The 144,179-nt window shown below is 31.3% G+C and overlaps 2 protein-coding genes and 2 long non-coding RNA genes across 4 annotated transcripts; 1 reads left to right on the forward strand and 3 right to left on the reverse strand.

The window, feature by feature from the left end:
* Positions 1-7,539: 7,539 nt before the first annotated feature.
* On the reverse strand, positions 7,540-11,894 carry LOC143059280 (uncharacterized). The gene is made up of 3 exons (XR_012973463.1): positions 11,828-11,894; positions 9,637-9,735; positions 7,540-7,633 (listed from the first exon to the last, which is right to left on the reverse strand). It is a non-coding gene; the product is annotated as an uncharacterized LOC143059280 (long non-coding RNA).
* A 25,379-nt stretch (positions 11,895-37,273) lies between these two features.
* Positions 37,274-115,515, reverse strand: LOC143058270 (cephalotocin receptor 1-like). The gene is made up of 3 exons (XM_076231745.1): positions 115,342-115,515; positions 43,986-44,981; positions 37,274-37,981 (listed from the first exon to the last, which is right to left on the reverse strand). The coding sequence occupies exons 2-3, from the start codon at positions 44,929-44,931 to the stop codon at positions 37,776-37,778; spliced, it is 1,152 nt and encodes a 383-aa protein (XP_076087860.1). The 5' UTR covers positions 44,932-44,981; positions 115,342-115,515; the 3' UTR covers positions 37,274-37,775.
* LOC143058271 (uncharacterized) lies at positions 40,475-43,046 on the reverse strand. Its single transcript, XR_012972976.1, has 2 exons — positions 41,296-43,046; positions 40,475-41,264 (listed from the first exon to the last, which is right to left on the reverse strand). It is a non-coding gene; the product is annotated as an uncharacterized LOC143058271 (long non-coding RNA).
* Positions 115,516-121,387: 5,872 nt separating the features above from the next.
* LOC143059099 (uncharacterized) lies at positions 121,388-123,189 on the forward strand. The gene is made up of 2 exons (XM_076232588.1): positions 121,388-122,286; positions 122,807-123,189. The coding sequence occupies exons 1-2, from the start codon at positions 122,157-122,159 to the stop codon at positions 123,178-123,180; spliced, it is 504 nt and encodes a 167-aa protein (XP_076088703.1). The 5' UTR covers positions 121,388-122,156; the 3' UTR covers positions 123,181-123,189.
* The last annotated feature ends 20,990 nt before the right edge of the window (positions 123,190-144,179 follow it).

Below are 144,179 nucleotides of genomic sequence, written 5' to 3' on the forward strand. Positions count from 1 at the left end.
AAAATTTATAATCAGCATGCAACATGCACAATAGTGCTAAGATTTCCATAAAATTCGTTAAGTTCTTAATTCACCAATTAAACGTAACTCTTAATTTTAACAGTCTACAATCAAAACATGATTGCATGTACACATACTATATATTGATAACTTCTTTGGTATTTAAAGGATTGGGTCTATTAAAAACGCCTTGCTCATACAAACACGACAAAGTAAGGACAATACACTAAACACAAAGACTTATCATAGCATTCTTCTCTTCTTCTTCCAATAATTTAATGAAACTCATCAGAATAAAATATATGTGTAATTCCTATAATATTTTGGTATTCAACAGAATAAATATTTCAACTAAACTTGAGATTACCACAGTTTTATTAGAATTTCTGTTGGTGAATGTTGAAATCCCCTTCGATAAATATTCTTTGTTAACCATTCCGATAGTGAGCCCTTTTTGTTGACATACTTGTAGCTAAACAAGACAGTCACAGTGTAGAACACATATGTATTGGAAGAGCTACATGAAATGTTGTTAACTGATATTACTTATTTTAATGATACATTGTAATAGTATTCAAATTGTGGACGACATTTTCAAACGCAATTGCTGATATTGAGGACAATAAGGAAATATAAAACATAGCACAAGACCCCTTTATTCAATTAGAAACAATTTCAGGTGTGTAATAATGCTCACAAATGATGATTTTACCCTTGCTATAAACTTTCTATAATAGTAAACTACAGAATGGTTAGCTATTGATGTAAAAAGACATCATAAAGAATAGATATACATGTAGTATGGTCTCAGGTTTATTCAAAATTTCAGAAAGCCTAATAGGTACCACTAATTCATTGCCCCATTGCTTTCTGTGTTAAATTCTGCAATTTAAAACATTAATGGCTACTTTGTTATAAATTCAAATAAAGTGGAAGTCATTTCATGTCAAAACTATACCTTATCCTGACTTAATAAATTGTGCTGAAAAATGATAGTGGTACCTTTTAAATGCATATTAGAGCGTATTGGTTCCCGGAAGTTAGATACTAAAAACAACAGTTACTTCAGATTAAAACAACAAGGCAAATGTGCTCGCCTTGTTACATTTTTTTTTTTATTATTTAAAAGAATCATTCAACAAGGGTTCTTTATATATCCTAAGTCCCAATTAAAATTAAGCTTTCAAATGATACCAAAACTATTTTAAAAAATATTTTACCAATTGACAAAGATACAGCTATGTGTAGGAACTAATTTGTTTAAAATATGTACTTGTTTCTTGTATGTTCTTTCCGTAACCACAACATAAATACGAGGGACAAATGTAAGGAAAATTTCATTCATAGCCATGTGTTAGAATAAACAGGAAACAGATGAGTGATTAATCATATAACCTGGAAGCTCTTATTTAAAGTTCCCGAGAAAAATGCAACCACAAAGCATTAGAAATACGAACGAAACGAAGAAATGATACCTCCTTTAGGGACGACATCAAAAGATCGATGTAGGATAAAAAAAAAACTTAAATCAAATAGTTTGGGGGTGGGGTCAACATTGCTGCAAGTTTTCTTAATCCAAAATCGATTTTACATATATCTATATATAGAAAAATCAATTTTTCCCAAATGAAGTTAAGAAGGGGTGGGGGTCAGTGAAAAAACTATGTGAATTACGTTTTTTATCCTTCATTGAACTTTTGATGTCGTTCCTTATGTAGTAAGGTTATAAAATCCATATAAAATCATATGAATCAAAATTGATAAAAAAAATAATATTAAAGAAAAGACAGCCACTGACTAGGTTACTGAAATAGAGAGAGAGGACATGATAGCTAGTGTTATGATTGCCACCTCCCCCCCCCCCCCCACTTATCTGAGTCTCTGATTGACCCCATTAAAATAGGTAAGATAACTAAAGACACAAGTACGCCAAAAGACAATTTATTACTAGTGATCAACAATACCATATAAAAACATGCTCGCAGTTACTGAAGGAAACTGTTTTGATTCGACCAAATCTGAAGAGTCTTGAGTTGATGAAACTCGTGTCTATTATTGGAATATGAGATGCGAAGATATAAATCTTTCTCTATGAATAAGAATAATATGTTATGAAATTGACATCTTATCTTCTATTTGAGGAATTTAAACCGGAGTAAACCATGAAAAAACGTTGACGACGTCAAGGTGACATGACAAAATCGGCGTTTTGCATTTGCGCCAATCTGCATTTCATTTGCGCCGATTTTTTCTTTCATTTGCGCCAATTTTTTTTTCATTTGCGCCGATTTTTTTACAGGTAAGTTACAGGTTAATACAGGTGAATAGATATATAATAAGTTGTGTTATGAGTGTCAATGAGATAACTCTTCATCACAGTCTTTACTGGCGCACTAGATACATCTCCAGACTTTTTCTTGGCCGTACCCGTAGTTCTTAAGCCTCGGTCTCTCGGTCAACAGCACCTAGCTGAGTAAGATATGTTATTTTTCAGGACATTCTCCTTCCGATATGTATGGCCGTCGATGATAAAAAAAAAAAAAAAAAAATTACTCCTCGGCCCGTTTAAGTGAACAATATGGCCATCGTGTTACAACGAAGTTCCAGAACAATATGAATCAAAATAAACTTTCAAATGGTTTACTTTTATTAATAGTTACTTGGATGGAGAATTAACTCATTGGCACTCCTACCACATCATCCTATATCTATTTAACATAAGTGAACAACGTTGATAACCAGATTTACCAATATACCCTCAAATTATACATGTTATAGTTCATGTAAAAGTATTAAAACTTACCTGTAAATCCAATTAGGGGAAATTATAAAATCGGCGCAAATGAAAAAATGAAATCGGCGCAAATGAAAGAATGAAAATTTTCAAAATCGGCGCAAATGTCATACGCCCGACAAAATTATGTCTATGACCTGATAAACAAAACAACGATTAAGGATAGGTTCGCATTTTTTAATAAAGAAACAGAAGTAACAATACAATCTAAAACACAATCTAAACGATAAAACAAATTGAAAAAAAACAAGAACATAATAAGACATACATCTAAATATTAAAACAGCAAATACTTTCTAAAATAATTTAGATTAATTTATATCAATTATGTTGATTATCAGTTTTATTTAACTTTTAAAAGTTTTAAAAGGCCTGAACCTACCTATTTAGGAGAGATTCGCATTTTAGCGAGCCAGCTCTAGTTCGAGCTTATACAGCAGTAGGCGCTGATGCTATGGTAACGCAATGATTTCGTTGAATTATAGCCACATATCGAATTGTCCGAAAGTATGTCCAATTGTTAAGTTGTTTTAGAACAGATGTCTCTATTATGTCAAAAGTTATATAATAAATGTTGACCTGCTTGTGAAGTTAATTAGGTTCATATCTTATCAAAAGATTTGGTATATCAAGAAAAGGTTATTGATTCATTTGCATTATAAGAGTATTTATTCAGTATTGACAATATTAAACTATAATTTGTAGTATTGCTATTGATTTTTAAAACAGGATTTCCATCTTCGTAACTGATTTGGTCTTCTAAACAGTTTGATTCTGGCGACACTGATAACAAGAGTTATTTTTCTTTAAACATCAATAAGTTTTCGTTAGACAATCAATTTGTGCACAAGACTTTTTTAACAAATGCTTAAATTTGTGATTATTCATTGTACATATGCATTTAAAGTTAGCAGCCGGTTCGTTATTCGATATTCTATATCCAACCGGCTGCTAGCAGTCGGTTTGATATTCAAAGTTTAGTTGAAAACCATTAAAAAAAAAATACTTTACAAAATTAAAAGCATGATTGTCATAGTTAAGAGGACTGATAAGATACGAAGGAAATCGTTAAATAACCTCTTCAAGCTGTTGTAAATTCTTGTTGACCTCGAATATAAACCCTTTTCTAAGTTGCATATTTGTCTATATGCAATATTGATTTTTATCATTAAAATGACATCAAAGATGTACTTTTATATATGATATTTCGTTTAAAAACAAAGATAACAACCAATAACTTTAGAAACATTTAGAAATATAAATAAAAATATTTATGGAAAGCCCCATAAAGAAATATATAGTGAAAACCTACCTGAGACCGTTTAAACGAGGATGAGACCCCCTCCCTGGTCTTTCAATGTCCATAACATTCAACTAAAACATAGACTCTATACATAAAAAGGTTGTAATAGAAGGATTTCTAAGAATAATGTCACCTTCGATATCTATGGAGGGCTTATATTGTCACTTTTCAGCTAATAATTGTCAAAATTTTAGGACAAAGGCCACAAGGCAAAGAAGAGAGCCTCCTGATCTCTAAATCTTTTTTAATATTATGCAGACATAAATTCAATAGGTTGATACAAACGTGTTTAAAAGGATTTTGGTTACACTTCCTGTCTTCTATGTTTACGGAGCGCCCAAAGTGCTAGTTGGACATTCAAAATATATAGTGAAAACCTACCTGAAACCGCTTAAACGAGGGTGATACCCCCTGGTCTTTCAATGTCCATAAAATTCAACTAAATCATAGACTCTATATATATATATAAAGGTTGTAGTAGAAGGATTTCCAAGGATAACGTCATCTTCGATATCTACGGAGGGCTTAAATCGTCACTTTTCAGCTTACAATTGTCAAAATTTTGAGACAAAGGGCACAGGGCAATGGTGAAAGCCCTATGATCTCTCAATCATTATAATATTATGCAGAAATTAAGTCAATAGGTTGATACAAACGTGACTAAAAGAATTTTGGTTACACTTCCTGTCTTATATGTTTACGGAGCGCCCAAAGTGCCAGTTGGACACAATACAACCTTCATATATACAGAGTCTAGTATGATTTAGTTGAAGTTTATCTTATCTTATCTATATAGCAGATATTTGAATATTATATCAAACACCATACACATTGAATACATGTAAATTTAGATCTGGAAATATTATTGCATTTTTTCTTTTTTGACATAGTTTATTATTTTAAAAACTATATCATAGATTATTGTCAATAAACGCAAAACAATATCGGTTTTTGATACAAGTACATACGCATGTATAGATGTAGTTAACTAAATGTTACTAATGTATAAATTGTTTGTTATTATAGTGATTTAAAAATTCTATCCCAATGTGTTTGCTGAACCCCTTTATGAAATTTTTATCTGTATTATCTGTTTGTTCTTCTCACATTATTGTCCATATAAATTTTGGCAACTGTTAAACAAGAGAGAGGCTTAGCTAGCTATAAAATCAAGTTTAATCTACAATTTTCTGCATACGAAAATGCCTGTACCAATTCAGAGTTAATGATTTTGCATTCGTTTGATGAGTTTGAGCTTTTCGAATTTGTCAGTTGATAAGGGACTTTCCGTTTGATGTTCCGTATGTTTGTTCAAATGTTGTTATTTTACTTTTTTGTAACATGTATGCAGAACTGCAGTAGAGTCCTTGCAGTAATTTGAGGCAAAACTGATGCAAGAATAGATGGTACATTTTCTATTGAATGGACGTATAAAGATCCTTGTTATTTGACAAATTCACATCATTTCAGTTTATTTAATGTTCATCGATAAAGTTGTTCACCACCATATCACAGGATAAGTTAATACAGTTCAACAGTCAGTACGTGTTTGTCTTCCACATGTTCAATAAGCGTTGATTACGGCCCATACATGTACATGTACCATAATGCTTGTACCTGCCGATATATCTCTTTCCATCATGCAGTTATCTGCATATCTTTCGCCCTGTCTTCTTTAAATTGGCGATCTACCATCTGCATTTGAAATGCAGTAACGGCTTTCGTCTATAAAGATGATCGTCCTCCACTGTTGATGTAGTGAATTATGCCGATAGATGGTCCACTGTAGTCGTTCAACAAATATTCAAGGCGATGACTTAGTGTGAGAATAGGACCTCTAGATGGACGACGACAACTCAGACATGATAATTCAATCGACGCCAAACTGAATCATCACTAATTGGTCTCTTGTTAATGTCTATTGTCTGTTGAGCAGTATGCGTTGCGCAGAGGAACCGGTTCTTCAGATCATGTCGTAAGATGTAACGATCCTTACGCAATGTTGATATTCTGGGGCGACTAGTGAGCGTACGCTCTTTTGTACTGTTTGATACATTATCTCAGATGGTGCCATTAGAAAAAAAACCATATATGGATTGGCGATAACTGGCCAAAGCTTTTATTCATACTATATATCCATATGATATACACATATCGAGATAGATAGATGTATATGTAGATAGATACATGGTTGATTACCTGAAGATAATATGGCAACCTTGCAGATATATATATATATGAAAATGTCAAGATGCACCGTGGGATACACTGGTGCTTTAAATTTAGAATCTGTATTATCCAAAAAAAAATCAAATGTCATAGTTAACATTAAGATTATATGCAGCGAATTCTGCCATTACCGAGAATCTATTTATGATGCTTAAAGTTCAAATAAAAGCTTAAAATTCAAATAAAAGCTTAAAATTCAACATACCGCATATTCAGCTATAAAAGGCCCCGAAAAGACAATGTAAAACAATTCAAAGAAGAAAACTAATATAGTCTTGTCTTATATTATACAAACTATGTTAACAAGGAAACACAATAGCGCGTAGGCGTTTCAGACAAGAATAGGAAGAAGATAATATTACTACTTGATATTAGATAGCAAACAAAATATATATTCGAGGTTCCTCTATATTTTTGACTTTACTTTCTCTTAGATGATCACACAATTCTTCTACAGGTAAAAATGACCGTCAAGGCATTGTTTATCAACTACATATGTCAATAAGTATTTGCTCATTGTTGAAGGTGACCTTTAATTGTTAATTTCTGTGTCATTTGGTCTCTTGTAAAGTTTTCTCAATGCTGTTAGGTTGACAACATCTATCTTAACATTTATCAATTTGAATTTACCGATTAGGCATTAATTACATAAATTGTCGGTATGCCAGAGTCTGGAATTGAATGATGTGGGTTCAGCGTGCAAAGCAGGAGGCGCTTACCATATGAACACATCTGATTTCACAAATTTTGGTGATTTGCATATTCAACATGGTTTTGCGAGATTTAAAAAAAGAACATATTTTATTGCCTCTGATTTTGTTATGTCACAATGTCTTACAATGTACTTACTGACATGTAAATATTGATATTCTATCATTGAGTTCTGACACTTTTTGATATCAACAGCAAAAAGTTATCGTAGGCGAGGCAGTTATAAATGTTTTTGAAAGAGAACCAAACGATGAAACACACTGAAAACGTCAAATACTACTCCCGCAAAACGACTCTCTTCATTGATTATGTTGAATATCTGTTCCTCGCGTTTATCATATTTGATAGGAAGAATCTATCACTATAGGTTGATCTGCAGAATATGTATAAGTACATGTAGAATAAATAATCAGTCTAATTCTATGAAGGAAATATGAAGTGCAAAGATATAAAGATATAAATCTTTATCTATGAAAAAGAATAACATAAATATATTGAAATTGGCAATTGGCATCTTATCTTGTATTTGGTAATGTTTGTGAAAGACTTGGTCTTCCCGATCTCCGCGTGGGTAACACCATTCGTTCTTCTTTTTCCTGAAATACATTCATATAAAATAAGCATATCAAAGATATAACCTGAACGTGCAACTCGGTACAAAAAACTATACCATGGTTTTATATAACTAACTGACTTTTACTGATCTGCTGTTATATTAAAAATTATTACACTAATAGTGCACGTATTTCAAAAGATTTTGAAATTCCAATTTTTCATGATTCGATGTTTTATGACAAACTTATTAAGGATCACAGTTAATAAGTTACCATAACGAGATACTAAGTCTGCGATTTTATGATAGATTTTTTTTTTATCGTTTCCATTAAATTTATTCCCAATTTTTATATAATTAGTTACGATTAAGACATTAACAACTTGTGTAATTTCAAATGATCGGTGTATGAAAAAATCATAACTAAAAGGGTTATTGAGTTTGGATTAATTGCTTTTGAATTTCTTTCCCTCAATGATATTCTTAGTGAAAGATGAACCGAGGAAGATGTTATATTACCTAAATTGAAAATGTTAAATAAACAGAAAACACATTTCTCATTCTAATATTTTACTCCTTCAACCTCACAAATTTCTTTTTATCCACTGCATTAATTTTTAAGATACGTCCATCTAATTGAAGTCTGATTGATCTCAAGCTTATCCACCCTGTTTTGAAACTATCTTAAATATGATCCTCAATAAATTCGATCCAAAATTAGTCACTTTACAGGAATAGATATTCAAAAAGTCGTCATAAATTCCATTGACTCTAAAACTAATCCAAATCAGATTCCTGTTATTCGGATATTCTAAGATACTTTTCTTTTTTGGCAGAAATATCCAAAAAATGTTTTAACTGTCTTTCTGACTTTAAAACACTGAATTAAGATTAACGTTGTACACAAATTATGATGAAATAGTTTATGTCCCAGCTATATAAAAAAAAGGAATGAGAGACCTTTCTTTTTTCCTGTTTTGAAACTATGATGTTTGTACAAAGTTCAACTTTGTCGTTGTTTTAAGGCAGATGTCGGATTCAGGGATGGGGGCGAATATGTCGTTCACCCTTGGATTGGACAAAGTATGGTGTTTTAGCATAATAATATAATAATATTGCTTTATTCTCGCTACACTCGCTGATATTTTCTTTTTAATTTTGTGGAATAACGCCCCTTTCAAAATCCCGGAACCGCCACTAAAGTTAAAAATAGATTTGAACTGTGCAGTATATCTGAGGTAGTTAATGCACACCTTTGCTGTGCATTATCCAGATTATAGCATAGTAAGAACAAAAATATTTTACCCATTTCATGTGTTAATATTTTACATTACATCGGTGGGTTATATTTTATTTGTGTTTTTTGGAGGATTTGTTGTTGATTGAAGATTTTTGGTCGACATCGCCTGTAATCATATTGTCTTAAAAGGAGTAGGTCCGGTAAGGACCGATTTTGGCCTCAAATTTCAGGTTCATCTGACGAATGATTTTGACCACTTTTTAAACACTTAAGTGTCTATTTTATTTGAATTTATTAGTTTATGTGAAAGATTTTAACAGATTTAGTCATTAAAAACGATCCGATTCAAGCTCAAATATGAAAAATCTACCTAATATGCCGAAAAATGTCACTTTTCAGATGGTTTTTGGTAAAAATGAAAGTGGCCGCATCCGTGTTCATCCTCAACCTTCATATATGTTATGTATTATCATAAAATACAACTTACATTTCAATATAAAGGATGAACACGAATGCGGCCACTTTCGTTTTACACGAAAACCGTCTAAAATTTAACTAAAATGCTAGAATTATGAGGATTTCAGTAATTTAGCATGACTTAATGGTGCTAGTACCGGATATATGTGCATTGTATTGTCAAAAACAGTCCATATTTATGTAGCAGAAGCATTCTACTGTCCACTAAATAACTAAAGGTTTACATTTTAACAATTTTGTAAAACTGTTATATTTTGGGGCCAAAAAGGGGTCTTACTGAACCTACTCCTTTAAATTTTAAACAGCAATGATTCTGATTTAGACGGTACCTCTTCCGTAGAAAATTCCGAATCATGACCACTGTCTTTAGATCGTAAGCTGGAAAAGGTTGTAATTGATCCAATACTCCTTCTTCTCTGGTACATTTCCTTATAAAGAGAATAACGCAGTTTAGCTTAGAATCTTAATCAACATCGTTTGAATGATGATCGTGAAATAAGTATTAATTGTCTTATAAGAAGTACTAAATGCATATAAGTACGAAATATTCGAAACTGATACATTTTTAGAATTTCCCTTTTTGTCAATCTGCAGTATTGACGATTGGGGTTTACCTTATTTCCAATGTTCATTTATATAATGATGCTAATAACATATCATGTTCAGTCATTGATTTTCATATTATACAAAATGAGATTTAAATAGCTGAGTTGATATTTATTCTCAGTGTCGTTCGACATTTACCTGCAGTGTAAGATATGTATTTGACAAAAGAAACCATACCATAATCCCGCTGCAATTGATAGCACCTGTCCTAAGTCAGGAATCAGGTTGTCGTCTGTTTATGAGGTACATAAGTGTTTCTCGATTTTATATAGATTAGACCGTTGGTTTTTCGTTTGAATGGTTTAACACTAGTAATTGTGGGACCCTTTATAGCTTGCTTTATAGCTCGGTGTGAGCCAAGGCTCCGTGTTAGAGGCCGTAGCTTGACCTATAATGGTTTACTTTTATAAATTGTTACTTTGATGTATAGTTCTCATTCGCATTCATACCAAATCTTCCTATATCTATATACAAGTCAGTAATTATGGTTCTAGAACGTTTACTTTACTAAGATAAAAATACTGCTAAACACAATATAAGAACATAACACCGACAGTGTATGTGAAACCTTCTGTAAATGGCAATTTTAAATCATCCATGTTTTTGTAACTATGAATTACTCTGTTCATAAAACAACACAATTGACTTCTTTTAAAAATTAGTCTACCGCAATGCGTAAGTGCTTAGGAAAAATGTGATCGAAAAAGTACAAACAGGCTTGGCGTTAGCTAGTAACAATCGTTTATGAAAGACATTTTAAAATCGTCCAAATATTCAATTGTTATGAGAAAGTCTGATTATCAAATGCCAGCGAATGGAAAATGAAAATGAAAAAAAAGATCGCTCTTTCGTCTTTATTTATCATAAACGTGTCCACCTCAACGATCCCGATTTTGTATTCATTGTTACTGAGTCACACTGGGCAAACGTCTGCACCAAAGCCCGAAAGTAAATAACAGCAATAGGTTTTGAACAATAACCGAATGTATTGTCAATGAGAATTTGACATCTAGCCCCTAAATTTTGGTTCATTTTGTTTTTAATTACATATATATACATGTAGTTAAAAACATGATTGTTTTTAATCTTATCAACTACTTTTTTCTTTCAAAGTTTTTACTACATATATTAAAATTGTAGACCTAGAGAAAATTTGTCGAAGCCTTTTAGATATTAATTTAAATCATTTTTTTTAAAGTATGTTATTTTGAAACAGAGTAGCAAACATTTTAAACATTATACTCAATAGAAACTTGTTATAGAAAATTGTATGATGTCTGATGAATTGTATTCTCTAAATTCTGTGCTATTTTCACATTTCCTGACCGGTGTGAGAAAAATATTTCTCCTCACTAGTGAAAAATCAAGTCTCGGCAAATGATTAGTTGAAATTTAATTGTGACGTTAAATTTTCTTGTTTTCTTCTGGCTTTTCTTATTGTGACGTCATTAAAAAAGGCGACAATGCCTCATGACGTCACATCAAAAGTACACAACTTCCGTCAAATCTTTTAAAAGGAAAGATACAAATCATAAGAGAAACAGATTCCACCACCGTAATTCGTGCATTACGATATTTCTCCACTCTCAACAAGCAGAAGTGGAAATATAGATTCCACAACTACAACAAGTGTATAACGATATTTCTCCACTCTCAACAGTTAAATTTTAATTTTAACTGTCCCGAAATCTATATTTCCACCTCCGCTTTTATAGACCACTGTTTTTTTCATATTTCGGTTCATGTATTTTTTTTATTTCAACAGTTGCTTTTCTCAACTTCTCAGCTCTTTTTATTTTTATTACAGCTGCATGGTTAATCAATACAATGGTAAACACAAAATATTTAGTTAATTTATCAAGTTTATCATGTATCATAGTTTTCATTCGTCTTTTAATAACGATGTATACTTACAGCTGATCTATGTATTTGAAATGGAAAGGACAGAGAAAAAATATCCAGTCCCCTGTAAATATAATCCTGTGGAGAAAGAGAAAATACTAAATATACTGCTTGTCTCAAATACCTGTTGCTGAAACTTTCAGAGTTCTGCCTTCATTATTAAAACATATAGATATTAGAAATTGTATATTCCACAACGTTTCCTTAACGATATTAAACAATTTAGTGACCAGAGCGTCACGTTAACTGGTAAGAGGGGTAATTTTTACAACTATTTTCAAGATTTTGACTTCTAAAACTTCTGAACAAAATGATATCAAATTGACACGAGTTTTGGCATATATTTTTATTCGGGTATAACATTCGAACTGGTTATGATTACACAAAAAAAACACAAAGAGGTAAAGTGCGAATAAAGTTCTTATTTAAAACTATATATATATAATAAATTCAGAAACTTTTACAAGGATCCGGAATTACATTGGAAAGTCGAAATATTCTTTAAAATCCATTAAAACTGTCAGAATATTCTTTGTTTTGGGTTTTAATGATGATGGATATGACATTAAAACGTTTTCGAAGAAAAAATATATTTGTATATAACAAACAAACACAAATGTCTGAGGAAGCAAATTGATATCTACTGATTTTATTGCTCATTTATGTTATGAACAGAAACACTAGGTTTTGTGATGTTGTTGGAAGATCCTAAATAACGCTTTTTAGAAAAGAGACAGAAGTTAACAAAAGAATATTCGAATTCGTAAGACGAATACGGTCTGACAATGCCATGGCGGAACATAAGAAAATGAAAACCGACGAAAGACAATCATCAGTCTACAAACCACACAATATAAAACTTAAGACAGATCATTATAAACTGAAACGGGGGTGGGGGGGTCACAGGTGGTCCAGAATTATAAGCAGATCTTGCTGCGCATGCATATGAGGCAGAGGCCGAATTACTCATATTAGTACAAACCCAGTAAAAAGTCTAGTTCAGTAGAAAACACACGAGGAAAACAGGTCTGAATAGCGGTAAAGACCATTAGTGATCTATGAAATATATTTCCATCAAGTTCTATCGACTAATGATGGCATGACATTTCAACCAGATAACTTCAATGAACTCACCATTTGGACTATTAGTTAAACAGTTTTCTTGTGATCAAAAATCATGAACCAAGGAAATCAATATAGGAGATGTTATCTCTGGAATATCTTACCAACCGGAACAAACATGTTAATAGGGTTCATGTGCGCTAATGGTATACGAGTTTGCTGTAAATATGAACACTTGCATATATGTTTGGCGTAAAAAGTTTTTATATCAAAAAGACAATTAGTTTTCTTGTTTGAATTGTTTCACATATGTCATGATAGGCGTTTTATAGCCGACTAATACACGTTATGGGTTAACTCATTGTTGAAGTCCGTACGGTACCTTAGAATCATATTCAAAACAGTGTTGCTGTGGCTATTGATTGACAACCTTAAATTATCCCATTTACTGGGGCAGATTAGGTGAACGTGTGTCTGTAACGACAACTTCTCACTACTTACTTATTATAGAATTTAAACTGTGGGGTCACCAAAGGTTCTTAACGCCTATACTATTAAAATAATTCGAAAAACTAATCAGGAATAACTTTATGTTTTGATTTATATTATTGATATAAATCGAAACATTGTGTTATTCCTGATTAGTTTTTCTAATTTCTTTATTTAGGTGTTGAGAACCTTTTGTGACCCCACAGTATTAGTGCCTTTAACAAGTACATAGTGAGCAGCGGTTGTTGCAGACAAACGTTCACCTAATCTAACCCAGTCAATGGGATACTTTAAGGTTGTCAATCAATGGCCACAGCTACACTGTTTTGAATATGATTCTAAATTATTTATGCGTATGTCCATTGAATTCTGTGCGATAGTAATCTCATTGGAAATCATCAGACAGACCGCATCTCATTACTTTAACCTAACATCATGTTCTATAACAACATGGACAATATTTCCGATAATTTTGTCCATCATAAAACAATAAAACCTACCGCGTATGTCCAGTAGTTCCAAAGATAGTCAAATCGACCTTCAAAGGTTTCGTCAAATTTCTTTTCAAAATACGCATCAAATAACCTTACAATTTCATTAGCCTCCGTAAGAAATAGAGTACGTTCATCCTCTTTTACTGATGAATTTTTCCTATAAAGCACGTCTTCTGATAAATTGAAGATTTTCAAAATATCTCCTGAGAGATTTTTGTCGCGATCACATGGAATTCCAGACCATCCTTGAAAAGGTTTTTCAATTGAATCAATACGTTCGATTATTTGACGTAAAACAATAAGTTCACAATCGCCCAATGAACATCCAGTCTTTAAAAACTTCCTTATTCTTGGAAATTTTTTATAACGATACATCTGTGTTTTTATTTGCCCTTCTGTCATCTTGCTCTCTAATAAAATCCATTCACGGACAATATCTGTGAATATGTTTTGAACAATTTGTACCATGTGACCTATGGTTGGCAATATATCATCATTTTGCTCATCTACAGCTAGAGGCCTAGAGGTTGGTTTCGGAAGAAAATCCGATTCTAGAGTTTTCTGTCCATGAGTTGACTTTGTCTGTATAGTTTCCAAAGTTTGAATTCCAGTTTCTAATACAACCGGTGATTGTACGGGCTCTTTCATATCCGGTTTTGGTTGAGCACTGGCTAAGAATAGTGATGGCTTTAATGAATGTTGTTTTGTATCTAAAATATGTATTTGCAACTAACAATTCAAGAGTCAGTGTTATAAAAAAAAGGAATAGAAATGTTTTTTGTAAAAGAAAGATATCTGAATTGGTTTAAGGTTGAAAGGAAATGTGCAACACGTTCGGATAGACTATTTAAATTGTAAAAACAAAGCGATACTTTAAACTCGAAGTAATTGTCAAAATTCAAACACAATACCAACACAATTTAATGTTTATCAAATATACAATTTTTTATTATAGAACTGCCAGAAATAGATTTTTAGGGAAAGACCATTTATTTTTAAAAGGAGGGGAGAGGGGTTGTGCTTTTTTTTTCTTCTAAATATATATATTATAATCTCCAAATTGATGAAGAAAAAAAATACTTTGGTCAAGCAGATGACAATTTTTTTTTATTAACCAGATTTTCCCGATACCTTAAATTGTCTAATATCTAAAAAAATAAATAATTGACAGCATTGAAAAACTAATAACATTTATCGTTTTTAGGGCGAAAACAAATTTCGGACTCCATAAGACAATTTTTGACGTTTGAATGAGTTTTTCATATCTAACGTTTTCGGCCTCGAGTCTTATTGAGACAAACATCAGCTGTTGAAAAGTGTATCTGGTGCAGTAAAATTGGTCCACTTGTTATTATTTCTGATAGAATGACAGAAAATATTGTACAAAACACTTCTATTTAAAGTTATTTATAGTTTTCTGTTGTAAGCTAAGAAAAATAATTTGACCATCTCAGTAGCTATTCACAAGCAAGTGAGGTATATTTTTAGTTACCATTCAGGAATATAAACCAATTAAATACAGTTGTAAACAAATAAAGCATGCTTATATAGACCTTCCTACGCGTAGCAATATGAGAAAACCCAATATGTGTAATAAAAAAGTGAAATAATTAACCATAGGACATTCAAATAGTCAAACAAAACAATAAATTAGTTTGGTTATAAAACATTATATTTGAAAAAAGGTCAACTTTTAAAACTCATTGTTGTACTCTTTTTTAAAACAAATTTACATTTGCTAACTTTGTAACTTTGTAAGCATTATTTGTTGTCCACCATTTTCTATCGAAATAAACTTATCATAGATACCAGGATTAAATTTTGTATTTACGTCAGACGCGTGATTCGTCTACAAAAGACTCATCAGTGACGCTTGAGTCCAAAAAAGTTTAAAAGGCTAAATGAAGTACAAAGTTGAAGAGCATTGAGGCTCGAAATAGAAATAACTGTTAGATAATTGTAACAAACAACGCTGTACAATTTTTGTCTCATTTGACCGAATTACTTGTACCAAGAAATATATTCTTTGTGGGATCAAAATTTGGTAAAACCTTTTCCGTAGCGCTACATGTATATACTGGTTATTTTTCAATACCTTACAATAATTGTTTTCTTATATCTTGAAATAACTGATCCAAAAATTAACTGTTGCTATTTGTTCTATCAGTGTTGCGATTTTCTATGTGTTTCCCAAAACACATATTCTGGTTAGTATAATAGAACTAGGATAAAACAATTATGCACAAACGTTGTCACGTTTTTAAGTCTTGTAACAGGTGATGGTTAAGTTATCAAATATTTCCAATTGTACAATTTAATATTTTTTAAGTACGTCAAACATACCTGGCATGCCTTTTTTGTACGATTCCATCTGTAAGAAAACAAATGCAGGACGATTGATATCTATTTGTCCTGCTTCGCATATCATTCGAAGTAAAGAACGAATGGCATTGTGCAATTCAGAACTTTTTGTAAAAATCACTTTTTTCATTTCAAGATGAATGGTGATGCACTTTTCCTCAGAGTCTACAATACGGAAAGGGTCGTTCTCTTTTCGTTGATTTTCAGATATATTTGTTAATCTTTCTGAGATATCCTGTTCAGACCAGTTCTTCGGCAGATCAGCAGTGCATTTGATTTGCACATTTTCTGATTCTAGAAAACATAAGTAATGGAAATAAATTTTTATTTAGACAAGTTAATAAAATATGTAACGATGCAATACCCTTTCCATGAAATGCAATGTCTTTGATATATCAGATATGTTTTTTGATACATGAAACTCGTCAGTTACGCTACTTTGAAAGTATATCGACTGCGGACGAAGTCGATAAGTTTTTAAATTCGACAAATCCTTGTATCAACATAATACGGTACAATTGAAAGATAAAATTATTATATCCTTATTGATATTAATTATGCTGAAAAATAAGCAAATATTTATTTGATTGGCTGTTGCTTATTCCGTTAAACCATTTTTGCTATCAATAAAAGAGTATTTATAATGACCTGACGACATTCTTGTCAATATCATTTCCAATGTCAAACTATATTGTTGTTCTCTTTTTATTAAGTGTAGTCGTTACTATATTGTCGTTCCCGGTAATTATACGGTCACAAAGATCTATATGCCGATGATTAATAGTCTCATCGTGGAAATGTCTTTGCTCTTTGTATTTTTGTATTGCCTATAATTATACTTCGACCACTGTTTGTGAAATCCGCACTATAAATCTTTTGAATGTGTTCTGGTTAAACCTATAGAATGTTCTACAGAAAACAAATCTCGATTGATGATAGTCTCTATGAAGTAGTTATCTTAATTACCTTGTACGTTTATGTTGATATTTGTCTGTGAAATGACTTTTCCATAATTTTCCAAAAGTACTGCTGTAAATTCTATTCTCCAAGGTTTTTTGTGTTGCGTTTTGTGAAAGAAAAAGAGAAAAATATTATATTACAACCTAGAAGACATTTTTAGTTTCAGTGAATCAATTATCTTCGAAATAATGCCAATCGTTTTTTTTAATCATTTGGACAGATCATGAATTCGATGTGTTATATACGCTGAAAATGATTCAAAATGCATGAATATAAATTATACAATATTATTTTTAGCGGACAAAACTGTTTATATATAAAAAGGAGAAACAAATGACACAGAAATTAACAACTTTAAGTCACCGTACGGCAAACCAAAAATGCATGAGCAAAATTTTGCTTTAAACAAAATAATTCATAATTAATACATACACTTGAAAATATACTATAAATAAAGATTTTATTTCAAATAAACGAATAAACAAATACATATGTAAATAAATGAAATCCTTGTTTCTACCTTACAATATCACAGGGGTAAATATTGAAAGAATTGTTTTTTAATTTGTATAAAATCGGTCTTTACGATCTACATATTAGGCAGAATGCGTTATAATCAAAATCATTTTTTTAACATAATAATAAGATATAGACATTTATTGATTACACCAGTATCTTGCATGTACTAATTTTGTTTAACGTATATCTATCAATCCATTTTAAATGAAAACATACATACCTGTAAACATCGACCTTAATCTCTGTTCCTGACTGTTTTCTTTTTCTTGAACTTCTCCCATGAGCTTGCTTATTTTTGAATTGATAGTCTAAAATAAACCCAATGAAGTACGACTGAATCGGAGTTTAAATTGAACGCGAATCAAACATATTAATGTTAACATCAATGTTTTCCATAAAGTTCTTGGATGTACGACTACATTGTGCTCACATTAAATATTCTTATATTCCTAACATATTGGAATTGAAATGATTATTAAATATTAAATATCTAAATTTAACATTCAAGACACCAGTGATAGCCCTGCTAAGTAGACAATAGCATGAGAATGGATATAAAACTATAAGTAATGATGCATAATTACTCTATTACATACATTAACAGTCAGTAGTACTACTGCAGATATACTTGTAATATGAAAAAGGCTAAATCAAGGTTATGCAATTTGAGCTTTCCTTTTGATTTTTTTTTCTCTCATACATACATCTGTCTAAGGATAAAAGAAGGCAAAAGATACCAACAAAACATCCAATCTCACAATTTGAAAATAAACTGACAAGTCACGGCCAGAAAAAAAAACAATAATGTGTCCCAAGTACACCATCCGCACTATCATTTTCTATGTTCAGTAAAAATGGGATAAAATCTCAAATTTGGCATTAAAATTAGAAAGATTATATAATAGGGAACAGGTTTACTAAGTTCCAATTTGATTGGACTTCAACTTCATTAAAAACTACCTCTACCAAACACATAACCTAAACGGGGACGAACGGAATAACGGATGAACGGACAGACGAACGGACGGACGAATGGACGCATAGACTAGAAAACATAATGCCCATAAATGGGGCATAAAAATTTCATCATTAAGTGGAGGTATTATGTACCAATAAAGACTATATTTTTTTTTAAATGGTGCCTTTTATTCGAGTTAGGTTCCGTTAACCTTGTATAAGTAAGTGCAAAATATCAACCATATGCTTAATTGGTTGTGTTTTCATTTTAGGTAGAATTCAATTTATTTTCATCACACCTACTGTTTCGTTTTGTTTAAAATTTATTAAAATAGTGCTCCTTATCATATTAAGCTGTGTTCTCATATAAATGTATTTTATAAATTAAACATGTTAAAGTTAATATAAATGCGAGAACTGTATTTCCTTTGATTGATGTTAGCTTCTGCATTTGCCATTTACCTTGTGACTTTACGTTTACAATTTTCCTCGGAGTTCGGTATTTCTGTTATTTGTAGTTAGTTATCAAAGGCACCAGGATTATAATTTAATACGCCAGACGCGCGTTTCTTCTACATTAGACTCATCAGTGACGCTCAGATTAAAATAGTTATAAAGACAAACAGGTACAAAGTTGAAAAGCATTGAGGTCCCAAAATTCCAAAAAGTATTCCAAATACGGCTAAGGTAATCAATTTCTTGGATAAGGTAATCCAGTTTTTCGAAAAAAAAAACAGGAAATCTATTAAAATGACTATATAATTGATATTCATGTCAACACCGAAGTGCTGGCTACTGGGCTGGTGATTCCTTCGGGGCGAAACGTCCACCAGCAGTCGCATCGACCGAGTGGTGTAAATAGTCATCAAATTTACCAGGATTATAATTCACTACGCCAGTCGCGCGTTTTGTCTACATAAGACTCAACAGTGACGCTTAGATAAAAAAAGTTATAAATCCAAACAGGTACAAAGTTGAAGAGCATCGAGGAACCAAAATTCCTTTAAAAATGTGGCAAAAAGTAAAATCACCAAAAATATGAACTCAGAGGAAAATCTAATCGGAAAGTCCATAATCACATGGCAAAATCAAATGACAAAACACATAAAAAACGAATGGACAAGAACTGTCATATTCCTGACTTGGTACAGGCATTTTCAAATGTAGAAACTACGTCTAAGGTAATCTATTCCTGGGATAAAAAAATCCTTAGCTTTTCGAAAACAAATTCTAAGTTTAGTAAACAGGAAATTTATAAAAATGACCGTATAATTGATATTCATGTATGACTACTTGACTGGTGATACCCTCGGGGACGAAACGCTTAATTCATTTTTAAACCAACAACTGTCCTGATAAAAATGTTACACTCGAAACGACGTCCGGTCTCTAATTGACGTCCGTTCCTCAAATCGACGTCCGTTTCACAAATCGACGTCCAATATTATGATACTCTAATCGACGTATACTATGACGCCATGTATTGCCAAAACGACGTCCGATTGATTGTAGTTGTCTTACATACATGTATCAGTAAACAACAAATTTCTGGACTTAATTTACACTCATACATGTACATGTTTTGTAGGGTTCTTATGACAAATAAATTTTCAAACATTTATACAATAGTCACATACTTTCCATATAGATTTACAAAAATACAATGTAGGTAACATGCATATTAATGTTTATCTTGATAAAATGTTAATCCAATCGATCTACATAATGGTGTCTTTCCTATTCCTATTCCTATTAATACATGACATGCATGTAAGTGTAGGTCAATGAGGAAGCAACCCAACGACAACGAAAACCAAACGACATCTATGAGCATTATTCAGTCCGCAACAATAGACAAAATGTAGAAGTATATACAGCCAATTGTGTTGAGAGTACTATTATTTGTTTCTGCAAGGTATTTTCACCTGGAATAAAATATATACGCCAGAAATTGGCATTATGTTTTTATGCTCTGCTATTACACCACTGTGTTGGTTACGTTTAACCCCCACATATTCTTCATGAGCCTGTAATGCAGGGATTTTCGATGGTTTATGTCTGTCATATTTGTTTTTCGGAAGTGTTTTTTTTTAAATAAATAAGACCGTCAATTTTCTAATTAACATTTTTTACATTATTCATCTCATGGCCTTTTATAGCCTTTGTGGTATATGTTTTTATCATTGTCGAAAGCCGTCCGGTTGCAGTGCAGTGGGTGTCGATGGTTTATGTCTGTCATATTAGTTTTTCGGAATTGTTTTTTATTTTATAAATAAGACCGTTAATTTTCTAATTTGAATTGTTTACATTATTCATGTCATGTCTTTTGTGGTATATGTTTTTATTATTGTTGAAAGCCGTACGGTTGCCCATAATTGCGCTCAAATCTGTTGCATATATTGGAAATCGAATCACATCTTCTTATTTTTATGTATTCTCTAAAATTTCAAATTTGATACCACAACCTGTTTACATACTTAGTCTTGTGGACCAGAACATAAGATAGTTGTATTTTGAACCAGTTCATACGTAGATCGTTCTAAACTTTATCTTAAAATATTTAAATTTCGCAACGTTATGCATAGTTTTTTCTTTAAATTGAAATGATGTAATTACATAAATTTCCGTTTGATTGATATAGTATAATTTAAGTGACCTAATACGAAATATATGGGGTCAGTGAATTCCATATTGGATGAGAGCGAAGGGGTAGTAACTCCTTACTAACCCCATATAGTGACTAACGATGTATGGTAACTAGCCCTACATTTTTTAGGACACCATATATCAAATATACATAGTCACCACGTGTGTTTCTTTAACCAATCATTTCTCTATAAATAATAATAGGTTTCGTTTAGATTGTTTTTAGCATGTTTAATAGACCATGTTTCTGTTTGACAGTCGTATTTTCCTGTCCGTACCGCCCATAGGTCATTAAATTATTACAGTGTTTATTAACAAAGATTTGACTCTCGATCTTTTCAATTCAATTTTATGGAAAAACGAGCGAAAATGCATATGATTTTTTTGTTGACCTCTTGATAGATATATGTCTTTGGTTTCAGAAAAGGTTAATTTATGTAATATTCCGTGAAAATGTTGTAAACAAATTAAAGCTGAATATTTTTTGACTTGTATATCTACTGGAAATTATTAACTGATGGAATGTTAATCAATAGGAAGACAAAGATTATAGTTAATTCATCCATTACACTATATCAGTACACGCCCAGCAATACACACAAAAATTATAGCAGATGCGCCGTAAACAAGGATGTACTCATAAAATACTGGTAATCTTTTTTGCGACGAAAATAAATTATATGTGTTTCACTTACAGTTTCAAACTCTGATAGCCTACAATGTAGTGCTTCGGATTGATCTCTTGCAAAACTTCTGGATTTCAAGTTTTTAATTTCACGTTCCACTGAAAGGAGATAATGCTTTTTTGGACCAACTTGTCCTGCGAATTCTTTAATGACATGTTCCAGTGTCTTCCAAATATTCTCATACTCCGAATAAGTTAAGACAAATGTTCGAGGTAAATTGCATATCTTAATTCTTTGTTCTTGCAATTTGGTTAGAAAGTTGAGTTGATATGGCCTTAGTTCCCGGCATTCTCGTAAAATAAAAGTAATTGTCGTTATGTCTAAAGTATCTACTTGTGAGTGTTTTGGTCTGAATTGGCAAATGCATTCCTGGATAATTCTTTGACTTGTTTCTCTGACATGACTCATGTTTCGCATTGTTTTATCACTCTCAAACAGTTTTAAAAAAACTTCACTATCCATAGCCTTTGTAACACAGAACCTTTCCTCTACACAATGACAACAATCTATTGGACTGCTCCATTTGTGAAAAAGATAATGTCTATAATGTTCTAGGAAGAAAACAAATGAGTTTTTATATCTTGGTAAAATGTTCGAATCGACAAAAGCAGCGAGTACTGCTGGAGCTGTATCTAAACTCAATTGTAGCAGCCTAGAGTAATCTTCGGTATCTATTCTATCCATATAACCTGCGAAAAGAAGAAAAAATAAAGTAATATAGAATAGAAGCTTTATATATATTAATCTTAAGTCCTGTTATTGAAGCCATAATATTCGTCAAATCAACTTTTTTGTTTAAAACTACATTAAATTTAATTCAAACAAAAAATGAGATTTGACAACGTCATATTTTGAAAATTATGTATAACTGAATGATCGATAAATTATTAGCGATGAACGCTTTTTTTTCAACAAATTCTGGCTGTGAAAACAGTTATGTAACATTTGTCCCTGCATTTACCCTTCGGACATTTTCGATGTAAGGGTGATAGCTTATGAGGTATACGTCTTTGGACGTGAATGAAAATATTAAGACGAAGAATTCACGTCAAGTGGAAAGGTAGTCCAATCGAGATTTAAAGTTTATGAATTGACTCGAATTATAAAGGAGTGAAGAAAGATAAAGCCGAGATGAGTTCCGATCATCCTATTTCTTTATAAAATTCGGAATGATAATCAAAACAAGGTTAATAAAATCCATGGGGTTGAGGACGAAGTATTATGATGATAAACTTGACAAAGGATAGTTTATAAGTTCATTATCCTTACATAACCCGATTCATTATCAAACAATATCCAATTTTCATTTATTATGAAACCTTTAATTACCTCTTAAACAGTTCAAATATGTACATGTATGTTGCCAATTAATCTGATTATTCAATATTATGTTATGCGTTGTCAGGTAATATTGAACTTAACTGATTAGCATAGTGGTTATTTAATTAAATATAGTACTCTATAATGAATTATAAGCTCTATTCTTTGAAGTCAACGAAATATATCAGGATAGTTTGAGCTCTGTATATCTTCAAAGACAAACAATTTATATCGAGTATTTTACGATTATTTTCAATCAATGATGACTTAACCAATCAGTGAACAGAGCTATGTATCTTTTCGTATACAATAATGTCATAAAAGGTATTGCTAATACAACTGTAGTTATGTATGTATGTTTGATGTATTGTATTTGTTGTAATTCTTAAAAATAATAAAAACAAAACTAAAATTAAGAAAATTTAAACAATTACCGATCTCCGACATGTTTTTCTGTGTCTTTGTTCATTACAAACTAGTATAGTCATCTGATTTGTCGGCTGTGCGTTTTCCCGATTGTAAAGTTTGGCTGATCGTGGATTCGCATTTCGTGGTTCATGAAAAACCTGGACGATGACCATGTACACACACCAAGTATCACTGCTTTTGGAGGTCATCAGTTTTTCGTCGTTTTTCTGATGTATTGTTCCTCACCGATATATGTGAATCAAAAATCGGATAAATATTGTCGTGTTAATGTATATCATATATTCAACGGTCATGTTTCAGGATACTTATATAGAATTTAAACATGCTGGCCAAAAAGTTTTTCCAACCGTTGGTGCAGTATTCAATATTATGCCTCAAAACGCACCACGTCAAATGTCAAATTTACATGAAGATACTCTCAATAACTTACCTTTATTTACAAACAAAAATCAAAGAGCTTTACAAATATTCCTTATGTAGACATATTTAGTTTTTTAATACACCTTTTGATGAATATCAAGATGTACTGTGGTATTAAACTGTGTCTGATATTGATCATTTATATAATGCAGTACAATTATAATTGACAAGTACTATTGTTTTGGAAAGACATTGTTTGCAAATGAGATATATAATTCCAATATGTCGTTTTAAATTATATAAAGTTTTAAATCAGATATTTAAACCCAACCCTTACTGATTTTAAAGATAGAAAATGTTGACAGTCAGAATATCATCTGATCTCGGCAAAACATTGATATTGATTTTGCTTTAGATATTCATATTTGAATAAAACGACAATAAAAAACATATCAATATCATGTAACATGTAATAATAGTAGTTTTTTCTGATTTTCTGAAAAATGAAATAAGATATAGTTTAAATTGTGCATTTCTTACAATTGTTTACAAAACCTAATGTTATAAGTGTTGTCTCTCTTTGAATCTTCTCATTTGTCATTATTTTCCTTCAACCTACATTGCACTCAATCAATTTATGCCGATGGTGTCAATAAAAAACTGATCTTATTGATATACTTTCAGGGCCAACATTATTATATAACATGTTATAATACATCAAAATGTTAGAGAAATTCAGGATGGTTTGATTGTTCTTCCAGTTATATACATTGAAACAATATTGGTTTAAAAATGTGTGTCTTTTTACAAATGTAGGTTATGTCTCTATAAGAGCATTTATTAGCCATTTTGATGATTGATGTACATGTATATGAAAATAAGGAAATTTGATATGAATCCCGTACTTTAAAACTGTTACAATGTACTTTTCATTGTGCAACGCTAAACGGTTGGTAAGTTTAGATTTGATTAATAAGTTAGCAAGATAGAACGGAACGGGAAATTAAGGGATTGTGCAACGTGTGCAGCATTCTTTTCAAGAAGACCGCTCTTGTAGATTTCTTCTTCGTACCAACAAAGGAACAAACCTACAAGAAAATGAGCATAATTAGTTCTTGTAGCAATGTCATCCAAACAAAACAAATATGTATCACCGAAAGACGTCAAACGTAATTTATTATGAATTTGATTTTAAGAGAATGTTGTTGATGTACATCCATAAAGATATTAATTCTAAGATAACAAAAAAATTGGCCAATCGACTAAAAAGTAAAAAAAGAAAAATACCAAACCAGGGGGAAAATTCCAAACGGAAAGTTCATAATCAAATTGCAAACTCAAAGGCTCATGCACGTAAAATTAATTGATAACAACTGTCATATTTCTGAATTCGTATAGTCATTTTCTGATGGAGACGAAACGAAAGAACTTAAAAATTTGCACTACATTTGAATACTGTTAGTATTGTGATATCTTTATATTGTACAAATAATTTTGTTTTGCTGAAAATCTAATGGTACTGTTTTCATTTGAATACAATGCCATGTGAATTTTCATCTGTACTAAGTTACTGGATATTTACAATATGAATTTCACAACATAAATATGAAACGCGAACAACCTAACACATGCTAAGTAGGTAAACAATTGCCAATAAAGGAAACATTGAGTGGTCCCCGGTATTAGTACATGGAGAAATAATTTGAATTTTAGTCGGAGTTATGTAAAATATACATATAAAACATATTTATAAACGGTCAACGGCAATGTAAAAAAAACCACTGTTTACAATTATGTTTGCGTTCATTTCGGTGTTTACATGAATATCAATAATGTGGTAATTTTTACAAATTTCCTGTTAACAAAACTTTGAATATTTCGAAAAACTAAGCATTTTCTTATCCCAGGCATAGATTACCTTAGCCGTATTTGGCACAACTTTTTGGAATTGAATGCTCTTCAACTTTTTACTTGTTTGTCTTAATACATATTTTGATATGAGCGTCACTGATGAGTCTTATGTAGACGAAACGCGCGTCTGGCGTACTAAATTATAATCCTGGTACCTTTGATAACTATTTGAACTGTGTTAAAAATCAGTCAATGGTTGTGAATTAAAGAAACCTGAAACTAGGTGCTATTGTTCTGAGAGAAAAAATCATATAAAGGCTTCAAACGTTAAGTATAGTGAAAAACAAGTATGTAGACATTGCTACGAAAAATAATAAATTAAACTTATCGATTATCGCTTTTCTTTCTGTTTCTACAAAAAAAAAAGTATATTTTCCGACAATGTAAATATCTTATATTTATTACTTCGTCGAAAATATTTCATTGTCAATTTAGAGTTATGTTTCTTCTTATACTAGATGTATTGATGCATCGATTCCTATTTTTCATTGGTTGATACGTATTATAAATTCAACGGTTTTTGTTTGTGCGAATTTGTATTTAAAGACAATTGTAATGAAAAAAGGAATTGTGTGTGAAATAATTCTTGCGTTATTTTGCCAATTATCATTTACGTATTTTTTTCATGGTGATTATAATTAAAACAAAATGTTGCCTAATGTTGTGTACCTATTTTCGACATTTTACCTAATATATCTACTAGTATTTGTTTTGTTCACATGTCGTTGTTAATATAATGGAACTTTATACGACTGTCATACAAATGAGAGGTTTAGCTAGCTATAAAACCAGATTGAATCCACTATTTTCTTCTCTTAAAAAAAGTCTGTAAAAGATCAGGATTAGGACAGTTGTTTTCCGATCATTTGATGTGTTTGGGCTTCTGAGTTTGCCATTTGATTAGACAATTTTAGTTTTGAATTTGTCGTCGGATTTCACTAAATTTTTTTGTTTTACTTTTTATATATATAAAGGTAAATGGATTCGTGACGATATATGACTTAACATGTCTCGTGTTGAATAAAAAATGCTGTTCGGGTACAATTGTTGCAATCGTTAATTGAGATTTAAAATAAAGATATCACAGATACCTGGAATAAAATTCAATACTCCTGACATGTGTTTTGTCTACAAAAGATTCACCAGCAAACCTTAAATCAAAGGAGTTAAAAAGACAAAAATATCAGAACTTGAAGAGCTTTGGGTCCCTAAATTCAGAAAACTTTTGACAAATACAGCTTATGCAATCTATTCTTGAGGTAGGACAATTACTTTATATTAATGACAAAGATAATGAATGTCAATACCGAAACCGTCGGGGAGTAAACCTTCACCAGCATTGAAATCATTTTATGCGTAAATGTTTGTGATAAATAAATCGTGGAATATACTCATACTTTACCTTTAGGGAGCTAACATTTGATTTTGTGGGGGGACCTGTATAAAAAATGTTGTCCTGTCTTTTTTCAGTTACAATCTCCGTCCTGTCTTTTTTTTATTTTTTACTCTTTTCGGTCCTGTCTTCTTTTTTGTGTTTATAAAAAAGAAGATGAGGTATGATTGACAATGAGACAATTATCCGCATTAGACCAAAATGACACATAAATTAACAACTATAGGTCACCGTGCGGCCTCCAACAATGAGCAACGCCCATACCGCATAGTCAGCGCTATAAAAGGCCCCGAAATGACAATGTAAGACAATTCAAACGAGAAAACTAACGGCCTTATTTATATAAGAAAAAAAGATCGAAAAAAATGTGTAACACATAGGCAAACGACAACCACTGAATTACAGGCTCATTGGGACAGGCACATACATACATAATGTGGTGGAGTTAAACATGTTAGCGGGATCCCAACCCTCCCCCAACCTGGGACAGTGGTATAAAGTACAACATAAGAACTAACTAAAAAAATCAGTTGAAAAAGTCTTAACTCATTAGATGAACAAAAAAACAAGTGGACGTGGCCGGGAACATGTACATCCCGACAACATAAAGATTCTAAGAACAGATCTGAGAGAACTCACAGTTAACTGACAGCTAGTTCAAAGTCACTAACAACTAATAAAAAATCATGCATTTTTATCCTGTTTTTTTTTGCATAAATAGTCTTCCTGATTTAAAAAAAAAATTGCCAAAGTGTCTCATCCTGCCTTTTTCGACTCAAAACTCCTGTCCTGCCTATTTTTCAAACTTCATCCTAGCACCTTCAACCGCCTTCCCAAATCAAAATCAAATAGCAGCTCCCGTACTCATTGTCACATACCACATCTTCTTATTGTTATATGTATAACACCGTTGTGAGGGAAGACATCAGGAAGTCACTTAAAAACAAAAAGTCCAATAAAAACAAAAAACACAATGACCAAAATAAACTGAACGAAAAGACAAACATGACACACAACAATTAAAAAATATTATTTAGAAAATTAACGATTGGTCAACACGTAAGCCCTGAAATATCAACTGGGAAATATATAATTCATATGCAGGAGCTGTTTCAATACAAAAATGGAAAAAAAAAACACGAGGAAAAATTGATTGAAATCTGTCTTTTGTCGTAAAGTGTAGGTATATTTTTTTTTATTGTCAACTAAGTCTTGTTGAACATATTCCTTTTTTGTTATTTCCTATCTTCACGTCTCGCTAAATCGAGGCTATAAAATCATCAACAATCAAATTTCTTCACCGTATTTCCACACTGTGTCTAAACCACACCGGCAAAATTTGTTCGGACTCGATGGTATCTAACATCCGGCACAATGACGGAACATTAATAGACAGAAGAAAGCTAGGTTTCTCCTTATTTTCTTATTTTTTTATGATATCGAAGAAAATATATACATATACAACTATTTTCTATTGTAATATGCAATATTTTCTACAACCGTTTTATATTAACGGAGAAAAAAGTAAAAATGCATGTCAAAATGACGAATTGAGTGAACCTTGCCTCGAAAATGTTTAATTTCTCGTTAAATTGTTCACATTGTACGGAAAGAAAGGTACGAGAAGAAAGATACTGACACGGAGATTGCAAAACTTGTTTTTATGAACATCTCAATACTTATATTTCTGAGTAGGGAACGAAAGAAATGGGTCATGTCAAAATGGAACTGGCCGGTTTCGTCAATGTTTACCATCCGGTTTGGTCATAGAATTCACAATGCACAACCCGGTTTGGTCAAATATAACAAAAATCATAACCGCATTGCATTATAATTGATAATTTAACTTCAGTGTTAAAAAGGGGTTTTGTGACCGGGTCGTTGAAAAACAAGTTCTTTCACAGGACAACGGCTTATTATTCATATGATTAGTCTCAAATTCAAATAAATAATAAGCAAACACTAGATTTCCTACTCTTATAGAACACAAATAATTTTAATTTTACTTTGCATTCAAAAATGTTTAACAGCAAAATACATTTAAATGAAGGTTATAACGCAAATTGAGGTTAAAGCTCTCAAATATGCGTTTTCTATATGAATTATGGAAAATATGTTGAAACTTGAAATTAGAGTTAAACTTTACGATCTTAAAAAATCGAAACACACGATTGATATGTGATTTTCTCGTACAATAGGATGGACACCTTTATAAGTAATCTAATCATTCTATGTATGTAATCTTTTCTATGATTGTTAAAAGTAAATCTTCTTAAGGATAAACGTTGATGATAATACAAATGTTTATATAAAATAAAATTGAGAATGGAAATGGGGAATGTGCCAAAGAGACAACAACCCGACCATAGAAAAAAAAAACAACAGCAGAAGGTCACCATGGAAAAATGAATGGAAAAACAACAGCAGAAGGTCGACATGGAAAAATGAATGTTTATAGGAAGAAAAGGATTACAACTACCATGCATCAAAGGTGGGGTCGATTGGGGGGGGGGGGGGGGGGGCTATCTATACGTCTTCTAGATTCGCCACTTATAAAGTGTATATCGATTTAAAATATTGTAAGAAATAAGAAAACAGGGATACCCGCGAAATCGGATTATGTGAGTCTGATTTTTTTATTATAAACATTCTCATTGATATTTTTAAACAAGTGACACTAGGTGATTCGAAGTCATAGCGTTTTGAACTACATGTATTTGTATAAAGCTGCATATGTCAAAAGATAGAAGGTTTGACTGTAACATATACAAGTATGGAACACAGATCTAACGATTTTTTTCCCTATTTGCCATATGTCCACTGCCCTTGCCCTTGACTTCATTTCTATATTATTTTTCCTTCTGCCACAGACATTCACCATAAATTGAATTGCGACCATTTAATCATTTGTGACAAGTCAGTGCGTTCACTTAAATATAAATAATATGTCTTTTTTTTTTTATTGAAAAAAAAACGCCAGTGAAGTTGTTTGCTATGTCCGATCCGGTTCGTGAAATTTGAATTTTTCAGTTGTTAGACATTTTTTTAAATTCAAGAACGGTGTAATTTTGTTTGGAATTCATGATTGTTTTTAGCTCACTTGACCTAACAGGAAAAGTTTTTTTTTTTCATCACTTGGCACCGGTCGACCGTCGTTCATTATCTTTCAATACAATTATTTACATAAATGTTCACATCTAAAATTATTAGGCTGCATTTAACAAACCTTATTTAAAATCATATGTCTTTTTTAATTATAATTAGGGTATCAAGTTTTTAAAAGTTTACTGTGACCCCGCTTGTCAACCAAGATGGCCTTCGTGGCTAAGAAATAAACAAAGGGGGCATGCAAGTGCATGATGTCAATTATTTAAAAACAGCCGTAGACATAGACAATTCGAAAGGGCCAGATGATTATCTTCAAAATCTTGAGCTCTACCATTTGTCCATTTACTATAAAATTCTCACATTAGTTCTTAAAGGAGTTATTGCATTGCCCTTAAATGACGAATTTGAAGTTCTTTTTATCAATTTCTATCTATTATTTTCAAACATATATATATAAGTCATATAGCAAAAATGACTTAGGAAGTCAAGAAGATATACAAATAAATCGACTTGGCCGATATCCTAATAAAACTTTTGACCTTTAATTAAGAGGTTTTTTTCATTTCATTGCGTTTTAACACGCCCGTCAAAATTTTGACAGGACGTATTATTGTATACATCCGTCCGTCCGTCTGTCCTTCCTTCCATACGTCCGTTCCTCCATCTATCATGATCAGTCTTTCTGTCCGTCCGTCCGTCTATCCGTCCGTCTATACTTCCGTCCAGCGTAAACATGTCGAACATGAGTACTGTAATTACCTATGTAAATAAATGTAAACACGCCAAGTTTACTTTATAATAAATATATATTTAAATTCTTTCGAAAGAAAATGTTCAGATCCGTGTTAACGTTACTTTTTATAAATTGTCGGTTTTAAAAAAAATATAAAAAACCGGGTGATATATATAGACGAAACCTGGTGATTGTTAGTAAACAACAATGACAAAACCGGTGTATTTAATTTGACATGACCCATTTCTTTCGTTCCATACACAGAAATACAAGAACTGAGATGCTCTAGTTTGCAATCTCCGTGTCAGTATCTATCTTTTCGTACCTTTCTTTCCGTGTAATGTGAACAATTTAACGAGAAATTAAACAATTTCGAGGCAAGGTTCACTCAATTTGTCATTTTGACATGCATTTTTACTTATTTCTCCGTTAATATAGAACGGTTGTAGAAAATATTCCATATCACAATAGAAAATAGTTGTATATGTATATATATTCTTTGATATCATTAAAAAAATAAGAAAATAAGGAGAAACCTAGCTTTCTTCTGTCTATTAATGTTCCGTCATTGTGCCGGATGTTAGATACCATCGAGTCCGAACAAATTTTGCCGGTGTGGTTTAGACACAGTGTTCCAATGTGTATTTAAAATTCATTTTCACGTGAAACAAATGTTGTTTGTCATCCTTTAGACAAAAACTGTTCGACGCCGAAACTCTGTTCAAGGATTTGAACCACCAAATTTTTTTTTCTTCATATTCTCGAAAAATCATGTGGAGAGAAAACGTTTACGATCAAAAGAAAAATAATATTAATTCTTTGAAAAAAAAACCAAAAAATTTTATTTTAGAATTCAAATAATAAAGTTTTAATAGTGCTCAAAAGCAACAACAAAATGTTTAGGACATTGCTGTAAAATCCAGTTTAGAAGATATTTCAGTGTATTATTGAAACACGTCCTGGTGTTTTTACCCTTTGAAGATCCTTTATATGGTTTATATGGTTATAAAATAGAAAGTAAACATTTTTACAGATCTTTCAATTTGATGTCGTCAACAGAATTACACCATTGAAACTATACTTTGACGTGTAATAAATTCAAAATAAAGAGGATCTTTCGTGGATTTGAGTTTAAATTTACACTCTCATGCCTGTCTGTTTACTGGTGTTACGAATCAAATTGTTTGTTGTTTTCCTCACGTTTGATAACAAGTGGTTCATTTAAGGCTATGACTTTTTCTTAAGAGTTGAACTCATTCTTATACATACATGCATATGCTATGATGTTAATTTTGTATCATGATTAGAATAAAAATATTAATATCTCATACAACCCAGTTTTGATTGATTGATTGATTAAGGATACATCTACAAAATAAACACACAAGGGAAACTTTCGTCTGGATCATAAATAAACGTAGGTGAAACAAGTTTCAAAATAGGTGAAATTAAATTACCATCACGTTACATATACAATAAAATTGAGAAAGGAAATGGGGAATGTGTCAAAGCGACAACAACCCGACCATAGAGCGGACAAACAGGTTTGATCCATATTTTTTTCATAAAGAAATGCCTTTGCCAAGTCAGGAATATGACAGTTGTGTTCCATTCGTTTGTTGTGTTTGAGATTTCGATTTAACCATTTGTGAAGAGACTTTCCGTATTGAATTTTTCTTGGAATTTTTTGTGATTTTACTCTTTTTGTTTGTGTTATTATTATTTTCTTAAAGTTTCTTTCAAACTACCTTTCAAACTACCTTTCAAATTCATCATCTGGTATATATTTTGACCGAGTCATGAAGTTACTTTTCAAAAGAGGTGTTGTTAAAATCAGTCTGGTTAAGGAGTGCGGCCAATTTCAGAGTATACTATCAACAAAAGGTTTTGCATGTTAAGAGTTATACATTTTTTTTAAATCATCTAAAACGAAAAAGAACAATTAATTGTGTTTAATGTTTGCATTAGGAATATATTTAACTCGGAGACCGCATCAGGGAAGGACTTACAATATACAGTGTATCAAAATTTGAGAGTGATAGATGTGTCTTATCGCAATATACGGTCATTTACTGCATATTAACAAAAATTACAGCAAAAATAGTGCTTAGATAGAACATTTTTCTTGTTATTTACAACAAAATCAAGCAGTAACATTTAAAACTTTTCATTCAGTGTTGATATGAATAAAAAAAAAAAAGATGTGGTATGAGTGATACTTGATTTTGTGGTATTGATACCAATTACATAATAGAAATACAGACATTCTTACAGTTTCAATCTTCGACTGAGGTCGTAGACAATGGCTAATTGTAAGCTCAAGACCACGATCTTAATACTAAACCAAAATAGCGATTTATATTGAGGTGTCGTTACTTACATTTACTTGTTTGTTGTTTTATTGTTTTGTTGTTTTATTGTTTTATTGTTTTGTTGTTTTGTTGTTTTGTTATTTTTCTTTTTTTCAATTTGTTTTAAATCATTTTTGTTGAAAGAATGTGTGTGTGTTGAAGCAAATAGTTAGAAATTTAAAAAAAAACCATTATGTTTGAAAAATTATTGAATGGATTAAATCTATAACATTTCAAAAAGGAAAGGTGCATATGATGAGAAGCAGTAAACCTGTTTACAATCTTATGCTTAATTCTATTTAGGTTATGGAGTAAGTTTATTTGGAATGTTTCTCAGTATGAAGAAATCAGAAATAAAAACAAAAAAGGAAAAAGACCTTTGGTAGCCAACAATGTTTGTCGTTTTTTGTCCCGATTTGGGATAAAGTGATCAAATATGATTACATCTAACTAGATACTTAGTGGAACAACCAACAGACTGATATGATATCTTAATTAACTTGATATCTCACTCCTAGTGTTTTCAAAAGACTACATAACCCTCAAAGCAGACATTGACATCAATCTTGAATTGAAGTATAAGCCCCAGTGAAAAAAAATGGCTGATTAAGAAAAGATCATATTACCTTCTGTCGTTTCTTTGTCTCAAACGAACTTTCGATCATATAGATTGTACATTTTATATACATTATTTTTTCATTTTTTTTTTCATGAGATAAAACAACGAAACTATAAACTCAGAAAATCATAACGGCACATAATTCTATCATTATAATTTGAATGGAAAAAATGCAAACTATTTAAATTTACTAAAATAGTAAAATCTCAAATTATACTAAACTCCGAGGAAAATTCAAAACGGAAAGAACCTTATCAAATGGAAAAATCAAAAGCTCAAACACATCAAACCAATGGAGAACAACTGTTATATTCCGGACTTGGTACAGGCATTTTCTAATTCAGAAAATGGTAACTATATTTTCCGTCAATATTCTGAGTAAGAGTGTATTTCAATGATTGTAGTGACTTGTACTTCTTTTTTTCCGGAATTTGTAAGAATTTGTTGTGCAGTCCTAAAGGAAATGATATTATCAATTAAATTATCTTGGAGGTAAGCGACATTATCTAAGATATATATGACCTATAATACAATTTTCATATAAATGACCGCGGATGTATACTGAATTGCTTTGTTTGTGAGATATACTATAAAAGCTAAGATACAGACTATAACCTAATTGCAGTTATAGAGTGGTTGGTTTCCCTCGTGACGACAGTAAAGAAAACAACTAAAGACCAAAAGTAATTCTTGGTCACTTCTTTAATTAAATGTGGCTTTATTGTCTTACATCAAATGTCAAGAGCTTATAAGAACATCTGGAAAGTTGATTGATACTAGAAACGGAAATAACGTATTGTAAGAAGTCGTGACTTGTGGGGTTAATATGAAAAATATCTTGTTAAGGAACAAAATTTAAAAAATAGAGTAGGATGCTACAACTGGTTCCTGGATAACCAATTTAACTGCGTCTGGTTGAATATACAAATAAGGAAAAAATGAGAACATCAATTATATAACAGTATAATAGGATAAGAAAGGGCGAAAAAAAAAAAATTAAGGAGGAAATTACACCAAATATAACATTTCTTCATGTCAGAGAGATGTATGTTTATTGTAAACTTTAACGATATTTCATACCCTTTGTTTCAGACTAATCATGTAATATTACTTGCCTATTTTTACGTTCAATATTACTCACCATAATTTAACTTGTTTGTGATTTGTGTTTTCAGGAAATCATTATTACATATAAATTTTCATGGCGAGATTAACAATCTAACCAAAGTCAAGCAATGAACTTAGTCCGCCAAGGGCCTTGGAAAGATCTGTACGTACGATTAGGCGACGGAATCAAACCCATATCTTTCCTAGAATTATTAAAAGAGAAAGGGGGGGGGGGGGTCATATTTATCTAAAAGCTTGATTTCAATCCCGTAACATTTTCATAAACATGTCATATCGTAAAGTGTCTTCTTTATTTAGAGAATGGAGTGTTAATAGTAGATCTATGATTATTTCTGTTTAAATGTATCTTTCATGGAATCGAGACAATTTAGAGCGAGACACTGTGCTGTCATCTGTCTATTTAAAGAAGTCTGTATTGACTCCATCAAGGTATGCTTGTTTCTTGTTTTGTTTCTGTCGTTGGCTTGTTGGTCTTTTGACAAATAACACACATTTAGTTTTCCTTCGACTTTATTCTTAATTTTCCGTGTACGCTGCTGACAAAACATAAGTAAATATATAAGTCTGATTTCACTTAAATGACATAGTTATGTTACTAGGACACCTGTCTATTATTGTCTCCCTCTAGCGGATTTAATTTTGTTTTTTTTTTGTCGTTCGGTTTGTGTGTCATCTCCTTTTATTCATGACGCACTGATTGCTGAAAAAATATTATCATATACATTCGATAACACTTCAAGTTTGCTTTGTACTATACATATACCTGATTAATCTAAATGTTTTCTACTTAGCGTCCAGTTGCAAATATTTCATGCATATTTAAGTATTGTGTCAGAAAACTAAATTGTAATGATATTGCACATGTGTCTACTTAAACACTTGCTTTATAGTATATGCTGTGTAAAGATTCACCAGAATTCAAATGATTAGATGTAAGCAATATTATAGGCAATCAAACAGCCTTCAACAATGAGAATATCCCTTACATTATAGCATTACATGTATGCCAAGCAAATTTTATTCTATGTGCTTTGTTATGTATTTTTAAACCCCAAAGTTTATCTAGTGTATAAAAGTATTGTCATCCCTAGATATCACTCGTTCTAGCAGCAAAACGATTTCTAAATTGGGACGTGCAATTGACAATTGGGATGTACAAATAGCACACAAAATATTGACTCAAAGTTTTCAAATAAATTACACTTCATTATAGAGCTGAATTAAATAAGGAAACTGTTTGTTTAATTTGTTAATTTAATTGCATGTTATGTTCCTTAAAGTAATAGTATTTCGGGAAATATGGGGTGTTTTTTCCGTGTTTTTGTGTGTGTGTGTGTGTGTTTTAAACCATTGATATACCGAGTTTGTATGATAAAAATGATAAAATATAATTATGATTGTTCAGTCTTGTTGACAATTTTGAACAGATCAATCTTTTTTTTTAAATGGTTGTTCACTTGAAAGGGCAATATAATATATAAAAAGATGTGGTATTAGTCTGAATGAGACAATAATCCATCTAAGAAACAATTAGTGACATGTATACCATTATAGGTCAAAATATGGCCTTCAACACGTCTCACGACAAACAGTTTAAAAGCAAAAGCAAACATTTTACAAAGGAATCAGTGCAGCCATCACTTTTGAAGATAAGCCAATTGTTAACTATTGAAATGTTGTAGAGAAAAAAGTAAATTGTATGTACCTCTAATGATGTGCTGTTACATAAATAAGACAATATTGATTCGTACAATTATCTGCCAAAAGAGATTCAATAATAGCTAAATGTATTTAAACCAAGTAGTCCTCAACAAGTCCTACTCATGAAAATCCGATTGAACCCGAAAAAAAAAAACCCATAAAAAACAAAATTAGATAATTAAGAATAACAGATAGATTTTGTCATCATCATAGAAAGGGAATAATTTTCGTTAAGACATTTACTTTCTCATGTTTAATTATACGCGTACACTTCTCATTATTTAATACATGTACATTGTATAAGTCTTTAGCACTAGTATTTGAAGATTGCTATGTATTTCTAAACTAACATTCCTAGTTGATAAGTGTGCTACTGTATTACATGTACCAGCATAGTTGAAATATCAGTGTTACTAGAGTATCGGTGTTGCTAGAAACACAGTATGATAGTGAATATTGGGAGATCACCTGAAATTTGTCCAGGCAACTTGCTGCCTTCAGTTGCCTTCATGTTGTCTTGATTTGTAGAGGGTTCTAACGGACCTACATATCCTTATAGAGGTAATACTATAAACACTTGTTTTTAAATGTGCCATTACTTAAAGTCAAAATAAGATCCTGTAAAATATTGCGTCACAATTTAAAATATTCGACGTCGCATAAATAAACATAGATTATTGCATGACATCAGACGGTTATTCGATGACAGGTCAAGGGTCATAGTAGTTGTTGTCTACTGTAAGGATGACGTATACTTGGAACTGAAATGTGATCGATTACTACGCCATGTGGGAACATGAATTTCGAAGGAGGTTCGTTTCTTAGGCATCAGACAATTTTTAACCTTATCGAATGCTGCATCACTGAAAAACAAATAGATCCATGGGTTTGTACAGCTGTTTAGACTTGCTAGGAGAAGTATTATTGTAAACGCAGGTCCTGAAAGAAAAGAAAAAAACAGTATAAGTATTTCTGTAATTCATATATTTTGTAAGTGTGTGGTAAATACATATTTTTTTTACAAAGCAGGAACATTTTGTAATGTGTGCTACATACATTGTTTATCATTTTTTCCGAGACGTTTAATTATCGAAAACACAAAGTAGCATTATAATACACTTTATACTAGATACATCTACAAAGGCCTCTTTTTCAGCACATATATACATATATCTATACTTTTTCAGAATAATGTATATTAAAGGATAGATATTGCTTGAATTATAATACTGATGTTGATATAATGCATAACATAGTTACGGATATGTGTAATAATTATATGCATTATCTTAACATTAAAATTATTATTCAAGCAAAGAAATAACCACTACAACAACTTTGATAACATATGTATTTATGGAAATTGGAATGCAACAGACGACACAAATTAACAAGGGAGAAACCCACAACAGTTACTACGGAAAATGCTTTTTTTGTGCTGTTTTTCTTCTAAAGATGAGGTCTTCAACATAGAGCATGAACCTTTTTCACGCAAGTTCAAGAGGGTGCGTTTTTGAACGGAAATATTTGATGGCTGTTGATCGCAGTACATATCTGTTTTTAAAAACACATCTGATTTATAAAAAAAAACTATAATTTATATCTGGCATATAAATCTTAAAAATTTAATCAACAAACTGCCCTTAACCGGGAAAAAGAAGTAGCACAAACATAGGTTAGGTTTTCACAAACACCAGTATAAGCGCATACACCTCAGACACAAGAGGACTTTTGACGATATGTACATAGCACAAAAGAAAACTTTTGAAATGTTTAAAGAGATAGCTGAAATATTAATGACACAAAAAATCGCTGCGCGCGCATAAAATAATTAAAAGCAATGGAACGGCCATGGCATAATACATTTAAATCAAAATTACCATGAGACATTAAACATAACTATTAATATAGAGAAGTAATAGTGATTGCATTGGTTTGTCACTTCGTTTGTTCAAATTTTATTTCTGAAACATTTTATTGGTTTATCAACAAAACATAAAAAGCCGGGGTCTGTGTAACAATTTCCAAACCGAATAAATTCAATGCAAAATAAAAAATACAGCAATAGCTTCAGTTCTCTGAAATATTAGAAATAAGATACATGACTGTATAAAAAGTTATATATATCTATTTGAGTTATTTACGTGCTATTCAACAAACTTTTCATAGATGTCTACACGATGGTTTCACTGTGTGCTTTTGATTTGATCTATGCATGCTTATAGAGTTGACATAAATATAAATTAATGCCCATCAATGATTCAGTCTCCATGAAATTGTATTTCTCCTTATCAGAATCTAAAATAAGGAATATAACATAAGACTTCAATATGTCCCAATCGAATAGCGGAAGCTGGCAGTTAACTATTAAATAATCTTTTTCATTAAACAATTTCCTTATCTGTCAAAACGTTTGAGTGATGTGTCACACGCTTCAATGCTATCATGAAGCGATGCCATAAACATTTTACGTTTTACCGTTTCTAGTATATATCTACGAAAGTCTGTTAGGAAATCGGTAAAATAATGATATAACTTTCGGATCCAAAGAGAGATAAATGTTTTAAATATTGACAGTTTTATTACTGTAATTACCCATAAAGACACAATCAAACTAAATTTATTTTCTTCAAGACCGATAATTACGATTTTTTGTACTTTTATAGCCTCTATCTCCTTGAGGAATTATACAACTATTAAAGTTTAATTAGATAATCCTGTTTTCGTATCTTTAGCGTTAAAAAATGGATGATGACGTATTAGAAATTCAGATAAACAATGTTTAGGATTATTTTAACAATGATTAAAAGCATATCCATTTCATGGGTGTTTGAAGACACTTTTGTGGTTTAAATCAAACCAAATAATCTTTGTTCACAGGAACGACTTTAAATAATCGATTGCTACACCATTGGAAGTGTCAGTGGTTCTATATCTTTTGTATAAACGATGGTTAGTTATACATTAGTGTCTATATATTGATGGGTTTCATTTCGTTGCCGATTGTTCCAAAATGTTGCATCGAATGAATATGAAGTTAATTTTAGCGGATCTATGTCAAGCAAATTCAATCTATAGCTAGACAGTCACTGCTGTTTTCAATTAAGTTACTTTAAAAATTGGCATCAAATATTTTTTTTCCAGGATATCATAGATTAATCGATATTTTGCTATTGATTTAATGTGGTCAAATTGACACACTTAGAATTTTCTTATTATTTGACGTGTATAGAAAATCCTAGTTTGTCGTAATTTGAATTGTCGATTATACATGTGGTTGTTTTGTTGGTGTGTTTCGTTTTTGTTAACTCTATAGTCCGTCGGAAATGAATACCAGTATTTTACAATCCAAACAATTTAGGCCCGTTTTACTGAAATCATGATAGAGGTTCCGTACTGGAAAGTTATTGTAAATCAATACACGAGACTGGATACATGAACGTTCACATACTTTATTTTTCCATCCAACATATATACAAAATTAATCACAGTTCATAAAGCATATTTACAAAACAGTAATCATGGCAACATCTATCAACTCGCCGCTGCTCGTAGATCGAGAGCTGGGCGAACCGGTGCGTCACATGGTTCTCTCTATATTTTCTCTTTTTTCGTTTCAAAGTTAACCTTTATAAAACATGATCATAGCAATGTTTTGACCAATGAAAATAGAAAAAGGTTCTTATAAACAAATAGTTTCCAAACAATGAAACATTTTAAAAGCAGATTAAATTAAGACTTAGTGTTAATTGACATTATTCACTTTATATACAGTTTAGGTGTTGACAAATAAATTACATTGATGACCATTGTTGTCAAAAAGTATTCTCACGACATAATCTTAATCTTAATCCATAAATATTTAATAGTAACGCTAAGACGACTAATACATGTCTTTTATAAAATTATTGAAAAAAAGTTCAAAATCTTGTTTTCTGAATAAAATGCACTTCTAGCGTAAAAAAATATTGAAACTGAATTACTCATAAGAAATAATGACTTTTGATACCAAACATGACTTAAAAATAATCAAATGCAAAATTCCACAATTTCATGCATTTTTACAACATGACAACTCTTCCAACATCCCTCTAGCTTCGGACCCCGAAGCTGTATACATTTTGACATCAACAGCTATACATATATATGACATGAATATCTCTAAATTTTCAGAATTTTGCGTATTAATTTTGAAAAAAATATATATATCATTCGGACGAACCTCTACTTCGTAAACGTACATTCGGACGAACCTCTACTTCGTAAACGTAAGTGAGAACCATTTACACGAAAATGAAAACCAAGTAATATACAACAATAAAACATCGTCTATTTAATGCTAGTTTCTGGTCCGTTGAGGTTCGAAATTCATCAAAGGCAGGCCCCTTATAACCTCCTTAAAATATCAACCCGGACAGAATACCGGTTGCACTTTCAATAGAACAATATCTTGGTCAAGGTTATCAGAATGCCTTCCTTAGCTTTGGATAACCTGTCAAGTGCCCTAATTAGCTTTATGACAAATACCAACGATATCCAGTTTTTTGTTTTTGTAAATTACAAGGTGCGTGATCATGGGTTTTAAATCGCTCGTCTTCATGAATAAAAATAAAAAAAATAAGTTGCTTTCACAATTCTATTGATTTTGACTGAGCTTTAAAAAATGTCGCAGTTGTTCAGACTACGCTTAGCACTATAAACATAAAGAAAAAGAAACAATAGACCGGCTATTGGACTTAAACTAGATACGAAATTGGTCAATCAAAATCAATAAAATATGTAAATATTGAAACATGAAAATTATAAAGTAAATGTTACATAAATTCAAACTGATGTTGAATACAAGAGTTAGTAATTGCAAATAATATCTCATTTCACAATTGGCATCGAACCGTCTTCTCTGCATACGGTACATCACGTCCATGGTAGAAATCCACCATACAGCGAATACAAGTGGTCACATCCACTTTAGCATATAATCACAAGATGCAAATCTTAAGTTGTTCATGGTCGATGTCGAGGAATGTCATGTCGTTTCGATATTCTTCATGGGTCTCTGTTCGTTGTTCATGGTCGGTTAATCAAAAGGTATAGGTATGTCCATATGCTCACAATAATTATTTCGGAAACAAGTTTCGAATAACTGGGATAAAGTTCTTGAATGGGGACACTCAGCTTGGCAGCGAAAGGTAAACACAGGATCGGCACTCATCCTCCGCCATTTGACACACTTAGAATTTCCTTATTATTTGACGTGTATAGAAAATCCTAGTTTGTCGTAATTTGAATTGTCGATTATACATGTGGTTGTTTTGTTGGTGTGTTTCGTTTTTGTTAACTCTATAGTCCGTCGGAAATGAATACCAGTATTTTACAATCCAAACAATTTAGGCCCGTTTTACTGAAATCATGATAGAGGTTCCGTACTGGAAAGTTATTGTAAATCAATACACGAGACTGGATACATGAACGTTCACATACTTTATTTTTCCATCCAACATATATACAAAATTAATCACAGTTCATAAAGCATATTTACAAAACAGTAATCATGGCAACATATATTAACTCGCCGCTGCTCGTAGATCGAGAGCTGGGCGAACCGGTGCGTCACATGGTTCTCTCTATATTTTCTCTTTTTTCGTTTCAAAGTTAACCTTTATAAAACATGATCATAGCAATGTTTTGACCAATGAAAATAGAAAAAGGTTCTTATAAACAAATAGTTTCCAAACAATGAAACATTTTAAAAGCAGATTAAATTAAGACTTAGTGTTAATTGACATTATTCACTTTATATACAGTTTAGGTGTTGACAAATAAATTACATTGATGACCATTGTTGTCAAAAAGTATTCTCACGACATAATCTTAATCTTAATCCATAAATATTTAATAGTAACGCTAAGACGACTAATACATGTCTTTTATAAAATTATTGAAAAAAAGTTCAAAATCTTGTTTTCTGAATAAAATGCACTTCTAGCGTAAAAAAAAATATTGAAACTGAATTACTTATAAGAAATAATGACTTTTGATACCAAACATGACTTAAAAATAATCAAATGCAAAATTCCACAATTTCATGCATTTTTACAACATGACAAAATGTTAAAAGCCACACATTGTTGATTGGGTATTGAAATATAGTCATCACGTTAATTCTCCAGCCCGTTTGGCTGTATAATTGAATATATACGCAGCCACGTCCTTGAGTGTACCAATTGTGAATTGTCAGTCTTTATACCAACCCCTTGCCAACTCCTAGATGTATGGAAATGTAAAAGTAAGTGTTCTATGGAAATGCGTTCTTAAAAAGGCCGTTTTTTAAAAGTATAATAGATGAAAACCTCGTTCATTTTCGTATTGTTGCAATATGCTTTACCCCCAGAGTTGTAGAATTTGTTACAACATTCTTCGAAAATCTTGTAATTTTCAATATCGACAATATATTTATCAGCACCTTTTATTTTGAATGTTGATTTCCTATGGTGGAAGGAGCAGGAGGTTTTTTTTGTTGGGGGGGGGGGGGGGGCTTTAATTTATAGCTACACATGCTTATGTTTTCCGCTTTTTTTCTCCAGATTTGAATACAACTTGTACCTGCATTTTGTGTTCCTAGATTATTCATTTTCATTTTCATTGTCAACCCGTCATTTGCAATTAGTCGTCCCCTAACCATAAAAGTAATTAGTTATGTTAAAATGTCGTCATGAAGGCAAAAACTTTCTTCGAGATATCAAAATGCAAAGATTCATGAATTATATTAGTGGAAAGTAAAGAATATCAATATTTGTTCAAAGTCGTGTTTTTTTTCCTTCTCTTTATATATACAAATTAACATAGAACACACGCTCTTAAGAGATCTTTAGCTGACTTCCTGCCCCTCCCCAGTGGCAAGATCCAGTTACGTAAACTGTGAGTAACATTTTAAGATAATTACCGTAAAATGGAGCATTTTCGTCCCATGCTGACCACATCTGTGCAATAAAAAAAGGAGACCAGCAAACGAGATAACACAGCACAACTGTCAATGTCATTTGCACTGTTCTAATTTTAGCACGGGATATTCCATGATGCATTTGGGGTCTTTTTGCTGTACCGTTCATATCTAATCGGTCTAAACTAGATTGACTTCCACATTGTTCTATTCTGCGTAGTTGTGCATCTGACCAGGAACGACCTGAAGAGGTCGGAACCGGTTCCCCAACTCTACCACGTTTCCAGACAGTATAACATATGCATCCATAGCAAAATATTAGAATGAGTATAGGGATTATATAAATTAACAATGTGGAAGCTGTGATGTATAGTTGTAACGTCCAGTAAGGTTCAAATGTTGCCCAGCAGTCATACTGACCATCGCTGCGTTTTGCAAATGCAAAGATCAATAGTTGAGGTAGACTGAATAGTAATGACAGTGACCAAGCAATGGCGACCATATAATGGACTTTTCTTGAAGACCACTTATGAGCGATGAATGGATGAATCAACGCCACGTATCTGTCTATAGCTGTCATAACCAACACATATGAAGATGCATACATTGCTACAACCTGAATATATTTAACAAATCGGCACAGAAAATCTCCACCAATGAAAACATAGGTCAAATCCCAACATATTTGTGGTAGTACGTTGCAAAATGCCACAAATAGATCAGCGGAACTTAGATGAACCATCAGTAAATGCACTCGTGCTAACTTGCGTCTGCGCGTCCATAGTGTCAGCAGAACTGTACTGTTACCAATAACAGCAAGACAAAATATCACACACTGCACGGTAATTTCCACTAATGCAAGATCCTCGTTCCTTTCACTGTAAATGGATGCATTTTTATTCGTCAAAGAAAAATTGTCAATCGTTGATGTAGTATTTTCAACTGCCATTTTACCAAATCATTTTTTTTCAGTTTCACTGTATATTCAATACCATATACCTAAAACGAAATACAAAATATGTGTTAATCTAGTATTACAAAAACTAAAATATTTTCTTATTCGTATTACATAATCTAATCGTTACTTATCGAACATACCGCTTTGCCAATAGAAAAATGCAGGATGCAGTTTACATCCACATTTATTGGTTTCTGAAAGGATAGTCATCTCATTTGTAAACATACCATACACATGTATCTCCTTGTTTTTACATAAATTACGTATAGAGAACACACATGTTGTATTCCCCATCCCACTATCCCCCTTTTGTTATAGTCAGCTGTAAGTGGAGCAAAATAATGATACATGTACGTTTTGATGTTTTCTGGATCCTTTATGACAAAATATTTAGACGAAATAGCTAATGCAAGAGCTAACATTAGACAGACTGTATCGTCTTGTTTTTTATTTGTTAATCAATTTATTCTGCTGGGTTTAAAACATAAATATAGTACTCATACATTGTAATAACCTTAGATGATAACTATCCAAATCCTCGACAATCGTTACATTTTTTCAACATAACATACCGACATCAATAAGAGTTTGTAAAAATCTTACATTGTTCATGTTTCTGTCTAAGCTTAGATGTCTTTATTTGAATGGTATACAACATTGCCATAAAGTCTCATATATACAAAATACCAATTCAAACATTTCTTAAAATCGAACTGGAGATGGTTTCCTCCAGCTTTATCAACACATTAGATTTAAATAAAATAAGTTAAAGTAACTAAGGCTGATGGCAAGAAAAAAGTACCCTTTTTTTCTATTCTGAGGGTAAAAGCTTTTACTGTAGTATAGTTAATTTTTGACACGTTAGGTAGCACTCGTTTGAGGTTCACAGCGTTTTACGTATCTTGATTAACATAAATTTTGGTCATCCCTGGCTTTTATGGGGTTCTTGTTGCTTAGTCTTTAGTTTCTGATGTAGTGTTTTATAGATTTTAGTTTAGTTTCTTCCAGTCTCTCTTTGTCACATGAGTTTTGATTCCCTCTTTGTCATCTTCCTACTTTATTAATGTAGTCCCAACCTAAATATTTGTTTGATTTACTGATTTGATTCCAATGAACTTTTTTTCTTACATGTGACGAATGTTTCTGACATTCCTATTGGAATATGTTTTATTGTGCGTGATTAATGTATGTTTATTTTTAGGCTACCAATGATGACACTACTTTTAGTCCTTTCACATCTTTATATATAGTAAGAAACTTGATGCAATAATCATTTTCAAAAACGCGTTAATTATTGTCTAAAAGTCGTCACCTGTGCGGCTCGTTTGTGACATTATTTTATCAATTGTTATTAAATTTCTGCAGGAAACATTCATTACATCTATAAAGATGATTTATGTTTCATTATAAAAAATAATATATAATTGTCGTTCATAACTTGCGTCATGTAAGGTATTAAATCAACATGTTCTAGAATGGATTCAAATCTATGAGCATCATTATTAAAGCTATCAATGGGAAAAACACATGCAACCTATCATGGATAATTACTTGAATGAGAAGTTTAAGGGAAAAGGAGAGATGCTGTTATGACTTAATATCGAATCTATACTGGTCATTGCGTATGTCCATAGTTCTTTTATTTTTAAGTGTTTTGTTGGCTTTTTTTTTTTTGCAACACGGTTTTCTGTCGTTCGTTCGACTAATGGTGTCTATAACATCGTTGGACAGCGAGAGCTAAGCATTTTTGAAATTTTGGACTCTTTCTGGAATTTAATTTGATTTGAAAAGAAAATGATAAATTTTAGAAAAAAAAAAATACATTTTCCCACCGTTTCTAGTATGTCTCATCAGACACATTAAATTGATAACTTAACTTAATTCTCATCCCACAATAAACTGTAATATTGATAGCCTTATAAATAAACTACTACCTGTAATATTATTGAAAGAGAACTCCGTATGGAGTGTGCTTATATAATTATCCCCTACGCGGCTAGTTGATAACCGATGTCAAATTGGAATTACAAAATCTTTAAGAAAAAACAAAGTTTAAAAAAAAATGTTTAATTTCCGTTTAATAGCTTTTCGAAATCATAGTCAATGATGCGATTTTAACCAATAATAAATCCCAGACGACGACAAGGAGGCCAACACTAAAATTAAATTGAAATAGAAGGTTGAAGTTTTATTTCTGACCTAAGTACTGTTTTATATTGGGTATCTAAATTACCCACAAACAAACAAAACAGATAAAAAGAAAGAGTGACTCAACTCCAAGTAATACTCACCTACATACATTTGTTATTTATAATTTAAAAAGTGACGCAAATTGCAATTATTTTGAGTACCATTTTAACAAAGGGAGCTTAAGTTTATAGACTATCTAACAAGACCAGGTGCATGTATATTATGGTAATGACGTAAAGTAACGTTTGAGTAGTCTGCATAATGCAATTCGAATGAATGATGGCTGAGCTCGAAGTCAATTTTTTATAAACAGGATCACATTTTCCATTATGATTAAAAAAAGCTTACGGAAACAGCGTTGATAAATCTGAAGAATTTGCAATTTCAAATTCATGGAAAGTAGAGTTTGCCTTACACAGACAAATGGATGTGTCTTCATTATGTTGCAAATTAACGTTTTAGAATGTAAAACAGCATTCCACACTTAAATTGACAGCCTCGAACAGATCTGACAAATATGTGGTAAAGTATGTCAAGCCGTTCTCGTCAAAACTATGTTTAAAACATTTTTTGAAAATTTTACACACTGAGAATTAAAAAAAAAAACACACTGAGATTAAAAAACCTAAAAACACACACTGAGAATAAGAAACTACACACTGAGATTTGATAAAGACGCACTAAGATTTGATAAAGACGCACTAAGATAACGAAAAATGAAAAACACACACTGAGAATTGAAAATTACACGCTGAGATTTCATAAAGACACACTGAGATGAAATATACTGAAAAAACACACACTGAGAATTTGAAACTACGCACCGAGAATTTAAAATTACACACTGAGATTTGTGCGCACTTTTTATGCGCACATATCTAATTAGCATACGTAATCTTAATCTATTACAAGCTTAAAACAACTAGGGGACATAACTCGTTAGTCCTTCAATCTGGTACCAAATGTTTTATAAAATACATTAGCAATACAACGTTAAAGACTAATAGAACAAGAAAAATACCCACTTAGTACTCTCATTACAAAATATAACCAGAGACATGTATCATATGTCTTTGATATAACCAAATGGTGAAAACTTTATCAAAATTATAAGAAATCATTGGAACAATCTACAAAAAGACAAACAATGCAATAACATGTTCACCCAAGTGCCTATTACAGCATATAAACGTTATAACAAAAATATAAAAGAGTACCTTGCGAAATCAGGGTAATAGTTGAAAGACTTTTGAAAAAGGACCCATGCTTAATCAGTTTTAAGCAAACAATCCTGATACGCCGTTAGCAATAATATTAATCTGAATTATATTGACAACAAACTTATGAATATGAGTTAGCAAAAAACGATGAAAAGTCTTGAAATTTATTATGAATGTTGGTTGAAAAAACCGCATTTCATTATAATGACAAGAGTTCTAGAGACCAATATATTAATTTGTTGAATTATTCTTCTCATGAATATTCATTAGTAATTTGCATATTAATCTCAATGTGTATTTTTGAATTATCAGTGTGTAATTAACAATTCTCAGTGTGTGTTTTTCAATTTATTTAATCTCAGTGTGTCTTTTAAAAACCTCAGTGTGTGTTTTTCATTTTTTTAAATCTCAGTGTGTAATTTCGATTTCTCATTGTGTTTTTGTTAGGTTTTTAAATCTCATTGTGTAATTTTTTCGAAAAAATGGGTTTAAAGATAGTTTTGACGAAAACGGCTTGCCATAATTAAGATGAAGTTGTACTTGAGATGTCATTTGGTGATTTTCCATTATATTTCAAATGTGACAGATCAATAGTAAACCTTGGACCGAAGTTGACATCATTTTAGTTTTATAATTCCGTATTACCATATTTCACACTTTGGCCTGGATTTAAAGATTGATGGTTTAGACTGCAAAAAGGATGTCCTTTTCTTCGTGAAATGATATATATGTATTCTTTAAGCGTAAAAGAAATTAAGGAATGTTTTAACCGTTTTAAAATTGGTGTTTAGATATAAATCATGATATTGTACAATTGTAACAAAGGCAGATCCGAATGCTTAAGGTACATGTAACTGGGGTATTTGAGAAAATGTAGTCTCCGTTCCATTAAAAGAAAGAAATTACATATAATTATAATTATAAGGAACCAATTAAAACAAAACATTAATTTGTCTTTTTCAATAAGGATAATAAATAATATTAAAAATGATACCGCGGTAAATTTTGGTATCTTCACAATATGTTGAAGATCACTACTCAAATCCACGACAATCGTTGCATTTTATCATCAGAACCGTTCATATTTAAAACATATCGACGTCAATATATTTTTTTCAAATTTCTTGGTGTGTCAGAGTGAAGATGTCTTTGTTTAAATAGTATGCTATAATAAAGTCTTATGTGTATACAAAATGCCAATTCAAACATTTCTGGAGATTGTTTCCGCCAGTTTATCAAAATGTTTAAATCTAGATAAAATAAGTTAAAATTCCTTTCTATACTTAAAGTTAAAGTTCCTGCTGTAGCATGTTAATTTTAGACGCGTTAGGTAGTACTTGTTTGTTGTTCGCAGCGTTTAACGTATCTTGCTTAAAACACTTTTTGTATTATCGGGTTCCTGTTGGTCATTCTTTAGCTTTTGATGTAGTGTTTTATATTTTTGTTTGTTTTTTCTTCCAGTCTCTTTGTCAAATGTGTTTAGATACCCTCTTTGTCATCTTGCTCCTGTTTTAGTGTAGCCAAAGAATAAATATTTGTATGATTAACTGATTTGATTCCAATGATTTTTTTCCCTTACATGTGATGAATGTTTCTGACATTCCTATTGGAATGTGTTGTATTGTCCGTGATTAATGTATGTTTATTTTTAGGCTAACAATGACACTACTTTTAGTCCTTTCACATATTTAGTAAGAAACTTGATGCAATAATAATTTTCAAAAACGCGTTAATTATTGTCTAAAAGCGTTAACATGTGCGTCTCGTTTGTGACATTATTGAATACATCGTTATTAAATTTCTGCAGGCAAAAACGGAAACATTCATCACATCTATAAAGATGATTTGTGTTTCGTTATAAAAAATAATTAGACAATATACGTATAGTGTCTTGAAATATGAAATTTATTTGTATGAGGTTTAGAAACGGGGGAAATGCGAGGTTCTACCGAGCATTTCCCCTGTTTCGTGCAGAATACAAATAAATTTCATATTTCAAGACACTATACGTATATTGTTTTTACACTGAAATCGATAAAAAATTTAAAAAATTAAAATAAAATATGTAACAAACAGTGTTAACATAAAGTGTTCGGAATTTCCCAGTTGGGGTACCATTTTGGGATATTTCCCCATGAGCGTAGTCCAGGCGGTATAACATTGACATTTTAAGGAATTAGAAAGGGAAAATGAACTTAATTAATAACATTTAATAAACATGGTATATAAATTACCAATTTGAAGACATAACAAGTTAAATTCATTAAGTTTGACCTTTGTTACAACACGTTGTCATGGTTGTGACGTGACTTTGTTGATGAAATACAGTAGTTCCGGTAAGTAGGCGGGGCTTATAGGTTAGTTGGGGTCATTGACGTATAAAGCTAACGTTTATACGTATAGCTTTATCTGTATTGTAAAACAGCTGATTGCAGTATAATTTATAATTGTCGTACATAACTTGCGTCATGTAAGGTATTTTAAAAAATAAATATTTTTAACCGGATTTTTGTGACAAAAATGTCGGTTATTGATTTGGGGATGTACGGCGGGCGGGCGGGCGGGCGGCAATCAAATGTTGTCCGTGCATTAACTCATGAACCGTTCAATCAAAGCTTTTAAAATTTTAATATGTTGTTACTGACAACTAAATGAAGGTCAAGTTCAATAATGGCGATTTTGACTTTTACTGTTCAGGAGTTATGGTTCTTGAAAGATTGAAAAATGAAGTTTCCAGTCGTGTCCGTGCATTTACGCATGAACTGTTCTACTATAGCTTCCCAAATTTTAATATGTTGTTACTGATGACAAAATGGAGGTCATGTTTAATAATGACGATTTTGACTTTTACCCTTCAGGAGTTATGGTTCTTGAAAGATTGAAAAATGGAGTTTCCAGTCATGTCCGTGCATTTACGCATGAACTGTTATACCAAAGCTTCCCAAATTTTAATATGTTGTTACTGATGACAAAATAGAGGTCAAGTTCAATAAAGACGATTGTGACTTTTACCCTCAGGAGTTATGGTTCTTGAAAGATTGAAAAATTGTGTTTCCAGTCGTGTCCATGCATTTTCTCATGAACCATTCAACCAAAGCTTTTGAAATTTTTATATGTTGTTACTGATGACAAAATGGAGGTCAAGTTTAATAATGACGATTTTGACTTTTACCGTTCAGGAGTTATGGTTCTTGAAAGATTGAAAAATGGAGTTTCCAGTCGTGTCCGTGCATTTACGCATGAACTGTTCTTCCAAAGCTTCCCAAATTTTAATATGTTGTTACTGATGACAAAATAGAGGTCAAGTTCAATAAAGACGATTTTGACTTTTACCGTTCAGGAGTTATGGTTCTTGAAAGATTGAAAAATGGTGTTTCCAGTCGTGTCCGTGCATTTTCTCATGAACCATTTTGAAATTTTTATATGTTGTTACTGATGGCAAAATAGAGGTCAAGTTCAATAATGACGATTTTGACTTTTACCGTTCAGGAGTTATGGTTCTTGAAAGATTGTAAAATGACGTTTCCATTCACATTGTTGCATTTACTCATGAACCATTCAATCTAAGCTTTTCAAATTTTAATATGTTGATACTGATGACAAAATGGAGGTCAAATTTAATATTGACGATTGTCACTTTCACCATTCATCAGTAATGGTTCTTGTGATATTGCCAGGACACAAATAAATATTAATAAATCCGGTTTGCTGTCGTTGTGACAGCCTCTTGTCTAGAATGGATTCCAATCTATTAGCATCATTATTAAAGTTATCAATGGGGAAAACACATGCAACCTATTTTTTTACTTTTTTTTAGTTTTGTCTGTCGTTCGTTCTATTTATAATTTCAATAGCGTCGTTGGACAGTGGAAGTTGAGCATTTGTGAAATTTCGGACTCTTTCTGGAATTTACCTTGATTTGAAAACAAAATTTTTATAAATTTTAAACTTTACTTATAGAAAATTAATAACAAAACTAAGAATTAGTGACCATAATTTAAATATAGAAAAAGGAAGACATTATAATATTCCTAGAGAACAGAGATTATGCCTTAAATGCAAAACATTAGAAAACGAAAAACATTTTATATTTATTTAGATTGTAAATTAAATATGGAACTTAGAATTAACTGTTTTTTAAAATTCTCTATTCAAGATTTATCTGATGAAGAAAAGTTGATTTTTATACTCAATCCTTCAACATCATCACATGTAAATAAATTGGGGTCCTACATCAGAAGGTCATTAGAACTGAGGACAGGGGACACTGGAATATTTACTGAAAATGAATGATTGTGTATAATTGTATATATATATATATATATATATATATACAATATATAATTATGTGAATTATTAATCATGTTAATAGTTATATTGTTTACTTATTTTGTATGTCACACACTTAATGTTTAAAGTTTATATGGCATAAAATATCTGAATTGAATTGATAAATTTATGAAAAAAATACATTTGTCCAACGTTACAAAATATGTCTCTGCAGACACATTAGATAAATAATTTAATTTAATTCTCATCACACAATGAACTGTAATATTGATAGCCTTATAAATAAACTACTACCGGTAAATATTACTGAAAGAGAACTCCGTGTGGCGTGTGCTTATCACCTAAGCAGCAAGTTGATAACCAATGTTAAATTGGAATTACAAAATCTTTCACAAAAAACAAATTTCTTAAAAACATTTAATTTCCGTTTTAATAGCTTCTCGAAATCATAGTCAATGATGCGATTTTAACCAATAATAAATCCCAGACTACGACAAGGAAGCCAACACTGAAATTAGATTGAAATAGAAGGCTGAAGTTTTATTTCTGATGTAAGTACTGGTTTATATTTGGTATCTAAATACCACACACAAAAAAGATAAAAAAGAGTGACTCAACTCCAAGTAATACTCACCTACATAGATTTACAATTTAAGAAGTGACGCAAATTGCAAATATTTTGATTACCATTCTAACATAGGGAGCTTAAGTTTATAGACTATCTAACAAGGTCACGTGCATGTGTGTTATAGTAATGACGTAAAGTAACGTTTAAATAGTCTGCATAATGCAACTCGAATGAATGCTGGCTGAAATGGCAGTCTAATTTTTAGAGGCAGGACCACATTATCCATTATGATTAGAGATATAACTGAAACAGCGTTGATAAATCCTGAAGAATTTGCTAATTCAAATTTATAGGAACTGGCATTTGCCGAATACAGACAAATGTGTCTTTATAATATTGCAAATTGAAGTTTTAGAATGTAAAACAGTATCCAACACTTAATATGACAGCCTCTAACAGATCTTAACAAAACTGTGGTAAAGATGACGTTGTCCTTGAGACGTCAATTGGTGATTTTTCATTATATTTCACGTGTGACAAATCAATAGTAAGCCTTTGACATCATTTTAGTTTTATATTCCCGTATTACCATATTTCACACTATGGTCTGGATTTAAAGATTGATAGTACAGGGTGCAAAAGTATGTCCTTTTCTTCGTGATATGATATATGTTCTTTACAATATTTATAATCTCGCAAATGAATTTTGATACATTTTAACCGTTTTAAAATTGGTGTTTTAATATAAATCAAACTATTTTACAATTATAACAAAGCGCAAATTAAATGTTTTAATAACTGAGATATATCATATATGAAAATGAAATGTAAGTTGCCCTTCAATTTGTTTTTAAAACAAGTTATTCGCAATGGATAAAACAAACTTTTAACTTTAAAGTAATTATATTACACATTATATCGGTAACATTTTGGAAAGCAAAAAAAAAAAAAAAAAAAAAAGAATAGAAATAGAAATACATTTAAAATAGATTTTTAAATTTTTTTTTATTAAAGGGGCACTAGCTGTCAAATTCACAAATTTGATTTATAACAATGTAAAACATTTATTCAAACTATTAAAAGTCTGAAATAAACAATGACTACAGCACGGGTACATGTATGAAAATACGTATCTTCGTTTCGTGTGTAATCTAGTCAAGACGCCATCTAATGAACTCTAAAGTCATCCGATGACCATATAAGCGATGTAAACATAAATATAAATATAAATAGATTTAGAAAACTCGTGCGTTTGGATTTTTCTAGGTCTATTTAATTTCATAGTATAGATGAAAAATAAATGAATGATTATCATCGTTTTTACCTGAATCAGAATGCTTTTTTTGTCGATCGGATCAGTCAATAAAAGGAGTTACCTTTGTTTCACGTTCAATGTTGACATTCTTTTCCTTTAAATAACTTTACACATACTATTCACGTGTTACCCATCCCAAGCTAAGGGGTTAAATCGAAGTTCACATGAATACAAATTCAATGAGGTCGAATTATTCACTTGCAAGTGAATAATTCATAATCAATGTCTTTTTTTTAGCTTATTTTGACAAAATTGAGCCATACTGGCTGCTAAAAGCGAATTATTATTTCAAGATTTGCATTTCATTAATGATTGAGTAAAACAAAATTATATATAAGATTTTTTATATATCTCGTAGCTAGTACCCTTTAATATCAAGTTGTTATTTTTAGTATAATAGACTTCTTTAGATATATGTTAAATGTACTCATGTGTAATTACAACTTTATAATACTTACTTAGTGGTTGTTGAATACGTTCATAAGGATGCACATTTACATGTATGTTTTAGTAAATTCGTTAAAGGATAATGAAGAAAAACCATTGATTATAAACAAGAATCACCCGAATTGCTTTAAAAAAATATTTTTTAACAATTAATAAGAAATAAATCAAAACTTCAATCATATGTTTAGAGTCTGGCGTAAAAGAACAATCTAAAAGTCAGTAGGATAATAAGAAAATAATACGCTTTATTGTTCTCATTTCATTTAAGTGGTATATGTAGGTGTAATAACCTATACTTAACGTCAACATTAGGAAAACATAGTCGCTTCCTGTTTACAGATATGTATTCTACATTGTTTGTGCAAATGTAAATTTTGCATGTAATTCAGGCGTTGTATTATGTTTCGAATCTTCATTCATGTTGTTTAATGCATTTCTTACATGTTTGCACAAATGTTAATGTTGATTTCTATTCACATTTTCTGTTTTATTCTTTGGGACTTCCTATACGCTGCAATAAATAAGTTTATATCTGTCTGTCTATATATTGTCTTGGACAATTACAATTTTATGAAGAATACGAATTTTCTTTCTGTCGGTGTATAATAGCTAAGATATCCTAACTTAATCTGTTCAAGTACCACTATTCATTTTATTGCATTAGACATGTAAAGAACAGACATAAATTGCACGGAAATAATCAAAAAACCTTCCAATACCAATTTTAAATAAACTGAACAATTGCATTCGAAAAAAGAATAAGATCATTTGTATGCTGTTTTTATACAACTACGCATAAAGACAGTACAATTAAGACTGAGTGAGAATTATTTCGAACCATAAAACTTCCTTCAAGGAATAATAAACAAATGTATGTACAGCTAACACATCAATATCTATCAGCGACTCATCCCTCATTTACATAGGTATGATAAAGTCCTATGCCGGGAAAACCTAAAATCTATTCGCACAAAGTAATTTCATTACTAAAGATTCCTTTGAAATATATTTAAACCCTAGTAATGGGCCATTCCAGTTAATTTCTGACAGGTGGGGATGGATGGGGAGATTTTTTTCATACCTATCAGAAAAAACATCATGAAAAACTACCTATCAGATCTATAAATTAAGACCTATCAGATGTAGAGTTTCTGTTCATATTGGGTGGATGGGCTTTCATGGGAAAAAATGACCTATCAGAATGTTTTACTGCAAGGATTGTACCCATCAGAATTTTAAATACAATACCAGATAATGCATGATACGAAACTGTCTACATTCCAAAGCACCCGTACGATCTGAAATAGGTATTTGTTGTAACCCCTAAGATGTAATTATTTTTTATTATTTACTGCTGCAAGACCCTCTGAAATTTTTGCGTATAAGTGTACGTGTCAGATGAAAAAACCCCAAATTTCACCCCTAAGATGTATAAATTTTACACCCCTCAGAAAGGACCATTCATCCCCCTTTAGCAGATATTAACTGGAATGGCCCAATGGTTGTGGACAAGTTTCAGAATTGATGGCGGACAGACAAAAATACGAACAAATTGCTTTCACTCCATTATAGACTTGGACCCCGTTACTTTTGTACGAATTGGACCAATCTTAATTTGAATTGATCAGTTCGCTTTACATTTACATGTCAAGCAATCTAATCTAATCTAATCTAGTGCAGTTTCATTTTAATGTACACTGCAACATAAAAAGAACCGTCCTGACCTTATTACCTTACATTTCGTAAACAAACAATCTTAAAACTAGAATAGTAAAGTAACTTCTGCATCTCACACGGACTATCAAACACTTCAAAATCATGGAGAAAATAGTTGAATCATTGTTATTTCATATGGAGTGATCTATTTGTTATTTATCTTTTTGGTTCACTTTTAAAAAAGACAGTCGAGAAATATATCAAATAAAACCCAACGGTCATTATGCATTTGTAGATGCGTATTTTGCAGCAAAGAAAAAAATTGATTTAGAAGAATGATCCAAAAACGGCGGAATCTATATTTACTTTTCATATCACACCTATCGTTTTCAAACACATGAGTTTTTACACTTGAAGAAAGATCGATAAAAAAAAAGATCGATCTTTTTTAAACCACATCTGGAGATGGACTTTTTCATTCCGATTGAATATTGTCTTTCCCGTTTAGATTATCTACATTTTATTAAGATGGTTTTTTTAACAAGTGTAAACGGGATGGGGTCTTAGTTCAGTAATGAGGTTAAGATAACTGCATGCAATAAAACCAATTGCAATGCAATAGTTCCACCTTTCTATACGAACATATTTTATGGAGATATTCAGTAACAATATAATACACAATACAGGGTCGGATCTAGAAGTATAGGTTCCTGTGAATATAAGGTATGAAAAGTCGACTTCAGGACTAAATGGGTGGCGTGGCAGAGGATTTGAGTTGAAGTTTCTCCCGGATTAACTTCTTATTTGCATTTTATTATATTTAGAATTCATTTTATTTTCTAAACAACGATGCATGACATAAATGGTTAGAATTGAAAACCACAGCTTTGATTCAATTTCCCTTGTGTATCTCCTTTCAAATTTTGACAGTTATTCTGCATTACGGGCAAATAATGACATATTTGGCCTCCTGTTCTGTTATTTGAAACAACTGATATCTTTACACAGGCTTTTTAAATTATAACAATAAGCCCAACAAAAATTTAGAAATTTAAAAAGAATCACGAAGATTCAGCTCTATTAAAAAAAATTAAAACCAACATCCTTATCATGATGCAGCATCAGCAATTAAGCAATTATATTACACTTAATGACTCGATGGCGTTACTATAAGATGTAATTTAGTTAACCCGTCAACCAGTTCTACAGGGCAATCGAGGCAAACTGAATTAACTGGAAATTGATGGGATGTCATTGAACTAAAATAACTATTGATAGCATGGCATGTAATAAAAGGATGACAATCACATAACACATGGTTGTACGAGCACACACAATTCGGGGATCATTTAGACATATACTATGACAAAGGATGATTTATAGTTGTTTTTCGTTCAATGACAAAAATATTCCATGCTTGTTGAGGACCAGAAAAAAATTAACAATAAATACAAGTAGGAAACTCAAGACAAATAATGCAAAGTAACACATGGTTATAAGATCTCCCACAATTCAGTGATCATTTACACATAAACTATGAAAACATTTAAAACACCACTTGTAATAGATTGATTGTTGCTTGGTGTAAATCGTCCAGTAGTAAATATTTCATGTATGCTTAGGACGAGAAAAAATAACAATAAATACATCATGTAGCTCCTAGATATAGGAAGATGTGGTGTGAGTGCCAATGAGACAACTCTCCATCTAAATAACAATTTATAACAGTAAACCATTATAAGTCAACACGGAGCCTTGGCTCACACCGAACAACAAGCTAGAAAGGGCCACAAAATTACTAGTGTAAAACCGTTCAAACGGGAAAACCAACGATCTAATCTATATAAAAAACAAGAAACGAGAAACACGTATAAATCACATAAACAAACGACAACTACTGTACATCAGAGACCTGACCAAGTACAGGTGCAAACATTTGCAGCAGGATTAAACTTTTTAATGGTACCAAACCTTCTCCCTTTCTCTGAAACGATAGTATAACATCACAACATAGACAAACACACGATAAAATATAAATTGGAAGGATTAACTCAATCAACTCAAAACACACACTATGAACGAATGCATTTGATCTGATGATAGAGGCAGTTTATGGTAAGGTCGAGGATTTTGTTTTACTGCCACTGGTTAAGGAGGGTATATTGGATAAGGTCAGAAATTTGCCTTGCTGGCTTTAATTTCACTCACATGTTAACATAATATTATATTTACACAACTCCGTTAAAATTAAGTAGAGTAATCAATTGTACTGAAATATTGTAAAAAAAAAACATGTTTAAAAATTTAAACTTGAAATACATGTGATAGAAATGATGAGATTATAATGCTATGGTTTTTCCCTTTATTCGAAGTTCGATATATAACAACATGTATAATTGTACGATTTTTATAATTATCAACATATGAATACTTAACAACAATTTTTCTGGATTATGCAAGTCCAGCTAACCATAATAATCCTTTTCGTTTTTTCATATTGATGGTTTGTTTTTACAATATACAAACAATACGTATACATATTGTATATAAAGAAGCCAATACGTCAGAGACTGCCTCCAACAATAGACACTGACAGCCACACTAGAAGTCCATACTTCAGAAACTGCCTCTAACAATAGACACTGACAGCCATACTATAATCAAAAGTGCTTAAAGTGGCATGAGAACCATCAATCAATTATGTAATTCAGTGGTTGTTGTTTGTTGGTGACGGTATATCATATTTGTTTTTCGTTTGTTGTTTTCTACATTATCAGGTCGTTGGTTCTCTCTTTCCAGAGCTTTTATGCATAGCTAGACGGTGTGGGTTTTTCCCATAGTCGATTGACGAAGGCATAATGTTGAAGGCAATCTAAAATTGCTTAAATCACACTATTAAGTCTCTGGTGAATAATCGTCTCATTTACAATCCTACCACATCGTCTTATTGTATAGTAATAATAGCTTCAAAGTATGACATTCTACCATATATTTAATCTTTATTTCATATATATAAACCTTGTATTCCTCTTAATATATTTTCAATTCCCTCTGAAGGTATCGCTGTAAGAGTTAATTATAGAAAAGTACATATTTTGTACTTTGTTTCTTGATATTCAGCATGTTGATCACTGTTTTCGGAAACAAAAAACTTCTGATTTTAGACTGATTAAAATTACATTTTCATTTACCTTAAACTTGTTAATTTTGTATCTGCCAAATATTTCTCAATCCTTTTCCAGTTAAATTATCGTATATTTATTTTTAATTATTGGTATTAAGAAAATCATTCTCGTTGGAATATGAAATATTTCTAGATAGAACCATTTTGTTTCTGTAACAGGTTTTCTATGCAGCAAATGTGTTTTATTACATGTCCATTCCGTTCTTTTATTTTGTTTAGCTTACCATAAAATTCAAAATCAATAAAGATACATATTTGATTTCTCCTAAATCAAAATGAAAGACTTCAATCATTTTAAATGACTACACTTACTGTATTTGGAACCAAACTACATTTTACTGCTTGCATGAATTACCTTAGACCCTAAAGCAGAGAGGAGCTAGGGGATTTGATGAAAAATAAAATGTATATAAATGTTATATTCTTTCGCAGCAATTATATAAAATTTAGATTGGCATAATATTTTGGTGATATCATAATTTAGATATACATTTTCCTCCTTTTTCAAAACGGTTTTGATATAGTTAACTAAACACTTCAATCATTTAAATGACTACACACACAGTATTTGAAATCGAACTTCATTTTACTGCTTGCACCTAGACACTAAAACAAAAAGGAGCTAGGGGATTCGAGAAAAAAATAAAATTAAAGAAGCATTTCAAATAACCATGTGTAATACTGAAACTAAAACATGTCGTTACATTAATATGTCGTTGGGTTGCTGTCTCACCCCATATTTTTCAATTAATAATTATGTTAAAATACGAAAAAGTAAATATATACAATGTGTACATTAACGTCGATACATTGTTATGATAACGTGGTGATTTTGAAAAACCCCTTTTAAAAATTTCAAATCATTTATTTATCAAAAATAAATTTTATTAATATTCAAAGTCAAAAATTAAACATCAAACTTACAATTTATCATATGCGGTACTTAATTCTTAAATCCATTGTATAGTCCAAATAAACGTTACTGATCAATATGGAATCATCAACACAATGACGTTTGGAGTTTGAAATATTTGTCAGAAATATCTTATAAAAATATAAAAGCGTATTGCTCAGCTTTTAAATGAATCTCAACACATTGACGACTGCTTTTACGATTTTGAAGTATGTGTCAGAAATATCTTATAGATATATTAAAATTCGATGCTTCAACTTAAAAAAATGAATTTGTATGTAATCATCATATGAATTAAAACGACACTGGATCTTCTTATAATACAGACCTAAATTCACAATTTTAATTAATAAAATTTATTCACTAAAATTTCAAAATGAAAAAAAAAGATTAACCGTATTACAACTGAATAAAGTTGTTAGCTCAAGATGATCAAATAAGTTAGATTTTACTTACTTATTCTGAAGATCTTTTATTATAGAATCACTATATTAACATTGCATATATTTCAATCAATCCTATGCTACCGTATGTGACTTTACATATAGGTATGTGCATTATGTTTATTGACGAGAAAGATTAATGTGATTCCTCTTTTATTACGTTTGATAGAACACTGTTTTTCTAAAATTTTATTAGGGTTTACAAATGTTATCCAGAATCTTAAAGGCGGGAACTGTTATTAAACAGGGATTAGTAACAAACAAACGTAACATATTTTATTGACTTTATATATCTAAATAACGGCTTTCGAGCGGAATCTATTTTTAAAGCAAATAACAAAGTTGTTGACCTTATAAATTGTACTACTGCTTTCAAAGCTAAGCTACGCATCACCAGGTAAACTTTATTTGCGACAGTAAAACGTCCGTAAATTTTCAACTGGTTTGAATGTTAATGCCAAGATAATGGGACAGGAAAGGATACACAGGCAAGACTAACTTAGGCACGTGCAACATTTGCAAGACTTCATACAATCTAGAAGTCCAACCAGTACAGTTTAAGGACCATATTGCGAATTTACAACAGCAATGTAAAATCTGTCCTACTGTGTGGTTCAGAAACTTGGCGTGTTTTAATTAGTGACCATCACAAAGTAGATGCATTTCATACTAGCTGCCTAAAACAGAAGTACCTGGTCAAATTAGATCAGCAACAAGAGCATTTTGGAGAAATTTAATGCTAGGAGAAGCAGAAGTCAAACAATTAAGATTTAGATTGTAAGGTCATGTATTGAGAATGCTACAACACCGCATACCTAACACAGTTCTATATTCACCACCAGGAAAAGGGAAACCAAGGAGACCTAAAATTAAATGGCGAAGAACTGTTACAGAAGAATTTGACGCAATATGTTTCCCCTAGGGCCAAGCCTAGTACTTGGATAAGGTCAGAGAAAAGTGGAGGCATTTTGTTGTGGCCTTATGACCCACTGGGGGTGAAGGGGATAAGTAAGTAAGTAAAGTTTCAACTACATTACAGTTATCCCTAGCTTATCGTGTATTCAGCAAGCTTGATATTGACTTTCTACATATACGGTAACAATTCAACTATTTTTTAAGGATCGAATGTTGACTAATGTTGTAATTAATCTTTCTGAAAAATACCACACATCTCTTCTTAGCTAATTCATAGCGGATGTCACAGGGGCGGCCGAAATGCATTTCTACATTCGACGTTGCACGCAACAACTGTCCATATCTTAAGAGATCACCATTCTTTAATGAAAGAGTTCAGCTATCGGTAAATGACATACAAATTCAAGGATTTTTTGACGCAACATTAGTAGCACCGAGAAAATGGACATTTATAGTGCTAAAAAATCTTAATACAAGTAATGACTTAAAACAAATCGTGATGTGTATGTTTTACCTTAAAACATCTACCTTACATCTCTTCAAAGCATGCGTCGTTCAAAACAAATTTCTACCATAAAGACTGTTGATATCTAAAGAGACCGTCATGAAAGAGTTCATCTATCGGTTAATGACATAGGAAATAAAGGATGTTTTTGACACATCATTTCAATTGTGGCACTGAGAAAATGGACACTTAAAGTGCTCACGAATCTTATAAAAGTAATTTCTTAAAACGAATGCTGAAATGATGTGCACATTTCACCTGAAAACATCTGCTTCACATCTATCCATAGCTCATTTGTATAACTTATGTGTCATTAGAAACAAATTCCTTCCTTAAAGTTTAGCGCTGCACGCAAGAACTGTCCATATATCTAAAGAAAGCATCATTCTTTCATGAAAGGGTTCATCTATCGGTAAATGACATACTAATTCAAGGATGTTTTGACACAATATCAGTAGCTCCGAGAACATGGACGCGTATATATAAATATATATTGTACTTACGAATTTTAAAAAAGTAATGTCTTGAAACGAATCTTAAAATGACGTTCACATTTTACCTGTAACATCTGTTCCAAACAAAGTGTTACCATACATTTTGTCCATATCTAAAGAGAGCGTCATTTCTTCATGAAAGAGTTCATCTACCGGTAAATGACATACGAATCAAAGTATGTTTTTGACACAACATTTCATCTGTAGCACAGACAAAATTGACATTTATAGTGCTCAAAAATCTTAATTAAAGTAATGTCGTCAACACAGATATCTGGAAATGACGTGCATATTTTACATGAACAGATCTGTTTAAAACTCTATTACCCGTGCTGCGGTGTTGACATCATTGATAACATACTATATAAAAATACACCGTCCATAAATTTGAAAATCATTAAGAACTTTATAAATCAACTCTTGGACAAAGACATCGTTAGATGATGGTTCTTTTTGGTTTTATATAGCTACTGACGTTTCCAATAGAAAATGGACATGGGGAATGTGACAAAGAGACAACAACTGACCAACGAGCAGAAAAGTACCATTGGGTCGTTAACACAGCCAGAAAATCATGCACCTGGAGGTGGACTACAGCTGGGCCCTAAACAAAAAAGTGTAATTGTTCAGTGAAAATAAGTAAATGCAGTGTCAAACATGTTTTTTGAGATCTCAACCCTCCTCATATACCTCTTGCCAATGTAGAAACAAACAAAAACACAACAGTACGCATGTTAAAAATCAAGTACTTAAAGATCGTTTCAATTGTTTTTTTTTCTTTGAACGTTCTGGATAAAAGTTGACCCAGAAACGTGCTTTTGACGAAATTTTAGGCTATAAATCAGTGTTATTTTCATTACTCAACATAATTTTATGAAGTTCTCGTTCCATTGTACTCGTGGTTGTAGCCAAAAACAAACCAATATAGTCTTGTAAAATCAATTTGCATCAAGCATGGATAACACTTTTCTTTCTATTATAGTTTAAGAAAATTTGACATAAAAAATATAGTTCAATAACAACTAGCACACCAACTGAGTTGTTATGGAACTATATTTATAATTGAACTAAAATTAAAAATCATACAAGGCTAACAAAGGCAGGTGGCTCCTGATTTGAGACAGGCGCAAATATTCAGCAGTGTTAAATATGTTTTGTTAGTTCTCTACCCTCCCCATACATCTTGCCATAATAAACATTCATCCATAAGGAGAAGGAATACAAACATATTCTGTATTCATGTATTTTTATATGTCTCTTTATCGTCTGTGTGATACATTAAGGAAGTGAGATAAAAAAAAAATAAAATAAAAAAAAAAAAAACATTGAAGAAAATTTTAATATAAAATGTTTTACAAACGTGTTATTTTGAATTAATAATTTAAAAGAATTTATATTTCATTTTTAAATAGTGTTTGGCAGGCAGCGTTATGAGTTATATAAATTTCGTGGATTCAAATTAACTTAAACATTTGTTGAAACAGATCTAGCAAACATATATGAATAAGGAATACAGTTTTGTAGACGTTGTAAGTTTTTAAAGATAAAAAACATTTAGGAATGACATTATATTCATCTATTACACCCTGTTTCAATAGTGATTTAAAAAAAAAATCATACAATAATATCAAGTTAAACCAAGAAACCGAGAAACAAGCAATTACTTCGTATTCTAACAACATTTAAGATTTGCTAGACGAAGAGATCTCTTAGGATCTCCTGGAAAGAGAGAGAGACGTTCGAATTTAGTCTTAATCGAAAATAAATGATCTTGTTTTGTTATGCTCACAATGTTAAAACAACAACAATAGTTTTACTATTAAAGTTAGTTTTTTGCGTCTTTCTATAATGTTGACACTGTATATTAGTATAAATGACGATGCGTTAATATGCCATTATCATGAAAATTACATTTCTGGAAGTAATTGCTGTATTTAGCATTTTGAATTTAATCAGCCAAAACTATCTTATCCATCATTCAAGTCCCAACTGAATTAAATAATCTAGGTTGACTTCTTAATAAAGACTTACTGCTTTAACTACGACTAATACTATGCACTATCCATTCATTGTACGTAGAATAATCACATTGACGCTAAAGAATCCCAAAATAATTTCCTGTTATGTTTTTATTTCATGGCTTTTCTTTTATAATCATAGATGACTTTTATTTTACGATATTGTTTTCTGTGGTAGTTCTACAATTTCCAGAGTTTTAGAGTTGAATTTGATTTTGAAAAAGATGCAGATTGCTGATACGTAAGAGGGCAATGCACATTGTAGGTCGAACCATCCCATACGAAGGACACTAAAATACAAACAACAATACCCTGAAAAGACTACTAAAGCGAAGAAACACTAAACACAGAGATGAAGTCGGGTGTTCCGGTTTTTTTTTGGGCTTACATAGATGCAAAATGCTAACACTACAGGGAGATAACTCTGTAAAAACATCCAAACGTTTTAATTACGTTGTGTTGTTAAGGGAGTATTAAGCTTCTCAATGATCAAAATAAGTGTTTGTCAAACTGCTATATAACCAGTGTATTTTTTCTGATAAAACGGTTGATTCAAATTTTTTGAAATTTTTATATTTTTGTCAAAGGGTCAAAGTAAATACTTTGTCAAAATTTTAAGAAAATTAAACGGGCCAAACTAATTTTAGTTAAAGTGTTGGGTACCACCTTTAATCCTTATCTGTATTGCAGTTTTATAATTTCCATCTGTTCCCGAAATAAGTTTGGAAGATTCTGTAATGCTTTGACTTATACAAAATCACACTTTACATGGAAAATCAGAGAAGAAGATCAGAAATCTTTAACTATTTACTTTGTGAATTATAAACAGTACAATTCTAGAATATCAACACTATATGCCATCTTGATTTAACAATGTAAACAGAAACGAGTTAATTAATATGTGTGACTGTCAAATTTCAAAATGACGGTAATGGCGTGATCCTTTCAAAATTGACGTTACATTATACATATTATATTGCATTAAAATAGGTTTACGAACGTTCATCGAACAATCGTTGTATAACTTGTATACCTTGTATTTTAACACAGAAAGGGATAAAACACTATGATTTCTTGATGAGTCCTTCAGTATTCCAACGGTGTCAAAAAAGAGGGACAAAAGATACCAAAAGGGACAGTCAAACTCATAAATCTAAAACAAACTGACAACGTCATGACTTAAAACGAAAAAGACAAACAGACAAACACTAGCAAACATGACACAACATAAAAAAACTAAAGAATAAACAACACGAACCCCACCAAACATTAGGGGTGATCTAAAGTGCTCCGGAAAGGTAAGCGGATCCTGCTCCACATGTGGCACCCGTCGTGTTGCTTATGTGATAACAAATCCGGTAAATAGTCTAATTCGGTAGGTCACATTCATGAAAGGGAAGGGGATTGTAGTTCATATCCGATATCGTTTGTGAAACGGTTAGTTTAAACATATTTATTTATAGTGGATTGGGAAACAAGTTTTGCAACTTATATTAATCCCTGTAGCATTAGCCTGCTCTTTTTCGAAATCTACAAGGGTGTCGTTAACGCGCAAGAGATATGGCTCTCTCTTAACACGGGTCAGCCATTTATTGTCCCTGTCCGACGGACTCTCATCGTTTCCTTAAGACCATACTCGGAAGCAAATGGTGTCAAGGGAGAGCCGAAAATTAGGTCACTGAAATTTTCATCCCAGACGGGAATCGAATCAGGAATTTTTGTGTTAGTAGTCCAATGCACTAACCACTACACCACGGCTGTGAAACGGTTATTCCATAACGGTCAACCAACTCGTAAAAAATTACGAAGGGATGTTTTAAACTTCACCATTTGGAACTCTTGGTTTAATAGCTTCCTTGTGAGCAGAAACCCTCTATCAAGAAAATCATGATAGAAAATGCAAGCACGGAAATATCGTATCAATTGAGAGATATATACCCCGTATGCAGGTGCTGCTGGAATGTTGCTACTTAGAAATGGAAAGTTCACAATTTAAAAGCTGAAATCATCTCTTTTGTCGTAAAGTTTTGCTTTCAACCGACCTTCATTGTCAATTTCTAGATGTAAGTCAATATATGAGGCCTATTTAACTGTATCCTTTATCTCTTGTTCGATGGGATAGATGCGCTCCACATAGTCACCAAATTTTGAATTATTTAGTGTAAGAACATCATCTATATAGCGGGAAGTAGAGTTTCAATGTAGAGTATGAATTGTAGAGTATACATTGGCACTACAATAAATTGTATTTAAACTTTTCAAAATTCGCAGTTTATAAAACGTCGAATCTGTGTAATTCAAATAGAACTGTTCTATGTTAATTAAACATATGTTCTCTTCTATTTAGATAATTCAGAATTATCTTCTAACTCCGACGAAATACTGGTTTCCTTTCTCACCCTGTCTCATTATATTTTCTTGTATTTTCTTGTATTTTTTAAGAAAAACAAATCAGAGATTCCTTTTAGATGTTATCGAGCTTAAAACGAACAACTTATTTAATCAAATTACTGTCTTTCGAATACATTTACATTATTTCATCTATGGAAGAAATTGTTGCCTCGTTTATCTCAGGATCTACGAAACTGAAATTATGTATCAAGTTACATTTTTAAGTGAAAAAGTAAAATCACAAAATACTGAACTCTGAAGATTTTCAAAACGGAAAGTCCCTAATCAAATCGCAAATTCAAAAGCTCAAACACATCAATAAACTCATCATAGAAACAAGGATTAAATTTTGTATTTACTCCGACGCCCGTTTCGTCTATCAAAGACTCATCAGTGACGCTGATCCAAAAAGTTTAAAAAAAGCTAAATAAAGTAGGAAGTTGAAGAGCATTGAAATGAGACGATAACAACTGCCATATTCCTTACTTGGTACAGGCATTTTCCTATGTAGAATATGGTGGATTAAACTTGGTTGTATAGCAAGTTAATCCTCGCGGTTGTATTACTGTCGCATACAATTCAATTATATTAACAACAATAAGTTCAGGATAGTATAATATAAAATCTAGGACTCTATATATGTATATTTGAAAACTTCAATATGATTAGTTCCGGATAATAAAAGTCTAGGACTCTCTGAATTCCAATTTGTATACTTGATATCTTCACCATGGTAAGTTCAGGGTAGTTTGATATAAAATCTAGGACTTTCTGTATTACAACTAGTATAAGGTACGGAATAACGTTATAAGTTTAACCATTTTCTAAATATAGCTTGATGGTTATATTCATTTGTTACGAATACTTCGGGCAACGATAACTGTAATTTGATAAGACTGTTCTTAATGGAAAAAGAAAAAAATAACCTTGTTGACAGGACATCATAGTCGACAGCCTTGATGTAACTATTAACACATTATATGTTACTCCATAAAAGATACCATGCTTATTCCTGCATTGAAATATATGACAGAACTATTCATCATTAATTAATGCATTATTTCTGCTGATGTAACCGGTATTAATATTCATACTATAATATGAAAAAGTAGAATCACAAAATTACTGAACTCCGAGGAAAATTCAAAACAGAAAGTCGTTAATCAAATGGCAAAATCAAATCTCAAACACATTAAACGAATGGATTACAACTGTCATATACCCGACAGGCATTTTCTTATTTAGAAAATGGTGGATGTAGCCTGCTTTGCTGCTGAATTTAACCTACATCAGAAATGCCCAAATCCAAGGCATGCATATGAAAGTGAAGATGTTACATATTGTATATTGTATGCATACAAATATGGTTATACACAAATGATCCCATCACAACTATGTATATATGCAAATCACTGATAATATGATTGGCGCAGATCTATACTTTTGATTAAGTGACGTTAGGGTTATGACTTATTGAAGTGTGGTCTCATTTTACCTTTTATTCAGTTCTTCTACATGTATTGGAAATTTTCAAAGTCAAGAATATATCTCTAAATACTTTAGTTCTCGCCAAGTTCGACTCAAGCTTCATGATCGGTAGATGGTTCATTAAATCATGAGTCGGATGAAACCATATGCAAGGACTTAAAAGAATAGTATGTTTTAATCGGGGTATTAGAAAGTGACGAGGTCTTGTCGACATTTCGTTGATATCACATCTCTTGTGTTAAAACATGACTACATATAATGCCCTAAGACAAACATTTGGACTTAGTTTTTTTTTTGTCTACGTCATCCTACGCTTTCTTATTTTGAAGCTAGTGGATTTATTTTACTTGGCATTCCCTATTTTAAGGTTTAAGTGTGACCAATAGTTTCTCTCTGAAAGCGATAACATTCGTTTAGATAAAACCATTGAACCTTCTTTTTTTTTTTTTACAAATATTGAAAACAAAATAAAGTTAGCCTCGATTTCATTTATCTTTATTTTACTTTGAAGTAACGATGCATTTGTAGTCAATCCTAATTGCCATAGAAATGGTTCTACATATTTAAATTATGATCACGTGATACCAATCTGTAGAATGATTAAACGAAGATCTATCTAATAACCAGTATAATATGAAAACACAATTTTTGATCATTACGTTTACTTGTTTGAAATTTGAGATGATTTAGTGATTAAATAAATGATGTTTTTATCTTTCGGTAAAGTCTATTAGGTATTTGTTCAATATCTAGACGAATATTAATAACCGACTCATTAACTTGGTCGTTCATCTGTATGATTTCCTCGGCGTTGCTTCAACGAGATCTCGTGTTTCCAACATTATAACATGAACTAGCTACATAAATTTTATTTGTACTATTAAAAAGAAAATGACAAATTATATCCGTAGGATACAGATTCAACGGTGTCTACTCTGTTCCAAAGAACCTTGGCCATACAATAATACTGGTAAACATTTCAATTGTAAATCTGTCTATATTTTGTATAACAATAATAATGCTTCAATAGCAGCGTTTATTGACAACTATATTATCTCCAATATACTGGAAACAGCTGCCTGTCATGTACGGAGATGACCGGATGGTGAACTAAATCATTTGTAAACGTCTTATAGTAGTTTGTTATTATCTACGTTGATTATCATATTAGAATTAATTACATGTTGTATTATCTAAATATCTTGTACATATTAGCGGCATGTCGTGTTGTATTAATTGTCGTTAGAAGTCTTGGCATTATTCAATATAAATCCGATTTTTTAAAATATTTAATCAACACAAACTTTCTGTGAAATGGGACTAACATTAATTTTATTCTTGTACTACTGAATTTTTTTGGTAGAATGAATGCCCATCTTATGTATAAAAAAAAATACGTACACGAGTTATCCTTGAAAGATAATTAATTTTAGAACGTGTTGCCAAATTTTTTTACATTTGCTTTAATTTCATTTCCTGCACTCAAACACATGAACTTAAACTTATATAAACCTATATATTATAAAACTGATATTAAGCAATGAAGATATGCAGGTTTCAACTAACTCAATGCCCTGTCATATTTTAAAAGAGCTTACCATATGATAAGCATTGGCAATGCAATAATTTTTAATTGTCACATGTATTCCTTATAAAGTCTCCGTTCATACTTTATTTCAAAAGAGAAGCAAACTAAAAAAAAAAACAATAACTAACAATGCCATTGCTAAAAAGGAACAAGACAAACAGACAAAGGGGTACAAAACATACAAAATATAAGACTAAGCAACGCAAACCCTGCCATAAACTGGAGGTGATCTCAGGTGATCTTGATGAGTAAGAGACCCTGATCCACATGCGGCAAAATGGGACACCCGTCGTGTTGTTCTCAATGTAAGTACAAACCCGACGATAAGTCTAATTCAGAAAGTAATACTCGGGCTGAAACGGGGAGTAAGATAGTAGTAACGACCATTGGAACATGTCCGTCGTCATCTGTGACCAGATATTCTATAACTTTCTACCCTCTCATAAAACCTTCCCTAAAAATCACGAAGGAACGATTTACATTTAACCATTCAGAACTCTTGGTTTAATATCTTCCTTGCGATCAGAAACCATCTTTTCAGGAAATTATTATAAAATAGAACCTGAAATAGTGTACCAACTGGGAGATTTAAACTCCGTGTAAATGTGCTACTTGAATGTTGGTACACAGAAATAGAAAGTTCGCAATTGCGAAGGTATGTCTTTCATCGAAAATATTTGTTCCCAGCGTTCATCATTGTTTAGTTTTAGATTTTAAGTCAGGATGTGAAGCACACTTATCTGATGTGTGGTGGCATTTCTCTCTAATAAAGGATGCGTTCAACGCAGTCATCACAATTTGAATTATTTTGTGAGAGAACATCATCTATATATATGGCGGAAGAAAATTTGAAGGACATTGCAATTCTTTTCTTTCTCCCTAAGAAGTTCTTGTATGTAGACACAGAAGTACTTGCAAAATATTTTAACATTTCATCTGCACTTTCCTTCTTTTTTTAGAACATATTTTTGTTGACGGGATCAATCACGATCAAGAAAAGTTCCTTTAACCAGTCTGTCAAAATATGTTTACAAAACAGCTTGACAAATTGCATATGAATTGGATCATGTTTATTCTTCCGGTCAATTTTACTGATTGTGCACATTCGACAGCTAGTTCCTCAAATAAATATAATTTGGGTATAAATTTGACAGGTTTCCAAATTAATCCCTATTGTTTGTTATATTGCAGCATTAATTCATTATTTGTTTCCACCACATCAATTCTATAATTCTATTAGCAGAGGAAATCTCACCAGAGAGAATCCATACACCTAATCAAGTTGATAAAACGTACTATTTTATACAATTAGATGCTTTCCAGGTTTCCATTGTGTAAAACAGTATATTTTCGTAGTGCGCAAAGGGGAATTTGTATGCCTGTTGAGCAGATATTATGAATATAAATGTAAAATCATCAACCAACATTCTGACATAATTTCATGTTATACATTTTATACGGTACTATCCGTCTGAATTTTCGAAAACTTCGATTTAAAAAAGAAGATGTGGCATGATTGCCAATGAGACTCTCAACAAGAGACCAACATGACATAGAAATGAACAACTATAGGTCATCGTCCGGCCTTCAACAATGAGCAAAGTCCATACCACATAGTCAACCATGAAAGACCCCAAAATGGCAATGTAAAACAATTCAAACGAGAAAACTAACGGCCTTATTTATATAAAAATTGAACGAAAAACAAATATGTAACACTCAAACAAACGACAACTGAATTACAGGCTCAAGTTTGGTTTATCTAAAACGGGTGGTAACAAAAAGATGTGGTATGATTGCCAATTAGAGAACTCTACACAATAGACCAACATGACATAGGCATTAACAACAATAGGTCACCGTACGGCCTTGAACGAACAATGAGCAAAGCCCATACCGCATAGTCAGCTATAAAAGGCCCCGAAATGGCAATGGAAAATAATTCAAACGAGAAAACTATTAAACGGCCTTATTTATACAAAAACATTAACGACACACAAATATGTAACACATAAACAAAGGACAACCACTGAATTACAGGCTCGAGTTTGGTTTATCTAAAAACTGGTACATGGTGGACACATTAATTTAACAAATACAAATATCCAGTGTCAAATGTAAATATGTAAATGTATGCACACACATACATAAAGCAAAAAATGATCTCAGTTTTGTTATACGTTTATACGTGTGCCTTTTTTGTTGTTGTGTAGATTTTTAACACTTAAAAAGTTTTCAATTTAACGCAATCCTGGAACTACTTCAATTTATAGATGAGTCATATGAATTGAATCGTGCATTTTTTATTAGTCGATAATTGTTGCTTAAACAAAGTGTAGAAAAACATAGTTAAATAACTGTTTAAAGCAAGCATACATGTACTACGTCTGTTCGAATTTATATTAACAGCTTGCTCATATATAGTGTTGATTCATTTTACGTTGGATACCATTTTCGTGGTTTTCTTGGGAACAGGTGAACAACGAATTTAAATGTTCAACAATTTACCCATTGTCTATATGCTTTGTATGCAGAGATTGAAAAAACCACGAAATCAAATATCCACGAAAATTGATTCCCACGAAAATAATTGAATCCACAGTAATGTGTTATTCTATGATGTCTAACTCTGTCTAACTCTGTATAGGCCGTTGTCAGGCAACTAATCTGTTTTATTGATTACTGTTGGTTTCTCTTTGCCAAAATTATTTCTTAGTATTTCATGAGGAAAAAATTAGGACGATAGTTTTGAAATTATCTTCTGACTTGAATCCCCAATTCCCTCATTTTGTACCATACTGCATGGTCTAAGTTTTGCTCAAGCCTCTTGTTGATAGTTTTCTGATTGGAAATTATACCCCGTTTTCTTATTTTGATACGAGACTTCAATGAATCTTTACTATTTGTAAATCTGAACCTGATTCTTGATATTCAGGCGATATAAGTCATTCCTTTTAATCGGTCGATTAAATCAGCTTTATTAACTTAATTACTGGGATATTTATTTTAAATGACAAAAAGCAACAGAAACTGAACAGATATTATGACTAAAATATTTCCTGAATTCTATAGCGGAAGGATTCGTCTAATGGGAGAGAATTTCCATGCAATTAAATAAGTGGGAAAAACCATTCAATTTCCTTTAAATGTTTAAATTACATTATAATGAGAACATGTGCTGTGACTTAAAGATGTTTAATATTTCTTGTAATGTATCGGAGTACTTACAAAGATTCATTATATGCCCATGTTTTCGTGCAAGATATTCCATCCTTCCATTTATTTGCATGCTGGTGCAATGATCTGATTGTTTTGACATTTATTTTTAATTTGATTTAATGAGCATTACATCAGAAATAATTTATAGGTCGCAATTATAAGCATCAGGGAATATCGCTTGGATTTTCTTTCAAAATGTTAGAGTTTATCAATCAGCTTTCATTTTTTGATAACTTTATTGAATTTAAACGTATAAAAATTATTGATATGATCTTTTGGTCGATCCTGAATTGAATTATCATTGTTTTGGTATATTTTCATGACCTTTAATGTAATAAGTTGTTTTGCCTTTACTCTGCAAGGTCGGTCCTGTAACCAGACCATGATATGAACAAAAGTTAGTTTTCTCGTTTGAATTGTTTTACATTATTCTTTTCGGGGCTTTTTATAGCTGACTATGCGGTATGGGATTTGCTCATTGTTGAACGGTAACCTATTGTTGTAAATTCATTTGTTATTTGGTCTCTATAGTGAAGAGTTGTTTAATTTGCAATCACATCACATCTTCTTCCTTTATATAAAATATCATACTTCATAAACGCATGGTATGATTAATCTTCATATTATACATGTTTTTTTCTTTTAAACCACAATTTTCGTTAGTATGGAATAACATAAATGTATTATGAAAAAAAGCATAAGTAGAACCTACAAACCCATCAAAAATCTACATTGTGTGAGTAGGCTACGTCCTAAGTTAAAAACTGAATCCACGATTTCATAAACTTATAATTTCAATAAAAGATGAATAATGCATAATTCAAACAATGAAAAATCCCAAAATAATGACTATTTGATCCCTGATACTGATGAGATTTGATAGTTTTCATCATAGGTTTTGGCAAACTGATGTTCAAAACAAACAATGAGATTTCCACTCGAATGAATTTACGCAAAAATGTTTAATTTTGTAGTCACTTATCTTCTTTTTTTTTTTAGAGCAAAAAGGCTCAAGACAGAAAAAGAAAAACGTCTATTCCTAATTTTGCCTTTTGGATTTAAAAACACAAACATCAAGTACATCATTTATAAACCTGAAACTAAAAGAAAAAAATGTCGTGGTTTCATGTATCCTCAGGGACTGATGTTAATGTATCAGCTTGAACAAAATAACAAAAGTTAATAAGAAGCCTTTATATTTCCCGTTGTTTCTAGATATTTACCATAACGAATCGTTTTGTTACAAAGGAGGTCAATCAGAGCACCGCGTAGGTTAAGATATGAACATTTGTCAGTTTTTAAAAACTAGGCAAAAAATCTATTTGACAGTAAAAGGATTTGTATAGAAATCCTTGGACAGTGAATATGATGATACAATCCTGTATCTTCAACATGTTCAAAGCAAACATGACACTTTGTTTATTAAGTTGCTATGGCGAGTCGTCCATATCATTATTGACATACACGTTTTATACAAATAAAATTTTAACCATTGTTTTTTGTTATGTGTTTAGTTCTTTGTAAAACGAGTAAAAGGTAAAACAAAATTGCAAATTGCCACGTTTATTACTTCGGTTACAATCAGCTTGGTATGAAAATACCTTGCGTTACAATATGCTTTGATTAATAATAGATGTATGCTGTTCACATCTGAAGATAAATTTGGTTATCTTAGAAGGCGATAATTTTGAAAGTTTTTGCAGTTTTCACTTCATTGAATACAAGACGATGAAAACCAAATATGGTAGATCTTAATGCCACTGCTGGTGGACGTTTCGTCCCCGAGGGTATCACCAGCCCAGTAGTCAGCACTTCGGTGTTGACATGAATATCAATTATATGGTCATTTTTATAAATTTTCTGTTTACAAAACTTTGAATTTTTCGAAAAACTTAGGATTTTCTTACCCCAGGAGTAGATTACCTTAGCCGTATTTGGCACAACTTTTTGGAATTTTGGGTCCTCAATGCTCTTCAACTTTGTATTTATTTGGCTTTTTGAACTATTTTGATCTGAGCGTCACTGATGAGTCTTATGTAGACGAAACGCGCGTCTGGCGTATAAAATTATAATCCTGGTACTTTTGATAACTATTTACGACAAACTGATATAGACATTCTATTTTTGGTATTTCCAATTTTAATTTGGACATTTGTTTTACCTAAATAGAACTCAATGCATTTATTTATTGCTTTTCATTACAGTTTTGCACCAGAACATCCCTTTTAAAGCTGTTTACCATGAATCCATCAGTTCCGTTTAGTGGTGGATAAAATAGTTCTAATGACAGTGTTGCTATATGTTAACCAATTTATGATTTTCTTAGACAGCTTTGATCGATATCTATCAGTGCGATTTCTTAAGAAATTGTTAATTTCTTTTTGTCCTAAGGAAAACGACTTTATTATAATCTATTTGATGAAATTCTTTGATCTTTTATTGAAATACAGAAATCAAAGATTGTATTTAAAAAAAAACAATAAAATAATCATATATGAGATTTACTGCTACAAAAATTTCAGAGAAAAAAAGGTTATTTCCAATAAAACAAAGATGTAAATTTATCACGGAAGCCATGTCTCCTCTGTGTTTCCTGTTTGGTTATACAAATCCAATAAACCAAACCTTATCAAAATGTATAAGAAGTCAATCCTGCAAAGAGTCTTGCTTTCACCGGTAACACTACGTGAAAACCAACTATTGATTTTGAGTAGTAAAGCGGACTTCCGACGGCTCCGAACCGTTTCCTTGCAATATCTTGATCACCTTTTATACTATATTTATATAGGGAAAACGGTAGTATTTAATTTTCCCAGCATTAGGTTGGCCTTTTGTGTACCCAAGGCAGGTGAAGGAAGTCAAATGAGGAGCGCTGTGATTGGTTGTAAGGGTACAATATATTTTTATCTATCTATGAATAACTGCAGTGTGTATATTTACAATATAAATTTTTAAACCTGTTGAAATATTTTCTAGAGAATTATTCGAAAAGACTTGCAAAATTTCATAAATTTGGTCCAAAATGACGGTGGGCAAGGATAACATAAACAAGCTCCGTTGGAATTTGGTCATGATACTATTTGGCTTTAATTTTTAGAACACAATAATAAAGTACTAACACAACATACAACTGTTTTATCCAGGTTTTTATCTTAAAAAGTGGTAAATTTAGAAAATGTTAATATTGTCGCCTATGGCAGAATAAATAGTACAATTTTCCCTATATTGTTGCTCATGACAAATGAAGGTCGAGCTCGATATTGACTACATTGTATATCCACGTAAACCGGTGAACTTCATGTGTTATGTGTCTTTGAATTGTTGAAACATGTCAATTTGTGACGTTTTGTGCGATAACTTGAGAATATTAAAAAAGACCCAACGTTTCTATACAAAACGTGTATTAACGTTTTGATTATGATACTGTTATCCCCTTGGTATGATCTTTCGCCTTTCTTTTCCCTCCTTTTCGTTATTAATTCAGTACCAAATGCGAAAAGAGACAAAATATGAATGTATACAAAAAGGATTGCAACTATCGTTTATGATATTTTGGTCCGAACCAACAATTGTCTTCCCTTGATTTTCGTTCACGAATGTAGTTCCTAGTGTGGACAGTGTGTTACTTGCCATTTTTTTTTTATACCCCTTCAAAATATATTCCTCCTTGTTTTATTCCTCAAATAGCAAGTCAAGGGATGAAATGACATTGTCAAAAAATTTGGGTCATGAATTTTAAAGTAAAGCAGTTAAAAAAGGTTTAAAATTAGCACTTCGTAAGCTGTCAAAAGATTTCAATGCCCCCTTAGCATAGAATTGGTCATTGGAAAACAGATACATCAACACACTGAGGCATATATATAAATAAATGAAATTGAAATTGTGATTTACCATTTCGTTTCGTAAAGACTAGTAGTACAATATATAGAAAGTCATATAGATCACCATTGTCTAAGATGACCTGACTTATTGTCCAAAATTTGCTTGAAATAACACAATAATTTTATTTTAAGGGGCTCCTGGGTATAAATCATTTTTTTTTTCTAAGATAGGATTTCGCTATATTTTTTAATAAATGAACTTTATCATATACTTAAAAGAAAAATGAAATAAAAAAATGGGATCACCGTTCATTTAAGCTCACAATCTGCCTCCGGTACAAGCATACATTTTTGTTAATGTCCTTTTTTTCTAATGAACTAATAGGAAAAATAGAGGTAATATCGAAATAAAAAAATAACCTTATTACAGAAATCGCTTAAATTTTACAATCATTTAGTTTATGTACAGCTTATATGAAAATAATGATAAAAAATATAGGTCATTGATGAGTTAAAATAGATATTTCAAATGTAATGCCAAACAATTGCATTTTTGCACCAAAGGGAGATAATTTGGAGCTTTTTCAATGATATAAACATTTTAAAAGTCATCTGGGGCCAAACGGAATCGATTTTTTACCATATCATGAAGTAATAACTAATAGTGTAATAAATAAAATTTGTAATAAAAAAATAAAGGTTCAATTTTTTGCTGAAATTTTTGTACCCACGAGCCACCTTAACTAGAAGAAACAGTTGCAAAGTTCTACTCGATGATATCCGTTTGCCTGGGGGACCTTACCCTTATTGTATTATTTTGAGTTCAGCTTTGATTGAATTATACAACAAAAAAACAAAGTGTGATAAATTTTATGATCGTATCGACATTTTAATTGAATATAAACTACAATAAAAATGTCTTTTAACTTGACATATGTAATAAATGTCTTCGTTATAACAGATGCTTGCCATCACTGGCAAAGCTTAATTTACCAAGTACATAAAAGGTATCTTTTTCACAAATCTGAGTGCTACGGAAAATTCTTCCTCAGTGCATACCGACGTTTATTAACTTAGTTGTTTTTATTTGACTTTTAGAGTACAATTCTTAATCCTGCAGATGCAGAAAACAATAAAAAAAGAAATTAGTTTACTTCCTCCATAAATAACGTCTTTGATCCATAATACCCAGGAGACGAAATTGATTAAGGTAACTTTTATTTTCAATTGCTCAAAGATTACCTGTCAGAAATCATTTAATAATTTGGAACAGATTGTTCGTGTAGGCCCAGAACATTACTCACACAGATAACAAAGCGTTTCTGGCAAAGAATACTATACTTCAACGAATTACGATATGAAATGTCATCAGCTTTTTGTTTATTTATTTGCCTTCGAGTTCGGTATTTTGTTTATAGAATTAGGTATGGAACTGGAATTTGAACAATAAAAAAATTCTAACCGAAGAGCAGAAAACAGCATAAGGTAACCAATGGTTCTTAAACACAGCAAGAAAATCCTGCAATTGAAAGATGGCTTCAGTCAATCCTTAAATAAAAGTGCAATCTAGTTTAGCCGCCTTAATGGACTCGCCACATCAACCTCCAAAACATATAAATGAATCAAAATTTATTTAAAAAAAAAAACAAAAAAAAACAAAAAAAAAAAACACACAACGGGACGAACAAAGGCTAGACGTTTCTAAACTTTCTTAAAGTCTTAAGATGAAGGATCGTAATAAAAGCTTTGAGCTATAGTTGGTATCTTTTGTATCCTTCAAAGGTTAATTGTTTTAAAAATAAAAGTATATGCACTGTATATTATCATATAAAGAAAACTTAGCACATTTTTTTGAAAGTGTAAACATTGCAATCATATGAACCAGTGCTATAAAAATAGCATTGGGTTTGCAAAGTAGAATCTGCGTTCTTTTCCGGTGGATTCTCTCCCGACCATCATCCCAGATGGCCTCTTTTATATCAACTTACCTTTTGTGTTTATTTTGAACTTGTTCTCGTCCTGAATATGCATGAAATATTTGCCATTGGACGTTAAGCAACCAACAATCAATCAATCTTCCGGTGGGATCATACCCGGTCTTTGGTGGGGTTTGTGTTTTTCAGTCTTTTATTTTGATATATGTAGTATTGTGTGGACTTGTATGTCCTTCCTTAGTTTTATATTTTTGTTATAGCGTGGCCAGTTTTTTTTTCGACTTGTAAGATTCCTTTGGTATTTCCGCCTGTTTTCTTCTTTTTTACTTACAACTTGCACCAAGTTATTTATTACATCAAGCCAGCTATAGGTATGCACACAGTTATTGTTCTAATTGTTAATTATGCAATGAAGTAATGCATCTACACATTGTACAATCATGGGGTCATTGATGAGAATATATGTTATATTCTTGTCTGTTTTATTAAGCAAAATGCACATTAAACGTTTGTACAGTTATGTAGCCATATTATATTTGCTCGTTAATTACATAAAGTCAGTTATCATTGCTCAGATATATACTTTTTTCTTCACTTATCAACGACAATGCTATGTATATATGATCGTTGTTATAAAGATATGACACTTTCAACATAGGTAGCCAATCAATGTCAGATTTGCATTTCATCTCATTGTGTCAGTATAAAGTAAATAGTAACATTTATATTTTAAAACAAATTTACTGCAATATAAGACAACACATTTATATAGATGTTCTTGAGTTAAACCATTGGTACACTGGGTGTCACGAAAAATAGCAGTGGTGTGAAGGCATCATTACCAGAATCATTAATGGTCAATTTAAAATAATTAAAAATGGAATGATTGCCTGAATAAGACTACTGGAAAGGTAAACTTTTAGATTGTCTACAGCAGTTAAGACCCTAATTTTTTCTACAATTACTATAAATGAATTGAAATTTAGTGAAGGGTTGACGCTTTCAAACGAATTAAACTGCGCCACATTTTGTGTGTACCTGTCCCAAAATTCAGAAGCCTATAATTCAGTGATTGTCGTTTGTTTCTTTAATCACATTTGATGTTCGTTCATTCTTTTGTACATAAATCATACTGATAAATAAATAGTTTATTAAATGTCATTTCGGGGCCTGTTATAGCTTACTATGCAGTACGGGTTTTGCAGATTGTTGAAGGCCAGACGATTACTGATTGTTGTTAATTTCTATGTCATTTAGTCTATTGTGAAGAGTTGTCAAATTGTCAAACATGCATATTTACAGTTAAACATTATCATAGCAATGCCTATAAATACTTAAACAAGTATTTAGAGTGGACTATGATGGTATTTGATAGTGACATGTGGACTAACAGTCCTATAGCAGCGGTACTGACCTAATGGCAATAATTTGTAGTACAAAACTTTTTTCAAGGTCTTGAGTATTGCTTAAGATTGGGGCTGATAACCTAATGTCAGTCTGCTACTGAATAGGTTTAACAACCACATAATTGAATAGACAAAGTGCAAGTAAACGCGTAAATGTGTTAACATTTTAAAATGAGATAATTGATTTAAAGAATGTTACAACAGAATAAGTAATTGTATTGCAATATATGCTCGAAGGTCGAAAAGACAGAAAAATTTTGAATAAAAGTCATGGTACATGTACATGGAAATCTTATTAAGTTATATTTGTTTTTTTAAGTTTATTTTCATTCATGTTTTTTCTGAAATTGTTCCTCATTGTCTCTCACATTGTTTCTGTACAATTATCGCTGCTTTTCTTAAATTGTTCAGCAGAATAGTAATAATATAATAAACCATTTGTTTTGATTGTTTGTTGGTTGCTTAACGTCTAGTGGCAGTATCATAATAAAATGTTCAACGATAATGAATAAGTATAAGAATGACAGACAAATACAATCAACATTTAATAACCTGACAATTATTTTGATATGAAATACTTCTATCTATTCACAGGCTTAACATAATATTAGTGCATGTAATTTTTACTTCGATTTTGAACTTTTTGTCCGCTCTTCAGTTTTTCCGATCAAATATCATACGCTAAATATACTCATCATAGATATCAGGAATAAATTTTAGTATATACGCCAGACGCGCGTTTCATCTACAAAAGACTCATCAGTGACGGTCGAATCCAAAAAAATTTAAAACGCCAAATAAAGTACGAAGTTGAAGAGTATTAAGAACCAAAATTCCTAAAAGTTTTGCCAAATACAGCCAAGGTGATCTATGCCTGAGATAGAAAAGCCTTAGTAATTCAAAACATTCCAAAATATGTGTCGCCCGGTGTTGTTTTTGTTTTTTTTTTTGTTTACTGAACTTTTTAAACTTGAGAGTAAATATAACTACAAAACACGGATCATGTATCACAATGTAAATAAAGTCTTTTTTTTTACAAAACAAATAACAAACAAAATTAAATCAAATTAAACACAAGATTTCAATTGAATAAACGCTTTGAGTTAACCAATGGAGTGGCATTTCATCTTAAATGAACAAATACAAGATCTTAATCAAATAAGCAATCTACGGATACAGATATATCAACATATTCTGAATATCTTCTAAACTTGATTAACCCCATGTTGTTTTTATTCTTCCTCCCCCATATGTTAAATTTTTACCAAAAAGCAAATTAAATTCAAGTATTATATCAGTAAAACAACTGCATATCTTACATATTTACCACTTTAATACTTCGTTTTTTATCATGCTCCTTCTTCTTCAAAATCTGCATTAATGCCGTCTTTTATTTCTTGACTATTAGAACGCGAATGTTATTACAAACGCATAAATAACAATTAAGTGTGTCCCAATGTAATTTATATCACTTTTCAAAAAAGCGATATAAAACAAATATAAGATTTTAATTAAATCAACATTTTTCATATATCAATGTAATGGCCTTTCAATGAAAAGAGTAATTGAAATGAACAAATACCAGATATCTATTAAATAAGCAACGTACGGATAAAGATTTATTAACATAGTTTGATAAACTTGATTAACCTCATGATTTTTTATTTGTCTTCCTCCACACGATATTTAACTTACCATTTAGCAAGTTTAGTGCATTTGAATGAACATTTATTCCACTTGATTTCAAGCTAATAAACCTCGCGGGAAAACTTCGCGGGAAAAGGCCATTTGTCTGATTGATAAAAATTGGGTGAGAGAAATGGCAAGTGAAAGGGTTACCATGTACGTGCCACTGATTTTATTCAATCAATTGTCTGTCTGCAAATGGCACAATGTAGAAGTCTCGATATAAAGAGAAATGTACAAATTCCTAATAGTACAAAGTTAAAACTTAACAGATATGATTTGAATAACTGTCATTATCTACTGGGTTGACATACAAAACCTGTTGGTGAATGATTGGAATTTAACGGGGTCAATCTTGACGTTTTCATGTCATTTTCTGGCTTGACCTTATGAACGAACAATGATTTTTATGGATTTCACTCAATATTTAACTTCTAATATTTCGATTATATAATTTGTAGATGTACTAGGTTAAATAATTTCCCTTTTTTATTTGTTTTTTTAAACAATTGTGATGAATTATTTTGTTCCTAAAAAAAAAAAAAATTTGTTTCACGGTATTGGTTTAATTTTTTTTTCGTATAATACTTATAATTTACATGTAGATGCTTATTATTTTATTTACGCTAGACGTTGCTTTTCATACATATATTACTATTAGAACAGTTTAAGTCCAATTGCTTCAACGTTTTTCTACATTTAAATTCATATCAATGGTATTATAAAAAAGCTTCGTTATGTGATATAGTATAAAAGGTTTGATTGCAAACCCCGTTTTTTTATAATTCTAATTAAACTTGAATAACTTTATCTGGCATATAATTGAATACACAAACTATACGCTTCTTAATTACTCATTTCAACAGGTTTTCATCGTAATTGTTCATATGTTTTAAGAGAAAGCAAATGAAGCAGATGTTGGGAAAGATTACAGAGTTCATTAAACAAAGTATAAAGGAAACAACAGCTGACATTTTCTACTGCTGTTTAGAAACGAGTAATACAATGTGTTTCTATTATAAAGTGAAGTCTCATGCAGATAATTATAAGAAGGGAAGCTTATACTTGACTAAATTGCATTGTGTTTAAATTTTTCTGGATATTTAAACCTTGGTAGGAGGTATAATAAGAAACAATTTTAAAATCATGCATACAATGTAGTTTATTGATAAAAAGTATGATGACTTTAACAGAAACATCAGAAAAAAGAGGCAATCAAAATCTGAAGTCGTATTTAAAAAAAATCAACATCGTCATGAAAAGGAAAAACGACGAAAGACAAAGAAGTGCACAAAACACAACACAAAACTAAAGAAAAAAATCAAATCCGGGGTGCTTAGATTGTCAAAAAAGGAAAGCGGTTCCTTCTCCATTAGTTTCGCCGGTCGGGTTCTCATACCAGCCACGACATAGCAAATACAGTTATTTTTCTAATGAGCAACCTCAGAATCGTTTTGATTTCCGGCGTTGTTCAAAGCACAGTCGACGTTGCAATTTCAATTGTGACGTCAATGACGTGCAGCACATGTTTCATTGAAATAAGAACATGACTTTGTTTCAAATGCACTAGAAGAACGTCAGATTAGAATTGCCGTTAACATATATATTATAGGTTTTCCGTAATGCAACTGGATGGCACATTCGTGGTAGCCATGTTACCTATAGCGATATTTAGCTTGTTGCTTTGGTATAGACAGTTGTCTTTAAATTGTCAAAGATTGTATATTGACATCTGGGCGTCATTTCCGGTTGTATTGTGTCGTTAAGATATTGTCTGTCTCATTCAAGTATTGTCTGTTTTTATTCCTATTCACTATTTGATTAATTTAATGGTAAGAAATTTATCTGTGAGCTTTAGATTGATTATTGCATCATCGAAATCCTTCTTTTATTCCCTAATTTGACATCTTACAGACGTCGACGTCTTAGAGTACAGGATAAAAGCCAGATGTATATTTAAAAATATGGTTGAGTTTATTGAATGATTTAGTACTAGGTGTTAGACTTATTTACATTGTAGCTGGTTAACCGATTTTTTATTCCTGGAATTTTTCGGTGCGGAACATTGTTCTGTTGTTTGTACAATAATTAATGTATGTCTATCGTGAAAAATAAGACTGAATTAATATGCGCATCAAACCCGTTTTATAGAAAGATTAACGTTTTGAACGTATAAAAACAGTTGAATATTACCAAAGTTACAATCAGAAGACTGTTCTTTCAGTTTGTTAAACAATTTTAAGATAATATAAAATATAAGATGAAATTGATTGGGTTCTTTCAAAAATATACGTTTTTGCATTGCAAATATTACATATTTGAATAGTTGTCAATGTATCGAATTAAATCACATGGTCTTTACAGAAAAACAAAACGAAATATATGAAGTTACCATAGGGAGCAATCAGAATTGTGAAGTCGGACGACGCCATGAAAAAAGAACGAAAGATGAATGATAGTACATAAATCTTCGAAACTAAAGATAAAGCAGATCGATCTACATTTAATCATATATTGCCGAGTAAAATTATATAAATGGTTGCATTAAAACAGATACGTGATCTTTTTTTTTGTACAGAAACTACTTTTGTTTTGATAATTTGTTCTGTAGTTTGTTATAGACACATTTACAATTTTGATGTAGGTTATTTTATGTGACTTTGCAGTCTTTAGTTATTCTAATTGAGGTTGTGTATAATACTATTAAGAATCTTTTAGTGTGTTTTCTTTCTTTTATGTCATAGCGTTTAAAGTTTATGTTCGTCTTATGGGTTGAAGTGTCCCTTCGGCATCTTTTGCCTCTCCTTTTCTAGCTAGATAATTTGTGAATTAATGAAAAAATAATCAAAATCAAATAATATGAATCATCTATTTTATTTTCTTTCATACTTAATAAGTAACTTTCACGCCCAGTTTTTCAAAAGATTTGAACCAATTTCATTTTACCTATTCAGTATACCTACAAAAATTAGACGATGTAATGGAGGCGTATGGAACAAAATCTTGCGACAATTAATGCACAATGTTTAAAATGGATAGGAAAAAAACACGAAACGAACAGGTGCCACTTCCTTCGTCTCCCACTAAGAGTTATATAGTTTACTGTCAGTCATGAATTCAGAAAGGCTAAATACATTGAAGCATTGCATTTAAATTGCTTTTATCAAATCTGTGTTGGTTTCAGATTTTGATAGGGTATATCGAACACCATCATAAAATTTCTACATTTGGTTATAACTAAAGAATATAATTTGACCTAAGTTTTTTTAGGGTTTAGTTCAGATGCTGATTCACTAAGATAAAACTATTTATAATTAATGTCATTTCCATCCATAGTTTAGTATGAAAACATATGTGGGACAATGCGATAATAGATATTGGGTATTGTGGAGGCAAATACGAAAAATGCGATTTTCATCAGACGAAGTAACTTTTGATTACTAATTGTTATTTATTTAAAAAACAAGTCGATGCAACGAAACGTAAAATAATCTAAAGGAGCAAAATATTAAAAAAATATAAAAAAAATACATCCAAACTGAATTCTAAATTTGAAGATCCACTACTATTTAATACCATAGAAACGAGTCTGAAATGCTTCGACATTTGAATGCTGGCAATTAGTAATTGCCTTCATTTGAACACATTACCAATTAGACCAATATCACAACGGAAGTTCTTTAGAAGATGATTTACGACAACCTAATAAAGTGCAACAGGAAAACGTCGATCTTATTTAATTCTATTGAAAAGAACAGAATATTCCGGATTAATCTGGAATAGATTAATCAGAGATGAAGTTTAACAGCAGTTTTCGCATATTGTCAGAATTAAATGTTTGAGAGAAACATATTAGTCTTTGAGTGCATAAAGATGTAACAATTAAAAAAAAATTGATAAACATTAACTGAATTAGAAAATTGAAGAAATAAAGATCGTGCTTTGAGTGATTCGTTTTAATGAGTATTAACCCTTTCGTTTGAATAAAAATCACTATGTTATCTTTTGAATGTGTATGAACTTTTAAAACGAGATTGAGGCTACATTCTCAATATGGTGAGAAGATGAAACGAAAGCAAGTAAAATAAAAATACGGTTGATTGACCAAAAATTAAAGACGAATAGATCGATGGATGGCTGTATACAATAATAACATGCACTTTTAAGACGATACCAGGTTAAAATGGGAAAACAGTATGAATCTAACTTTGTACTTTGCCGACACGACGAATCGGATGTTTAAAGTACTAATTAACAGGGTAACATTCCATGATAGTAAGACATGTTCCCCTTCACGGACTCGTTGTTCTGACTCTAGTTTTTCCGTCTGTATTGTTATCCGTAAAAGCCGACTGATTAGCGGTGAAGCAACAAAAACATATTTTCAAGACATTTTTATCCGGCCTACATGTAGCTAAAGGTTAAAACTTACAGACTAGTGTCCAGCACGACACAACAAGACCTACTGAGGCAATTATATATCCGACGACTTATATTTGGTGAAAAAATAACAATAGCGCATTGTCTCAACAACTAAATGAAATAATATTTACTTATAAAATTATGGCTACCACTATATTTTCACAAACAAAATTAAAGTAATTATTCTTTAGTACTATCTCAGTTATTATTCCGTTTGTTAAAATTGTTAAACTTGGTTTTCAAAAATGTTGACCTCCACAAGATTAACAACACAACAATAATTACAAAAATCTTAAAAAACTTCTTTCCTTTTTCCCTTATGAAATCTTCACGTCATAGGTGATTAAAAAATATGTTGATAAATTGCTAATATTTGCAGTAAATATTGTTTGGAATGCTTTATTATTGCTTTCTTGTCATACAAACGTCATATTAACTAATGTTTCACCAGCATTTCAAAAACGATTGTTCGCATATTCATTAACAATGATAAAGTTCTTTTTTCCATAAGCACTTTTATCTGACTAATCTTGTACTAGAAAAACAGATGCTTCACAGTATTTTGTTATTTAAAACTATTTTGACAAATGTTTATCTGTACACAATTTCTACAATTTTATTAGGTCAAAACGAAATGTGTCACATTGCATTGAAACTTTTTTGTTCAATTGTAATACCAAAAACAACTAGAAATTGCTTACATGTAACTTAGATCTAAGATTATTAAGATTTCTGTAAACACAAGACTAGATTATCATTTTATCAAAAACGTGGATCTAAATCATACTGATTCTGATCAATTATTAACTGTAGGACGGATCATTCCGGTACATTTTTTTCAATTTAGGTATAAACAACACAAGAATAAAACTATACAATTCGTCAATCTGATAAACACTAACTGTGTCTTCAGCATTTCAATACCGAATGAGTGAAACAAGTCTATTTGTGAATTCTTTATGATACCGGCTGTTAAACTATGCTCGGACGATGAATGTTGTTGTCATATATTCGGAATTTTGTAGTTTTTATCGGTGTAGTGTCAATTCAAATTTTGTCAGCTTACCCTTATGTTTTGTTTCAAAATTTTAAAACATAGTTTACAACTCTATTTTCAGATACTACAGTATCTTATGATTTTCGTGCTATATTTTCCTTGTATTACAAAGAAAAAAGGGTCAATTATAAATGTATGAACAATTTAAAGAGAATTGCTCCCAGCCACATTTTCAATTGATTATATGTACAAAAAAAAAAACAAGGGCAGGGATTTTTATTTTTTTCCTGATTTGCAAGTTCCGTTATCTATATTTTATCAATTTAAAACAGTCTTTTGAAAATCTTGTAGTTTTGAAACAGAGCAGCGATCATCCTTATGCATTAACTTTCAACCTCCAACGATAATAGTTGCTAATCATTAGGGTTCCGTTTGAATCTATTAAGTCACCTGTGTGCTGACAATTCTTCAGCTGATTCAAGGTCACATTACCAATTCAAGGTCACGTTACCATATGCATCTGTCGAAAAAAAAACGTCATTATGAAAAGGATGTGACTTAACTAGATGAGATTTATAACCGGATTTGCATGATCAGCACTACTCGTACCACCATCTGGTGTAGGAATATGTTTTAATTTGCTTTAAGTTATCACGTAACTATATATTTTATTGTTCTGCAATTTAAACAAGGGGATGTTTAAAAGTGTCAATTGCAAGAAATGAAATCTAAGAGAAAAATGTACACTTGAGGAAAACATGGATAGAATAAATAATAAAATACTTTTAGAAGGATTAATACCTCTCTTGTTCTCAAAAACAGTGTATTATTTTCGATTTTACTTTTTTCGTTTCGTTCGTTATACACCTCAATTGTCAAGTGAACGTAAATTATATTAACAATAGAGAGATATATAAACATTAGAAAGACAACTATTAATAGTACAAAATGTCAATTTCATTTGTTTCTCTGGAAGAAACCAGTGACATCGTGGGATAGTAATAACGATTGAACAGGGCGATTATTATGTCTAATAAATCGTTATTATCTGTCTCATTGAATGTCAGAGCGACGGTTTACAAAAACATCATATGGTACGGTAATGAATGGTAATAGAAAAAAAATAGAAATTAAAAATTCCAAACATATATAGGATTGGTGAAATGAAAGGACTGGACATAAATGCATTATGCATCTTACAGTTAGCACATAGCTTGTTGGATGGAATAAGTTTTATTAAGTTACTCGACACTTGAATTCCTGCAAGTCAAAATAAAAACGTCTCACAAACTAAGACAATATAAAAAAAATGTAAACCAGGATATCAAACTTCGTCTGAAATCTGATTTGTCCAGGTATTTTAGAAACACTTCATATATTATCTTAGATTTTAGAATATCATACCTACAAATACTAAGCATGTATAAATATCCTATTTTTATTTGTTTATTTCTCTGTCTGTAATGTTCTTGCATTTATTTATGCTGTAGTCCTGTCATGTAGTGTTATCGTTTTAGTGTTGTATTTAACATTGCAATTGTTTGGCTAGTTGCAAAACCAGATTCAGCCCACCATTTTTTCTTGAAATGTCCTGTAACAAGTCAGGGAAATGGCCTCTTATAATAGATGTTTTTACCTCAGTTATAGTTTGCAACCCGGATTTGTTTTCTCTCAATCGATTTATGACTTTTGAACAGCGGTATACTACTATTGCCTTTATTTATACTTAGCGGGAAAGGATTTTAACAATGCTTCCTTTATCATATACAAATATTTTTTTTTATTTTTTAAATGTTCAGAGTGGAGAAATATAGTAATATACGAGTTCTAGTGGTGGAATTTGTTTATCTCATGATTTTTATCCTTCCTTTTCAAAGATTTGCAGAAAGTCATATTCTTTCTATGTGACATCATCATACATGGTAGCCTGTTTCATGACGTCACACTAAATATTCATCAGAAACTAAAGAAAATCTGACGACATAATTAAATTTGACCAAGGATGTTATATGAGAAGGAGAGAAGACGAAAGACGTAATTACACATACAATGTTACCGCCTTTTCTGTACGTGGTTGGATAATAAGTTGAGATCGACTATCACACTGGGAGACTGTGTCATAATTACACATCCGAGTAGGAACGGAAACATCCGAAGTGTTCTGAACAATCCGAAATGAAAAGAATAAACCCGAGAAAATGGGGTAATTTTTGACAGTATATACATAGCATTCCTAATGAACAGTGAAGAGTCACAAACTTTGAAAACATACACACTTGATGTTTTCTGTTGATGTGTTTCAGTCACTTCTTGATCAAAGTCGACGATTAATTTTATAAGCGATGCCCAATGCTCGAGATCGAAAAAGAATTTGATTTAGAAATACTCCATATCTGCAAGACGTATGACTGAGCCGACCTGAGTTGCTTTGTGAATGATGTATATATCGTATAAGGAATAGATATTTAAATATGTTAAAACAAACATTTTTTAAAATATACATGAAAAATATCTGTAAATGAAGAATAGGCACGCTTTCCTATTGTGTTTTTGTTATTTTTCATTTTTTTTTAAATACACATTACAATCATGTATGGTTTTAAAGGATTAAAAAGAAATTTACACACACCAAGGGTATTGTCTGGGGAAATACAATTTAGAGAGGGACCAATTTTATGACTGGTAATCCTAATATTAATGTGAAGAATGCCCGTGTCGCTTATCTGACACTTTACTGTTTTATTAAGCAAATAAAGTACTGATTTCAACAAAACCTCAATTAAACTCAGTTATGACGAAGTATGGATTAGGTATAGTCACATTGAGAATGGTCCATATCATATGTCTTTATATTTTTCTGTAGTTAATGATAATGACCATACATGTCTCAATAAAAGTTAATGTCAACAAAGAAGTTCTGAATGATGGGCTATATACAAGAGACATGGACTGAATTATTAGCATGACTCAAAATAAAATGTGTATATCCAGTTGTTATTAAAATATAGATAAAGGGTTTTCCGTAATACCATTGAGTGTTTAAGGCAAATTTGTAATTTTAGTAGCCGTGTTACCCACGGCGTTAGTTAGCTTGTTGTGATGTGACGACAGGTGTTGTTGAATTGTCTAGATTGAATATTGACATCTTGGCGTCATTTCCGGTTGTATTGTGTCGTTGAGATATTGTCTGTCTCATTGTCTGTTCTTATTCATATTCACTATTTGATTAATCTAATGGTAAGGACTTTACCGGTGTGCTTTAATTTGATTATTGCATCATCGAAATCTATATTATATTCCCTAATTTGACGTCTCATAGACTTGTAAAAGTACAGGATAAAGACCAGATGTTAATTTGAACATATGGTTGATTTTATTGAATGATTTAGTACTTCGGGTAATACGTATTTACATTGTAACTAGTTTAACCGATTTTTTTTATTTCTGGTATTGTTCGGTGCTGAACATTGTTTGTAAATAATTAATGTATGTCTGACAGAAAAAATACACATTATTTATATGCACATCAATCACGTCGTACACAAAGATTCGTGTATTTCTCGTAAGAAATCTGGTGAATATTTAAGGAACTGTTCTTCCAGTTTGTCAAACAATTTAAAGATACTACGAAAGAGGGACGAAAGATACCAGAGGGACAGTCAAACTCATAATTCGAAAATAAACTGACATCATCATGGCTAAAAATGAAAACGACAAACAGACAAACAATAGTACACATGACACAAGTGTCTCACATGTCTCAGGTGCTCCGAAAGGGTAAGCAGATCCTGTTCCACATGTGGCACCCGTCGTGTTGCTCATGTTATAACAAATCCGGTAAATAGTATAATCGGGAGGTCACATTCGTGATAGGGAAAAGGATTGTAGTTACGACGTAAAGAACATATCCGATATCATTTGTGAAACGGTAATTCCATAACGGTCAACCAACTCGTGATGGCGTCCGTAAAATTTATGAAATGATGATTTCAACTTCACCATTTGGAACTCTTGGTTTAAAAGCTTCCTTGTGAGTAGTAATCCTCTTTCAAAAAATCACGGGAATATCATATCAATTGGGTGATATCTACCTCGTGTGCAGGTGCTCCTGGAATGTTGCTACTTAGAAATGGAAAGTTCACAATTGAAAAGCTGAAATCATCTCTTTTGTCGTAAAGTTTTGTTTTCAGCCGACCCTTATTGTCAATTTCTAGATGCAAGTAAAGATATGAGGCCGACTTAACTTATCTGTTGAATCCTTTATTCTAGTTTGATGGGATAGATCCGTTCAACATAGTCACCAAATTTTGAATTATTTAATGAAATATCTATATCTATATAGCGGAAAGTAGAGTTAAAGGATATTACTAATTTCTTTTTTTTCCTTAGAAGTTCCAGCCTCATAATAATAAAGAAAAAGTCGACTAGAAGACTACGTTGGCCATTCTTTTTTTTATGAAAGAAAGCAATAAACTATAAGATGAAATTGAAAAGGTTCTTTCAAAAATATACTTGTTTGCATTGCATATCTTACATATTTAAATATTTGTCATTGTAACGAATTATGTTTCAATGTCTTCATAGGAAAACAAAACGAAAAACATGAAGATACCAAAAGGATCAATCAGAATTCTCAAGTCAGACGACGCCATGAAAAAAACTAAAACTAAAGATAAAGCAAATTTAGCGTAGAAGGTCGTCTATATTCAATCAAAGATAGCAAAATATAAGTAAATATAAAGAGTGTTGCATGTGGTTGAAAAAATCAGATAAGTGATCATTTTTACTTTACAAAAACTTTCATATTGATCGTATTTGATATTTGTCATTTCCTATAGACACATTTACAATTTTAATGTAGGTTATTTTGTGTGACTTTGCAGTCTTTAGTTTTCCAATTGATGTTGTGTAAACGGTGAATCGTTTGTGTTTTTGTGTTTTCTTTTTTTTTTTTTTGTCATAACGTTTTCAGTTTATGTGCGTCTTATGAATTATAAGTGTCACTTTGGCATCTTTTGCCTCTTCTTTTCTAGCAAGATAATTTGCAAAATAAAGAGAAATTAATCAAATTCAAATGACATAAATGGTGTAATTTATTTTCTTTCGCACTCAATAAATAACTTTTACGCCCAGTTTTACAAAAGAGGTTTGTCATGGCATGTTTTTCAACATCTATGATATGATTTGTAGTACTTCAGTCTTTACATACATTGTTGCCGTTATGCTTGAATAAACTACTTTGCTTCTAAGAGATGTGGAAAGCCTGTCAAATGTCTTGCCACATAAAAATATACTTGTTAGACCGACAACTTTATACTTATGAGTTTTGTGTAAAATTGTCTTCCTCTGTACTTTTATCCATTAAATGTATCATTTCCCCTTGATTACTTTTTATTTGAATGGCGTTCATTAATTGTTGGGTGTGGTTCGCAAATCAAAAATAGCCATCTCAAATGGAAATAATTTCATCATAGATACCAGGATTGAAATTTTATATTTACGCCAGACGCGCGTAGGAATAATGGATACAAGCAGCTTAATATATGGAAAGAGAAATAAAAAACGAATCAGAATTTTTTCATTGAAAAGTCTAAACAACGTTTCGAACCAATTCAATTTTACAATTTGAGTGTCGCACAAAAAAAAAACAACGCAATAGAGGTGTACCGTAACAAAATATTACTACAATTAATGCACAATGTCTAAAATTGGAAGGAAAAATAAACGAACCGTACAAGTGCCACTTCCATCGTTTCGCACTAAGAGAGCCTAACATACACATACAGGAATATTCGCTACATTAAATCCAATGCAATGAAGGTGTGACCAGGTCTAGATGTGCAAGGTTCCAGTAACTGAATATGTGTTTGTGTGTGTGTGTGACTTGTAATACAGTTTCCTGTCGGTCAGGTCATGAATTCGGATAGTCTAAACACATTGAAGCATGGCATTTAAATTTCTTTTATTAATTTTTTTTTTTTTTTTGGTTTTAGATTTTTGATAGGGTATGTCGAACACCATCGTAAAATTTCTACATTTGGTTATAATAACCAAAGAATATGATTTGATCTAATTTTTCTTATTGGTTTGTTCAGATGCTGATTCACTTACATAAACCTATTAATGTTTTCTTGCCTATATAACCCATAGTTTATTATGAAATCATATGTGGGACAATGTCCGAACAGATATTGAGTAATGGGAAGGCAAATATGAAAAATGCGATTTACATTATACACCCCAGTTTGGTAAGGTTCGTGTTGCCTAGTCGTAAGTTTTCTATTTTGTGTTTAGTGTACCATTATTTGTCTTGTTTGTAATTTTTTTTTTGCAATACCGTTGTCAGTTTCTTTTCGATATATGAATTTGAATGTTAATCTGGTACCTTCGCCACTTTTTAAGACGTTGTAGATGCACGACAATTCACTGAATCTGAACAGCTTTGACATTTGAATGTTAGCTATTAATGATTGCCTTCATATGAACACATTACCAATTAGACCAATATAACAACGGAAGAACTTTAGAGGATGCTTTACGACAACATAATAAAGTGCAACAGAAAAACGTCGATCTTGTTTAATTCTATTGAAAAGAACAGAATATTGCGGAATTATCTGAATAGATTAATCAGATTTCAAGTTTAACAGCAGTTTTCGCATATTGTTAGAATTAAATGTTTGAGAAAAGACATTAATTTTTGAGTGCATAAAGATGTAATGATTTATAACAAAATAAACACATAAAACATTCAAGTGAATTTAAGAATTGAACATATCAGACCATTCTTTGAATGTTTCGTTTGAATGAGTATTAATCCTTTCGTTAGAATAAGAAATCCATTTGTTATCTTTTGAATGTGTATGAACTTTTAAAACAAGATTCAGGTAACATTCTTAAGATGACGAGATGATATAAAGAAAAGAAGAAAAAATACTCTTGACTGCTCAACATTAAAAGATGGAAAGATCGATGGACTGATGTTAAACACCCTATAGCAATTATAAAATACACTACCATGTTATAATGTGAAAACAAAGTGCACCTTTGTGCTTGACCAACACCCAGAGTTGGATGTTAAAAGTACTAGTACATGGTAAAATTCCATGATAGTAGACATGTCTCCATTTCTCGAAAACATTATTCTGACATCTACCCAGCTCGGGGTGCGGATATCCGGAAGTGCAAAAGTCTTTTTTCAAGTCACAAATTTTATTAGTTAAAACTTTCAAACTCCGGAACTAGTGTCGAGAATGATATTACGAGACTACTGACGCGATTATATATTCGAAGTCATATATTTAAAAAAAACCTTTAATAACGCATTATCTCAACAGGTAGATGAAATGATATTTACTCATGGAATTGAGCCTACCATTGTATTTTCACTTACAAAATTAGGGTAATTATTCTGAAGTATCTTAGTTATTTATCCGTTTTTTTAACTTTTTTTAACTTATTTTTCAAAAAAGTTGAGCTCCACAAGACTAACAACACAACAATAATTACAAAAATCTTAATAAACTTCTTTCCCTTTTCCCTTATGAAATTAATAACGTCATAGGCGATTAAAACATTTGTTGATAAATTGCTTATATGTGTAGAAAAATACTTTTTGGAATGCTTTATTATTCTTTTCTTGTCATACAAACGTCATATTGAATTTCAATACTTTTTTTGAAGTAATTATAACAACGAAACTAGAAGCTGCTTAACTTAGATGTAAGATTAAAAATATTTCTAAAAACACAAGAGTATTATATAAAATGATTATTTTCTCAAAATGATGAATTCTCATCATTTTGTTAGCTGCTAGACAAATCATCCCGTTACGTGCTTCCAATGTATTTATAAACATACCAAGAATAGTATTATAAACTCAATTTATAAACCGGCACTACCTTTGTCTTTATCATTTCAAAACCGAATGAGTGAAGGTGTCAGACCACCAATTAAATATCCATATCTGTTCAACCAAATTTTGCAATTTTCACTGCTATCTTAGTATTTTACCTTTAGTTTAGATACATAGAAACAAGGTATATCCTGAATTGTATATTTATCTCCTTTCTGCATGCTAATTTTCAACTTACCTTGATAGCCTCCTTAGAAAAACACTGACTTTCAATATGAGGTACTCCAAAAATAACCCCTAGTTTTCAGGAAATCTTAAATAAGTATACTATGTAGCGTATTAATTCTCTATGTTTAATGCAAACTCATAGGCAAGTCAATTTTGGTTCAAAATGGTCTGAATATATTTCTCTTTCACCAAAAGTTTCATTTCTGCAAATTTGTTGGTTAGTTTAAGTAAACAAGGACATCAAAAGCACTATTTTGTGGCAGAGTAGGGCTACCTTTACATAGTTCTAAATTGGAGGGAGTAATTGGTGGCCTGACATCTGAAACGCGTGTATTTGTGAATTCTTTATGATTACCGATTGTTAAATGCGTAGACAGTGCTTGTACCTTTTCTTTCTTTTTTGTTGTTGTTAGAATTCATTTATTAATTAACTATTATTATTAAGTAAATATTTTATCACCTAGTTACATAGTTTTGATGTTAAAACTCCATCTTTATGACGTGCATATTTAGGGAACGACCATTTAACTTCAAAGAGTGGGGTTATGGATTTGTTCTGAAAGAAATATTCTGATCCCCAGTAATATGGAAAAAATTGTGGTCAGGCAGATAATAAAAAACATTATTTTGAATCCAGATTTTTCCACACCTTAAAGTGTAATATTTAAAAATAGATAATTTTATTGTAAGCGTAAAAAAACTATCAAAACATCTGACACAAACAAAAAAAACAACCTTTCTTCGAGGTTAAATGGTTGCTCCCTTATAGGATGTTGGATAACACTGTTTTCATATAATTACTTTTAATTTTATACCTCCTACGACAATGATTGTGAATTATTGGGTTTCCGTTTCAATTTATTAAGTCAACTGTATGCTGGCAATTCTTCAGCTGATTCAAGGTCATGTTACCAATTCAAGGTCATATTACCATATGTATCTATCGAAAAAGCGTCTTTCTGTGAAACTTGTTACTTCACCAGATTTTGCAGATCAGCACTATTCGTGTCACATCAGGTGTAGGAATATGTTTGATTTGCTTTACATTATCGCGTACTTACATTTTTTCTTCTGCATTTCAAACAAGGGGATGCTTAAAAGTGTCAATTGCAAAAAATGAAATCTACGAAAAAAATATACACTTGAGGAAAATATGAGTAGAATAAATAACAGAATACTTCTAGAAGGATTAGTATCATTCTTGTTCTAAAAAGTAGTGTGTAATTTGCAGATTTTTTCATTTTGTGTGCTATGCATCTCCACTGTCATCGTAGATTGTTACAAGAGGATCATAAAAAGAAAGACGACTATTTATAGACCCAATGTGAAATACATCTGTTTCTCTGGAGGAAACCAGATACATCGTGGGATAGTAATGACGATTGAACAGGGCGATTATTATGTCTAATCAACCGTCATGTATTTGTCTCATCGAATGTCAGGGTGACGGTTTACAACATAATTATTTGATAGGGTAATGAAAGGTAATGTTAACAAAAATAGAATATAAAAATATAAAATCCAAAAATATATAGGAGAACGATTGGTGAAATGAAACGACAGGACATAAATGAATTATGCAAATTACAGTTAGCACGTAGCTTGTTCAATGAAATAAATGTTATTAAGTTACTCGACACTTGAATTACTTCAAGTCAAAAGAAAAAAATGTTTCACAAACATAGGAAGATGTGGTATGTGTGCCAATGATACACATCTCTATCCAAGACAAAATTTGTAAAAGTAAATCACTGTAAGTCAAGCTTTGGTCTTCAAAACGGAGCTTAGACTCACAATGAACAGCAATCTATACAGAGCCAAAATAAATACTTGTGTAAAACCATTCAAACGGGAAAATCAACGGTCTAATATATATAAAATACGAGAAACGAGAAACACTTATGAACCACAATATCAAAATATCTAAACTAAGATGACAAAGTTTGTCTGAAATCTGATTTGTCGAAGAAATTTGAGAAGTAAAAGATACTTCATATATCAACCTAGATTTTAGAATAACAGTGATTCATTTCAAACATACCAATACCTTATACTTAGCGGACGAAAGATTTTGAAATTGCTACCGTTTATCACGTACAAATCAGAAATTAGCTATCAAATGGGAGGAATATAGTAATACACGAGTTCTATTGGTGGAATCTGTTTTTCTTATGATTTTTATCCTTCCTTTTCAAAGATTTGCAGAAAGTTGTAGTCCTTCTTTGTGACATCATCAGGCATGATTGACTTTTTCATGACGTCACAAAAATACAAACTGGACGGTTTCTGTTGATTTGTTTAAGTAATTATTTGATCAGAGTCGACGATTTATTTATAAGCGATGCCCTAATGTTGGAGCTCGAAAAAGAATTTTGTCCAGAAATAATCCATATCTGCAAGTATGCGACTCAGCCGACCTGAAATGCTTTGTGACTGATGTATATACATATTTTTATTTAAATGTGCAGGAAATTGCTGTAAATGAAGAATAGGCACGCTTTCCTCTCGTGTTATTGTTATTTACCTTTTTTTGAAAAAAAAAAAACATTACAATTATGCCTTGCCTTCAAAGATTAAGAAATAATTCATACATACCACGTGTATTGTACGGAGTAAATTACATTTAGAGAGGTACCAATCTGATGACTGGTAATCCTAGTATTAATGTACAAAATGTACCTGTTGATTTTCTGACACTTTACTGTTTTAATTAGCAAATAAAGTACTTATTTTAACAGAATCTCAATTAGACTCAGTTATGACGAAGTATTGATTAGGCATGGTCCATATCATATTTCTTATTTTTCTGTAGTTTATGATTATAACCATACATGTATCAATGCTAACTCATGTCAACAAAGAAGTGCTGAATGCTGGGCTATATATAAAGGAACTAGGACTGAATCATGCATGACTCAAAATAAAATGTGTATGCCCATTAAATTATAGATTTAGATTTTTCCATAATACCATTGGGTGGTTATGACAAATTTGTGATATTTCCCCACGTCGATATTAAAAAAAGCTTATTGTTTGGTGTGAAAGTTGTTTTTTAATTGTCTTAGATTGAATATTGACAGCTGCGCGTAATTTCCGGTCGTATTGTGTCGTTGAGATATTTTCTGTCTAATTGACGTATTGTCTGTTTTTATTCTTATTCACTATTTGATTAATTTAATGGTAAGGACTTTATTGGTGTGCTTTGATTTAATACTGCATCATCAAAATCTACCTAATATTTCCTAATTTGACGTCTTACAGACTTGTAAGAGTACAGTATAAAGGTCAGATGTTTATTTGAAAATATGGTTGATTTTATTGACTGATTTAGTACTAGGGGTTTATATACGTATTTACATTATAATTGTTTAACCGGTTTTTTTTTTTTTACTTTTGATATTTTTCGGTCTGAACATTAGACAAAATTACACCTTATTTATATGCACATCAATCACTTTGTGCACAAAGATCCATGTATTTCACGTAAAAGTCTGGTGAATATTTTACAAAGTTCAAATAAGAATCTGTTCTTCCAGTTTGTTAAACAATTTTGAGATAATATGAACTATAAAATGAAATTGATTGGGTTCTTTCAAAAATATACATTTTTGCATTGCAAATCTTACATATTTAAATATTTGTCATTGTAACGAATTATATCACATGGTTTTTATAGGAAAACAAAAGAAAAATCATGCAGATACCAAAGGGAGCAATCAGAATTCTTAAGTCGGACAACGCCATGAAAAATAAGACGAAAGATGAATGATAGTACATAAACCTCCGAAACTAAAGATAAAGCAGATTTAGCGTAGAAATTTATATATATTTAAATACAGATTGTTAAGAAAAAGTAAATATTAAGAGTGTTGCACACTATTGAACAAATCAGATAAGTGATCTTTTCTTAACAAAAACTAGTCGCGTTTATCATATTTATCGAATTTGATATGTTTTGTAATTTCCTGTAAACACGTTTACATTTTTTGTTGTAGATTATTTTGTGTGACTTTGCAGTCTTCAGTTTTCTAATTGATTTAGTGTATACTCTTATGTTATGTTTTTTCGTTGTCAGTTTGACAAGAATATTTTTTTTTGTGTCAAGGCTTTTTTGAAAGGCTTTTTATATCTTTCAGAAGCAAAGTAGTATATTCAAGCAATAATCAAAGCATGTGTATCAAGACTGAAGTATATGTTTTGGTGGTTTTTTTTTTCTCTTTTTTTGTCAAAGTGTTTTCAGTTTATGTTCGTCTTATGAGTTGAAGTGTCCCTTTGGCATCTTTTACCTCTCTCCTTTTCTAGCTAGATAATTTGTGAATTATTAAGAAATTAATCAAAATCAAATAACATGAATGGTGCTATTTATTATAAGTAACTTTTACGCCAAGTTTTTCAAAAGAGGTTTGTCATGGCATGTTTTATTGATCATCTATGATATGATTCTTAATACTTCAGTCTTTACATAGTACATGCTTGTCTTAATGCTTGAATATGCTACATTGCTTAACGATATTAAAAACCTGTCAAAAAGGCCTTGACACATACACATATTCTTGTCAAACTGACAACGAAAAAACATTAAACTTATGAATTTTATGTGCAATTGTCTTCCCCTATACTTTTATCAATTAAATATTAATATCTTTTTCATATCGCTTTGGTTTGAGTCCTTTTGTATCTGAATAACGTTCTTGAATTTGATCGCAAATCAAAAACAGCTATGTATCTAAAACGTAAGCCCAATGTATGCAAGCAGCTTAATATATATATGGAAAGGGAAATAAAAAGAATCCGAAAGTTTTCCGTGAAAAAAAGTGTAAACAACGGTTTGAACCAAAATCTTGCTACAACGCATAATGTCTAAAACTGATAGGAAAAATACATAAACCAGACACAGCCATTTTAATCTAAGAGAGCCTAACATACACATACATGAATATTCGCTACATTAAATCCAGCTCCTGTATATATGTGTGACATGTATTATAGCTTACTGTTGGTCAGATAATTAATTCATGAATTCAGAAAGATATTGCAGAATGTCATTTTCAAATCTTAGTTGGTTTGAGATTTTTGATAGTTTATGTCAAACACCATCATATAATTTCTACATTTGGTTATAACTAAAGAATATGATTTGACCTAGTTTTTCTTATGATTTCAATTTTTTTTTTTGGTTTTGTTCAGATGTTGATTCACTTACTTAGACCTATTAATATTTTCTTGTCATTATAACCAATAATTTATTATGAAAACATATGTGAGACAATGCGAAAACATATATTAGTAAATGAGAAGACAAATATGAAAAATGCTATATACATTATACGTCCCCAGTTTTTGTGGGGTTTGTGTTACTTAGTGTTTAGTTTTCTATGTTGTGTCTTGTGTACTATTATTTGTCTGTGTCTTTTCTTTTTTTTATCGATGGCGTTTTCAGTTTAATTTCGATCTATTTGTTTGACAGTCCCTCTGATATCTTTCGCTCCTCTTTGAGACGACGTAACTTTCGATTATTGGTTATTAATTATTCAAAAACAAATAAACGTAAAAGATCCTAAATGAGCAAAATATAAATAATCTAAACTAAATTTCAAAATTTGTAGATGCGCGACTATTTAATACCATAGAAACGAGTCTGAAAAGCTTCGACATTTGAATGCTGGCAATTAGTAATCGCCTTCATATGAACACATCAACAATTAGACCAATATTATAACGGAAGTACTTAGAGTATGTTTTACGACAACCTAATAAACTGCAACAGGAAAACGTCGATCTTATTAAATTCTATTGAAAAGAACAGAATATTCCGGAATTCATCAGATTAATCAGAGTTGAAGTTTAACAGCAGTTTTCGCATATTGTAAGAATTAAATATTTGAGAGAAACACATTAGTTTTTGAGTGCATAAAGATGCCATAATTTAAAAACAAATATAGGAATTAAATATATAGATTTCGAAAATTGAACAAATTAAGATTGTGCTTTGAGTGTTTCGTTTTAATGAGTATTAATCCTTTCGTTTGAATTAAAAATCACTATGTTATCCCTTGAAAGTGTATGAGCTGTAAAACGAGATTCAGGTTACATTCTCAAGATGATGAGAAGATGAAAAGAAAGCAAGTTAAATAAAAATGAAGTTGACTGGCCCAAAATAAAAGACGAATAGATTGATACCAGGTAACAATGTGAAAACAATATGAATCTAACTTTGTACTATGCTGACACGATGAGTCGGATGTTTAACGTACTAGTTCACACGTTAATAGTTCATGATATTAGGACATGTTCTCCTTCACGGACTCACTGTCCTGACTCCAGTTGATCCGTCTGTATTGTTATCCGTAAGTGTCGACTGATTAGCGGTGAAGCAACAAAAATATGTATTTTCAATTCATATGTATATCCGTCCTGGGTTAAACTTACAAACTACTGAGTTGATTATGTATCCGAAGTCTTATATGTTGATAAAACAAATTGAATAACGCATTATCTCAACAGCTAAATGAAATAATGTTGCTGATTCCGATGGAATCGTGGCTACCACTATTTACAAAATTAGGGTAATTATTCTTAAGTATCTTAGATATTATTCCGTTTGTAAATATTATTTAACTTGTTTTTCAAAAACGTTTAGCTCCGTACGACTAACAACACACCAATAATTACAAAAATCTCAATAAACTTCTTCCTTGTTTCCCTTATGAAATGAATAACGTCATAAGTGATTAAACAATATTTTGATAAATTGCTAATATTTGCCAAAAAAAATATTGTTTGAAATGCTTTATTATTGCTTTCTTGTCATACAAACGTCACATTGACTAATGTTTCACTAGTATTTCAAAAAAAAAAGTTTTTTTTGCATTTGAAAGTGTCCTTTGACAATAAATATCATCTATAACAATAATTAAGGTTTTTTTTCCATTATCACTTTTATCTGACTAATCTCGTACTAGAAAAGCAGATGCTTCACTGTATTTTGATATCTAAAACTATTTTAACAAATGTTCATCTATACACAATTTCTACATTTATATTAGGTCAAAACGAAATTTATCACATTGCATTTGAAACTTCTTTGTTTAATTATAAAACCAAAAAACTAGAAGCTGCTTAACTTAGATCATAGATTATCAAGATTTCTGTAAATACAAGACTAGATTATCATTTTATCAAAATCGTGCATCTGAATCATACTGATTCTGATCAATTATTAACTGCAGGACGGATTATTCCGGTACATTCCTTCAATTTAGGTATAAACTACACAAGAATACAACTAACAAAAAATGCCAATCTGATAAACACTAACTGTGTCTTCAGCATTCCAATGCCGAATGAGTGAAACAAGTCTATTTGTGAATTCTTTATGATACCGGCTGTTAAACTATGCTCGGACGATGAATGATGTTGTCATACATTCGGAATCTTGTAGTTTTATCGCTGTAGTGTCCATACAAACTGCATTTTCAGATACTACAGTATCTTATGAAATCCTTGCTAAACTTTCATTGTTTTACAAAGAAAAAAGTGTCAATTATAAATGTATGAACAATCTAAAGAGAATCGCTTCAAGCCACATTTTCCATTGATTATATGTCAAAAACAAGGGCAGGGACCTTTAATTTTTTCCCTGATTTGCAGGTTCCCTTATCTATATTTTATCAATTTATAACAGTCTTTTGAATATCTTGAAATTTTAAAACAGATGAGCGGTCATCCTTAATTGCATTAATTTTCAACCTCCCACAACAATGAATGTTAATAATTGGGTTTCCGTTTGAATTTTTTAAGTCATCTGTGTGCTGACAGCTCTTCAGTTGATTCAAGGTCATTTTACCGAATCAAGGTCATGTTACCATATGCATCCGTCGAAAAACACGTTATATGGAAAGGATGTGTCTTAATTAAGTAGATGAGATTTATAACCGGATTTGCGTGGTCAGCACTATTTGTCCCACCATCTGGTGTGGGAATATGTTTTAATTTGCTTTAAGTTATCACGTAACTATGTATTCAATTGTTCTGCAATTTAAACACGGGGATGCTTAAAAGTGTCAATTGCAAGAAATAAAATCTAAGAGAAAAGTATACACTTGAGGGAAACATGGATAGAATAAATAAAAAAAAATACATTTAGAAGGATTAATACCTCTCTTTTTCTCGAAAACAGTGTATTATTTGCGATTTTACTTTCTTTTTTTTTGTTCGTTCGTTATGCATCTCAGTTGTCAAGTAAACGTAAATTCTATTAACACACAAGAGAAATATATTAACAGAAAGACAACTATTAATAGTACACAATGTCAATTTCATTTGTTTCTCTGGAGGAAACCAGAGACATCATGGGATAATAATGACGATTGAACAGCGCGATTATTATATCTAATCAATCGTTAGTATCTGTCTCATTGAATGTTAGGGTGACGGTTTACAAAAACATCATATGATACGGTAATGAAAGGTAATGGTATAAAAAAATAAAGTAGAGATTTACTATTCTAAAAACTATGGGAGGAATATTAGTGAAATGAAACGACTGGACATAAATGAATTATGCAACTAAAAGTTAGCACGTAGCTTGTTCGATGTAATAAGTGTTCTTAAGGTTCTCGACACTAACATTCCTGCAAGTAAAAAAAAAGTTTCACAAACTAAGACAATATAAAACAATGTAAACCAGGATGACAAAGCTCATCTGAAATCTGATTTGTCGAGGTATTTGAGAAATACTTCATATATTATCTTATATTTTAGAATATCATTTATTCATTTCAAACATACAAATACCTACAAATTCTAAGCATGTATAAATGTCATATTGTAATGTTTAATTGGATATTTCTCTGTCTGTAATGTTCTTGCATTTATTTATACTGTATTCCTGTCATGTAGTGTTATCGTTTTAGTGTTTTATTTAACATTGCCATAAAAGCGCAATGTTTGGCTAGCCGCAAACCAAATTCAACCGACCATTTTTTCTTGAATTGTCTTGTACCAAGTAAGGAAAATGGCCTCTTATAATTGATGTGTTAACCTCAGTTTTAGTTTGTAACCCGAATTTGGTTTCCTCAATCGATTTATGACTTTAGAACAGCAGTACACTACTGTTGCCTTTGCTTATACTTAGCGGGAAAGGATTTTAATGTTGCTTCCTTTATCATGTACATATAAAAATTTAACTATTCAGAGTGGAGAAATATAGTAATACACGAGTTCTAGTGGTGGCTTTGTTTATCATATGATTTTTGTCCTTCCTTTTCAAAGATTTGCAGAAAGTTATATTCTTTCTATGTGACATTATCAGGCATGGTAGGCTTTTTCATGACATCACAATAAAAATTCATAAGAAACCAAAGAAAATCTGACGACATATTTTAATTTGATTAGGATGTTATATTAGAAGGAGAGAGGACGAAAGACGTAATTACACAAACAATGTTACCGCCTTTTCTGTAAGTGGTTGAATAATTAGTTGAGATCGACTATATCGCATGGGGAGACTGTATCATAATTACACATCCGGGTAAGAACAGAAACATCCGAAGTGTTATAAACCAACCGAAATGAAAAGAATAAGCCCAGGAAAATGGCGTAATTCTTGACAGTATATACATAGCATTCCTAATAAACACTAAAGAGTCACAAACTTTGAAAAAATACACACTTGATGTTTTCTGTTGATGTGTTTCAGTCACTATTTGATCATAGTCGACGATTTATTTATTAGCGATGCCCAAAAGCTGGAGCTCGAATAAGAATTGATCTAGAAATACTCCATATATGCAAGACTTTTTAGCTGACCTGAATTGTTTTGTGAATGATGTATACACCGTATAAGAAATAAATATTTAAAACAAAACATTTTTTGAAATGTGCAGGAAAAATATCTGTAAATGAAGAATAGGCACGTATTCCTATCGTTTAATTGTTATTTTTTATTTTTTGTTGATAAACATTACAATTATGTATGGTTTTAAAGGATTAAGAAAAAATCTACACATATAACGGGTATTGTCCGGGGGAAATAACATTTAGAGATGGACCAATTCTAGGACTGGTAATCCTAGTATTAATGTACAAAATGCACGTGTCGATTTTCTGACATTAAATTAGATTTTACTGTTTTATTTAGCAAATATAGTACTGATTTCAACAAAATCTCAATTAAACTCAGTTATGACGAAGTATTGATTAGACATGGTCACATAGAGAATGGTCCATATCATATATTTTTTTTATTTTATTGTAGTTTATCATTTTATGACCATGCAAATATCAATAGTTCATGTCAACAACGAAGGGTTGAATGATGGGCTATATATAAGATATAAGAGACCTGAACTGAATTATAAGCATGACTCAAAATAAAATGTGTACGTCCAGTTGTTACTAAAATATAGATTAAGGTTTTCCATAATACCATTGGGTGGTTATGGTAAGTTTGTGATTTTAGTAGCCGTCTTACCCACGGCGATGTTTAGCTTGTCGTGATGTGAAGAAATTTGTTTTTGAATTGTCTTAGATTGAATATTGACATCTTGGCGTCATTTTCGGTTGTATTGTGTCGTTGAGATATTGTCTGTCTCATTGACGTATTGTCTCTTTTTATTCATATTCACTATTTGATTAATCAAACGGTAAGGACTTTATCGATGTGCTTTAATTTGATTATTGCATCATCGAACTCTATCTTATATTCCCTAATTTGACGTCTCAAAGACTTGTAAAAGTGCAGAATAAAGACCAGATGTTAATTTGAAGATATGGTTGATTTTATTGAATGATACAGTACGAGGGGTTATACGTATTTACATTGTAACTGTTTAACCGATTTTATTTTATTTCTGGTATTTTTTGGTGCTGAACATTGTTTGTAAAATAACTAATATTGATTAATAAATACACATTATTTATATGTACATCAATCACGTTGTACACAAAGATTCGTGTATTTCTCGTAAGAAGTCTGGATAATATTTAACAAAGTTCCTATCAGAAAATTTTCTTCCAGTTTGTTAAACATTTTAAAGGTACTGCGAAAGACGGACGAAAGATACCAGAGGGACAGTCAAACTCATAAATCGAAAATAAACTGACAACCTAATGGCTAAAAATGAAAAAGACAAACAGACAAACAATAGTACGCATGACACAACATAGAAAACTAAAAAAATGGCAGCACAAAGCCTACCAAAATCTAGTAGAGATCTTAGGTGTTCCGGAAGGGTGAGCAGATCCTGCTTCACATGTGGTACCTGTCGTGTTGCTCATGTTATAACAAATCCGGTAAATCGTCTAATTCGGTAGGTCACATTCATGAAAGGAAGAGGATTGTAGCTACGACGTAATGAACATATCCGATATCATTTGTGAAACTTTTATTCCATAACGGTCAACCAACTCGTGATGGGAGCCGTAGACTTTACGAAGTGATTATTTCAACTTCACCATTTGGAACTCTTGGTTTGATAGCTTCCTTGTGAGCAGCAACCCTTTATCAAGAAATCATGATAGGGAATGCAAGCCCGGGAATATCATATCAATACCCGTATGCAGGTGCTGCTGGAATGTTGCTACTTAGAAATGGAAAGTTCACAATAGGAAAGCTGAAATCATCTCTTTTGTCGTAAAGTATTGTTTTCAACCGATCATCATTGTAAATTTCTAGATGTAAGTCAAGATATGAGGCCGACTTAACTGTATCTGTTGTATCCTTTATCTCAAGTTCGATGGGATAGATGTGTTCAACATGGTCACCAAATTTTGAATTATTTAGTGAAAGAACATCATCTATATAGCGGAAAGTAGAGTTAAAGGATATTGCTTATTTCTTAATTTTTTCCAAAGAAGTTGCTGTATGTAGTCAATCTCATAATAATAAAGAAAAAGTCGACAAGAAGAGGGGCACAATTGGTTCCCATTGAAATGCCGACTGTCTGTTGAAAAACACATCCTCCGAACGTAACAAATATGTTGTCAATCAAAAAATCAATGATAATTAATGTCAGTTTCAGAGAATTTTTTGTTTGCATTAGAGTCAGTGATCCTTCACAAAGAATAATTGATCCCTCTCTAAGACAACTATTGGTATCTACGTTGGCCATTCTTTTTCATGAAACAAAGAAATAAACCATAGGATGAAATTGATTGGGTTCTTTCAAAAATATACTTTTTTGCAATGCAAATCTTACATCTTTGAATATTTGTCTTTGTAACGAATTATGTCTCATGGTCTTCATAAGAAAACAAAACGAAACATATGAAGATACCATAGGAATCAATCAGAATTCTGAAGTCGGACGACGCCTTGAAAAAAGAACGAAAGATGAATGATAGTACCTAAACCTTCGAAACTAAAGATAAAGCAGATTTAGCGTAGATGTTCGTTTTTATTCAATCAAATATCGAAAAATATAAGTAAATATAAAGAGTGTTGCATATGGTTCAAGAAATCAGATAAGTGATTTGTTCTTTACAAAAACGTTCATATTGATCGTATATTATATTTGATATGTTTTGTTATTTCCTTAAGACACATTTACAATTTTGATGTAGGTTAATTTGTGTAACTTTGTAGTCTTTAGTTTTTTAAGTGGTGTACTTTATGAATCTTTTAGTATTTTTTTTAAAGTATTTTGTCATAACGATTTCAGTTTATATGTTGTCTAATGAGTTGAAATGTCCCTTTGGTGTCTTTTGTGTCTTCTTTTTCAGCTAGATAATATGCGAAATAATGAGAAATTAATCGAAATGAAATAATAATGAAGGCTTAAATTTATTTTCTTTAATACTCATAAGTTGCCTTTACGCCCAGTTTTTCAAAAAAGGTTTGTCATGGCATTTTTTATTGATCATCGATGATAAGATTCTTAATGCTTTAGTCTTGACATACATGCTTTTCTGAAGGCTTGTATATACTACTTTGCTTCTAAGAAATATGAAAAGCCTGTCAAAAAGGCCTATACACATAAACATTTTCTTGTCAAACTGACAACGAAAAAACATTTTACTTAGGAGTTTTGTGTGATACTGTCATCCTCTGCACTTTTATCCATTAAACATATCTTTTTCATATCACTTTGGTTAGAGTTCTTCTGTATTTATTTGAATGGCGTTCATTCTTTGATCACAAATTAAAAATAGTCATCAAATGTAAGCCATATTATTATTATTATTATTATTATTATTATTATTATTATTATTATTATTATTATTATTATTATTGAGGGTCATTGTGAAAACAGATATTAAGAAATGTGAAGGCAAATATGCAAAATGCTATACGATTATACACCCCCAGTTGTTGGTAAGGTTCGTGTTGCTTAATCTTAAGTTTTCTATGTTGAGTCTTGTGTACTATTTCTTGTCTTGTTTGTCTTATGTTCTTTTTTAGCTATGTTGCTGTCAGTTCATTTTCGATCTGTGATTTTGAATTACCCTCTGGTATCTTTCGTTCCTCTTATAGACGAAATAACGTTCGATAATTAGTAATTAATTATTTAAAAAAACAAGTAGATGCAACAAAACGTAAAATAATTTAAAAGTAGCAAAATATAAAAGAGGGAGGAAAGATACCAGAGGGATAGTCCAACTCGTAAATCGAAAATAAACTGACCACGTCAGGGCTGAAAATGAAAAAGACAAACAGACAGACAATAGTACACACGACACAATATAGAAAACTAAAGAATAAGCAACACGAACCCCACCAAAAACTAGGGGTGATCTCATGTGCTCCGGAAGGGTAAGCAGATCCTGCTCCACATGTGGCACCCGTCGAGTTGCTTATGTGATAACAAATCCGGTAAATAGTCTAATTCGGTAGATCATATTCATGAAAGGGAAGAGGATTGTAGTTAAGACGTAAGGAACATATCCGATATCATTTGTGAAACAGTTATATTGTATTCCATAACGGTCAACCAACTCGTGTTGGCGTGCGTAGAATTTACGAAGGCATGATTTCCAATGCACCATTTTGAACACTTGGTTTAATAGTTTCCTTATGAGCAGCAACCCTCTATCAAGAAAATCATGATAGAAAATGAAAGCACAGCAATATCGTTTCAATTAGGAGATATATAACCCGTATGCAGGTGCTGCTGGAATGTTGCTACTTAGAAATGGATAGTTCACAATTGGAAAGCTGAAATCATCTCTTTTGTGTAAAGTTTTCTTTTCAACCGACCATCATTGTCAATTTCTAGATGTAAGTCAAGGTATGAAGCCGACTTAACTATATCTGTAGTATCCTTTATCTCTTGTTCGATGGGATAGATGCGTTCAACATAGTCACCAAATTTTAAATTATTTAGTGAAAGAACATCATCTATATAGCGGAAAGTAGAGTTAAAGGATAATGCTAACTTCTTATCTTTCTTCGTAGGAAGTTCCTATATGAAGTCAGCCTCATAATTGTAAAGAAACAAGTCGGCAAGAAGAGGGGCACAATTTGTTCCCATTTGAATGCCGACTGTCTGTTGAAAAACATATCCTCCGAACGTAACAAATATGTTGTCAGTCAAGAAATCAAGCATTTTGATGATGTCGGTTGCAGAGAATTTTTTATTTGAATCAGAGTGATCATTTACACAGTAGAATTTATCCCTCCCTAAGACAAGATACTCGTATCGACGTTGGCCATTCTTTTTTAAGAAACAAAGCAATACCAACTCTTTCAATTTGTCTTTAAAAATATAGGAAGATGTGATGTGAGTGTCAATGAGACAACTCTCCATCCAAATAACAATATATAAAAGTAAACCATTATAGTTCAATGTACAACCTTCAACACGGAGCCTTGGCTCACATCGAACATCAACCTATAAAGGGCCCCAAAATATTAAAAAAATCTAAAAAAAAAAATCATCCATACTGCATTCAAAATTTGTGGATGCACGACTATTTACTTCCATAGAAACGAACCTGAAATGCTTCAACATTTGAATGTTAGCAATTAGTTATTGCCTTCATACGAACACATCACCAATTAGACCACCAATATTACAACGGAAGTTCCTTTAGGAGATGTTTTACGACAACCTAATAAAGTACAACAGGAAAACGTCGATCTAATTTAATTCTATTGAAAAGAACTTAATATTCCGGAATTGATCTGGAATAGATTAATCAGAGCTCAAGTGTAACAATAATTTCAGCATATTGTAAGAATTAAATGTTTAAGAAAAACACATCAGTTTTTGAGTGCATAAAGATGCATAATTATATAAAAAAAAACAGAAAACATTAAAGTAAATTGGAGAATTGCACAAATTAAGATAATGCTTATAGTCGTTTGAATAAGTATTAACCTTTTCGTTTGAATAAGAAATCAGAAAATTTTCTTTTGAATGTTGTTGAAATTTGAGGATTTTGTTTTCTTTTTTTCGTTATGCATCTGAACTGTCATCGTAAATTCTATTGACACAAGAGAACCATATACACATTTGAATGACGACTATTAATAGTACGCAATGTCAAATACATTTGTTTCTCTGGAGGAAACCAGAGACATCGTCAGATAGTAATGACGATTGAACTGGGCGATTTTTATGTCTAATCATTCGTCATTTATCTGTCTCATTGAATGTCAGGGCGACGGTTTAAAGACACATCATATGATACGATAATGAAAGGTAATGATATAAAAAAATAAAAGAGAAATTTACTATTCGAAAAGCTATGAGAGGACGATAAGTGAAATACAACGACTGGCCATAAATGAATTATGCAGCTAACAGTTAGCAGGTATTTCGATAGAATAATTTTATCAGGTTATTCGACACATAAATCCTGCACGTCAAACAATAACATTTCACGAAGACTATATCATACAATGTAAACCAGGAAGACAAACTTGCTTCCTTTATCAAGTAAATAATCCGAATGCAAGCATTTTCGTTTTTCTCTCTCCTTTTTTTCGAGTAATTACGGTAAGTGTGTGCATGTGTTTATGTGTAAAACCTTTTTTAAATAAGAACACTGTAGATATTAAAAGATTATCGTTAATTATCATGACCAAATTGTTTCTTCGTTTGTGCCGGTATGGCAAAAGTGAGAAAAGGAATCGAGTTGGTATGACCAATGACCATCTGTTCATCGATATTAAACTATGACGACGTTGTTAATTTCATTGACAACGGGCGCGTGCGCATTTAGTTTCTAGCGATTATTTTTCATATTACTCTACAGGGATGAGAAAGAAATTTCCAGTCAATAAGATTAAATTTCGAAAGATAGCGATACATATATATATATATATATATATATATATATACGTGTGATTGTAATCATATACAATCCTTTGGAAAACTCAAATCTTTGACATATACTATTGACAATGACGGTTTGAATAAACTTGATTGGAAGTAGGAAAATGAAACACTTGTGTTTAAGTAGTAAGAATCAGCATATTAGGGAGAGGGGATGCAAAAAACGATTGCTTGGTGAAAATGTAAATTTTACTTAAGTGAAAATTTTAAGATATCCACACAGTGTAGTGCATGTTAACACTCTCAAATAAAACTAAGTCGCAAATGTAACCTTTTAGAGTTATAATATACCAATTGAAATTACAATTAATGTAAATAAACCTAGGCCAAATATTGAGTGAAATCAATGTAGATTGACAAAAAGAAGCAAGACGTCTTAATACTATTAATTTTTACCTAGGAAAATTGTTAATTCAATGTTATCCTTCTCGTTGTCTATAAATAAAGATCTTTGCTAAATGTCACAGTTTTTAAGACTGGTTAACCACATGCATAAGTGAGGCATTAATTGTGTAATGGCGTCTATTTCATCGAAGACAATCCGAATGAATATGGTATCCGTCTATTAAACAGTTCAGTGTTATTTAAGGAATGACTGTAATATTTTTTCTGTCTATGAAGAAATAACATTAAAAATTTGGTGCTCACTGAATAACGCGCGTAGAGGGTTATTTAACAATGTGCACCACATTTTTTATGTTATTTCGAATAGACAGAAAAAAATATTACAGTCATTTCTTATAATTTAATTCTAAATTCCTTTTTAAACCGTAGAAAACCATGAAAAAACGTTGATGACGTCACGGTCACATGACTAAATTATGTCTATGGGCTCATGACAAAATAACGTCAGTCAATCAGAAGACGCGTTACATCCAAAATTAAATTATTTCAAAATAAATATAACAATCAAAAAGACATTCAGCAATGATTATTGACAATATCGTTTGTGTTACCTTAACATTAAATAAAGTGTAATTTATATATTTTTCTGGACACAATATAAATAACGCTGATACTCTGATCAAAATACTGATACTCTTGCAAAAAATTTTGTTAAATTTATGTAACTTATCGCTTGATTTTTAAAGATGATAAAAGAAAGCAGAAGATCTCTTCAATAAATAAAGAAAATCATTATGAGAAAAAAATTGGAAAAGAATAAAGTTCAATTCCAAAAGCAGTGCTACTTTTTTTTTCATAAAAAGGTACAAAAAAAATCTTATTGTCAAAATTTTACTGAATAAATACAATTTATTTTAAACTGCAAAGGAACTAAAAATACTATCGTTCAAAGTGAAAAATATAAATTCTTCAACAACGCTTCAACACTGACTGTTTTGGCTATTTTGACAAGCTTATGCAGTAAAAAAATATATGTCAAATTTCTTTTGTAGTAATCTTTAGGGAGTATGTTATAAATGTCCGGTATATAATCAGGATAACAGCCCATTTCATTACAAATTTATTGACAAAGGTAGGATGTATTGCAATAACACAAATAAGATAAGATTATGAACACTAAACATTTATCAAGCAACGCAACATATTACATTGATAAGACTATCAAGAAAATAGAAACACATTTGTTCATAGCATTTGTCTTTTAAACTGCGTTAAAACTCTGAATCTTTGTCAGAATCTTTTAATACATAAGGTATTTTTTTTTTTTGTTTTATCAGCTCTTAATCGTTTGTAACATGGTTTAGATTTAGATTTTGATTGATTGGTATTTGCTTAACACCGCATGAACAAAAAGGCTATATCGCAGCGAGAGCTTATTCAAATATTTAAACAATTTACATTAGACTAGATTTTGAAATATACTTACATCGACCATAAAACTTCGAAGAGTTTAACAGTTGTAAAATATAGACGTTCGGGAGATACCAAAGTAAACCTTAAAGGCCTAAGACAAAATACATTTGCATAAAAACGAAAAACGCAAAAACGACCAAAAAACACAAACAATAGTCTACAAAGACAACATAAATAAATTGAAGAATGAACAACACGATCCCAAACAAAAACCTGTGGTAGTATTGGGTCACATGCCCTAATGCTGTTTCAAATGTTGCACTCGCCGTGTTGACGCGCGTTTCGTCTACATAAGACTCATCAGTGACGCTCATATCAAAATATTTAAAAAGCCATACAATCACAAAATTGAAGAGCATTGAGGATCGAAAATTCCAAAAAGTTATACCAAGTACGGCTAAGGTAATCTGTGCCTGGGATAAGAAAATCCTTAGTTTTTCGAAAAATTCAGAGTTTTTTAAACAGAAAATTTATATAAATGACCACATTACTGATATTCATGTCAACCGGCTTTTAAAAGTAATTATGGTTATTAATCAAACATATCAGAAGCATATAAAAAAAAGAGAAAAAAACATATCAGAAGCACAAATGACATATAATGTGATGAAATTTGATTTCGATAAACTCATGAATAGAAGAAAACAAAAATAGGTCGTGCAATTGAACTTTACGGGATACTATTGTCAGCTGTTCTGATTTTCCTTTGTATGTGCAGATAAAAAATATAAGCCATATTACCATTACTTTTAACGATTTCAAATTAGTTATAGACACATATGTAAACACTAACAAAGACACAACAAAAAAGACCGCTAAGAACTTAGAAGAAAAGACTCGGAAAATACACCCGGATAATACTGTTTAATATTCAAAAAAGTCTTGCATTACACAAGCCAGTGTCAAATGAGAAAACTCAAAAATTTATTTTGAAAAATATACATGTTAATAGCAAATGAAATTTTGTAAATAAAATCCTTTTGATTTTGAACAGTAAATTAAAAAAGAGACACAACAAATACACTTTAAATCGGTGGATGGAAGTTTAAAACACTAGTTGATTAATATCAATTATCAAACAATAAACACGAAAGAATAAAAAAAACTTACCTGACTTATTAAATCCTGTTAACCCTTAAGTCGCTAATCTTGCATGATCCAACCTAGGAAAGTCATCGATATCCACTTGTCAAATCTCCTACACAGACAACAATATTTTCTTTTCAATATTAGTAAGAATTAATAAGTTCCTTCAATCAAGAATGTCGAATGGCAATGCTATAGCTATCAGTCGGAGACAGCTGATAAACCCAGTTAGTTTTCAATTAAGATACTGATCAGTCAATAATTAGTTATAAGTGAAACCGATTTTGATATTTGACATATTCTTATAAGAATTTATCAGTTATGAAACAATAAGACTCCAAGCAATCTTACTAGCAGCTTGAATTCATCAGAATGGCTTATGTTTTATTTCTCAACTTTGCTATTGAAGCAAAAACATCATCATAAATTATACCTATTTATTAATGAAATGAGAATCTACTACCAATTGTAAAATGATTCTTTTTTCATAGGTTCACCTCTGGAGGGCACATACTATGATGTGACGAAAATAAATTCTGGTTTCGTGTCGATAATTTGCTTGACCAACTTAATGCATTTTTTTTTTATAAAAGAACTAGAACGTATGCTTCGAAATACAATGCCATTCAAATGATGTATTTGAGCTTTTGGTTTTGTCATTTGATTATGGACTCTACCTTTTTCTACTACTGTACTCTACTGTTTTCTCAAAAGTTGTTAAGACAGGGCTATGAATCAATCAAATTTAGGTCATCACTCAAGAAATTTTATGGTCGCATTCAAGAGCTGATTGGTCATTATGACAAAAGTGTGTCAGAAATCATGTCTGATATTCTTCCTCAGTCATAATAACCTTCCATCTTTACCGAACTTAACAAAGAAATAACACGACGGGTGCCGTATATGGTGCAGGAAATGCTTACCCTTTCGGAGCAACTGATTTCATTCCCGGTTTTAACTGGAGTGCGTTTTGTTTCTTATTTATTATTTGTAACGGTTGGTGTAAATTTCTTTTGGTTTTATGAGTCTTTGTTTACTCCATGGTTTTGATTAGTATTGTCTTTTTAATTTTTCGTAGAGTTCGGTATTTCAGTTACTTTACTTTTTATAGTATATAGTTCAAGAATGAAAGATTCAAACGAATACAACCAGGTTCTAACTATTTAATTGTTTTAGTTGACAAAGTTCATATTGTAATTTATAAATATCCAAGGAGACTTTTTATTAATGGTGTTTGCTATTATGTTACAATTAAATACGTACCTCTAATCGATGAGTAAACAAGATTAAATCGGAGAAAACCTTTATAGTAAAAACGCAGGAGAAAGTTAAACAATCTGCACACATTTTTACACTGTTTGATAGATTTAGGTTACCAATATTCCGGAAAATACCGTTAAAAATTGTAAATTTTGGACAATTGTTTATCCAAGTTACCAAATATGGACAATGCCTATTATTTTTAATATCTAAATATAAAGTGTATTTTAAAACTTTGTCGCAGGCTTTTTGCGGTACATGAGAAAGAATACATATAAGAGTATTATTTAATGGCTTAAAAAATATAAATATTATATTGAAAGTTTTTTTTTTTTCTTTATTTAATGATGAAATCAAATTATCTTACCTGTATAGTGTGTTATAAAAGAAAGTTGACTTTTGAGTATGAAAATAAGCTAATCTGTTCTTGTGTTATATTGTTACGACAATATCCAAGGTTTGGAGGAGTTTTGGCGCCCCTAACATGTTTAACCCTGCCATATTGTGTATGTGTCGGTTCCAAGTTAGGAGCCTATAATTCAATAAATGTCGTTTGTTGCTGTGTTGCTTATTTATATTTTTTTTCTTTCACTATTTTGTACATAAATTTTGCTATCGTTAATTCTCCGTTGTCAAATTTAGAATTTACTAAGAAATTGAAATCCAACTCGTTTAGATCACGACAAGAATGAAAAGACAGAGCAATGTTACCCGTTAGCTTCATTTATCGATAAATACAGGATTTTCCAGTCTAAATATTTTAAAGTGCGGAAAACAATTGTCCTAATAAATTTAAAATCATTATAACAAAAATGAAAATTGATATAATGATGCCAATTTGTTTTGTAGTTTACTTATAAAGTATAAATTCCTCCTTTCCCTCACTTAAAAAGCACAACTCAAAACAATCTACTGCAAAAAATAATTCAATGTCAATATAAAAGTATGTAAAGAATTGCACTGATGGCATTCTCATTCAGAAAACGTCTAAGACAACGTGGTTTCCATCGCAGAAGCTCATACTAAAATGCTATCATTTAGTTCATTTTGTTTATGTCAATCGGTTTAATGAACGTTTTCCCATTGTGTGAGGACATTCGGAAGACTTCAAGTGTAATGATAGCTCTAATGGAAATCATTTTAATCCCTTAAGTGATGTGCCCTCGATGTAGCTGTATGAATATATACGAATTGATTGTTTTTCTTTAGTGTGTGGTATGAATAAATATATAAATTGGAGTTCCACTTCAGATTTCATTTAAAATTGCTAATTGAACGAATTACTTCTCATGTTTCAGAGGGGTTTGTTGTACCGATAAAATCTTATAGTTATTTTTATAATTATTGCGTTTATCCAACATTATTTCATTTTGGAATGCCATTATCATATATATATATATATATACTACAAGCACAATATTTTGCTACTTTCAGTTTATATTATGCAATATACTGTATAAGATAAATCACGAGATTAAATTTTTGTTGTTTTCTTCAACAGCTGATGTTCATAATGAAATATATAGAATAATGTTCAAATACTTTTATGGTTTAAACATTGACATTTGGAAGTGTAAACACCTATCAAAGTTACCAGTCTTATAATATAAAACAACAGACCACTCGAACTAAAGCAGTTGGAAAGTTAAATTAATTACGAAGAAATTGAAGTTAGATTTAAAGAGATATTGAGAAATTGATATATATCATCATACACATAACATTCATAAGGTTTAAGTGAAACCCTAATAAAATTCAATACGAATTATTGTTTTAGATATATAGAATATCCTTATAAAATATTTTATATGATTGAGAATTCTTAACGAAAACTCGATCAATGTAATATCAACGATAACCTGCGATATAAACTCATAGCATAGTGTTAACCCATTGACGTTATTAATTTCATCTTTGTGAGATGTTATGTTAAAACAGATGACTTTCAGTAACACATTATATAAAAGATAATAATTCTAATTGAAGGCGGAAATATATCTGCACCTAAACAATTTTATTTTTCTTTCAATTCTGTAAGTTTACTCTGTTTAAACAGCTGTTCAAACCGTGGTATTGATAACAATAAAAAAAATAACACATCAGTTTGTAAATATGATACATGTATATAATGATAGAGTTAGATAATTTTGATTTAATCTCAAAATTAAAGTCGATAAATTGTGTTCAGATTTATTTGATTGTCGTTTTGTTGTCAGAAATTTGTATTTATTAATAAAACAGGAAATAAAATCAGATGTGGCTGTTAACTGGAAAAAAATAGGTTATTTTGTTAGACAATAGATCTTTTTCTCCTTCTATTTTAAGGATTCCTATGAACTGGCTTTTCATCCGATCTTGCATAACCTGTATCTCGGGGACTCCGACTGAGTTGTCGGTATGCATAGAATAAACGATCAAGTGAGTCAAAAGGGGGCAAGTTGTTCACTAAATTGCGTTATATCCTAGTAAACTTACAAAAAAAACCAACATGATATATTGATCTCTAGGTGACCAGTTGCACGAGGGAATGACCAACCCTTCCACGCATGCTTACTTCATAACTAATCCCTGGGGTTTTAAATTTTGTCCTAAATATAAAATATATTTTTGATTAGGATATGATACCAACAAAGAAGCGTATCATTTAGTATGTTTATGTAATGTATAGATGTTTATGTGATACTGTCATATATGGTACAAGAGAACGAAATGGATTTGTGTTTGGGTTCTCTACAGATTAAGAAAAAAAAATGATTTGCTTTTAGTAAAACTTAGAAAAATATCTGGCTTAATGTCTGTTGATCTTGGACATCAAGTTATATGAACAAAGTTAGAACCAGAACTGGAATATGTGTGGTATACATCAATGAGACATCAACCAAACAACATCAATAACCACAGTAAAAGGTCAGAATACAGTTTTAATCATTTGACAGTAAGTTGTTTGATATATTAAGGTATAAACCTCCTCTGACTTATCTTAGGTGAGATCATGCGGGATGGATTTTTTGAAATATAGACATGCACAATTTCTAATGGAAAACAATTGTCAAGCGTTCTTTTTATAATTATTTTGAAAACACACTGTTTTTAGCGATGCACTTTGGAATTTGTTTTCCTATGATGCTGGTGATGGTGGATAACTGTTAAACGTCTAGTAGAGCAAATCAACTGCATATTCTAAACAAGGCGAAAACACGGCAATGTAATGTAAATATCAAGACTGACTGATCCGCTGAGACAAATATTCAACGTGCTAGTACAGAGTTCGACTTACCTAGATACATTATTCTGATTTCCAGTCGACTATTCTTTGCTGTTATTTCTTAATTCAGCTTACAAAGTCGATAAGCAGTAAATATCTATTTCAAAGTTTTTGGTGTGACACTGCCAAAACCAACAACAAGCCGCACTCGAAACGAAAACGAAGATGGGTATAATAAGTTATCAAAGGTACCAGGATTATAATTTAGTACGACAGACGCGGGTTTCGTCTACATAAGACTCAACAGTGACGCTCATATCAAAATAGTTATAAACAAATTCAAAGTTGAAGAGCATTGAGGATTGATACTAGCTGCTCGTTTATATGTTTGATTCGTATGAAATTGAAAATTGAAATAGAGAATCTGTTAAAGAGACAACAACACCATTTTTGATACCTCCTATCGTATTTCAAATGTTCAAAAACAAACAAACAAAAAATGCGTCATAAACATGATAACATTTGTTTCCCATTTAATGCTTTTATGTTTGTATTTATAAGATGGAAACAGATTTTACCGAAAAAAGAAACCTTATGCAAAAATATTGTCACGTACTTAAAAAATTTTCCGAAAGTTCTTTTCGAAAGACAAAGAAGCCGTATGTAGTACATGTGTTCCGAATTTACGATTTTGGTTTGAAAGCTTTATGGATTTGTTTACAAAAGAAAACAACTTGTTTATAAGATTATAAATATAAAAACTAATCGTGTTGATGATATCTGACTCTTGTACATTTCACAAATTACATGTACATTCACTATTGTTGTTTTCGTATTCACGTTTCTCAACATTTAAATCTTACACAAACTATGGAAACTACTGGTGATACAAAATAGCTAAATATAAAAAAGAAGATATGGTATGATTGTCAATGAGACAACTGTCCACAAAAGACCATAGTCAATATGTCAATATGTCAAAGAAATAGTCAATTTTAATAAATCGTTCAAAAGCACTACTATGATAACATTGAAATAATACAAAACACGGAAAAATTTCGTTCATCTGGCAGAATAACAAAATTTTAATCCTGGTATCTATTATGAGTTTATTTACAACCACTGGATCGATGCCACTGCTGTCGGAGTTTCTATTTCCCGAGGGTTTCACCAGTCCAGTAGTCAGCAGTTCTGTGTGGACATGAACTTCATTGATATGGTTATATTTATATGTTTTTTTTTCAAAACTTTGATTTTTTTTTTAAATATGTCAGGAAGAAGATATCTTAAGCTTTATTTGGCAATTATTATGAATTTTTGGTCCTCAATGCTCGTAAACTTCAAACTTTATTTGGCCTTTTTAACTTTTTTTAATTCGATCGTCACAGATGAGTCGTTTGTAGACTTAATGCACGTAAGGCGCAAATACAAATTTTCAATGCTTTTATCTATTATATTTTTTGTTTATATGTCACTGATAACTCATGTTTAACATAGCTTACTAAGGTTTACTTATTTTCATATATGCAATCTAATCTTTAGTGTTTGATCTTTATACACATTTATAATTTGCACTGACTGATAACTTCATATTTTTGAATGAAAATTAAGCATGACATCCTTTGAGACGACTGTATACTTGAGTATAATCCTCGCTTCCGTAGGAGGATTTCGGTTAGATGGTAACATTCCAAATGGGCAACACCAATATCTGACACTTTCTGAGTTCTATGACAATAAGAACCAACAACAGCATGACACGGCCGAATTACGTCATGAAACGGAGGAAATCCGACATAAAATGGAACAGTTGAAGAACGATAACGCGAAAACACTGGCTTTTTTAATGTCACAACTTCAGCAGAGGTTTTCAGATATCCAAAAGAACGTAACTGCAGCGTATCAGTACAATGAACTTTGGGAATTGAAATATCGCGAATTACACGAAAACAACACTAATCTTCAAACTAGATTCAATGATTTGGAAGTTAAGTATACTGCACTAAAAAATGAGATGGTTCTGCGGCTTACAACACACGATATAGACATAGAGCAGGAACAAATGCATAATGCCGACAAAGAGCTGTTTTCAATGGCGGCAAAAGAACATGTTTCTCTGAAAAATAAAACGACCGTATTGGAAAACAAAATGGACGTGATGGCAATTCACCGATTTCAAGATTAACATTCCATACAAAATCAAATCCAGGAAATTAGCACTAAAACGCATACACTGGCACTTCCCGAACAAGCAAGAAACCAGAATTGTTTAGCTTTGTACAATCTGACCACAGTATACGGAAAGAAGATACAAGAATTCGAAATACAATCAGCAAATCAGTCAAAACGAATCGCAAATCATCAAAGTAGTACTATGGACGTTCAAAATAAGATTATCAAGCAAATTCAAACATTTGACTCGAAAATTGAAACGGTTGAAAATACTCTACGAGAAAGGTTTGCATTTGAAAATTGTTCATGTTTTACAAATACGAGCGAAAGAGGTAAGAAATAATTTGAATTTTCTTTAAGCAAAAAACTAAACCTTGATCAGGATGAGAAAACGTTTCCAGTTTTTAATAATCTAGGAAACAAGTGACTTATGTCACATTTATGCTGTATTATGCCACCCTATGCAAAGGTGACTGATTTGTAACTTTCAGTAAATTTGCTAAATGCATTATAATTTCAGATAAAATTATACTACCTTTGATTATTCCTGTTTAGCTTGCTTTCTAACCAGTTTTAGCCACTTTGAAAACTAAAATAGAGAAATGCGACTGTTGAACGCATAAAATACAATTTGAAAGAGGACAGAAAACAAACACCATGGCAAAAAGACCCAAAACAATTAAAGATACATTTACAAAGAAAACTTTAATGTAAGATACACAAACTCTCGTGTGATGAAAAAGATTCAGGTTCTAATTAAATTCAACTATACGCACTTATAACAATTACCTTAACTGATGAAGCATACTTAATCTTTTTTTAACATTATTTGTCATATGTTTTTTGTTTCAGTAACATTCACAGCATGCGTGCAGCCAAGTCTTCCTTTTAACACGGAAATTATTAAATTTAATAGCATAAAAGTACACGTTGGAATAGAAAGCCTTAGATCTTTTATATCCTTTGGTCTGTTTACTTGTGAACTGCCTGGATTGTACCTAGTTGAAGCCTCTGTAGTTTCTAACGCGTTTGGCTCCTTGTTTTCAATTCGAAAGAATGGTTCTACGGTTGTACAGTCAAGTGTATCAAAGGATGGCAAATATGAAAGTGCTTCTCTTGCAGCTGCAGTGGAGTTGAATGTTGGTGATACTATTGACATTTACGCTAACAATAACGTGTATAGTTTGGCACTTGGTTCATGTGTTACAATTGTGAAAATCAGTTAGATGTTAAAATAAAATATGTAAAAGAAAATGTGAATGCAAACATGCCATTTTCAGAAGAATTAATTTTTTAACAATCTTTATGGGTGAACCGCAAATCCAAAAACTATAATATACTCTTGAACAGAAAAGTAAATTAAAACATAAATGAAACAATCAATAGTCTTCCAATTTGGATATCTCAAAAATGTAACAATAAAATTATGTCATTATCGGATCATAAGTTACTAAGGAGATGTTCTATCACCAGACATATCAAATAGTAGAGAAGAAAACCTTATGAAAAAGATTTCTTTGTTGACGATACCTGTTTTAATTGAAATAATCTTTCCACTTTCTCTCTCCGAGAACTTGTTACCTAAGTTATATTAGCAACACCTGCACGAACTTTGGTCTCAATGCCCTTTAACTTCATTCTTTATTTGGTAGTCTAGCTTTTTGTGTCAATCGTCACTGATGAGTTTGATGTAGACGAAATGCGAGTATGGCGTACAAAATTGTATCTTAAAATCTATGAACATTTTATTTACACTGGTCTTCATTCTTCATCTTACTAAAAAGTCAGTAGACCTGACATTATTTTTTTAACCTGTGCTCTAAGGTTAAATTATAACGTTTTCTTGTTCTTACATAACACTAACCTTAACACAGCCGAAATTTGATTTTTAAAAACGGTTCACCAAAGAAACATATACATGAACCATACAACAAAGTTAAAACATGTCATTTACATTGTACTTCTCCATCTACCAGTAAACTTAAATTATCATCCATTTGTCAAGACCAGCTAAATATTTTCTAATACCAAAGATTTCAAGCCGATTCATTAATCTAAAAGAAACAATGTTATGAATTGGTATGACCCTATACTATGGAAACGATACGATATCTGTCTCCTAACTCAAGTAGAAAAATAGAACAGAAAAAGGGATTGTCCCTACTGAAACAAAATTATTATTACTATCAAACAGCATTACGGGACGAAGTCCCAGATCTAGTTTCGGTTTGTGATGCTGTTAAGGCATAGTGATTATTCTTGTTCTATCTTACATTTATTAGATTTATAGTTACATAATTTTCCAGAATATTGTATTTTGTTATGATGGTAAATGTGTTAGGAGACCATGATGATACGATTAAGACCTTTCAGAAATAGCAGTAATATGATAAAAAGTTTTGTATTTCATCTTTCAGCTTATTAGATTTGTCATTGCGTAACATTAATGAGCTAAACATTTTGTCCTGATTATACATGTATATGTGTTAATAGACACAGATGATACAAAAGATAAAGTTGTACAAGTCAAAGTCATGCTTTATAGATTAATGACTTTTATTTACATTATTCATTCATAGCTTGTCTAGAACAAGGACACTTAGGTGATATATTGGTAACGGCTGTTTTAGACTATTATCATAGTCATTCGCATAAAAAATAATTTTGCACATGTCATGAACTTTGAGATTCAGATATGGAATTCGAATTTGCTTAGGTCAAATAATTCACTATTAATCAATAAATTACAATTTTGAGATAGAAACGTCATATAAGTGCTGTGGATTGGTAATAATTCGTTTGAAACCAATTTTTTGGCATAACGTGGTTACAATGGCACCACGAACATAAAAAATCAACGAATTGTAAATTTTCTTAAGAAATTGAGTCTCATTTGCCGAAACCAAGAATTCAGATACACACGAAAATGCAAGGTTTCCACAATCAGTGAAAATGAAAATACCCATAGCCAGCAAAACAAAACAGTACTGTTCACAGTAAGAAGAAATTATGGGTCTTATTTGCTAGTTAAGTTGTGTATTGAACTATGATAACATTATCTAGTATGTAAGTTTTGATAAAGTTAATATCATAAATGTCTAACGATCTGATTATTATCGAACTTGTTAACCTTTAAAACTAAAAGTATTGAAAAAGAGGGGCGAAAGATACCAGAGTGACAATTAAACTCATTTATCGAAAATAAACTGACAAGGATCAAAACCCTTATAAGGAATGTATCTCCCTCATGCAAAGCTCTGATTCCTTTCACGGATTTGGCTATACTTTTTTTACAATTCATGCGAACCGAAAACCAAAACATTTCAAGTTTAACTAACAACACCCGTATAGCTGGTCATGAAAACAACGACAACCGTACTTTTATCATTGAATTTAGAATAACTTTCATCAATAGGAAAAGTTACATCTAAAGAAAACTAAACCAATGAAAATAGACGAGTATATTTTTACGTCTTTTTTTGTACCCACGAAGGAACGTAATTACATAAAATACGAATAAAGTTAATCCTATTGTGCACCAAGCCTTTTAGGAGACAAGTATAAAGCCATATGTTATATATATTTTCTATTGTGTTTATCCATGATAACTATATTTAAAATCCTATAGATAAAAATATGCTTTACTGTCGTCGTAAAAAGCAAGGATGGTAATTTCAAATTTGATGCATATGGGATTTAAAAGAAAAATCTTTTGGTTTTATTTTTTCCTCTTTTTAAATGTAATAAACAAATGGTCTCAGTTACTCCCTGGTTTCAACATTATGTCTACTCTTTTTCTTCTTGTTGTCCTAAATTGAAATTAAAAAAACAACCTCAGAAACCTGGAATACCTGGTAAGTATTGTCAATTTTTCAGTCTTTAAACACTGAAGCAGTTGGGAATGGATTTTTTTACTTTCTATTTGTAATGACATTATAGAACACCAGTGATTACGTAAGTATGTCGTGTATCTAAGGTCTCGGTAAACATTATAAATAAAACGGTAACTTAAATGAAATTACGGTGATGCTAGTCATGTAAATCAAAACCTCTCTTCTATATCAAATACGTGTTAGCTTATAGCTTTACTTATGCTGCAAAACATAAAGACGATCTATGCTTATTTTATTGTTGATATTGGGGAAACATTAGAGAAATCCATTTTTTTTGGAAGATCATAGATATTTTGGCAATATAAAAAGAAAAGTATTCATTAAAATTTGTGCACCTGTCCATGGCCATTAAGAGTAAACCAAAACCTGGTCTATTCAGTGTTTCATTGGGAGAAAACTGAAATCCAATAGTAACGCACTCATTAAGTTTATTGATGCCTTAACGTGGTTTCCATACCCAGTACAATAATACAATTGATGCATTTCACAATAGCAAGTAATTTCAAGAGTTATCAATTTAAGACTGTGGTTAAGTTAATCTGCAGATTTAGAGTATACCAAAGGCAAATAATTCTTTACTTGGATGGAGAGTTGTCCCATTGGCACTCACACCACATCTTCCTACATCTAAATTTATTTAAATAAAATTATTTTAAAAGGCTACCGATTCACTACCAAAGTTAAATCTTTGAATATTGTTTCATTGGTATAAGTATACAGTTTTTTATTAGTAAAATAAAACCATACCCAATAATACACAAATATTATTTCAAGGTACTACAATATGTCAATACCCACAGCTTGGCAATGTACAACCTTATGGTTTTTTTTTCGTCACTGTTAATGTCGTATTTACATTAATTCCATTGGATGATGGATGTGTAATAATTGATATTTAATCTGAGATACATTTTATGGTTTTTTTTTCATTAGTCGTTGGTGTCTTATGTTTTTTGGGATGTATAAGTACCCCACCACGTCTAAATTCTGGTTTTTTAGATGTACTTTTTTTTGTTTTTCTATTTGTATTCATCTGATGAGTTAAGTCTCTTTCGACTGATTTTGATATTTTGTTCCTATGTTGTACTGTAGCATAACTGTCTCAGGTTATCGCAGGGTTGAGCGCTCAAAAACATATTTAATACAGCCACGGTCTTTATGTACCTGTCCTTAGGCAGAAGCCAGTATTTCACTGGTAGTTGTTAGTTCATTTCTTTCATATTTGTTTTCGTAAATTGTTTTGTTAAATAAAAGGCCGTTAGTTTCTCAACTGAATTGTTTCTTATCTTTTACGCCATGGCTTTAAATAACCGACCATACGGTATGGGTTTTTCTCATTGTTGAAGGCTGTAAGGTTGCCAATAATTGCTTACATCCACTTCATTTGAACTTTGCATGGTAGATAATTGTTTCACATCATACCACATCTCCTGATTATTATATGCTAAGGGTAGATACAACTGTTTTTAGTACCATTAACAACAAAATTAAGATCCCAATTGTGTTTTAAATTCGATACTAAATCACCCATCAAGTTCTTTTATTCCCCTATGATATATGGCCAAAAAAAAACTAAAATGATAGCTAAAGCCATCTTAGTAGCCTGGGAAAGTTGAATTTAAGTAGTATTAGGACTTTCATATATAAACCGTCTACTCCAAAGTCTACAATAAAACCTTAGAAAATCAAATATTCCTGACTTTGGGTTGGTAAGTTTTACAAGAACACGTGGTGAGATTAAACCTTCTCCGCATATCATGTTGACCTCGCTTTGAAAAAAGCCATTCAAACAAAATAATTCGGTCTCTGTTTTTAAGGCGAAGTGTACGTAATTACACGCCTCTAGCTGAATACGGGATTAAAAACGTTCGTCGTTAGTTACGCAAGTTATCTCCCTTACTCCAAGAAAGGACACACGAAAGAGAAACTACTTTCTGCGGTCTATAATGAATCCAACAAGCAAGCCTGTGCTGTCTTAAACCTCATAGAAATTATCTAATTAACTCCAACTAGAAATCACAGCATTCTGTACGTTGTTCTGTGTGCAGTCTGACTTAAAAACACTGTTTTTTTGTTGTTTTTTTTGGTTTTAGACGCGTAGGAGAAGGCATTTCGTGTTTATGATATCATCAGAAAGAAAAAAACGCCTCACAACAAAATTATAAACAAATAAACAAATAAACATGTAACATTTTTTCTTCTATTGATATCAAATTAATTAAAATAAAACCTGAATTGACCCAACAATATCGTTTTAAAAAGCCGTAGTCTTGAACGAAAAACACAGTACTCAACGTAAAGTTTTAAAATAGGTTACAAATAATTAATGAAAGACGTGTGAATTTAATTGTTTAATTAAAAAGACGTTGAAATGTTCGTACTTTGTGCAATTGAAAATTTAAGGACATGATTTATATTCATATAAGATATCAGACGATACCAAGAGAATAATTTGACCACTAGTGCAACACTTTCAAGTAGGAAGAACAAAGACGGAAAACAAACAAAAAATAAACAAATCATGCCCCCAAAATTACTCAGTAACTTAAAAATTGTCTCACTCTAACATTTATCTAAAAATAAGTAAAAATTATTTCATTCAACTCCCAGTTTTCAACTTTTTCTACATGTGCAGAAAATAAACAGGGTGTCTTCTATTCCGTCCACAATTTATGGGAAAACTAAATCTAAATTTAGAACCATATTGAAATTGAAAGTATACATGTAAGATAAAATATAACATGTCATTTCTTCTTTCACAAATTCCAATTTCGAAGAGATATATAGCGAAATCTGTTTTCTTTTATTGTGCCTGTGTGCAGCATTCAAAATTAGAGAATGTAATTTTGAAGTATCAAGTCTCAATTCAAGATTATGAATGAATAGAATATAGAATTACGGGGGGGGAGGGGGAGGGTAGGACCTTTATCGGAACTCCGGGATCGAGTGTTTTTAAGCTCGGGATTTCGGAATTGACCCTTTCGGGATTTAATTTTTTTCAAATTCGGGACCTCGGGATTTCGTGATTTTAACCCCGGGATTTCGGGATTTGGATCCCTCCTTCCTTCCTCTCTCTATTATGGTTAAAGAAAAGAGGTCAGGGAAGTTTTGTGATACTTGTAACTGCAATTTAATATTTAGTGAAATGAGAGGTGAAATTTGTTCAGACTATTACATTTCGATTTTTTTTTAAAATTTAACCCAAGTTTACTGCAAGGGGTGTTTAACGACTTCGATGATTATCCATGAGGATCTCGCACTCGGTTAGCTCTAGGTTTTCACATAGTCCATGATCATACAAGAATTGAGAAGACTGTGGTTTACTAGTCTTATAATATGAGACTTTGGAGTTCATATAATTTACATTCAACGTTTTTATCGAATATTTCAAGGCTTTTTGACTATCAATGTTGACCCCCTCCAATTGATTGGATAAAATGAATGGATTGCCGCCCCTATTTCAAACTGAGGTCCTATAAACTGACTGGTATTCGAATTTGTTAAAAGAAATAATTGGTAGCTCTGACTCATATTGATTCAATACCGTAATGCGAAAAACAATCATTTGTTTCCGCAAATTCCGAACAGTTAGAAATATATTCCCGAGTTTCAATTTGAGTAACTTGAATAATTCAAGCCCTTTCCGTGTCCGATTTTCTCCCTCACGAGAAATGTAGCATTCGTACATCAGCTGAATAATACGACTGAATTATTCGGGTTACAATTTGTGTAAATCCCGAATGCACATTAAAGTAAAGGTCTAGCCCGACTTTCGGAAAAGGACTGTTGTAGATTTCAGATTGATTTCCAGAAATAAAAATCATACAAAAATGTTTCACGCAAATATTCGTCTTCAGACGTGTAAAGTTATACAACGATTACTATCCGGTCTGGGTTGTGATAAAAAGAAGATCATGCAATGCATAAAATATATAATATCGTGGCTCAGGGATGTGTTGAATTATAGAGATGCTTATGCGGCACAAAGATAAGATTAATTTACCCAAATGTACTAAGAATTACCACACAACTTAAATTTACTTAAATATTGATTTGTTATCCTGTGCCAGACAGATGGCTGATATTTTGAGAAGAGACCTTGATGAAATGAAGTTTTATGGGAACAAAGATTTTGAAAACACGTCGCAGTGTTTAAATTTTAACAAAAATAAGGCACCAAGGTCGAAAATAGTTGTAGTTCATAATGAAGAAAAATGTCAACCGTTTTCTAGCTTGGCGATCTCCGCATGCACCCGAATATAATAGACAAATACAATACAATAGTACACAAAACATAACACAAAGAACTAAAGACCGAGCAATATGAACTCCAACAAACGGTATATATTTCATACAAGTATAGAACTATATGAAGCAACGTAACTGTTGCAGCGACGTCAATAACGTTGTCGTTGTTTTTTTGTTTTTTTACACGCAAAATTCAACTTTACCAGGGTATAGCTTGAAAAGTAGCACGGTTGCTAAGGACTTTCTTTGCACCAATTGATTCCTCAGACATTTTAGAATCGTCTCATAAATTTTAAAAAAATCGATTGTCTAATATAATAGAAAATCTTGGAAATGTAACAATTCCTGCCGAATTTCACGATTTCCCTATATATTCTTTGTAATTTTGATGTATGATGCTGTTAACTTCAACAGCTCGTATCTCAACAACGAAAACGGTTACCCCCTTTTTTTATTGTATTTTCCGATTTATTTTTTCAAGTAAAATCTACATGTAAAATTAAAAAAAAATCCATTGTGTAGTTTAATTACGTACACTTCGCCTTAATATGATTTGTAAAAACATTGTAAAAATTAATCGCTTTTAAATTCGTATGTATGGCACTTTTTAAAGTTATCTTATCAAGCATACGTCATAATTATAGTATAACAAATAAGATAAAAAGTCAAATATTTCGGACGCAAGAAATTATTAAACATGTTGATTTCAATTTTTTTCTTAAACAAACTTCACAAATTTAACGAACAATTGAGGATTGCTCAAATGATAAGCCTATGAGAAAACGGGGTACATAAAGAACAAATGGAAACTATGAAATCGTTTATTGGAGTTGTTTATTTAAATTAAGCATATTTATTATTTTATTGATTGACAAGGAACACCACTCTCTCATTTTATCGGTTAGACTATTGCTATTAACAATTTCTCGATTCGCCCTTTCCACTCAATGATAATGTTTACCATACATAATATAACGATCTAAATAATAATAATAATAAGACTTCAAATAAACCTTAAATGAATGTATGTCTTTCAGATGTTCCTGTAAGATTCTGTCTTACTAGAGTTGTTTGATCTTTGTACTCTTTCGTTTATAAGTGGTTATATTCTCGTAAACACAAAGATATTATCTCAAGTTGATGCAAGCTGTAGCAGTAATGAATGTAGGAGGCTTACCATCTTAATAGGTAGAGTTGTTACGACACTTGAATTAAACAGAACAAACATAATTCTAAAAGTAAAACAGTATGAACGACGTACTTAATTATGACATAATATGATTCAAACAAAGCTGTTTTATGATTGAAGGTTAATAAGATAACGTAATGAGGGTAGATCAGTAGTAAGACTGAAAAAGTCAATGAAGTCTCCCATCAGGAAGTAGAATACCTGCTGAGGGAGTATTCATTTTGCGTAATAAGATGCATAAATTTGTAATTAAGTACTGTTTTGTTGATTTATGTCAAAGCATGTGTCGAAATAAGTCATTGTTTTGATGTTGAAAGTGAATTATTAACACTTATAACGTGTCTCAAGATAAGACTTAATAGCTAGTTCATTTCGTACGAATGTCAGCTTTTCCCACTTTTCATTTGACGTGAAACTGTACTTATGTATCCCGTCATACTTTGAACCACACCATTATTTTATTTATTATTTTTACTGTAAGTCTGTTTTTTGTTATATCTACTTTACGTGAGTCTGCATTTATGTATGCCGTCATACGACAAAATTATTTTTATGTCTACCTGTGCGAATTTCAAACGCGCAATTTCACACCAGTAATGAAAACCTTCTTTCATTTATGGGTAGACTTTACATAGATAAATTCAGCCGTATAGGAAAAGCAAAATGAGAATGTTGAATTTGATGTATGCCTTTTTGTGCTACTTTGTTACATTTGTTGTTTATGTAGTGATATTAAGATGATAACACAATATTGACTGTTGTACCCCTATTTTTGACATTTTTACTCTTTGAGTATGTTTGTTTTGTTCATGCATCGTTGACAATGTAATGGAATTTGATGCGACTGTCATACAAGTGAGAGGTTTAGCTAGCTATAAAACCAGGTTCAATCCACCATTTTCTACATTAGAAAATGCCTGTACCAAGTCAGGAATATGACAGTTGTTATCCATTCGTTTGATGTGCTTGGACTTTTGATTTTGCCTTTTGATTTTTGATTTTCCTTTTTGAATTTTCCTCGGAGTTCAGTATTTTTGTGTTTTTACTTTTTTCTGACCCAATATTGTTATGTATAATTAATCAATTTGAAATCAAGTCGTTTTCATTTTTAATATGCCAATAGAGTACGTTACGTTAGAATGACATAAACATTATATCAATAAAGATAATTTAACTGAATACATTCTCTAAAGAAATGAAAAATACATGATAATTTATTTCGCAAGGAGCTATTATAAAAAGAAATATGCATGTTTTAAATCACAAGGACTTGCGTGGGACAAAAAAAAAACAACATTTTTAATGCAAATAGAATGGAGATGCAATATTTGACTAAACTGAGCTTATTTACAAAAAAAATAAAATATCTTTTTTTTTGCATTGAAATACTGTTCAAACAGAACTATTACATTCGATACTCAAGTGAATCTTTATCTTATATGTTTAAAAGCTATTGAAGTGTTAGCAGTTTCATTGAACATAATATTTAAGATATTGTTCTTGTCAGAAAAGCAAAGTGGAGAAAAATATTACCGAACTCATATGGCAAAATCAAAAGCTCAAACACACCAAAAGAATAATAAAAAAAAGTTGTTATATCATTGACACTTCAATTTGTTAAAAATGGTAAATTTAGAACTGGTTTTGTAGCTACCTCAACTTTTCACTTGTATGACACTCACATAGAATATAAATTAAAAAAAATGACCCAATGTAAAACCTGATGTCTTTTTGTTAACAAGAACGCCCCGTTGAACTTTATTTCAACGTCGGTATGAATACAAAGTTTCCGTGACTAATAAATGTTTCAAGATGTAACTTATTAAGGTGATTCAACTCTTTCATTTTTTATGGTAAATTTCAACAATGCTTTTACATTTAGAATAGCGCATTTAAACCTTGAAATCCTACACTAAAGATAACCTACGTGTTTAATTTTGTCATAAAGAATGACTATTGTTGAATTAAAAACAGGCAAACATATAACTCATGATTAATCAGACGTTGTTCCGGTTTTTATTTTAGAACTTTTGTCAATTACACAAGATTGCTAAGATGCAGTGGTTAATATATTGAAGCGTTATGTCTTCCTTCGTTTACTAGTCATTACATAAGAACAGTGTAAAAACTAGCAATTAATATTACATCATCACACTCCAGCGTATTACGATGGCAAGGAACCAATAAAACGCTACACAACAGGGATTTGAAAAAAGTCTTTAGTTAGTTGTGAGTTTGTGTGTACGATGATACAGTGAAATTGTTAGTATTTTTCTATCAAAGACAAGAGTACTCACATTTTCATCTTTTTATAATATAATTTAAAAAAAAACGGGCACAAGACAATAAGTTTATATCGTTTTTCATTTAAAATTGAATTCAAATGATTGCAATGTCATCTTGTTTAAAGTATCTACACAAGAGTGACAAACAATACCAGAGGGACAGTCAAACTCATAAATCGAAGCAACAACGCCATGGCTAAAAAAGAAAAAAAAACAAACAGAAAAATAAATGGACAACAATTCACTACATAGAAAAATACAGACTAAGCAACACGTACATGTTCCTGACTAAAAACTAAAGGTGATCTCAGATACTCCGAAAGTTTGAGTAATGAAAACCACTGCTTCTTGGCAAAAACAATAATGCAGAATTCTGTTTCTATTGTACTTTTGTGTTTAACGTTCAGTGAAAAATATCATGGAATACGTCAAATTAAATTAATATTGATGAACTCTCATATGAACAAGAACAAATTCAGATCAGAGAAGTCAGTGTCTTAAATTCGATTTTTCTGCTGTTTTCCTGTCTGATGGCTACCCTAACTTCGATTGACCTGTACTGTCTGTTATTCCGTACCGTTGAGTCATTTGAATACGATTTTTTAGAATTTTTATTATGGCGTGGTCAATATGATTAACTCTTCATTTACTAAATGTTCAGTATTAATTAATGTTGAACAAAATGGGATCAATAATTCCAAACAATAATTCCATACACTAGTACAAACGTAACGTATTAGAAGAAGAATATTTTGAAACGTTAAAAGGAATACTACCATATATGTTGCATATATTTGGCAGTATTAAGGAGTTTAGTGTGTATGATTTCCTATTTATAAGTGGTCATTTGTTATAATCAATTTATTGTTCTAAAGCATGAAAAATGTATTATTAATAATATAAAACATCGATGACATTTATATTTTTCTGCAATTTGTGCATTAACTTTGTATGTTTGTATTGATGTTTGTTTGTTTTTTCAATTTGATGTTATCTGCCATTTGTGTACACCTTGTGTTGAGTTACAAACATTCATCAATCTAAACATAACAAAAAAGTGTGATGTGTCGTTTTACCCACGTTATCATATATTTTAAACGTCTTATAACAAAGTGGAAAATAGTGTTTACGTGAGAAAAGTTGTAAACGAAGGTATTGTGAATAACATGATGAGTAAGATGGATCTTCAAAGTCGATTTATATTTCTAGCCAACAAATATGCTCTGTTGTGGAAGCGATTGAATGTTGAAGCTTATTTCTAAAAATCCATTTTCAGGGGAAAAAAAGTAAAGAAAAAAAGTAAGTGCAAGCTATATTGTACATGATGCCTAACATTTTTTAGTAGAAGAATCAATAAACTTTCAATTGGTTCTGTGGGTAATTTTTGTCATTCTGTTTATAAAGTTTTTGCTTCAACTACTTTCAATTTTGTACTTTAAGTTATTGTATATTTAAGCTAACGTTTTCACAATAGTTGGTACGAAGTAAAGTGTAAGAATTGTTACAACGAAAGAAATATTTTACTCATTTAATTATCGTTTGAAACCTCAGCATGCTAGTTTTTGAGAATAATTTAAGTTTGATAGCAATGAATTTTTGATATGTTTTTCAAAGCATATTACATTAAGTAGGCCTGCAATTCAATCGACGTTTATTGGAGTGTAGCATGATAACACATTCTAATGTGTGTTCGTTCATCAATTTTCGCTACAGCACAATATAAAGTTGCCTTGACTTATAAATGTTACAAGTTGGAATATATCAAGGTGATTCAACTCTTGAATTTTGTATTGTAAATTTCAACAATGTTTTTAAAACAGCATTAAAACCTTGAAAACCACACACTTGAGATAACTTATAAGTGTAATCATGTCATAAAGAATGGCTATTAATGAATTAAAAACAGGAACACATATAACTCAGGATTAAGCATACGTTAAACAGTATTTATGTGTCTTCCTTCGTTTACCAGTCATGACATTAGAACGGTGTAAAAACTAGCAATTAATATTACATCATTACACTCCAGTGTATTACGATGGCAAAGAACCAATAAAACGCTACACCACAGGGATTTGAAAAAGTCGTCCATTAGTTGTGGATTCTACGTCATAGTTATTGTTAACCTAACCATGTGCCTGTCAGGGTAAGAATTTGGTCCCTGTACTTAAACACGTATAAAAAAGCAATTAATGAGTATGTTATATACTAGTATGCCTTTTTGTTATTCATTGTTACATATCTTTTTTTTTTATAGTGATTGTGATTATAGCACAATGTTGACTGCTGTAATCCTATTTTTGACATATTAACTTATTATGTTTATTTGTTTTGTTCACGCATCGTTGTCATTATAATGGAGTTTGATGCGACTGTCGTACAATTCAGATTCAATCAACCATCGTCTGCATAAGAAAATGCCTTTACCAAGTCAGGAATATGAAAATCGTTTGATGCTTTTTGAGTTGCCATTCAATTAGGGACTTTCCGTTTTAAATTTTCCTCAAATTCAGACTTTTTGTGATTTTACTTTTTGATACATTTTTGAAGCAAGTTGAAGCCAACGTTTTTCTCGCTCCATTGAAGACCCAGTGTGAAACTTCGACTCTCTTTGATCGGGGTGTTGTCTCTTTGAGATATTCCCTATTTCCATTCTCAATTGTATTCCTCAAATATGCGCACATCCTCTGTTTTCATATACCAAAACATGTTAACCTTGCCAGTATTTTGTATATATTCTAATTTTTTCCTTCTTACTTTTTTATCAGTCATCCACGTCCTACTATTTTTATCAGTTGTTTACAGTCACTGTTACCTTCAACACACGATCAGATTATAACCATTTTTATATTATGAGCACACTAAGCCCCCACGCGTGTCCTATATTACATAAAGTATCTACTAAAATAATACCGTTATGTCAAACGTTGACCTTGTTACATATAGGGGACGCGTTTGGTCAAATTACTCGCGCTCTACTCGATTGACTACGATCTGTACGATATCATTGTCCTATTACATGTAGTGCAGTAATAAATATCGAAAAACAATTAACAAAATCCTTTAAAAGAAAAATTTGGCAATATCGCTTAGGCGATTATGAATTGTTTAAAAACTAACTCCTTGAAATTAACTGGGATACTCTAATTGATAATCACACCATAAATACCGCGGCAATAAATGTTACGGAAAAATTTTTCGAAGCGGCAGCAAAATTAATCCCGAATAAACTGGTTCAGGTCAGGAAACATTATCCACCTTTGATGAATTCGAATATAAGAAAAATGATTCGGAAGCGTAAGAGATTAAATAAAAAAGCAAAAATATCAAACGATGAAATTGATTGGTCAAATTTTTGACGTATCAGAAATAAATGCATAAATTATGCTCGATCAGGTAAAAAAAAATCTTAGAAAAGCAAATAAATAAAGTTGATAGTATCCACACAATAAGCATAAATTTGATCGGACTACCAAACAAAAAAAAAACAGCATATCCTACTTTAATTTTTAATAACCAATATATAGAAAGTGATTACGACAAAACTAAATATTTTAACGATTATTTCTGAGCATATTCTTCTGTTGATGATTCATATAATGTATTACCAATATTAGAAAATGATGAAATTATTAACTAGAGGAACTGGTTATAAGTGAGCAGGATGTTGAAGATGTGTTTTTGAATCTTGATATTTCAAAAGCTACAGGGCATGCTTTAATCAGTCCAAGACTCCTGAGGGCGGCGGCAACTGCCTTGAAGTATCCACTTACAAAACTTTTTAATCGATCCCTCCTAACAGGGAGGTTTCCAGATGTGTGGAAACTAGCAAATATTATACCTGTTTATAAGAACAAAGGTGGCCCAGATTTTATACTTAATTATAGACCTATATCTTTGCTATCTAACATTGGTAAGACAATGGAGAGATGCATTTTTAAATACCTTTTTAACTTCATTATTACAAATTCTTTATTAACAAAATTCTAGTCTGGTTTCATCCCTGGTGATTCGACAGTAAACCAACTGCTATGTATTATTAACGATTTTGGTAAAGCATTAGATGAAGGGAAAGAGGTCAGGGTAATCTTCTGCGACATTAGTCGAGCTTTCGACCGAATTTGGCATAAAGGTTTACTAATAAAAAGGAATCAATTAACTTGTTACTTTGGTTTGAAAGCTACTTAAACTCAAGAAGGCAACAGGTTGTCATTGGTCGAGAACGCACTGTGTTCCTGTTGTCGAGTAGAAACTACCTCTCATTATTTCTTCAAATGTCCAAAATAAAAAGAAATTCGAAGGGTACCTATCGGGACGATCTCTTGTTTTAATCTTAAGATTATCATATATGGGGACAGTTTAAAAGCTGACGAAGACACTATGCAAATGTTTCATAAAGTGTCTGATTACATAAATAAAACAAAACGTTTTGAAAGTTAATCAGTATATGTATATATATTATATTAAAAAAAGTCTATATATTATATAAATAGACTTTTTTTAATATGATGTAAAATCGAGTGGATTGCCCGGCGTAATTGATTATAGTAGGACTTGTGTGTTGGTTCCAGTGACTGTCTATCAGAAAAGTATATAAGAGTTGACTGTTTCGTGTTTTTTTTCCCTTTTTTCTCCACATTTTTATTTTTTTCATTTATTTTATTTGTTGTATTTTTTGAGTGTGTGTATGTGTATTTATTCAATTTATCATATGCTACCATAAACTGAATAGATTGTTGGCATGTAATATTGTTTGTTAAATAGATGATATTTTTTAATGGAGACGGATTTATAAAAGTTTTTCCAAACTTGTTTCCGAATCCCATATTTGAATATTATGTACATGTAACATTGTAATAATTATCTCGTAACTTTTCATTGATAAATACTGTTTAAAATAATCTTGCGCGTATCAACCCATTACTTATAATGTTGTTGGTAATATCAGGGATCGGCTGACATTCAACTGTCAGTCGACTGACCAAATACATGAAGAATAAACGTATTTATAGAATAAACTGTATATGCTGCCCATAGACTTGATTCTAATAAAAGTGAATCGTATTTTGGTGTATGTTTAAGTTGAAGACTGTTGGTTCAAGCTTCTGCAAAATGAAACAAACTCATTGTATAGCACTAATAAAACATAAGATGTATGTGATCATCTGTTTGTTTTGAAAAAAAAAGTTTATAGCTACTAAAAAATTTTATATTTTGCAAAACACATTCCTTTGCTGAGCTTTACTGTGCAATACACAATGTAAAAATTAGCAAAAACATCAAGTTTCATAATTATTTATCAATGCAATAACTGTTTACAGGATATGTAAGAAGAAACAAATAACTTGCATATGTCTGAAAAATATTCCTAGTAAGCAGTAATGCTACGTATGAAAGTTGACTCTTTCATTTTAATTGATATTTCATTGATTTACTCGTCCGTACAATTGTGTTGTTCGTATGGCTTTGTTTTTTCCACGTACTTATTTTTGTGTGTTTATTTGTTTAGTTTATTGGAGGGGGTATTTCTTATTTCTTCATGTTGTTCATGGTGTAAACTTAATGTCTTGAACTGCTCACTTGGAAATTTTGAATCGAATTAAATTAATGTTAAAAGACGATTTAAACGAGCTTGGATTGAATAACACTCTCATCATGAGACTGAGCTAGGCGGTCGATTTGGATAGGGTTCTATGGTACTGATATTTTCAGAACTTCTTAATTGTGGAGGTGTGATTGTCAAGTTATATAATTACTTCCAGGATTTGTATAGAGGATACTTAGATAAATGAAGGCAACCGTATATCGCTGTTCGAAAGTCCTTAATCGAATAAGAGAAATAAAAGTATAAAAACTTAAACTGAGGTAAAGACATCAACTATAAGAGGAAAACAAAGAAATAAAGAGTGTTAAAAATGCAATTCTATTGCAATATGTCAAAATAGATAGCTCAAATATCCAATTTATCAATTGACAGCATTTAAATACGGTATGAAGATTTTGTTTCGATTACGATTGCATTTAGTTACTATACATATTCGAAGGAATGTGTATGGTATGTCCTGTACAAACTGCATTTATTGCACTTGTCAAATGATTTGGATTTGAAAGGTTTCGCAGTAAACACATCCTATATTTACATCTTATATATTCTTAGTGTTATCTAAACATGGCATCAATAACATAAGGTACAGTAGCAGATAACTGCTTCCAACTTTCTTTGTTTAATGATTTTATCCAATGTAATCAAGTTTGTATTACGATTTCATCAATTCAATAAAGTGTCTGTAAACAATGCTGTTAACATTTGTAAATTTCATCTGTATGAGTAAATAGTTTGAGAATGAATATAAATACGTTTTTGTCATCCTGATACATTTTTTAACAGTTTAGTCTGAACTTATCCCATCAATTATTTAAAAGTACCTTGTTTTGTGTTAGTTTCAATTCTGCTCTCTTGTCTCACTACAAAAGACGAAATTATCAAATATGTGTCAAGGTTATTGGCCACTGTTCTGACATACTTTAAATAACTAAAGAAATGTGAAATACATACAAACGCAAGTGCAATACATTTTATAACATTGGTCGGTCCATATATACATATATTATAAAGATGTCAAAAGTAAGATCACACACATACTGTACTTTGAGGAAAATTAATTCGGAAAGTCCATAATCACATGGCAAAATCAAATAACAAAACACATCAAAAACGAATGGACAAGACCTGTCATATTCCGGATTAAAACAGGCATTTTCAAATGTAGACAATGTTGGATTAAACCCTCTAACTTTGATGACCGTCTCGTCAAATTCCGTTATATATGTAGGACTCGGAGGTGCGATGGGGACGCTGAAGTGCGATGGTCACGCTGAAGTGCGATGGTCTACGCCGAAGTGCGATGGTCCTTTCGCTGAAATGCGATGGCTTTGCGTTACGTTTGGACAATGTAACCTTTTCAAACACAACGTTATTAAATTAAATGGCTCCGTGTTGAAGACCATACTTTGACCTATAATGGTTTACTTTTACAAATTGTGACTTTGATGGTGAGTTGTCTCATTGGCACTCATACCACATTTCATATCTACATAGGCAGGAGGATAAGAGTTTATAAATGAAGGTTTCATACGTACAAAGGAAAGGAAACAGAATGAAACGATCGATTCAAATCCAGAACAGTTTTAAGCATTATAGGTGGGGGTTACAAACATATGTCAAACTAAGTCAGACAACAAACCAAAGGGGAAAAGGCGACTAAAAGATGATCTAGGTCTGCAGATGTGCTAACCGGTGTTTGCGGAAGCATGAAGATGTATAATGCATACCGCAAACGTTATGTAAGACAAATACAATGTTTTGATCTTAATAGTATTTTCACTTCTCATAATTTTGTCTGTACAACGTAATAATAAAATGAAATTAATTATTATCAATGTTTTCGTGATATCAAGTAGCTATAATTTTGTTTTATTCTTGAAATGAATCCTGATTTGTAAGAAAACACGCAATCTTAACAAGTCTATTGTGCGTATATAAAGTATTTATTTTTCTGCAATTGATGAGGCCCAAAATAAACCTGAATGGTCCAAACTTTGTGTACTCTTCAATTTTTGAAACTAAGTAGAGAAGCAGCTGATTCTCAAGCTTTTTTTTACAGAAAAAGCGACACGTTTCACTATGTATGAGTCAAGCATAAATGTACTTGGTTGTTTTTATTATTTAAAAACCTTTTATGATATCAAATAAATAGATAAATGAGTTTTGTGAGCAATTTCTATGCTATGACATGACAAGAACAAGTTACTAGTACATTTGACAAAATTAAACGTGTCCTGCTTAGTTAGTACTATAGACTTCTCAGTTAGACCATCGCACATAAGCGTACCCACCAACGCACTTCAGCGTATCTAACAACAAGTTGGCGTCACAATGTCACCATCGCACTTCAGCGTGTTAACCAACGCACTTCAGCGTGACCATCGCGGTTCGGAGTACCATCGCAGTTCCGAGTCCTACATATATACAATGATGCGTGAACTAAACAGACACAATAAAAAAAAATAGCCAAAATATGGGTACAGCAGTCACCATCGTGTAACAATTTCAAAAGGAACAATTTTTGAAGGCATTACAGAATGTTATATTTTTTTTTTATCAAAATATAAGAAAAACAAATCATATCTTTTTAACAACTGTCATGACACTTAACTTTCAATCGAAATAGTAGGCTGAAAAAACTAACAAATGAAAGAAGTTAAGGCATCACTAAATTCATATTTACAATTACATTATAGATCAAACTTAAGTCTGTGAGTTTTCCTTTTCAAAAGAAGAGTAATGCAATAATGAAATCAAAAGTCAAAATTCATAAGATTCCCGAGCAATCATATTGTGAATATCCTTAAATAAATATTAATAATGAATAGGCATATTGCATTGATTATTGAATGTGTCTTCAAAAATATAAATCAAACAACAGAATTCATTTACGTATAGTCAGCTTTATTTTGATTCCAACATGCGTGAAACCTTTCATCAAAGGCAAACCATCTATTTTCATATAGATAGCACTATTCAATTTGTACTTTTTAAGATTTTGTTAATACCTTTGTTATTAAGGATCTCAAATTTGTTTTTGTTACGGGCATTGTATCCTCTTTGTGATACAGATGCTTAAGGTGGTACCCAACACTTTCTCTAAAATTAATTTGGCTCGTTCAATTTTCATAAAATTTTTTAACAAAAATATAAAAATTCAAAAAAAATTGAACCAACCGTTTTGTCAGAAAAATTACACTGATTATGTAGCAGTTTGACAAACACTTATTTTGATCATCGAGAAGCTTAATATTACCTAAACAACACAACGTAATTAAAACGTTTAGCTGATTTTGCAGAGTTATCTCCCTGTAGTGTTAGGTACCACCTTAAAGACGATTTCATTAAGTTAATTCTATATAGTATGAATAACCGTTTGTTGACCTCCATAGATGTTCATTGGTTTGATTTATCTGTGTGGCTAGATACATTTGTAAACAGTTTGAGAATGATTATAAATCCGTTCATATCATCCTTATGGGATTTTTAACTTATCGCATCATTAAAAGTACTTTGTGTTAGTTTGAATGCTGCTCTCTTGCCTCACTACGAAAGACGACATTGTCAAATAGGTGTCAAGGTCATTGGCCACTGTTCTGACATACTTTCACTGAAGGAATGTGAAAAACATACAAACGAAAGTGCAATATATTTTATGAAATTGGTCTATCCACATATATATATATATATATATATATATATATATCATAAAGATGAAATAAAATAATGTAATGTTTAAAAAAAAAATTGTTTTTAGTAAAATATAGATAAAAATCATATAATGTTATAAAACTTAACTTGAAATAGAAATAGTAGGCTGAAAAAACTTTTAAATAAAAGATGTTAATGCATAACTAAATTCATGTTAGAAACTACTATGATGATCTTGTGAATATTCCTTTTCAAAAGAACAGTAATGCACTATTGAAATCAAATATCAAAAACAAATCTTTTTAATAGATTTCAGAGCAAACATATTGTTAGTATTCTAAATAAATACTAATAATGAATAGGCATATTGCATTGATTAATGAATATGTCTTCAAAAATATAAATCAAACAGCAAAATGCATTTACTTACATATAGCTTTATTTTGATTCTCAACATGCATGAAACCTTTACATCAAAGGCAAATAAATAATCTATTCTACATTTGTAATATAAATAACATTATTCAAATGGTAGATATTAAGATTTGTTAATACCTTTGTTATTAAGGATCTCAGATTTTATTTTTGTTAAGGATATTGTATCCTCTTTGTGATACAGATTCCTAAAGACGATTTCATTAAGTTTATTCTATATGGTATGAACAACCGTTTGTTGATCTCCATACATTTGTAAACCTCATCTGTATGTGTAAACAGTTTGAGAATGATTATAAATCCGTTCATATCGTCCTGATAGGATTTTTAATAGTTTAGTCTGATCTTAATCAATCAATTATTCAACTGTTCTGACATACTTTCATTAAAGGAATGTGAAAAATTTACAAAAGTAAGTGCAAGACATAAAATGAAATTCGTTTATCCACATAGTAGTCAACACTTCGGTGTTGACATAAATATCAATAATGAGGTCATTTCTATAAATTTGGTGTTTACAAAAGTTTGAATTTTTCGAAAAACTAAAGATTTCTTATCCCAGGCATAGATTACCTTAGCCGTATTTGGCACAGCTTTTAAAGTTTCACTGATACGTCTTATGTAGACGAAATGCGCGTCTGGCGTAATAAATTATAATCCTGGTACCTTTGATATATATAATAAAGATGTAATAACATAACATATTTTTTTAAACTTTTTTTATCAGAAAAGAAAGACAGATCATATAATTTTCAACTAATATCACGACACTTAACTTGAAATCTAAGAAGTAGGCTTAAAATACTTACAAATGAGAGAAGTCAATTCATTAGTAAATTCATATTCACATTACTTGATCTTGTGATTTTTTCTTTTCAAAACACGAGTAATGCAATCCAAAATCAAAACCGAAATTTTT

This window comes from Mytilus galloprovincialis, chromosome 14 (assembly GCF_965363235.1).
Source record: "Mytilus galloprovincialis chromosome 14, xbMytGall1.hap1.1, whole genome shotgun sequence".
NCBI lineage: Eukaryota > Metazoa > Mollusca > Bivalvia > Mytilida > Mytilidae > Mytilus > Mytilus galloprovincialis.

Excerpts from the sequence above, each read along its gene's own strand:
- LOC143058270 (XM_076231745.1), bottom strand. The coding sequence starts at position 44,931 with ATGGCAGTTGAAAATACTACATCAACGATTGACAATTTTTCTTTGACG. Across the intron at positions 37,982-43,985 it reads CGAAAATGCTCCATTTTACG|GACCTGCGTTTACAATAATA; the intron begins GTAATTATCTTA and ends CTTTTCTTTCAG.
- LOC143059099 (XM_076232588.1), top strand. The coding sequence starts at position 122,157 with ATGGACGTTCAAAATAAGATTATCAAGCAAATTCAAACATTTGACTCG. Across the intron at positions 122,287-122,806 it reads TACAAATACGAGCGAAAGAG|TAACATTCACAGCATGCGTG; the intron begins GTAAGAAATAAT and ends TTTTTGTTTCAG.